Source organism: Puntigrus tetrazona, chromosome 1, assembly GCF_018831695.1.
Source record: "Puntigrus tetrazona isolate hp1 chromosome 1, ASM1883169v1, whole genome shotgun sequence".
Lineage (NCBI taxonomy): Eukaryota > Metazoa > Chordata > Actinopteri > Cypriniformes > Cyprinidae > Puntigrus > Puntigrus tetrazona.
The window spans coordinates 31,558,579-31,701,774 of NC_056699.1; the positions used below are offsets into that span (position 1 = coordinate 31,558,579).

At 37.8% G+C, this 143,196-nt stretch overlaps 10 protein-coding genes across 14 annotated transcripts; 4 read left to right on the plus strand and 6 right to left on the minus strand.

Annotated features, from left to right (window-relative positions):
* Positions 1-3,402: 3,402 nt before the first annotated feature.
* tacr3l (tachykinin receptor 3-like) lies at positions 3,403-14,043 on the minus strand. The gene is given in 7 exon segments (XM_043236111.1): positions 3,403-4,371; positions 5,446-5,642; positions 9,816-9,839; positions 9,841-9,967; positions 10,400-10,564; positions 10,566-10,586; positions 13,656-14,043. Coding segments are annotated over 7 exon segments (1,176 nt in total). The 5' UTR covers positions 14,024-14,043; the 3' UTR covers positions 3,403-4,097.
* A 5,303-nt stretch (positions 14,044-19,346) lies between these two features.
* On the plus strand, positions 19,347-23,982 carry LOC122342326 (N-acyl-aromatic-L-amino acid amidohydrolase (carboxylate-forming) B-like). Of its 5 annotated transcripts, none has more exons than XM_043236122.1 (7): positions 19,347-19,593; positions 21,349-21,584; positions 22,165-22,360; positions 22,638-22,731; positions 22,814-22,921; positions 22,990-23,102; positions 23,417-23,982. In XM_043236122.1, the coding sequence occupies exons 1-7, from the start codon at positions 19,516-19,518 to the stop codon at positions 23,612-23,614; spliced, it is 1,023 nt and encodes a 340-aa protein (XP_043092057.1). In that variant the 5' UTR covers positions 19,347-19,515; the 3' UTR covers positions 23,615-23,982. The 5 variants fall into 5 exon arrangements, with proteins under 5 accessions (XP_043092057.1, XP_043092053.1, XP_043092065.1 ...); XM_043236118.1 differs by having other exon boundaries at positions 19,584-19,720; positions 23,417-23,979; XM_043236130.1 differs by lacking the exon at positions 19,347-19,593 and adding an exon at positions 19,669-19,727 and having other exon boundaries at positions 23,417-23,978.
* Positions 23,983-26,084: 2,102 nt separating this feature from the next.
* LOC122342355 (N-acyl-aromatic-L-amino acid amidohydrolase (carboxylate-forming) B) lies at positions 26,085-32,793 on the plus strand. Its single transcript, XM_043236139.1, has 8 exons — positions 26,085-26,332; positions 26,421-26,625; positions 28,578-28,813; positions 29,488-29,683; positions 30,937-31,030; positions 31,110-31,217; positions 31,301-31,413; positions 32,201-32,793. Exons 3-8 carry the CDS (start codon positions 28,578-28,580, stop codon positions 32,396-32,398), a joined length of 945 nt encoding a protein of 314 aa, XP_043092074.1. The 5' UTR covers positions 26,085-26,332; positions 26,421-26,625; the 3' UTR covers positions 32,399-32,793.
* Positions 32,559-36,717, minus strand: cldnd1b (claudin domain containing 1b). Its single transcript, XM_043236147.1, has 5 exons — positions 36,618-36,717; positions 35,433-35,919; positions 35,220-35,327; positions 34,211-34,348; positions 32,559-34,137 (listed from the first exon to the last, which is right to left on the minus strand). The coding sequence occupies exons 2-5, from the start codon at positions 35,725-35,727 to the stop codon at positions 33,917-33,919; spliced, it is 762 nt and encodes a 253-aa protein (XP_043092082.1). The 5' UTR covers positions 35,728-35,919; positions 36,618-36,717; the 3' UTR covers positions 32,559-33,916.
* Positions 36,718-37,252: 535 nt separating this feature from the next.
* On the minus strand, positions 37,253-43,863 carry glb1 (galactosidase, beta 1). The gene is made up of 16 exons (XM_043237501.1): positions 43,722-43,863; positions 42,800-42,969; positions 42,324-42,474; positions 41,998-42,058; positions 41,795-41,889; positions 40,891-41,071; positions 40,707-40,765; positions 40,429-40,550; positions 40,309-40,349; positions 40,118-40,230; positions 39,962-40,036; positions 39,787-39,876; positions 39,546-39,659; positions 39,281-39,412; positions 38,127-38,372; positions 37,253-38,016 (listed from the first exon to the last, which is right to left on the minus strand). The coding sequence occupies exons 1-16, from the start codon at positions 43,776-43,778 to the stop codon at positions 37,747-37,749; spliced, it is 1,977 nt and encodes a 658-aa protein (XP_043093436.1). The 5' UTR covers positions 43,779-43,863; the 3' UTR covers positions 37,253-37,746.
* A 697-nt stretch (positions 43,864-44,560) lies between these two features.
* Positions 44,561-46,336, plus strand: ccdc86 (coiled-coil domain containing 86). Its single transcript, XM_043237509.1, has 5 exons — positions 44,561-44,660; positions 44,746-45,298; positions 45,500-45,629; positions 45,811-45,885; positions 45,979-46,336. Exons 2-5 carry the CDS (start codon positions 44,784-44,786, stop codon positions 46,114-46,116), a joined length of 858 nt encoding a protein of 285 aa, XP_043093444.1. The 5' UTR covers positions 44,561-44,660; positions 44,746-44,783; the 3' UTR covers positions 46,117-46,336.
* A 17,958-nt stretch (positions 46,337-64,294) lies between these two features.
* Positions 64,295-68,106, minus strand: LOC122349741 (putative GPI-anchored protein pfl2). Its single transcript, XM_043245889.1, has 5 exons — positions 68,010-68,106; positions 65,970-67,770; positions 65,748-65,809; positions 65,456-65,613; positions 64,295-65,357 (listed from the first exon to the last, which is right to left on the minus strand). The coding sequence occupies exons 1-5, from the start codon at positions 68,102-68,104 to the stop codon at positions 65,227-65,229; spliced, it is 2,247 nt and encodes a 748-aa protein (XP_043101824.1). The 5' UTR covers positions 68,105-68,106; the 3' UTR covers positions 64,295-65,226.
* Positions 68,107-68,324: 218 nt separating this feature from the next.
* LOC122349752 (mucin-5AC-like) lies at positions 68,325-71,442 on the minus strand. The gene is made up of 4 exons (XM_043245898.1): positions 71,300-71,442; positions 69,938-70,009; positions 69,540-69,819; positions 68,325-69,333 (listed from the first exon to the last, which is right to left on the minus strand). The coding sequence occupies exons 2-4, from the start codon at positions 69,975-69,977 to the stop codon at positions 68,325-68,327; spliced, it is 1,329 nt and encodes a 442-aa protein (XP_043101833.1). The 5' UTR covers positions 69,978-70,009; positions 71,300-71,442.
* Positions 71,443-75,822: 4,380 nt separating this feature from the next.
* Positions 75,823-103,025, minus strand: LOC122327810 (mucin-19-like). Its single transcript, XM_043223784.1, is given in 19 exon segments — positions 75,823-76,362; positions 76,540-76,697; positions 76,803-76,864; positions 77,420-77,694; positions 77,835-77,992; positions 78,080-78,141; positions 78,282-85,818; positions 85,883-87,779; positions 88,023-88,168; positions 88,347-88,405; positions 88,522-89,196; positions 89,199-92,272; positions 92,468-92,613; positions 92,701-92,759; positions 92,910-95,907; positions 101,056-101,117; positions 101,224-102,310; positions 102,483-102,544; positions 102,651-103,025. Coding segments are annotated over 19 exon segments (18,741 nt in total). The 5' UTR covers positions 102,744-103,025; the 3' UTR covers positions 75,823-76,231.
* A 19,652-nt stretch (positions 103,026-122,677) lies between these two features.
* On the plus strand, positions 122,678-137,724 carry si:dkey-121b10.7 (heparan sulfate glucosamine 3-O-sulfotransferase 6). The gene is made up of 2 exons (XM_043225256.1): positions 122,678-123,411; positions 135,583-137,724. Exons 1-2 carry the CDS (start codon positions 122,933-122,935, stop codon positions 136,199-136,201), a joined length of 1,098 nt encoding a protein of 365 aa, XP_043081191.1. The 5' UTR covers positions 122,678-122,932; the 3' UTR covers positions 136,202-137,724.
* Positions 137,725-143,196: the final 5,472 nt, after the last annotated feature.

The following is a 143,196-nucleotide window of genomic DNA, read 5'->3' on the forward strand; positions in this document are numbered from 1 at the left end:
GCGAGCAGGAACGTCCAAGCGTGCTTTTAAAATAGGGAACTTTCTCTTATCCAAACACAACGCAATAGCCCCAAAGCTCTGTTACTGATTTCACGGGTTCTTTATGTGTTTATTGGAGAAAACGCACACTAACAAAACCTCGGGTGACGGATAGTTCGGCGTATGGCCGGCCAAATTTTGTCACGTGGCGTTTGCGGTTCGTACAGCTCCACGCAATGCGTTTGAGGGGAAATCTACGCGTAAGTGTCGCTTCACGTGAACCTCCTCAACCGAGCATTGCTCAATCCGGACAAACATCGCTGAACATACATTACTGCTTGAAACCTTTGATTCCCTCGTGTGCATGTTTTTGTGATGCCGCAAAGTTCACCATCTGAAGCCAAACACGTTGAGATACTGACATTCATGATTTTAGCTGGATGTAGGTTTCATGTATATATACTGTATATATGATGAACTATTCCTTTAATAATGATCTAACTTTTAGCCATTTTGAAGAACTATGAGAAAACATAATACAATAAAAGTATTACGTATAATCGAATCAGCTTTAAAAGCCTCAGTAGGACCACGTTTGGCAGCAGCTGCGTGTTCCTCGCTCAAGTCTCTATCAGCGTTGCACATCTTGACACTGGAATTTTTCGCCCGCTTCATTCCAGCGTTGCTCAAGCTCAGTCGGACCAAACGGGAACTCGACGTGGACCGTAACTTTCACGTCCTTCCGCAGACGCTCAGTTGGATCGCAGCCTGGACTTCGAAGGGGTCGCTGCAGGACATCGCTCTTTTAAGCCCAAAGGCTTTTCTCCGGTCGAAGAGCCGAATAATACCCATCTTCACCCCCCGGTCCCGGAGCTCACGCTGACCGGAAGCGTATTTTGCTTTTCAGTACGTCTTGTACTCAAACACGTCCTTCTTTCCTCAGAGAACAATTCCAGAAGCGTGATGCTCTCCGCTCTTTTGCATGACGGTGTTTCTGCGGTCATGCTCTTTATTAGATTACGCTCACAGAACTGAGGCTCAAAAGTCGTTTTGGACTTATCTGTTCATAAAACTCCAGCTGAGATGTAATGTGAGTTCTCACAAAGGCTTTTTGCTGTACAAGCCATTGTTTTTGTCGACCGTATCATGATTGTGGGCCTCCTGGGGCTTAACTTCATCGCATTTTTCTTAGAAACAATAATGATATAATCATCTCTCAAATGCACTGTTGGTGATTAAAAGACAATATGACGAGCTCATCTTTGCACAGATATCGAGACGGTGACATTAAAAATTCAAGCTTTTTCCCCACATAAATCATTCCATTTTTTATTAAAAAATGTTTTATTATTTTTTATTATAGCTGAACACTCATGCCAGGGTTTTAATAATTGAATGAATAAATACTGACGAAAGAATGTATTATTAAATGAATAATAATAGCTATTATATTTGCTTACTCACTTAATCCTGTCTCATGTCATTGTTATACTATTAAACTAATTAATAATAATATTAACAAAGATTGCTGATATTATTATTAATATGATACTGGCATTAAAGAGCTGATAAACTAGAAAATAAATACAATCAATAAATATTGCTGTTGCTACTGATGATAACGATAGCGATGCTCATTAGACTAATTATTAAATATATTAAATGACACGGAGATAATTAGCATGTTAGAGTCTTGCAATGTGAAAGGTTTTTCGTACAAAGACAGAATGCGGTAAAAGGGCCTCGGATATTGTTATAAATCCTTTATAAAGTGACTTTTCACGAAAGGCCCCGGATCACATGATCGTACCTGCAAGTATTAATCCAGTTCAGATGAAGAGGGAGCTGTTGACTCATCAGAGCTATTTACTGACCTTGCAGAGACCTTGAAGGTTAGTGAGAGGAGACCAAAATAACACATAAATCGATGTGTGAGCAGACACCGGAGTTGCGGCGCGCTATATGCGAGCTGTGTTTGGATGGGTCACACGGTACATGTGCACACGTGACAGACTGAACCCAGCATCCCCCTCGGACACCCGAATTTGGTATCTTCCCATTTATCCAAACAACCCAGCAAATCTTCAATGAAGGCAGCAGGGTTCTCGCAAAACGAACATCCTTTGCACTTACTTGTTTATTCAAAGACTGTGTTAGTGTTTCCATAGCTTTGATGCATGTATATATATATATTTTTTTTATCATTTTTCCAGTTTTTTTCTTTCTTCCAGGTCAGAAGTCAATAGCAGGGCAGTGGTTCATTCAACAGGGAATAGGAGGGGAGATTTAGAGAAGATATTCTGAGCAAGGGACGTACCGGCCGTAAACAGGAAGTCATGTGAAACATGCCTTTTGTTTTTGCTAAAAAGAGATATGAGAATGCGTTTTGCAATCGCAGAGTCTGACATTAATCGCGAGCCTAAACAGGCTATGAACAATTGTCTTCTTCCTTTACATAAGAAAATGAACATATCCTTCAGAATACAACGCACACAATATCTTTGCTTGATTGAAGCGGTTGTTTTTAACCTTCAAAATAGCTTTCGCCGCCAGCACGGAACTAAAAACACGGACAATTGCGCCATCTAGTGTTTCCAGCGACAGAAAACACCATGCCGTGCCAAAAACGCACCAGCATCATTTGTTAAGCTCGTTCAGCGTGGACCATCAATTATAAAAAATAAAAATCATTAACTTCTAGTGTATTTTATTTAAACTTAATAAACTCATGTCGGGTGAAGTTGGCGTTAAAGCACCAAAATAACTAAAATGTTTCGTACAAAGCATGTTTTTGTCTTTCTCGACGTTCACTTTAATGTTCATGCTCAACATCAGAACAGTTTGGCAATGCCAGCCTGATTCGTTTTTAACAGATATCTTTAAATCAGAGCAGGCTTTGATGCATTTAGACGTAAAAGCGTTTTACCACAAAGACTGGAGTTAAGGTAGGTTAGATAGGTGATAATAAAAAGTTAACTTTGCTTATTATGCACGATACAAACCATAAGCGCATTATCAGCGATGTTATCAATTACAGTACATCATAAATACAGCACATACTGTAATATACCAAACATCAACAAGACACAAAAATAAAAACTGTGTAGTCTTTTATATACATTCATTTGATCCTATTTACGATGGTTGATGTTTGAATGGTTTTCCTCTTCTAAAAAAACAACAGAAGCCCAATAGTAACCATCACAGAAATTACAATTAAAATACCACCAACTTTTTCCAGTAAAACCATTACAAAAGTACTTATACTTTATATTCGATGACTCAAAATTTACATTAAATTAAAATTTCAGTCAGTTAATCTCCCTATAAAAGACCGAACTAAAATACGCTTTCATGCAGAAGGAGAAGTGCCGCAATGTTAAAGCCGCAGTAACTTTTTGTGTGTTTTACACAATTTACAAAATGTATATAAGTACACCGTGAATCCATTTTCCAAACCGTGATTTTGGCTTGTCCTGAATCACCGCACAACACCTTTAATACGTGTTTATATTGGGCCTATTTAGACGGGTTCGGGTAGGTAACGCTGCGTGATTCGCCATAGACTTACATAGAGAGAAGTAGTTCCGGCTACAGTGTTCTTCCGCGCAGTTCTGTTTATTAAGCGCTAAAGCGGTAAAAGTTATGCGGCGAAAAGTTACTGCGGCGCGTTAAATGAGTACAAAAAGCACATGTGCACAGACATAAAAATAAACAGATGTACAGGACATACTCTACAGTCCAGTTCTACTGAATTGAACGAATCACAAGCACGCCCTTAAGCATCATCTGAAAGACACATTTGTGTTTCATAGATCATGCAACGTGATGAGGTGATGAATCTGTAGCGTAGCACACTATCTGCTCATGTCCATTGCATAATACGTATGTTGTGTTGTGTTTTGAAAAAGAAGGTAGTATGCAGTGCTAGGCAGCATGCATCGAGTAGTACGCTAGTCATTCACAGTTCTCCACTTGGAGGCAGTGCTACTTCATCATGCAGCAGGATTGAGTGCGTTTAGTGTCAGTGCACGCTCTGAAATGTACAGTGTGTCATTTACAGGACGCCCGAGGACGCGTTCACGTTGTTTTCCGTCCGTAACGGAGCACACAGCCCTTCAGCTGAGCTGCTCGGACGCGAACGTGGGCTCCCGGTGAAGACAGAGCTTGGTGGCCGCCGCCGCGCTCTCGTCTCTGACCTCCGCCTGACACCGCAGGGACCTGCTGCGGCGGGGGTCGTCGCCGTGGACGCTGGTGTCGATGCGGGACAGGGTGCACATGCTGCTCTGGTTGCGAGGGTGGAGACGGGTGGGACGGAGCTCAAGTTCGTCGTAGCTGGACACCTGGATGAAGGGACACCACCTGAAGGCCCGTTTGAAACCGGCCCTGAATCTGGACGTTTTGGAGAAAACTAGTTCATATCCAAACGCAATGAACAGCATCAATACAATCGAGAGGTTCTCAATAGTAACTTCAATAATAAAGTAGGATAAAAGATCTGCATTTGAATTAATTAGAAGGTATAAAATTAATAACTGCCAGCCCTAAAGAGAGTAAATAGCTTTGGTAAGTAAAAGTTACTGCAAGAATATAGTTTAAAAAGAACTCTAAGATTATATATATATTAAATATATATATATATATATAGATTGGTATATATATATATATATATATATATATATATTATATATAATATATATATATATATATATATATATAAATTCATAAAATAGATTAAAATGATTAAATACATTATTAAATATATAATATGAATATTTAGTTTGACAATATACATATTACATATATATAGATATTTAATATTACTAAATTAAATAAGATATACAAATAAATATTAAATATATAAGATAAAAGATTACATATTTTGTTAAATGCAGCATTAATTATTTTACTGTAACGTATTTAATTATTTAATTGCATTATTACTATTGTTATAATTGTTGTTTTAATTATGAACAAACTGCATAAAAAATGCAAGACTACATAGTTTAAGATTCATTTTTTTATATAAAAAAGTATAGCATTCAAAACAGTATTTTAAATGTTCTCTTCAAAATAATATATTTCTATTATATAAGATCATATATTAACAATGACATGCTGTTATTTTATATTAAAATATTAAATAGACTATTACTAATAAACAATTTATTCAAAAAGTAGCTGATTATAATTTATTATAATTGACTTTAATTTAAAATGTTTCGTTTGGATGAGTTTTTTTCCTTGTTAAACTAGCTTTTGAGTTGACCGATAAGTTTATTACAAACTGCAAAACCACAGTATAAAAAATAATAAAAATTTTAAATTAAAAAAACAGTATAAACTATTTTTAAAAATTCATAATGTTTTTTTTTGCATTATTTATTTATTATTTTATTATTTTTATTAAAACACGTATTTTATTTGGCATACAAGATATGCATATTAGTATGAGTGTTTAATTACCTGCCATTTAGACAGCAGTAAATGATGGGGTTGTACATGGTGGAGCTCATGGCCAACCACAACACAGACAGATAGACCTGCTGGATGGACTTCCACTTGTTCAGATGCTTGTTTACGCCCGTCACGATGAAGTAGACGTGATAGGGCAACCAGCAGAGGGCAAAGGTCACCACCACCACGATCATCATCTTCACCACCTGAGGAGAGCGCCAGAGATCATTCATTCAGAGTCGCAACACGAAGCATATGCCAAAAAAACGGCTTCTTGTGTTCTGGAAGAAAACAGCATCAGGGAAAGACACGGCTCAGCTCGCAGTCTGTGTGAAGTCTCCATCTGCCGACTCAAAGCCATCTGCTGCCGGCGAAAACTTAAAGCTGAAACTGATAATGAACGACGAGGAGAAACGTGTCGGGTGGTGATTTGGCACCACGCTGAAAGCTTTTGCGCCGGTCGTCAGACGCGTGAGTCAACCTCACTTTTTATTATGAAAGAGCACCGGAGGAAATTGCGGTGTGCCGGAAAAAAACACATAATTGCATATTTCATATGTAAATGGCACCAAAGGACAATACTGTGTTTTGATTTGTTGTTAGTGGCATCAGGTGGAGAGGACGGAGCAGACCGTTCAGGGGTCATTTGTTCTCGTTACATTGAACAGCCTCACATCAAACACCGTCAGACTTCTGACTAGCAGCATCTGGCCCGCCTTTCAGTGCATTCTAGAAAGAAAAAGGCACAAAGCGCTCACTAATTAGACAGCAAGAGACTATTTCAGGATTTTTAGAACCAAATACGAGGTGTATAAAATTTTGCATAGTGAAAATCTGCTGTCTGCATATACTACTGCATTGGAAAATATTAATTACGTAAAATATCGTGAGTTTAAAATGCAGCTTATTCCTGTGATCAAAGCTGAATTTTCAGCACCACCACTCCAGTCCTCGGTCTCGCATGATCCTTCAGAAATCAGCCTAAGATGATGATTTAATGCTCCAGAAACGTTTGTTATCAATGTTGAAAACACTTGTGATGCCGAACGCGTTCATGGAAACCATAATACATTTATTCCAGGATCTCAAGAAATCTTTTTTTTCTTTTGATAGATAGTTTTCATGTATCCTTGCTAAATCAAAGTATTTAAAAATAAATACATAAATAAATAAAATGATCGTACTGATCCCAAACTGCTGTGGTAGTGGTGCGTATTGTATTATATATTAATATATCTGCAAATTTTCCATTTTAAAGGTTGAGTAATTTTGTTGTTTTTGTCATATTTCTGTATAGATAGAGAAAAATTATTTTATTTATTACATTTAATAGCTTTATATATATATATATATATATATATATATATATATATATATATATATATATGTGTGTGTGTGTGTGTGTGTGTTTAAAAATGTTTAAAAGTGATCTTGTGGTGGGTGAAATGAAAGAATTTTAATATATATATATATATATATATATATATATATATATATATATATATATATATATATATATAAGGCAGAAGAGAAAGTTTGACGCAAACGTGACACATTTACAATCACGATAAATGCGGTTTTTATGAAAATCTAATGTAATGCCTTTTGCTGAACATCATGAATGGTGTTGTAACAGTCAGTCACGCGCCGAGCGGAAAACTAGCTGTACCTTCTTGACAGCCAGGTCGTGTTCACCCTGCCCTCCTGAAGACAATGTACTTTCACTCTGATTGAAGACCCTTCGTACGCTTCAAATGCAAACCTTAACTAAACCCGCGTCAAACTGGCACAAAAGGGCAGGCTCTGTGACGCTTCGGCTCATCGTATCCACCGCCAGGGTTACGTCACGCCTAACCTTTCTGAGCTTTGTGTAACTGTCAATCAGCAATTATTCACAAGGCTCCAGCTTCATTATACTACGGCGGGTCTCTTCGGGGTACAAGACTTTTTACAGACCAGGTGCGAACGAAAGTGTTCAGTGATTGATGACGGACGGCATTTCTTTGTCTTTTCCAACAGGTCCGTGTCAAATTATGCGCAGAGTAATGAGACCGCTTGAGATGTTGTTAGTGGCTTTTCAAGGATGTACTAAAGGATGCTGAGAGAATGGAAGATGGTTGTACGGCAGCGTTTTCAGAAGCGATGGATTAATGGCCGGAAAATGTTTGGCATTAACAACAGAGGTGGCAGTTTATAAAGTGTTTGGTTTTCAAAAACAATGGAGATAGATATAAAGTTTAGGGAAACGCTCAACCAATAGTATGTAAAAAAAAAAAAAAAAGGAAAAGAAATGTAACTTTCAAGCAAGGATGCATTAAATCTGCAAAAATTACAGCACACGCTTCATAATGTCAATGTCAAAATAAATGCTATATAAACTGTTTTAGTATATAAAGTATATAAAATCATTCATCTGTGCACATTTTTATATTTTTATTACATTTTAATTACTTTTCAATGTTCTCAGAATATTTTAAAAATAGTTATTATATATATATATATATAATATTTGCAATTGTATACATTGAATACAATTATATTTTAGATATTAACTAAATATATGTAATATATAAACAACTGATTTTCCTTAAATATATACATGCATGTGTCTGTATTTATATACACTATACAAGATAAATATATACACAATATATACACAAATATTAAATAAACAAATCTTTTATTTTATATGCAATTAATCACGCTTAATCATTTAACAAAACTAAAAGAAAACATCTAAAGGTAAACAAAAAGCCCCTTTAGTGATCTACAAATAATGTTTGTCGTGCAAATGAGTTAACACCAATTTAAAAGCCCGGAAAACGTTTTAATTAGTATAATTTTTGGCAGTGTGCTATTTCCTTTCAGTTTTATGGAGCAGGTTTTTTGAAAAGAGTTCACACACCTCACAATTGAAAGGCTTTCTGTCACCTTTCTAGCCAATCGGCAGACTCTTAAAGCGGGCTTTGGGACGCGAGTTAGCAAGTGCTCTAATCCAGCGTAAGCCTACGGTTATATTCGAAACCATTCCATAATCTCTGCATCAAAAACAAAAGTGCTGGATTACACAGAGCGATCGCAGTCATTCATATGAACCACTTTGCCACAATATGAGATGAATTGTCCTAGATTCATCCCTGAGAGGAACCTATCACTGTCCCACATGAAACGGCGCAGCTCACAAAAAAAAGCTCAGGGCTGACCTGCCAGATAAACCAGACATGACCTTAATCTGTGGAAAAATATCAAATAGATATAGCAACGCAATGAGATTCCCTCAGGACAGGTAACAGTAAATACATAGATTATTTTATGATTTACAAATGCAAGGGCTCATTTATGAAGTCTCCTCGTTCTGATTCCTACTGAGGACAGAGATCACATGACCGAGACGTCAGTCAAATAAAAGGATAAATACTTTCCACGAACATTTTCGTAGTTTTAAAGTTATGAAACATTATTTGGGGATGCTCTCTGAACGTTTAAAACATCCGTTTTTTTCCATGTTTATGTGAACATCAGGAAAAGCATTGAGGGAGTGTTGCACTTTATCATTTTGGAAAATTGCATGTTTTGGTTCGTAGCGACACACAACCAGTCCAAAGAAAATGTTTTAGACAAAAAGGTCCCTTGAATGACGTATAAGTAAAGCTTTAAACGAATGTTTTAAGAACGGTATCAAAGACAGATAACTTTAAACAAATGTTCTATAAACTTTTTTACAAGAACATAACTTGCCAGAATGTTGTAAAACTGTCTTTAAAAGACTCTGTCCATGCTATGATAGTCTATGCAGTCAGCAGTATGCTGTATATTATTTGCATTTTGAATTAGCGTTTAATTTCCAGTTTTCATTTTATACCGTAAACCCACTTAAACCTAAGTTCAGTTACTGCTTAAAATAAATTTGGTCATTTCAACTTCAATTATTACTGACTTTAAAAATTACATTAAACTTGGCTCATTTTTAAAGTGCAGTTTCATTAAACTACGCTCTAAAATACAGTTTTGCAATGCGATATCTAAAATAACTCTATTTTTTGCTTATTTTACTTTCATTTCAGTTTAACTTTGAATAATTTGATTACTTCCGGAAGCTATTTTCAATAAGTTTTTTTCTCGTTTACTTTTTAATTTCAGCTCCATTTCAGTTAACTAGTACAGCTTTTATATTTCTTTAGTTGTTATAGCTTTAGTTATTACTTCATGGGGTCCGGTTAGTGTTGTTTTGGACGAGACGCATTCTTCGAAACATCTTGCGCTGTCAAAAATCACGTTGATGAACTTCCCAGCCACAGATTTGATCATCAACCGCGTCGACGCTGCTCCAACCCTTTTAACTAAAACTCGTGATGTAAATACGTTATTACGCCTCTCACCTTCCTCTTGGCTCGCAGCTGTCCGGACGTAATTGTCTGACGAATCTCCAGGAATCTCTCCTCCCCAAAGTGTGACTCCGACGATAGTGTAGGTGATGCCCATGACCACTAGGGGCAGCATGTACACCAGCACGGTTACTATGATATGATACCTGCACAGGTGAGAGGACAGGAAGCCACTGTAAATAAACAAGTGGTTTTTATGCACCACACCAAATGATAAACCCAAGCAGGCCTATCCAATAAATTTGGATTGTGCCGTTTACACTTCTTACACACCACGTGGCCACTGTTAAATAGGTAATGTGTTTGTTTTTAATGTGTGTGCCTCACTGGCAGACGGCACTGAGCGTGAAGATAGCAGGCAATGTAAAGCCTGAAAGAGCATCACCGATGTTTGAGCAGTGGAAGCAAAGCCTGAGAAGCGCAATTACGATCAAGCATTAGAAAAAAAACGATCAGGCGGTGTGAAATCATCAGAGGAAATCTTGCCGTCTTGCTTACTGCACACGCATCTGGCTCCTAACACAGAGTCCTGAGTAAAATCCACCTCATTAGTGACCGATTTTCGTCGGGTCTCTTACATGAACGAATCCTCAGAAGGTCTCGGCCAGGCGACGTAGCAGACGGTTCGGCGAGGCATAGTTCTCGTGGTGGAATAGAAACACAGCGGGAAAGCCAGAATCACCGCCAGAGCCCAAATACAGACAATCACCACTTTGGTAGCGGTAGCTGACAGACGGGCTTCAGGGGTGAATTATAGCCATGTACCTGCATTCAAAACACAGGCTTAATTACATCTTTTAGCATTTACAAAGCTCTTAGAAATGGAACTCACCGAGGCGGGGTGGACTTCTACAGCTGTGAAGGGAAACTGAAATAGATGTCATTTTTCTTTCGTTTGAAATAAATAGCCACAATGACATTTCTATGTCTTTACAAAAGAGGAAAAGTACCACTCAATCTGGCGATTGCACTCAGTCAGTATGATCGAAGGAGTAATCTAAACTAACCTAGTTGATTTAAAAACACCCCAGAAATTAAAGACGTGAGATTGCAGAGAGCTTTAATTAAATCAGGTAGTTCTTTTAGAAACGGGTCCCAGTGTTTGTGTTAGAAAAATATCCAAATTTAATTGAGTCTAATGAGAACCAGTCCTTCGGCCCGATCTTTGTACATTTTACATATTTTACAAGCTGGCTGATTCATACAAAGGGTGTACGACCTCGCTCATGCAACTTTTTGCTAAATCACACGTGCTTTATGAGTTGGAAATTCTGGGTTCAGACAAATCAGACAAAATCAAACGAGTGAGGTTGTATGAATCTGTATGAACGAAGCCACCTTTAAATACATTGGTCGTGAGATACAGCAGCTTTGGAAAGGAAAACTAGTTTTGGCTTATGCCTCCTATTATTTTCTTTAGAAATACTTATTTGGTACAACTAATTTCTTACTGGCGTTACATTTTGCTCTATGTCCTCTGCTGGAAATATTTTGGGTGAACTATCCCTTTAAGAAAAACACACACATAAACATATTTTCTGTACTTCACTGACAGTCTAATAAAAGAAATTGTAATGTTGTGTACATGATATATATATATATATATATATATATATATATATATATATATATATATATATATAATATAATTGCAATGTTAATTACTGTTAAAGTGCTTTTTACAGTCTGTAATGTAATTAAACCAGAACTGAACAACTCAACTGATACGCTTTCAGCGAGTGTGAGATGTTAAATGAAGAGGAGTTTAATTAATGCAAAGAAAAAAAGACAAAGTCACAAAAGAAACTGTAGCCTATTAGTTCAAAACAAGGTTTGTTACCAAACATAACTAATGGCATTTTTCACACTTATTAGACATTTATTCAAACTTCAACTAGAAATTAAAAAGATAACACATAATAAGCCTCCTTTGTGTTCATTGACTTCATTTTAATAACATTTAGAGTTAATTAGAACATTCTCAGTAATTAAGCGCACTTCCACTAAGTGAATCTATTGAACATATAATGAAATATGCATAAATTAAACACAAAGGTCTGAAGGTGGCGTTTCAAATAATTATAGTTAATTATGTGTCATGTTTATGCACGATGACATCTTCATGGGTAATTCGTGTTAGAAAAAAAGGATTTACTTTGAAACAATTATGGCCGTTTTTACAAACAATCACAAATTGAATTAAACGCGCCATTTTAAGCAGAAAGACACATTTCAGGGCCAAGTTTTATTTAAATTTGAAAGCTGCATCATGTTTGCTCTCTCAGTTCAAACTCACAAAATATGCACAATTAATTTCTGAACACAAGCCTGTCTGAAGTCGATCCTATCGAAACGGGAACAAATATATGGACATACAAGTATATTGAGGCAGCATATGGATAAACACTCGTGCATGGCGAAAGATTACGCAGAGTTAAGATGAAGCGTTGTTCTCTGGCTCCACACGGCCACAGACTGAGCTCGTAAGCTTTTAATAAGAGAAAAGCCCCCCTATGCTCTGGATCATGCAGATTGGTATCACGGATCTCATCTCATTAGATGCATTCATGACTAACTGGATCGTATGAATAGCGCCTGCGTAATTCTGAAAACGATCAGGTTATAGCTCAATGAGAGTGGATAAATCCTGCTGCCGTACATCTATGAGATGTTTTGATCCTAGAAAATGCGGCAGTCTGCGCCTGCGTGTCCCAAGTTCATGGGCAGGAAATGAAGTTTCCTCAGTTAAATGACAGAGGGGTCAAACGGAAGACGTTCAATTTATGAGCTCCCCGAGGAGATTATAGACGGATACGCAAGGGCAAGAAAGAAGCCTGCGCCGGTGGCCCTTGAAGCCCGTTCCTCTCCATGCGCTCCACTTTTTCATCATTGAATCAACAGGATTCTCGCACCTTCTGAGCGATGAATTCCCATGACTTTTCTTTAACGATGACTTGATTCAGATTCCCGTAAAAACGCTCAAAAATAGCAGGGTGAAACGGGGCCGGCAAGGTTGGGCTGTCAGGGTTTTTCAGATTCAAGATCCAATTGCCTTTGACTTGTAAATGATACCATTGGACTTGTGGGCAGAGCAAATCATTTTACAGAGATGATAATTGGTTTACAAGGCTTTTACACTCACACGCAGCTACCAAACATCTAAAAGGAAAAGTAATATGAATTAAATGTTTATTTCTATTACAGAAGATGCACAAAAACCTAAGGACAGCAGATCTGATCAACTATGTAGGCCGCTTTATAACTTCCGAAGACATTTTCAAGCCTTGAAATGTGTATCGACTCTTTAACAAAACGTTTTTAACTCATTTATTGTAAAAAATGTAATTTCTAGTTTTCAGGCAGTTCTTTTTGCTCATACTTTAACATTAAATGATCGTGAAGTGACTTGAATAAACACAGAAAGAGCGGTGCGCTTAAAGCTCATTTTAGTGCTTCTATATTATGCATTTTTATAGATTTTTTTGAAGACGAATTAGAGCCTGATGATGATATTTCGAGGTAATTAAGGGATTCCAGAGAACGCTTATGCAAACACATGGAATTCACACGATTCCACATGGAATTCATTTAAACGATTTATAGTGTTCTATTTGTTCTAGATGAATTTGGGCATCGCAATAAGTATTTATTGCTGCCTGATCATTTCTAAATACATTTTTTGTGCTTTTTTTAAAAAAACAGATCAGCCTATTTTTATTATGTAGCCACTTTCGCAGGTGGGAACTCTGACTCAATAGCTCTCCTATCGTAGTTTTGTGTTAGTGTAGGCTACTGCACGATCAAAATGTTACGATCAATCAGAAACAGCCTCACCTGTCGACTGCAATCGCAGTCATGGAGTAAATGCTGGCAAACACGGCGGTCACCGGAAAGAAGTTGTGGAACTTGCAGTAAACCTCTCCAAAGTACCACTCTCCGTGCGTGGCGTAAATGAAGTTGACGAGCGTGTTGAACGCGGCCATCGAGGCGTCGGAGAACGCCAGGTTGAGCAAGAAATAGTTGGTTACCGTGCGCATCCGTTTATGGGCCAAAATGATCCAAATAACGATGAGGTTTCCGAACACGGCGACCGCCAGCACGGAGCTGTACGCCACCGACCAAATCGCGACGCGCCACGGCGGCTGCACGAACTGGTTTGTGAAATTACGCGTTACGTTTGAGCCGCTCTGAGGACCAGCCATGATAAGCTCACTGCGATATCCTCGTTTAACAGCTAGGATGTGAACTGAGACGTATATTTATGCTTCTGTGGCGTCAAGTACAGATCTGGCACGTCCTCGTGCGCGTCCTCCTGCGCTCCATCCAAAGTGTCCAAAATAGCGGTGACGCGCAGTCGTGCCTCATATGACAGACGTCTGGAGATGCTGCTGATCCTGCCACACGTTGATGCTCGAACGAATAGAGAAACGTGCGAATGTGAGATAGTTTTAGTAAATTTGCAGTGGAGGAACGCTTTATAGTTTCAGCTTACCAAAACAACTTAAGTGTGATGCGACTTCTCAGCCAGGCATTTCATTTCACTTCAGCATCGAATTGATACAAAATGCGAATAATGTGCATTCAGTGCAATTTAGTTAAAACTAGTTTATTATTTTTTTTTTTTTAAATGAAATCAGTGAATGTATTTGTTCGATTTAGGGGTAGGCTACATTAAGCAGTTAAAGGCACAGTTGTCGCAAAAAGAAACATTCTGTTGCTAACCAAACAGTTGACGGTAATCACTGAATTCAATATTTTTCTCCATTTTATGGAAGTCATCGGCTGTTGGCTGTCTTTTTTTGTGCTCAGAAGTAGAAAGAAATCTCATAAAAGTTTGTAATCGCTTGAGATTTAGTTAACGAAGACAGCTAATTTATTTTTGTGTGAACTGTTCCTTTAAGGTCCACGAGCAATCAGCTTCATCTAGAACCCATGGAAAATTATTTTAAAAGTAACATCTACAATATAATGATATCGTGCAAGTACAGTCACCACATTTTTGTTGCTGTAAAACAGTTAGTAGCTGTATTTTTGTGCAAAATGAGTCACAGTTTGGATTATTGAATTCATAATTCCACATGAAACTGTGGCTATTTGAACCTCTTTCTGTCATGTAGACGTGAACCTTTTTTGTATATTAGTACGAAACAAGAATTGCAAGTTACCGTAAATATTGCCAGCGTTGTTGATCGCCACACAAAAAGTTTATTTCACTTGTTTTAAAGCAGCTTTTAAAGCAAATAATTATTTTAATGTGAACGGGCCAAACGTTATTACACAATGTGATTAGAAATAAGATGTTTAAGGGGGGCTGGGCCTCAGGGAGCACGTCCTTCTCATTACAGTATATTTGCATATGCTAAATAGGCCTATTATGTAATTACAAAATATGTCTTACACCGCTAAAGCATTCATTGAACAAATTATGACATTTAAAATGTTATTAAGCAAACGTTACATTTGTACAGATAATGATTTAACGGCATGGGTAATGGCTGATTTATAGTCCTTTGAGGTTTATTTTAATCTGACTGAAAGGATGCAGGCAATGGTGACTCGCTGGTATAAACTGTAATTGGCAATAGAGTTGCTTTGTAACGCCTCACTACATTAATTCACAGTCTTTGAAGTCAATCTTAAAACGGCAAGGCAGTGAAGTGGCAGTAGTCTGGAACTATTTTAAAAGCCTTGACTTGCGGTCTCTGTTACTTCTTCTCAAATGAGCAATATTCACCGTCCGAGAACGAGTTGTCACAACATACCATACCGTTTTCCACATCTTTCTCTCTGAGCTGACAGCTTAGTGCGATGCGAATTCATATTCCAACAGCAGTGCAACAATTTAATATAATGGTCAAACTATTTGGATGTCAGAAAGACATCGAAAGCGAACATCCTGTTATTATTTACTAACATGCACGGACGAATCTTCATATGGCCCTTTTCTACACGAGGACAGGTCTGTCAAGGTGTGTGTGAAAGCACGACAAAAGAAACTTGAAATAGCAATTCAAAGGGGAACGTCACAATATACAGCTACAGAAGTTGAGATATGAGGATGACTCAGTACGTTTATGTTGTTTTTTTCCTTTAGTTTATTGTCATTGTACATGTGCAATGAAATTCCGGTGGAGCAACCTCAAGGTGCCTACTACAAACAAAGAGCGATAAATACAGTAAGTAATGTAATTTGTACATGCACTACAATATACAATGCTATATATATGGTATAACATTATATATATATATATATATATATATATATATATATATATATATATATATATATATATATAAAACATTTGCTCTAAATGTACTAACCCTCAGGCCATCCAGGATGTGTTTGTTTCTTCATTAGGAGAGTTTTGGAGAAATGTAGTGTTGTGTCACTTAATGGATCCTCTGCAGTGAATGGATGCCGTCAGAATGAGAGTCCAAACAGCTGGTGAAAACATCACAATAATCCACAAGTTATCCACATCACTCCAGTCCATTAAGTAAAGCCTAGAGAAGTTAAAAGCTGCATGTTTGTAAGAAAAAAAACATAATTTCTGACTAGGCAAGACAACATTTTCCTGGGAAAGCAATAGATAATTGCTATTTTAGGTGAAAACAACAGTCTGAAGTTTTTTTCTTCACAAGACTTTCATTTATGGACTGGAGAGATGTGGACTCTCATTCTGATGGCACCCATTGACCGTAATGCTATATTTCTCCAAATCTGTTTCCACGAAGAAACAAACTAACCTACATCTGGGATGGTCTGAGGATGAGTACATTTTCAGTTGTGGGTAAACAATTCCTTTAAGCTATTAGCCAAGATAAACAATTAAGCCTTAGCAGTGGGAGTGTGTGTGTGTGTGTGTGTGTGTGTGTGTGTTTGTGCCTGGGAGTTTACGCCCATACTTGTGTTTGTCTGTGTGCGTTCTAACCACAGAAAGGCCATGTTACACATCTCACCACGCACCCAGGGTTCAGGTGGTTTTTGTACCTTTCATCTTCGACCATTTCATTAATCCTTTGATGTCTCCGCAGGTGTCTGAGCTCTCCGGGAAGACGCTGCCCTTTTATGCAGATCTGGCAACCTCCACTAACGCCTGTCGGAGGAGTCCAGCTTTCACACTCACTGTCAACGCCTGGGGAGAAGCTCTTCCAATTAAAAGGGATTAAACTCTGATTGAAGCACTCTTAATGAATCAGATCAACAGTTGCTTCCTCTGCTTCACAAGGGGGAATAATGACGAAAGGCACAATGCGCGTTTGTGGATATGTATTGGGGTTTTTTTTGGATGTGGGAGTCACCAATCGACAGGTGAATGTCGTAAAATGTGAATTCTTAATTTGGTGGGATGCACAGTTAACGAAAATAGCCGCTCTGAGTTTATAATATGATGTGCACACCATCTTCCCAAACAAAAAAAAAATAAAAAAATCATTATACTTACCCTCAAGATTTTAAATTGGTCCATGTGCTTCTTCATTTGCCTTAAGGTTGTCATATCGTAGCCTGTATTTATATTTTGTATTTATTCATTTTATATATTTTCAAATGCAACTGTGTATGACCCTCCTTATGCAAAAGCAATATAAAAAAATTATCCCCCCAAAAAAGATGGCAAATTAATAGTGAAAGGCACAGCATTCATTAAAGTTCACTGTATTTTAGTAGAAATATATGCAATATTTTGTAAATGTCTTACTCTAAATATAACAAAATGGCAATTTTCTTAATATTTAGATTTTTTCGCACCCTTAGATTCCATATTCGAATTATTGTCCTATCCTAACAAACTGGACATCAGTGGAAAATTCAATGTTTTAAAATATGACCCTTATGACCGGTTTTGTGGCCCTGGGTCACATATACAGATGCTATCATCGACATGTTGATGTGCTTTTATTCTCAAAAACTATGAAATAAATTCAAAGCTACAAAAGCAAAACTTAAAAAAAAGCACATTCTCAGTTTTCCTCTTCATTCTCACTTCCGCCAGCAGCTATCATCCTGCAGCGAGACCTCCTGAGGAAAACAAAGGTTGCTGAGGAAATAGGTGTTAGTGAGGCCAGCAGCAGGCGGCACTCTTTTTATCTGCTGCATCGTTTTAATTGATCGTTGGGGTGAGACATCGGGAAGACATTACTCTACTGCAATGTCCATCGCTGAACCGACTCTGTGCAGTCATTAAAACCATTGAGTGTTTCAATTTTGGCTCGTTTCAGTCAAGGTGTCCTAATCAGCCCCCATCCTCACTACACCGACAGCTGGAGTGCATCCTAGCGAAATCTAGACGATATCTAGACGCATGGGTGGATTAAGAAAATCGCTATTGATTTCATTCATATACACTTGATCTTCTAATTCGATTTTAGAAAACGTCCTTTGTTCATTCTGGTTTTCAAAGCAGATCCAGTGGAGATCCAGAGGGCGAAAACACACAATGGCAGAGAATGAAGAGAGAAAATTGCCTCGCGGTTCTCAGTGAAAAGCTGCGTTTAATGAGAGGACCCAGGCATGTCTCAACTCAAACTCCATAACCACTAGCGTCTCTGTCTTCACAACAGCCGTGTTGCTGAAGCTCTCAGCAGGGTCCTACTTCATGTTTCTAGCACTTCAGAACAGAGATTGCCTTCTATCACTGATTACATCCATTGTGCGCACAGCTAGTTTAAAGATTGCTTTCTCCTGCTACACCGAGAGAAGACCCAGTCTTCAAAAGAACTACCTGATTTCATTCGAGCTCTCTGCAATCTCACGTCTTTAATTTCTGGTGTGTTTTTAAATCAACTCTAGGTTAGTTTAAATTACTCCCTTCAATCATACTGACTGAGTGCAATCGCCAGATTGAGTGGTACCGCTGCTGAGATTAAAGAGAAAATGGATGGGAAAAACTAGCCGCTCGTGTTGCACGGTGACATCAATCAACAAGAGACCGAATGGCTCCATAATAAACTGTATATAACTGTGTCTTTATGTAGTTTGAGCCAACACCTGTTTATAGCCATTATGGGAGGCGGCGAAAACATTCATTACATAAACTAGTGTTGCATCTGAATCTACTTACAATATGAATTTAAAGTACTAGTGTTGTGTGAATTTGGAGAAATACTTAAAGGCTGAATTGTGTATGAGAATTCAGATTAATGTCACATAATATAGTTTGCTTTCCAGAAGAGGGCAGCAGAGCATGTAAGCTGGAGAAGAAGAAAAAAACATTTGCAGTATGTCTTGAAATGGTTCAACCAATGTAAATCAGAAAAACATCTTTTTTACCATCATGTCATTTCAAAACCATATGCTTTTATTTGTTTGTTTGTTCCCTGCATTACTTGTCCGCATTCCAAACATTCCAGTCAAAGAAAACATTAATAAACTAAATAAACATACATATTTGGAAGGCTTTAAACATATGTTAAATGATCATTGTTGTACTAAGTTTAAGAATAAACAAGTTATTCAAGGTAAGAAAAAAAAAATCATAATTTACCAACAAAAACTGTATAATAATCTTAAAACAAAATGTCACGTCTTGAATATGTTTATATCTGCAATCTACTACATAGACTCACGCGCAGGATAGGCGCGTATGAGTATCAGCTCATATCATTTATAATAATAATAATAGTTATTCTCGTTGCGATGAGACATAAGAGCTGACTATCAGGCTGCATTTTGTCAAAATTGTCTCTTTAACGCATGTGTGAGTCAGTGGAAGTGAGAGTTGCTGAGACAGTGATCCAGGGCTGGTGTCTGAAGCAGTCGGAGAAGGACGAGGTAAATGATTGTTTCTCGTGCCATGCATGGCCCCTCACACTTCACCGTGCGTCCAAAGGTTACTTCACTCGCTAAGAGGATTAGAGGAAGAGCAGTTGGAGGAGACAACATCACTGTAGAAACAACAGTAGGAGGTTTTCTTAGCACTTTTGCAGCACTTTGCTCTGATTATCTATGCATGTTGTTGAAGAATGTGAGACGGCTTGTGATAACAGTCTTCGGTAAATGCACATCATTTAACAGGGCAGCGGGATACTTAGCTCCGAAGTAAATCATCAAAAGTTCCTCTAGCAACAGAGCTAAACTACTACCATGGTCACGTGTTCTTAAAGGCGCACACACATGGATAAACACTCGCTAAACGAGTAAACCGTGGTGGAATTGTTTCCCACTAGTCGGACAAAACTTTATAAAAAGAAAAAACTGGGTCTGCATACCAGTGTGCATGCTGAATTCTATGTGATTTTTCAATATTATGGCAGATAGGGTGGATATATGCACACTGGGACACAGGGTGCGTCACACAGTTTGGAGTTCTATGAAAACCATACTAACAGTCTACTAAAGAAAGTAGTTTATGTGTATTTAAGTTATCATTAGATATGTTTTTCAAGGACGTGTTGCTATTTCCCCTCCAGAACTCCATATATTTAGATGTATCGATCTGTTGTAGCAGAAAACATTCATTATGCACAAAAACTGCTCTCCTTTTTTTATTTATCCTATTTTGCTACTGGTACAAATCATTAGTAAACTCCATGATAATTGCTTAATATAAGAAGATTATTAAATTGTGAGATCTTTGAACATAAGATAACTAACTAACTGACCGAGCTTCGGGTTTCTGCTTCTTGGCTGACAAGTATATGCGATTTACGGAGCTTCAATATAATGGCCGCTATCCACAAGCATTACCAAGCTTAGAAGAGCCAGGATAAATTTTCTCAGAACTCTGACTGCGTTCGTCTGAAAGAAGAAAGCCATATACACTGTGGTGTGGGCTCTGCTCTTCTTTATTATTGAGATTTTTTTTTAAAACTATATCTTTATAGTCATCGCGCTTGGTGTGAACGGGCCTCAAGACTTTGCATGCTCGTTTAAAATCACCTGTTGCATGTGCTGAGCGGGTTTTGGGAAGTTTTCCTTCAGGTTTTAGAGAATTCTGGCTAAATTTAGTCAGGCACTTTTTCTAAACCATAGCTTCCAAAAGGGTACATTTTAAACATTTTTTTATAGTCCACCAAGTGGCCAAACTTCACAATTTATTTTCCTGTGACCTCAGCTCGAGCTCTTAAACAAGTTTATTGAAAATATCCAATTCTATTTAGGAGTTGGAGACATTTTACTAAAAGTGCCGTTGCTCCTTTCAAAAGTATTGGCACCTCATTGTGACGGGAAGTCCAGAGATCAACTTTTTTTTTGGATAATTATTGATATTCAATCTCCAGAGAATCATTCTGCACTAGGTTAATCCTGATTTAGTGAAAAAACCTAGGGCTAGTTTGCAAAAAAAGTTTTTTTTTTTTAATTGCACCATGTTCAAGACCGAATCTGAGCCTGCGACTGACAGTAGGAGTAATGAGCAATTCACTGTAAGTGTAGCACCTCTGTCAGGACAATTGGCGCAAGCCTTGTTTACGTGGTATTGCTGATCTGTGACCTTTCTAAAAAATTATAATAAGGTTAAAACACTGAATCGGATACGCATTAAAATATCGCTGTGACATCTGAAAACAAAATATTTTTCTGTACTAGATGGCTTCAGTGTTCCTGCCAGCGCTGGCTCGTATGGCCGTATGTGGCGGCACCCATGGGAACGAGCTGTCCGGTGTGTATGTGGTGCAGGAGATGGAGCGACAGCGGAAAGAGAAGGGAGAGGGTGCCTGGCCGATTCCTGTCACAACCGTGCTTTCAAACCCAAGAGCTGTGAAAGAGTGCAGAAGATACATCGACACCGATATGAACCGCTGCTTCAACAGAGACACGCCGAGGTGAGATGCAATGTGAAATAGAGTTTTGCGAGTTAATCTCGGTAATAATGGATAAATAAATAAAACATGTCCTGTTTAGGACCCAGAAATGAAAATTCAGAAATGACCTCACTCTAAAGCCTGGAATGCGCTGAAGGATTTTGCCCCTATTTCCTCAGATCTGACAGTCTGAACAAGTTGATGGTCACAGACCCATTTTTTTTAGCTTCAGACTTTGATCCATCCAGTCCGAGGATATCAGACATGTTATATTTTCTCATTTTAAGACAGGCTTCTTGGCTGACTTCTGACTAGGTTAGTTAACTAGTGGATATATACTATTCACAGAGCTTCAAAATAATGGCTACTATCATTCCGTGTTACCAAGATTGAAAGGATAAATTAAAAAAAAACAAACTCTGACTGTGTTCGCCTGAAAGGAGAAAGTCATATACATCTAAGATGGCTTCGGGTGAATAAAATATGGGGTAATTTTCATTTTTGGGTGAACTATTTAAGAAAATTTAGAAAAGGAAATAAATATATTTATATATGTGAAAATGTGAATTGATGTTAATCTTGTATCACCTCTCTCTTGCAGTTCTCCTGTTACAGACAGCAGCCCATATGAAGTCCGGCGCGCTCAAGAACTGAACAATCTGCTGGGGCCGAAGGGATCCGCTGATGCAACAGACATGATCTGTGACCTTCATAACACCACATCCAACATGGGCCTCACACTCATCCATTACACAACCAGCGACTGGGTGACCCTGCACATCTGCAAATACTTACAGGCAAGAACATCACTAGTGTGCTTCAATACACACCATACTAGAAGCTAAGGTCAGGCCTTCTCTGGTGGGAGGTTTGACCTAAAATTGATTAGACAGCAGGTGAGAAACAGTTGTACAATGTAAAATCTGGTTGCTAAAGCAAATCCAGTGAAAAACCATATACCTGTGCTGTTGTATATGTTCCGCGGTAAATGTGTTGATCATTTCAAGAGTGGAATACATTTTTTGCGCCCGTGCATGTTCTTTGATGTTGTGTGTTATCGTGTGCACATTTAAGACTAAGATCACCACAGTGCCTGTGAGAGTGCTGGTACTGGATGTCCATGTTAGTGACGCATATAACTTGGAGTCGGTATCCAAGCATGGCTTTAGTAAGTGATGGTGATCATCTCAACGCATTTGTGTCGTGTACTCAACCGCAAATGCACATTCAGTCGACCTGTGTTTCTGTAGCTCTAGAGGTCGGGCCGCAGCCGCACGGCGTTGTCAGAGCTGACATCTATATCATTATGAAAGAGGCGTGTGATTTGACCATAGAGTGGATCCACAAATTCAACTCAGGTACCGTAAGACAAGTGCGGTTTATTTTTTCTGTTGTGAGTGTGTTTTATTTCAAATCTTGTTGTCAGGAATGGTGTTCGAAGGCGGGGATGTGGAAGCGTCCAAGTTTGTCAAAAGTGTTGATTATCCCAGAGATCCAGAGACTCGGACTCTCACCGCTGCCATTCATCCTCAGCTGCAGGTGACGATCGCGATGCTATTTGTGGTATTTACAAAGAGAACCTGTAAAGATGATGGTGGTAACGACATGTCCACATCATGTTTCATGCACTTTATCACTACAGTAATAGAAAAAAAATCTCATTGAATTACTTTAATGGAGAAAAAACATAAATGATTAAAATGGTAATTCATCATGGTAGTATTTGATTTACTGCTTTTATGCTGATTTCAATTTTAAAAATTTTGTGTTTTTTTGGGTGGTATTATACAAAATGGGTGAATGTATGATAATAGTATGCTTTTGATCCACGTAAAGTATGATTTTTTTTCTAGGACAGAGACTTCTGTCTGCTTAAGCAGGGAGACCCTTTGTTTTTCACATTTTCTGGGGAAACCATGAAGTATGAAGAAAAAGAGACACTTCATCCTTTCTTTATCAATGAGGCCGCCTATTATGAAAAAGGAATCGCTTTTCACTTGGCAAAGAAGCTGACGCTTACAATTCCAACAGTGCAAGTGCAGAAAGACTGAAGGATGGGAGAGGAAAGGATAGTGAACTAAGCATGATTGGCAGAAAATCTAACATTAATCATACGACTTTAGAGAGAATGCTACTTAAATGAATTTTTCAATGACTTATTACTCAGGTAAACATGTACATAGTTATATGAAAATGAAAAGATAATGCATTCAGTCACATTTTTAAAAATGCAGTATAATATTTGGTACAAAGTTTCTCATGCATGTAAAGCTGTAACTTTTGCAGATTAAGCATTTAAAAAAACGTATTTCCTATTTTCCTTATTAATTTCTTGTATTGTTACGCCTTTGCAGTTTATGGTAATAAAAAATATTATGACTTCTTTTAAAGGCATTTTGTTTCTTGGGGCTTGAAGCGCAATCAGCTGACAACCACTAATCAAAGTTGTTGTGAAAACGCGCGTGTCTGGCCGTCAGAGCCTAACATCACAAATACAAGAAACTTGGTTCATTTTAACACCTTCTACTCAACTTGTGGACACTAGGCGGTGCTATAAAAAGGTTCAAAACACAGCAGCTAGGGGCTTTGCTGCTGAAAAGTTACCAAAAGAATTTTGATTTTCACAAATGAACAAGCTTTTCCTAAATGTAATGTCTAAACGTAATAAAACTTAATGCACAACCTACAGAACATACTGAGGATGCACCTGTAGGGGGCACTACAACTGAAAATACTTAAAGGGTTAGCTCACACTAATATGTCCTACCAACACCATAAGACCTTTATTCATCTTCATATTAAGACATTTTTATGAAATAGAGAGCCATCTGAACCTCCATAGACAAATGTTCCCAGGGCTAAAACTTAGTAAAAACATTGGTAAAACAGTCCATTCAACATCATTTGCTCAACTTCAGTTTTGCTACACTACGAGAGTACTTTTTTTTGCGTAAAGAATACGAAAATAACATAATGCGTCTCATCTGAATTGCGTCTTCCGCCATTTTAAAAAGTTCTTAAGTACTCTCCAAAATGGTGAAAGGTTTCCCCTTCATTCCCGCAAGTCTCATTTACTGACGAGAAAACATTACAGTACAAAGGACATAATATTACAATAATAATGCCTTCGGTTCTCTCTCAATCTGAACGAACAGGGTGCATGATTGCATGCAAATACATATGGCAGAATAGGTTTGTTACGCTGCTGAAGCAGCAGAGAAGGAAAGACCAATACGTCTACAACATGCTGCTCTGAGCATGTAAGAAATACAGCTGCTGCACATTTAACATATAAAAATAACCCCCTTCCCCGACAAAGAAACAGATATGGAATGGACAATACAAGGCAATATATGCATGCGGCTGAGTGTAAGAGTATAAACTGCTGCACATATCCACACACCTGAAAGAATGAAATAGTCAAGATAGAAACATGCAGATTTTATGCCAAGACATATGTACTGCTGTTCCTCTGAAGAGCCATGAGAGCTGCATGTATTGTGCCTGGGCTACCACCCTAGTTCTATGACTATGTGTGCCTGGGCTACCACACCGACTGGCTTAACTGTAATTAGACGTGCAGTGTGTAATGTTAATTAACAAATGCATATATGTTTAATAGATAAGACCTCATCATCCACATGAGCAAAATATCATCATGTAAGTCATTTGATAACTGTCAATGATATCACAAGTTAGTGGGAAATATCAGTTTCAGGCCTCATTCAGATGCAGTAAAATCAGATGAAAATCATACATGTGCCAATGCGACTCATGTAAACAAGCAGATCCGATTTTCTGAGGCATTGTGTTCTAGGTCATAAAAACTGTGGTACTGCTCCATGGTTTGATAATGTCATGTAATTAAGAATGCGTGGAAGCGGTTAACGACAACAAAACAGAAGAAAAGCATCTTCACTAGCATCAAGCGTCCTTGGCTAGTGTGTAGTGCGGGAACCCAAGGGGTTAGCGTGCACGATGTGTCAGATAGTACAGCAATTGTAAACACATGAATCAGATATGGGTCACAGTTGAAAAATAACGGACAGCCGTATATAACAAATCAGAGTTGCAGCGTAAACAAGGCCATTGTATCAGATTGAGTTTCACCTACCAGACTGCGCCATCTAGAGCCTCATGGCAGAATTTTGGATATAAAGGCTGTCAACCGTAACAATTTTTTTGTTGTTTTTGTTTTGTATGACACTTTGTGTGTGGATGTTTTTTTGCGTTTTGTATGAAATTCTGTGGCCGTCATACGGAGACGCTCACGACCAAAGGAATCACTTAATCATGTGGCAAATATAGGCTAATGTATTTTTTGGGCGTGGCCCACGATTGACTTATATCCTTAGATAGCAGCATTCAAACTTGGCAAAACTTGAGACAAATGAAAGGAAACCAATAAAACTGTTTTCAATGCTCGGCGGCACAACCAAAAGAAGTTGTATTTTGCCAAAATTGCACCAGCAGGTGTTCACGCCCTGAGGAAGTAGAAGGGGACTGTGACAGGAAATACCAGTTTGTTGTGAAAGACGGGCAGGAGCCGCTCGTAATGTTTAGGCGTAATTGTAGGTTCTGCAGTCCTCTCAGTTGTCATGTTTCTCCTCCCCCCTCTTGTTTTTCTTCCACACACACTCTCTCTTTAGCGCATGTATGAGTCAGCAAAACGCTCGCTTCATGCTGGAGCTCCAGAGTTTCTGTGACATCAGCATCATGCGTGAAAGATGATCCGGGGCTGGCGACTGAAGCAGGCGGAGGAGGACGAGGTAAATCCTTGTTTCAAATGGTACTTTACTGTGTTTGACCAATAGATGAATGTCTTAAACTATTAATGTGTGGGGTGGGTGTGTGCAGATGCAGCTCCTGCAGCGTTGTGGCCCCTGCGGCTAGATTAGGCCTGTACGGACTGAATGTGTGTCAGCACGCATGCCCTGACACACCTCACCGTATGTGTCCAAAGGTCTGCTGTGCCTTGTGCAACTTCACTCAGTAAGACGATTAGAAGGAAAGCAGCTGGAAGGAGGGGTGAAACTGCATTGCTTCTGTGGTAAAAATAACGGTAGGTTTAGCTTTCCTTTCTAGACCCTTTGCTCTCATATGTTGCATGTTTTTTGTAAAACGGGAGGCAGCTTGTAGTAACGGTCTTCAATAAATGCATATTATTTAAGAGAGCTACCGGACACTTCATTTTGAAGGAAAACAGCCAAACTCACCCTAGCAGCAGAGATTAAACTAAAACCACGCATGGTCACATGTCCTTAAAGGTATAGACGCATGGATAAAGTACTCGCCAAATGTTACCCGCTAGTCGGCCATAACTTTGTTAGAAACTGCGACAATTGCACAGTTCGCATAGAACTTTAGAAATGTGATCTACGAAAGCCAAGGACATTCAAACCGTCTACTGAAGAAAAGTGTTTGCGTATTTTAAATGAATCGAAGATGCGTAAAGTTTTTTTTCCCCTGCAGAACTCCATGTGGCGACACGCATATGAAACACGTTCTTCAGATTCATTAAATATGAGGAACACTTACCACATCCTCTCAATGACATTTCAGTATCATTTACATACTAATATAGTTTTTAGTATTTTAAATTCATTTCTATTTTTATATTCTTCTGCTTCTGTTTTCATTTTAGTTAAAAGTTAAAAGTCATTTTGATGTGTTTTCTGGTTGTATATATATATATATATATATATATATATATATATATATATATATATATATATATATATATATATATATATATAATATGTATTTTAAAGTAAAACATTTTAGTCAGTAAGTTGTTGGTAACAATAACTGTTCATCTATTGCTTTATTGTGATTTACCCTTTTTTTTTTTTTTTTTTTTTTTTTTTAAACAGTAAATAACAGTTTTTCTCAAGCCCAACAATTGTCTTTTGTTCTTGTTAACAGTGCAGTTTTCAGTCTGTTGTGCCAACCGTGCAAAATAGTCAGTGTGTGTAACGCTTGTTCTGTTGACCTCCGCCATGGGATTATTAATAATGGTTTTGTTGTTTATTAACTCTATCATCACTTCTGCAAATAATCTACAACCGCACATCATAAATCAATTACATAATGTTATTATATTGTCAGTTAGAATATCTATCTATCTATCTATCTATCTATCTATCTATATACATATATATATATATATATATATATATATATATATATATATATATATATATATATATATATATATATATATATATATATATATATATATATATATATATATATATATATATATATATATATATATATATATATATATATATATATATATATATATATATATATATATATATATATATATATATATATATTAGTATGGGTTATTCTGAATTAATACAAAAATGCACTTATAACTGAAGTCAAATGACTTTAACTGTTAACCGTCAACATGCCGAATTATACTGGCCACACCTCTTTCTCACCCCCTTTCTGGGGATTATTTGCAAATAGGTGGGATCAGGGTGGTGGAGATTTAAAGGAATAGTTCACTAAAAGTTAAAATTTTGTCATTGTTTACTTACCTTTGAGTATTTCCAAACAAGAAAAATTCGTAACCAGGCTCATTTGGCTTATCATTGACATCCATAGTATTTCTTTCCTACTATGGAAATCATTGGTTGCCTGGAAGCCTGGTTACAAACTTTCTTCAAAATATATTTCTTTTGTGTTCGGCAGAACAAAGAAATTCATAACAGGTTTGGATCTACTCGAGGTGTGAGTAAATGATGACAGAGTTTTCATTTTTGGGTCAGCTATTCCTTTAAGATGTATGTAAGGTGGGAGGAGTGGGATCTAGACACAACGATGACCTCTGGAACTTGTGTTCTGCAATGAGCACCATCTCAGTGTTTCTACTAATAACAATGTGCAACAGAATATAAATCAATATTCCGGTCACTGAATGGGCTCATGATGTAAGAAGTATGGAAGACAGACATTGGCATACCATTCGAAAACTTAGACTTTCATATTTTTCTGTACTAGATGGCTTCAGTGTTCCTGCCAGCGCTGGCTCGTATGGCCGTATGTGGCGGCACCCATGGGAACGAGCTGTCCGGTGTGTATGTGGTGCAGGAGATGGAGCGACAGCGGAAAGAGAAGGGAGAGGGTGCCTGGCCGATTCCTGTCACAACCGTGCTTTCAAACCCAAGAGCTGTGAAAGAGTGCAGAAGATACATCGACACCGATATGAACCGCTGCTTCAACAGAGACACGCTGAGGTGAGATGTGGAACTGCAATACTAAAAATAAAAAGCTTGCATATTGTACATACATGGCAATTACATGAACATTGAGGGAAAAGGTTGAGTAGTTTGAATTGCTGGATAATACTGTCCGCTATTGAACATTTCTGGAGTACTCAGCCGTGGAAGTTGTCAAAGCTTTCACTTGCATTCCCAAATCCACAAAAATATTTTCATGACTTAGTATGACTGATTTCAAGACTGATATAAGAGATTCTCATGTCCATAGACATGTCCATGCATTTGAATGAGAATAAACTTTTTACCATGCTAAAATGTATCATCACAATCTTGTGAAAAGGGTACATTGGAAAAGAGTTGTGAAATAATAAATGTTTTGCTACTTTCATCTTACCTCACTCTTTCAGTGAAATTTGCATTTAATAAAACCCTGCCTACCTTGACTTAATTGGCCATCTCAAGCATTTTGACACTGACGAGTGAGGTTACACAGCTGAGGCAGGCCAGCCTAGTAATGCTTTTTAAAGTTACAAAAATACCTCATTCTTGTCCCCCTCACTGTCTGTAGTACAGCTCTGTGTCGGGCGAATGATGACTTGTTGGGCAACTCTGGTTAACAAAAAGTAGTAAACACTTTTCTACATGCAGATATGTTACTGTGTAGCTCTAAAACGCTCTCTCTCTTGCAGTTCTCCTGTTACAGACAGCAGCCCATATGAAGTCCGGCGCGCTCAAGAACTGAACAATCTGCTGGGGCCGAAAGGATCCGCTGATGCAACAGACTTGATCTGTGACCTTCATAACACCACATCCAACATGGGCCTCACACTCATCCATTACACAACCAGCGACTGGGTGACCCTGCACATCTGCAAATACTTACAGGCAAGAACATCACTAGTGTGCTTCAATACACACCATACTAGAAGCTAAGGTCAGGCCTTCTCAACTGGTAGATTGTTGTGACCAAAAAAGAAAGGGAAATTTTTTTTTTGTTGTTCAGATTAATGTAAAAATAAACTGCAACTTAATAGCAAAAAAGTACAAATTAGGATAAAGACAATAAATAAAAAAAATACAAAAAAACACCAGTATTCTCACTACTTTTAGATTACTTTTAGATAACTTTGCATCTAAGTTGTTTATAGAGTTAAATGGGATTATTGTTATAGTAAAGAAATATATTTGACCATTAATTCTGCAATCTGAGAGCATGCAAATATGTTGTTAAAGCTGCAGTCTGTAACTTATTATGGTTAACAAATTATCTGAAATAAATTTCAGTATAACCAGCCAGTGTTCAAAACGGTCTCCTTACTTAATTGGAGTGGTGCTGGTAGGAATTTGTGAGAAATTCTAGCATGCCACTGCGTCATGATATCACGTCAGTAAACATAAAGAGGTTGTCCAAGCTAGTATGCTATTTAGCACGTGCGGATGCTGCAGGTGGCAGATTCTGTGAGAATTCTCACAAATTTTTGTACTTTAAAGAGGACCGGTTCAAAGAAAGAATAATTAACTTTTTGGATTAAAAGAATTTCTTCATGTGAAATTCGACTGGCATGACGAGCAGAGATTAGATCGTACATAAATAGAAATCTGCACGCTATAATAATAATTTGCACAATTTGATGTGATCTGATGCGAGTGATCGTTAAATTTATAATCAGTGCAATTTATTGTAATGCTTTTTTCTCAATTGGTCAGAACAAAAGTGACAGACTTGTTCCAGTGAAATTTGGGTCATATTTGGGTCATATATTCCAAAACGTAGACTATAATCTGTGATTGCTAAGTACAGGATACACACCGGTGCGGTGACTGACTGACACACATATTCCTCCTAATATTAGATTATTTCGAGCTGGTGCTGGTGTACGACCCATCTGTGAGATGATAATTTCGCAAGTGCAGGTTTTATTGGTAACTGTAATCTGATTATGAACGTTTGAGAATGAAATAAAATTGAATTACAAATATTAAATTTGTGGAATCTGATTACGCAATCAGTTAATACCCAACACTGAAAATACAGAGTATACAGATCTTGCAGAAAACCAGTTAAGAACCACAGACCTGCGTTTTTGTTTCTGTGCACGTGTGTTTTGATGTTGTGTGTTGTCGTGTGCACATTTAAGACTAAGATAACCAAAGTGCCTGTGAGAGTGCTGGTACTGGATGTCCCGATTATTGATGCTTATTCCTTGGAGTCTGTATCCAAGCATGGCTTTTGTAAGTGATGGTGATCATCTCATTGCATTTGCTGTTTTTCAACCACAAAAGCACATTCAGTTGACCTGTGTTTCTGTAGCAATAGAGGTCGGGCCGCAGCCGCACGGCGTTGTCAGAGCTGACATCTATATCATTATGAAAGAGGCGGTCGATTTGACCATAGAGTGGATCCACAAATTCAACTCAGGTAAGACTTAAATGTGTCTTGCTTGTGTACTTTCTGTGATATTTCATGGTAAGCGTGTTATATTTTGAACCATGTTTTTTCAGGAACAGTGTTCGAAGGCGGGGATGTGGAAACCTTTAGATTAATCAAAAGTGTTGATTATCCCAGAGATCCAGAGACTCGGACTCTCAGCGCTGCCATTCATCCTCAGCTGCAGGTGACGATCGTGATGCATGCACAACCATTGCTATTTTCATTCTCTATTTTCTATTACAGCAACGGTGAAAGACATATATAATTCTAATTATTGTTACGTGGGAAAAATATGAATTATTATGATAAAACGTGCTGCTGGATAGTACCTGATTACATGTAATCTGGATCATGTTAACAAGTGTTGAGTCCAAATATTTGTTATTGGATTATGCTAAATTTTAGTATGCTCAGAATCATATTAGTTACGTTTTTATGAATTACAAGTCCCCCTAAGATTTAAAGATCATATTTAATAATGATCATATTTCAATAATGTAATAACACATTCATGTGAATTTGCTCTGTTTTATAACATATTTCAAAACTATTTATTGTTTAGATTTTTATGATGTAATTATTAACTTTTCATCAACTTCCGTTCTTTCATTTACCAGTTCGGGAAACACTACAGCAATGCAATTTTTAATGCTGTTGCCACCAAAGAACTACATTAATTAAATTTTTAACAGTAATCACATTTCAAGTTAGATCAACAGTAATCTAAAAATAACCCGAAAGTAGTCAGAATACTTTATCTGAAACTAATAATATAGATTACATTAATCATATATTACTTTTAATCTGAGTTATACAAAATAAGATTTTACGCAAACTTTCAACATGCTCTGTATATCACAAAATCTTAATTGTCTTAAATATAAATTTCTTGATTTTGGTTATAATGTCCTCTAGACATATGCGAAAAACACTCAAAATCTCAATCGTTTATTATCTCTTTTGTTTTCTAGGACAAAGACTTCCGTCTTCTCAAGCAGGGAGACCCTTTATTTTTGTCCTTTTCTGGAGAAACCCTAAGCTACGAGGAAGAAGAGACACTTCATCCTTTTTTTATCAACGAAGCTGCGTACTACGAAAAGGGAATCGCCTTTCACTTGGGAAGAAAGATGATGCTGACGATTCCAACGGTGCAGGCGCAGAAAGACTGAACAGACGGAGAGGAAAAAGATAGCACTCACAGTTGCCACCATCAATCAGAATGTCACTTCAACGATTTTAACGATCACTTGTAACTCAGGTATACACAAAGTACTTATTTGTAGCTATATAACAACGGATGGCTCGTTTATCTGCTGCTAAAACACGGTGTTTTGGATGAATAGGTATTTATTGTGACCAGCAAAATGTTCACTTGACAGGAACGTGTACAAAACTGTATAAAAAAGGCAAAACCGTCTGAAGTACTGACATCACGGTGATGTCACAGTGGAGTGTGAGGTATCCTCTTGACTGTATTGCTCATATGCTGTCGCTCTTGCCTGATTGCTTTGACAAAATTGAGCCTCTAACGGGCTCGGAATAAAAAGACGAAACGAAAAGCAAACACACTCGCACAGAATGTGATCTCAAATATTACAATACACCACATGGCACAATAAAATCAAGTGAAGCTGGAAGTGCACGGTGTGATTTTTGCCACTGGTACGTTTTCATGCCATTTAAATCTTCAAGCCGCCTACAGATTTTTACGTCAAAGTGTGCATGATATACGTGATGAATGATAGCAGTGACCGGATGTTTTTAAGTCACTCAAGATGCACTCATTTCAACAACGTTTAGAGTGGCTTTACATCCAGCATTTTAGCTGTCATAACATTACGCTGAGAAAAGAATATATATCGAAAACAGCATCATGGTAACAATCACATAACGTGCACCAGCTAACTCTTTTAAATGAAGTATAAATAAGCATATAAACCACAGCTGAGATGGTTTTAAATGACTGAACCATCACGAAACATTATTACTCGATTCTAATCGGTCACTAAACGGGTGAAAAGCATGTAGTACATTCTCAAAGAGAAACTAAATGGTAAAACGGAGCATAACCGAGGCGAAGCACAAGGGGAAAAAAAATAAATAAATAAGCAAATGTTCGGGAAAACACAAAAGGCTCAAGTGGTTAGTGCTTAAGACGGACACAAACTTTCAGTCTTTACGGCCAAGGCGAAAGCCTACTGCATCTTGGGATTGCAGAGCGCTACAATGCAATCGCTTCAAGACGTCACTGAGTAGCTACAACACAGGCTGAATAAAAAAAACACGGAGGCTTTGTTTAAAACGCGCTGAGGAGATGAAACTAAACCTAACAGGTCAAAATAAGTTTAGTCAACAGGCAAAGTGTGACTGAACACACGGCGAAGCCCTGAATAGCTACTCTTTAGTGTTTACAGATGCTTTTCTGTTCAAAAGTTTGGTTTCTCATCTTCAACAGCACAGATGCTAACAGAGTGGTTAAAAGGCAGTTATATAGTAGGAAGATCCTTCAAGAAATGAATATATTCACAGGATAGTGCTACAGGTGGACGGCGTTAGTTAACCTACTAACTTTGAGCGGTGTGTTCTGACAGTTTCCTTCATTATTTTAGCTGGGTTAGTGGTAAAAGCGGCCGCTAAAGCGAACATGGCTGGCAAGACAATCCAGCCAATAGCCGGTGCTTTATTGCCTAAGCAACCCTGTAGGCGGTCATTCGAGTGTAGTGTTGGCGGTGGCTCCTCGCGGCCCATATGAAGAGCGCGGCGGCCATGATCTGCAGCGGAGACGAGACCAAAGCCAAAAACAAGGACCAGCCCGGCGCAGTGTTCATCCCCTCGGGCAGCTCGGATATGTCGTGTAGCAAACGCACGCCCGCGAGGAAACAGCACACGGTGGCCACGGAACACAGGCCTGAGAAAACAACACGCGTCAGATTTCTGGGAGCCGCGGAAATATAGACGTTAGCCTGGTATTAATGTCTTACCGGCCAGCAGATGCAGCAGCCCTACGAACAGCGTGGGAGTGATACTGCGGCAAAGACAGGCACACACTCCGATCAGCGCCGCAAGAAACACCAGCCCCACAGAGACCAGCGGCAGCAGGAACTGACACTTCCACAGGTCTGTGGACACAAACATTCAAAACATAATGACCAAGCAATAACAAAACATCCCGTTGTTTGCGGGAGCTAAATAAAATTTATATATTATTTATATATATCGTTTTTTAGGATTGTGTCTAGACAAACAATTATAAGTGAATGGAATGAATTAAAAATTATGTTGAGAACTCTTTATTTAATTGTCAAAGCATGTTTTTATTATGAGTGCTAGTCAAAGAGCTTTGCATTATATTTTTTTATGTTTTTAATGTCTTGCTGATTTTATAAATTTAGGCAATATAGTTTTGGCAAGTTCTTATCCGTTCATTACCGTTTAAAAGTCTGCAGATTGTGAAGGTTTCTAACTCTTTTGCTCACCAAGATTTATTTGATCAAAGATAAAAAGTTAAATCAGTAATAATGTGAAATATTATTAAAATTTAAACAATCCCGTTCAAATTTTCGGGGTCAATAAGATTTTGTAATGTTTTTGTCTTGTGCTCACAATGTATTTATTCAAATACAGTAAAAAGATTAAAATTCTGAAATAATATTACAATTTAAAACAACTGTTTTTAATTTTAATATGTGATTAAATGTCATTTATTCCTGTGATGTAAAGCAAAATTTTCATCATCATTACTAACATGCTTATTCACTGCTCAAGAAACATTATTATTATTATTATTATTACTACATTCATTTTTTTCAGGATTCTTCATTGAATATAGTTCAAAAGAGGATCAGTATTTGGAACAGAAATTATTTTATTATTAAATTATAAATGTGCATTCATGCAGAAAGACCCCAGTGTTTTAAAAGGTAGTGTGTAAATACAACGGAACCTACAGAAAACATAGGTGTGTGTGCGAATAATTGATTCAGGACGTACATGTACGCAGCAGATCTTCTCCGCTGTTAATATTCCCAGGAGATTTGTACTTGGATTCCCACTGCTGTGGCAAAGTAAAGGCCTGACATTTAGTCACCATTATCGGATCTGGAAATGAGGAAAGCGGAGAGCGAGAATAGAGGCGAAGAAAAATGTAGTAAGCATCAGTTCATAACCGAATGAACAACTAGAACCACAAGCTCCTCTCCTTACCAGGCTCTTTAAACCAGTGCGAGTCTTTGGGCACCAAAACGCAGCGCCACCAGAGACCCAGCGTGCCGTTCAGCCGGAACAGAGCCACACTGTAGCTCCTCTCATCCACGTCTTCTCCCTCGAAATCCTGCCGCATGGTTTGCAGGTCCGAGCCGTTGTTGGCGTCGTTGCTTGCCGGCTGACTGTGGTACTGGTACCAGTGCTGCGTTCCCATGGCGACCGAAAGATAGACGGTGGCAAGCAGGCTGAGCACGGAGCCGATGACCAGCGCCGTGGCGTATCGGTTGTCCACCATGGTGATGCAGTGCAAAAAGACTTCCTGTAGACGGCTAACAATTAACTCTTAGGTAGATGAGTGCAGCGACCGGTCATATCATTTGTACGGTTTCTGGTGACAGAGACTTCTTTTCATCCTCTTATGACATCTGACGATCTGGATACTATCTTCGCGAACGTGATCCTGCTTGAGATCCAAACAATGTGTCATCTAACACAGAGAGAGAGAGGAGTGCGATTAAATCTCTAAGCAGTCAAACAAAGTCATGTTTACATAAGTAACAAGTTAATACATTTTAAGGAGGAATAAGTCCCTGGATTTGCGAAAGACACTCCCAGTTTCGAGGCATTTAGCCAGGCAGCTAGGCATTCATGAGCAAACCTGTCTATTGAATGACTGTGAAACGATTCGTACTTATTGCATAAGTTATTGCACATAAGAAAACAAAAAAACGACTCTTAATTTCAAATGGTATAACAAGCTTTATTTTAAAATAAGAAAAATCAAGAAACTAACAAACAAAATTCTGATAAAAAACAAAAACAAAACAAGTTAAACACATGTAAGTGGTCTTTATCACGTCGATGTGTATAATATTTTAGTTGACTATATAATAATATAATTTTCGCAGTGTTTAAACGCACAAAAGAGCATTTGTTTCCAAATATAACTGAGATATATTTAACTGACACAAGAGCCTGGAGTTAATATTTCTTACACTAAAGTTGTTTGCCGTTGTGTAGCATGAGAGCTAACATGCTAGGATGTTTTAAGCGACCTACTCGAGACTTTTAACGAATAAAAAAATACGCAATTCAATTTTAAGTACTCTGAAACGTATATAGCAATGAAACATCTAATATACATTTTGTTTAAAGCAATGAAAGCTGTTTGGGATTGCCACTTACCGTATTGCTCACACCCTTCGCGCTGACGACGACTCCACTTCCGGTTACGATTACGAACGCGCGTGCACAACTAAATCCGCACGGACTCGGGCACGAGCAGTGCTCTTGAAGAGCTTTTTTTTGAAGATTTTTTTTAAAACCTCTTTACCAAAACGGAAGGACAAAAGATAAACCAAAGTGTTTTCTTCTGTTCGCGTCTGTTAAAAGGGGATTTTATGTCTTTTACACTCAATTTTAGTTATGCCTCCGTCCTCTTTCCACTTAATAATTTAGTTTTTTGAGGCCCATGGAAAACAAAATAGCATTTCTTCTCAATAACCTCATTGTTATTATTAAATATTAGAAACTGAAAGCATCGGTCGGTATTTCACACTGATTATCTGTCATGACAAGCAGCTCAAGTTTGCTTTGCATGCCATCAGCAGCTTCGAGCAAAATATTGTTTTATTATACAAAATAAATTTTATATATATATATATATATATATATATAAAAAGGTTAACCATGCTTTTGAAAACTCGTACCGTAAGTAAATTGCTGCTCATTTATCGATTTCACTTATAAAGCAAATGTAAACCACCCAACTTGAGACCCCTGAAATACAAGAAATGAGAAAACACCATGTATATCACTGGTGAAGAATGTAAAAAACAGTGCAGTTTATTTTGCAAACGATTCCTGGATTTCATATGGCTTTAACTGCACAATTAAAAGATATGCAAGTGGACAGATACAAAAACATTAACCATTATTTCATATTAACAAAAGGACATGCGGTGCAAAAACCAAAAAGTCACTCATTTGCAAAAAAAAAAAAAAAAAAAAAGAGCACTTGACGAAACATGATTTCTAGTACTATTTAAGAGAGTTAAAAGTGCAACGGCTTAAAATCAGCAGTAGAAAATCAATGGTAACATCATCGTGAAGGCATCTAGTGCAAGACCAAAGCTCATTCTGAGCAGCTTTGACACCTGAGAATCACTATACAGTACATTACTGTACATGTGCCACACATTACTGTAGATTCACAGTGATTATCATATTTTCAATACAGTACTCTCGCGTGGCATATCTTACTACTTCATCCTTTAGACTCCTTCAAATCAGTAAAATGTGTGATGTGAACGGTTTATTCTAAGATGGTTCTGCTCCAGAAGGTCTCGTCCGATGAAATTTCCTTGTAGTGTCCGGTTGACTTCACGGAGCCGTTTATGACAGGAGTGTCGGTGAACTCCACGATGCAGGACCCCGAGGAGCAAGGGGCCGCCTCCAACTCCAGAACGGTTACGTTGTTTTGGGCCGAGGTGCTGAGCAGGTGTGCTGGGACAAAGAGGGTTATCTGTGGCCCCCGGGACGGCCAGTAGCGACCCACGTTAAAACCGTTAATCCACACCTGACCCTGAAATTAAAACGTACGTCGCGGCCTCTATTAAACCTGATGGGAATCTGATCTCTTCGCATTTATAAATGCATTTCAGTCAAACCGGCAGAATCAGTTGGGAGTCCTACCTTCCTCCAGTTGGGAAACTGGATGTATGTGTCCTGAGGGAGGTCAGGGATGCTGTCGGGGATGATGAAGCTGCCGGCGTAGAAGGTCGGAGGTGAAAGGGCAGGAGGAGTGGGGCTGGCGGAGGTGGAGACGAATCTGGTCGAAGCCGACAACAGGCCCTTGCGCACTGCTTCATCTATACTCAGAGAGTACACCGTCCAGTTACCCAGAACATCAGCACCCAGAGTCAGATTAAACACCAGGCCCTGAGGAACATGGAGAATAATTAGTAATAAGTAGTAATAATAAAATAAATTTAAAAGCATTTATTATTTATTATTAGTTTTAAGATTTTAAATGTTTAATTTTTATGATTTTTCTTTTAATTGTTATTCATTTATAATTTAGTTTTATAATTTTTACATTTTACTACAAACTTGAAAAACATTGTTGTTAAAGCTGACAAAATAAAATGAAATCTAAATATACAAGATACAAAACATTTAACTACATGATTATCCAAAAATGAAGCCCTAATATTAAACGGTTTATATCAACACTTAAACTGATATAAAATAAATTAAACCTTAATATTAATAATATTAGTAAAAATAAATTTTAGGCAGACAGTATTTTTACAAGTATTTTTACTCTCCATTAAAAGTACTTTAAGCATCTATACTTTATCAGTGTTTTTTTAAACTACTTCAATACATTCTAAAGCATAATATTACTTTTTATTGCTTTATGTTTCATATTAAATATAATTTAACCCCTAATTACATTAGACATCTATTATTTTTTTACATTTACTCAATTAAAAGTAACTCAAAGATTTACTTGAGTCCAAGAAAGTACTACATTTTTTTATGTTCTTAGGTATTATCTTAAGGTAAAACAAATAACAACTTTTATTTATGAAATGTAGCACAATAAATGTAGTGAAGTAAAGTTTTCAAAAGACTCTGATAAACTACAGATACTTTTAAATTCAGTAAAAATCCACCTCTGGACTTTGTTTGAGTTAACAGTAATACTAACTCGGATTTGGATATAGCTCGAAAGCTGCGAGAGGAATTACAGTTTTTCAGTGGGATTTGTAATTTGCTTTAGAATAGGCCGGGGGGAACTGAGAATTAGTAAAACAGGAAGCGGACGAGAAAGTTTTGGTTGCCTTGAAGTCATTAATTTCTTTGCCATAGTTGATTGTCCCCATGTTCTCCACCAGGACGTCCACGTGGCTGCCGGCTTTCCCTGTTATATTAATGGTGAGTGCCTTGTTCCTCTCCAAAATACCAGCAGCAATCTAAACAATAAAAAGATCAAATAAGCAAAAATGAAAACTAAACTTCATCTTATCTTAAAATCCCACAGAGCACCATGGCAGCTACCGCGACGGCTCAGCGAGACGATCAAAAGTGTAAAACAGTGGATCTCACCCCATCGATCGATATGTAGGCCCGATCGTGGACTCCGTTTAGCGGGGACGACAGCGGCGTGGGTTTCAAGCAGTTGACAGGTAAAACAGTCTGATACAGCATGAAGCCAAACGCCTGACCAGATAATAAAACACCCAAAGTCAATGCACGGATAAGATAAAGCAGCGAGCACTGAGGCAAGATGTAAATAAGTAACATTACTGAACTTTACTTCGTATTTACTAACAAGATGTGGGCATACCTGGTTCATATCAGTAAACGTTATTGGGTAAAGAGTTTTGACGGGGCCGGAGAGAGATAATATATCTAAAAGCTCTGACACGGTCTTGAGCTGCAATGACAGAGAGGTCATTCGCGCACAAGTTATACAGGAAACAGAAAATATAAATCATGTAACGACAAAAAAACGGACTAACCTTCTTCATCTGCACTTGCCCATAAGCAAATTTAGGTGTTGATGGAGGCAGCAGTCCCCCTGGTATCTCTTTGTACTGTAAAAAAAACCACGATCAAATCAGTGTGCATCATTAGCGCTTAAAAAAATCTTTTTTTTTAGCTTCTTTAGTCTTTACCATTTTGATGACTTCTCTTATAGCGAAATACTTTTCTGTGAGGTCTCCAGCTTCTGTAAGCGGGGCGTCAAAGTCATAGCTGGTCGGCTGAGGACTATAAGGAGTGTTGGCGCCTATAATTCAATAAAACCATGAATCATGCATTCTAACATATTCCCGGCTTGTTGGGTGAAAAACCTCCAAGAACGTACCATTCCAATAACCAAAGGTAGTTCCACCGATGAACATATATCTGGAATGCAATGACAAAAATCAATTCGTTTCTGAAATCAGTTTTCAAGATCGGCTGTTATTATGGGCGACCAACTAACAAGTTGACGCTGGCTCCCACTGCCAGAATTTCATTGAGGGTCTTGACCACAGCAGCTGTGGAAACCACCGAGTGTTTCTCGCCCCAGTGATCCAACCAGCCTGTGTAGAACTCAGAGTTGACCTGCAGATAAAAAAACGAAGCCTTCATTTCCATTTTCCAGAGCGCATTTCTATCATTGCATTCGATTGCTTCAGATAAAACCATTTGCTTAATAAATGTAGTTCAAGCGGTTTTGCTTTCCATTCTCTCACTGATAGGAAGGTTCTTGCTTCTTACCAAAGGCCCACGTGGCTCTGCGTGTCTCTGTGCTTCAAACGCAGCGGTTACATTTGACCCTGCGCACAAATACAACAATACATATGGTTTAGTTAAAAGCCTGTTACATCGGAGGTTTAGTGGTAAGCATTTCTAAAAACAACGAAAATAATATATAAATCATATATATATAGGATGTGCAGACCTGGACCAAAGTCAACGGTGGCATAGATGCCCTGGAGAGATCCACACTTGAGATAACCCACAGTCGGTCCATCTGTGGTGAACAGGACCACATCATCTCCCAGATGAGCCCGAAACAGCAGGCTGAGATGCCGGATGTAATTAAAGTCACAGGCAAAGTAACTACCGTATTCATTCTCTACCTGCGTAAAGGGAAACATTTATTAATTTGCCCTGAAAAGGGGTGAAAATTCATAAATAAATGTATACTTATGAACACACCGAGTATGTATATTGTATGTATATTGGGCTGTCAAACGATTAATCACATTCAAAATAAAACATTTTGTGTGCATAATACATGTATGTGTACTGTGTATATATTGGGCTGTCAAACGATTAATCACATTCAAAATAAAACATTTTGTGTGCATAATACATGTATGTGTACTGTGTTTATTCATTATGTATATATAAATACACACACAGAATATATTTTGAATATTTTTTTACTATATTTATATATATATATATATATATATATATATATATATATATATATATATATATATATATATATATATATTTTTTTAAATACAGAAACATATTTTTACTAAATATATACATGCGTGTGTTTGTATTTATATATACATAATAAATATATATCCTGAAAAATCTGAATGGAGTAAAAAAATGATCACGCCCTTGAAAATTCTAAGCAGACAAGTTGAATATTAAATAAAAAGGCGGAAAAGAAATAGGCAATTGTGAAATACTAGTTCAACAGGAAATGTCACTGAACAGTACCACAAGTTAAGCATTATACAAGGTGTGAAACCGTATCTAATGTGTAAATACATATGTGATACACGCACATACAAATAGATGTTACTTTCATTAGAGTGCTTGTTGTGTAACCGTCTTACTTGCACTGTAATGATGGGTCCTCCGTTCTGGTAAAGGTTACGCTTCAAGATGGGCAACAGCTGCCCCATCCACTTATCCACTGCTGCGAGATAGTCTAAAATAATACAGAGAGCTCTGAATGAATAACTGTAGTTTATAAGCCATAATTGCACTCATTCAACTGCATTTATCCCCATGTGAGGTTAACCGATAACTGCATTACCTGGATCAGATGATCGCAGCAGAATATCTTTCTTTTTCAACAGCCAGGAAGGCAAACCCCCCTAAAACAAGAAATATTGAGAAATAGTCTGTTTCCTGTACAATACACTTTTCTTTTCGCCCCCTACACAACTGCTCATCTGTTGAAATATGGGAGTAGTGCACACAAGTTTAAACTATCAGCATTCTAATGATTCCAAAAGAATCTCTTCAGGTTTTAAAGCGCTTCCATGGAACCATGCTTTAAATTTGAAACTAAATTCGAATTTATAGTCAAACATGCGCTTCTCTGCCTACAGTTCAGTTGTCTCTCGAGTCTTTTCTCACCATATCCCACTCCGCACAGATGTAGGGGCCCGGTCTCATGATGACCAGCAGACCGATTTCACGGCACAGCTGTAGGAAGTGCCCCAGATCCCGGTCTCCGCTGAAGTCGTACCGACCAGGCACCGTCTCGTGGAAGCTCCATGGCACATATCTGTGGGTTCATTTGGACAAGATTAGTTGAAATAATTGTATGCGTTTTTAACAGTTAAAATAATAAATAAATATATATATATATATATATATACTCTGTGTTCGGCCCATTGATTACTACATATCACAAAATTATTTCATAATTAATCGTATCTCCAACAAGCAACTTGACATATCCTACAGCTCAGAAATGCCCACGATTGTGATTTTATTAACATCCGTGACTTTTATACAGGTAATTTATACAGGTTTTCCAGGGGCGAACTCAAAATATTTCACACGACTGACGCACTGACGCACTGAATCACTGACTCAGTTCCTCTTACGTCTGGATGGCGTTCAAACCGGCCATGTACATCTTGAGCAGCCTGTCCTTCCAATAGACACTGGGGATCCTGCTGTAGTGGATGCTGCCGGAGATGTAGCGGAACGGCTCTCCATCTTTAATGAAGGAGTTTCGATGGTAATCGATAGAGAAACTGGGTGCCGTGGCATACTGAAAAAGGAAGACACAGCTCGTGCTTTAAAAAAATGAAACATGTTTTTCGAGAGCTAAAGGGAACAGGTCACCAAGCATTTCAAAAAAAAAAAAATCACAATATCAAGTATATTATTCTAGAAAGACTAATTATGTATTTTCTCGTGTTATCCTTATGTTCCAGACTGGTTTGCTTTCTTCCGCAGAACACATACAAATATGTTTTTCCAGAAAATCTATAAAAAAGGGAAACAGTCGTAGTCCCCGTTCATTTGCACTATATAGAAAAGAGCAGCCTTTAAAAATATCAATGTTTATTTACAAAGGAAATCGTACTGATTTGGGATAACATGAGGATAAATAACTGATGACAACCAATTGACAATTTCCGGCGACTGGTCCTTTAAATATAAACACAGATCTACATCATTTTGCCATTATCATCATGTTGACTTCCTCACATGACATGTCACAAGACACCTGTGACTTTTAAAGATCCGCGTTTTTTACATAACATCTGAGCAACAGCACGACCGACTCTGCCAAAGCACGAATATTCATCCAAAAATTGCTAACACTGTTTTTAGTGTTTTATGGATCATAAAACACTGAAAGGTACGACACCTCTCCTAAATGTATGAACTGTTTGATCATTACAAGCAGCCTAAAGCAGAAAACATCTGCACACTAGCCAGTGCATTTTTTAGTAGCCTCAGAACTCAACGTTTGGTTAAAATGATACGATTTAAAGAAACAAAGTAAATACTTGCCGTGACCAATGGCAGGGTCAGGAGGAGGACCGGTATCAGTCCGACACCGGGTGCCATGGTGTTCGAGCGGTCCGGAAGTGAAATGCCATTGTTTTGTTTTTTACTAGAGATGTACGACTACTGAACGAATCATTCTCTGGAGTCGAATCTTTTTAATGAACTAGCTGAACCGGCTCGCAGGACTGCTCTGAACAATTCGCTCACGAAGCGAACTGAATCGTTAAAAGTCCTGTTGAAAACAGGATACAGGAATATATAGCGTAATTTGTTATGTTTGCTGTTAGCAAAAGTTCACATTCATGAGCAAATATTTACCGGCTCTAAACCTCCCTTTTCTTTGGTCTAAGTTAACTATTAGGAAACTATCCAAAGTTCGGTTAATTTGAAAACTATCTCTAAATTCATCCTTTGTGTATTCCTATATTACTTTGTTTTTGTTACCATGGTAACAAGTCTCTTTGTATATCTTGTATTTTCCCCTTAATTTTTTTTTTTACTGCCTTAATGTTTTAATGTGTGCACTGCTCTTTCAGACCGAGAGTTTATTATTTATTTTCACTTTCGAATAATTAATTAACTTAAATAATAAAAATGAAAAACAAAATACAAACGCTTATGCGTGCACAGCGAAAATGTACACCGTAGATATAACAAGGAAATAAACAAACAAAAGAAATTATCAATAGAAAAACGCAATAAACAAAAATATTATAGCGCCCATCTTTAGTCGAGCGTTGTCATGCGATAGCGCAAAAGGATCCGGACCTTGAACCGATTCGAGAACCGACTCGTGGAAATGACTCGTAGTTCATCAACGCTACGCTCCTCCAAAACACTAGGTGGCGATATCGAGTGATTTTTTTTCTCCGGCTCTCGGCGAAACACGGGAGGAATACACGTGTGTTTCCGCACATGTGTAGTTTTTATTACCGTTTTAACATATATTTTTCTCCGGCTCTCGGCGAAACACGGGAGGAATACACGTGTGTTTCCGCACATGTGTAGTTTTTATTACCGTTTTAACATATATTTTCTACAGTATCGATCGACAGAACTCTGATCATGTCTGCGTCTGTGAAAAAGAAAACACCCGACGGAGATGCCGCCGCAGAAGCCCTCGATAAAGAAGAGAGTTCTCCCATTGTGAGCCGCACACGGAGCGGGCGCATACTACGGACACCCGCGGCCAAAACCCCCGTCCGTAAGACCAGAAAGTCTGTTATCAGAGAAGATCCGGCAGAAAGCGCCGAGTCTCGGCAGGAATCGCCACCTGATGACCGTACAGCAGATACTAAAAGCGACCAATGCAGTCCGGAGCCAGTTCCAGCGTGTCCGGATGCATCTACATCAGCAGATGTCAGTCGAGAGTCAGACACTGCGGGCTTGATGGGGTCAGATCAGGCCAGCGAGAAGGAGAATGTGGTAAATAATACAGAGACTGAATCCACTGATCCCCCTGACCCCAAGAAAAGGGCCAAAAAAAGGACTCACTCAGAATCCAGTGAGAAGAAAAGTAAGATGATTCCTCTTGGGAAACCTAAGTCTGGAAGAGTATGGAAAGACAGAAATAAGCAAAGGTGACTAACGCTGTACTGTCCTGACAGCACTTGACTTTGTTCATGTCTGTCTTTTTGTCATAATGCTAAGATGCATAAATGTTTACAAGCGCTTTTTTTTCTCCCGTGACTGTTATTGTGGCATTATTTGTCTTTTTACTGCTACAGCGGTGTTTCTTCTGTCCGGTGCCGTCTCCGTCTGACTTTTTGTATCTTTTGCAGGTTCTCTGCTCTGTTGAGAGACAAACCTCTGCGTACATCGTGGGAAAAGAAGATGGAGGCCAAGAGAGAGAAGCAGCTGGTGAAGCAGTACCAACAACGTCTGAAAGACGAGCAGTCCAGAGAGAAAGAGGTAATGTTTTTTTTTTTTTCTGCAGCACGTCGATCGCGAAAGTCTCTTATGCTAACAAAGGCTGCTTATTTCACCTTTGACCTTTAATGCTTCCTCAGTAAAAGTGTCCGTTCTGTTAATCCCGGTGACATTGTGAACGGTTTAAAAACTTAAAGTCTTTTTTCCGCATTGAAATTTTCAGGAGAAAAAGAAGAGGAGAGCAGAAAACCTGAGAAGACGAGCAGAAAACGAGCGGAAAGCAGAGATCGTGCAAGTGGTAAATGCAGGATGCGATTTTTATTTTTTTATCCGTCGAATTCTCCTTCGTTTGTCTTTTTCCGAATGGCTCATTGCTGCTTCGCCCTTTCAGATTAAGAATACGTCAAAGATCAAGAGAATGAAGAAGAAGCAGCTGAGGAAGATTGAGAAAAGAGACACGCTCGCGATGGTGCAGAAAACACCACCCGTTGTCAAGAAGGGCGCTGGGAAAATAATCAGCAGCTTGTAGAGAGTGTCTCGAGCTTTGACCTTTACGTGCTGCGTTTTGATGCACGTGACCCTCGCTGTGGAAGATACTAGAGACGTGTAATAATGATGAATTGATGACTCTGCTTTAGGTCTCTGGGCTTGATGTAATATATCTACAGCAAATGAATTTGATAAAACAATACGCGTCGACCTCACGGATAATGTCGTTTTTTGTCACATTAAAAAAAACTGTCAATTTCTTCATGGCTCATGCAGGCGTTTTTTTTTATCTCGTTATTGATTTATAGGGAGCGGTTTCATTTTGTAACATCACCTTGGGGCTTTCCACTGGTTGTATATGGCTGGTGATCTGGTGCTGTTTGTCTAGTTAAGATGCTTTCACTTTCATTATTTTTGTTCAGTATCCGGTGCTTTTTACACGGCGAGTTGGAGCGATCGGTACTTTTCGGTCCAAAACAATATCACAAAGAAACGACAGTTCTGTAGCAGGATATATAAAAATATAGTGTTCGGAAGAGGTGATTTAAAGATGCGCCCTTATAATGAAAAAAATAAATCGTACAGAAACAAACAAGGGGGAAATAAAACATGACTTGTCAGGGTTTTTTTGTTTTGTGTGTTTGTTTGTTTTTTTTGGTAACCATTTCCTTCAAAAGTCCACCCGCATTGAATGTTTATCATAGTTTGAAAACTCCGGTGGCCTGAGGTGAATTCGGCAGAAGGATGAAGTAATTATGGGGGGTGGAGTCTGGGGAGGAAAAAAAAAGGTACTTTCCATTTTCATTGCAAATAAAAGCCGGATGAAGACCAGAGAGGCTCAGAGAGACAGCATGGCTACCACTATTCATGCAGCATTGGTAAGGTTATTTCAAATGCATTTAAAAGCAGACGATCATTTAACGTTTAAGTGTGAATGTCTAGCTTTCTGTGCTTGTTTTATTGTGATCAAGTGCCCCTCTGACAAATGTCTTTGTTCTCTTTTAGGCTCGATGGGGTCTGTTTCAGCCTGAAGCGTGTGGACCCAGGCAGTGTGTTAAAGGAGACCCCAAAGACACCGTGCCCGTTCCCTTCCACGAGCCGCTGGAGAACACCACCCACACCGTTCTCCGGGTTCAAGAGCCGCTTGCACCGGGTCCTAAACGCTTTCCTGTGAATGTCTTGAATGGCTCTAACGGCATGAAGATACCCGTGTTTGTGAAGAGCACTGATACCATCGGGGAACTGCAGCAGGAGCTTTTGAAGCTCAACCCTATCCTCGGAGGGAGCCTGAATCTGATCTTCAATGGCAAACCGGTTGAGCCGTGCCAGATGCTGTCCTCGCTGCAGGTGAAGCCGGGAGCCACGTTCATCACCTATCAGAAGTGCCACGGAGGTTAACCAGGCCTTAGATGTATTTCTCTATTACGTTCAATGTTAAATCATCCTTAATTACAATGCATTTAATACAAACATGTGCGATATCTTTTATTACCGTTAAAAAGCTAGATCATTTCTCAGGATGCACCTTAACTTGATTTAATGCAACAAACCCAGAAAGTTCTTTTATCTGTAAGGGAATAGATAATTAGAAATTGGATTTTCGCTTAAATCTAAATTGTATTTAACCTAATGTAACAAATATGTATTTTTTGTATTCAAAGTGTGTTTTGTTTTTGTTCTTTGAAATCCTCAACAATCGACGAGGAAGAGTTTCGGTTTTGCACTCTGTCTGTAATATCTGCAAATAAAAAAACGGGTGTAGTGGAAATGACGGGATCTAACCACATAGAAGATAAAACTAGTAAAGCAGACATTTTATATGCAACCTTGTAACGTGTGAACCGATTAAATAAAAAGATTTATCATTACCTGTTGATTGTGTTAAATGAAAATATCTGAAACATATTTTGCATTGTTTTTTTTATTTTGGTTTCATTTTAGTATGTTATATAACAGTATAACTATGATACGCGATATTCAATACTTGCATTGAAATTTCTGCAGCACTGGAGCTTCACAGACAAGTCCTGATAATGTTCTCCTGCTTGAAATTGTATATTATAAGTTGTAACACACACACACACACACATATATATATATATATATATATATATATATATATATATATATATATATATATATATATAAACATTATGAGCTATAGTGGAAACAAGAAAATTTGACCATCTGTACAAAGAATATGAAAACATGTTTATTGTCCCACAGAAATATTTCATTTTTACATTGTATTTCCTGATTTAACTGTCCAAAATGAAGGCAGTTTAAACATTAAACAGGCCTTTTATGATCTAGGTTGTGTCATTATGAGTTTATTAACAGTACACTTATTTTTGACACATAAAACACATATAACTTCTTATTCTGAAGGGACTTTACAGTTACCCCTTATCTTCCCTTTGGTCAGCAGGGTCATGAACCGTAACATCTCAAGAAAACCTCCTCTGTCAGGTATATCGGTTTGATTCTTTGACTTAAAACGTGACGTAGATCCTTAATCATGTTACCATAGCCACACTGACACTTAAAAACAACAACCACACTGCTTAAAATGAAAATGAAATAAAACGCCATGCAATGATTGTTTTGGATTGCAACTAAAGCACGGTGATTCCCGGCTTTTTTAAATCTGATTCTTGTGGTAGCTAGCAGCAGCTGTTCCTGTAAATGCTTGGTTTATGAAAATCAGCCTAGCGGGGTTGGGCTGGGCATGTTTACTAGTACCACAACACATTGGGAAGTCAGGTACATTCCCCAAGATATGTTTCTGTCTCTATAAAGTCTTCACAATCAGCAGAAACGGGTGAATTGTGGATGGTTGGTAGCTCAAAGCAGCATGGCTTCAGACATTCAAACAGCACCGGTAAGATGATTTCATATACATGTTTTAAGAACATTTTTAACATTATATTATTGTGTATGGTCTTATGAATTGCTGTCATAAGGTGCCATGCTTATGTTCTCTGAATATATCCTGTTTCCCTTTCAGGCTCTAACCCTTCTTGAGCCTAAAGCATGCAGACCCAAGCAGTGCGTCAAAGGAGATCCCAAACCTCCCAAAGGAGACCCCGTTCCCTTCCCCGAACCGTTAGAATACACCACCCACGCCGTTCTCCAGGTGCAAAAGCCAGTTTCACCAGGTCCTAAACGCTTTTCTGTGAACGTCTTTAACGGCTCTGACGGCACCAAGATTTCCGTGAGCGTGAGGAGCATCGACACCATCGCCAAACTGCAGCAGAGGGTCTTGAAGCAAAAGCCAGAACTGGGGTCTGGGAATCTGGCTTACAACGGAAAACCGGTTCAGCCGCACAAGAAGCTGTCGGAGCTCGAGGTGAAGCCCGGGGCCATGTTCGTCACCTACCGGAAATGCGTTGGAGGTTAAGAGAGTTTTCTTATGGTTTACATTTAACTCTAAGAATCCGGGACTGTAAATGTGCTTTTATTATATCATCTGTATGTTATGATAGGCTATCTTATTTTACCTTTAGCTTACGATTCATCATATATCATCAAAGTTAACTTAATTTTTGATGCCCACCGTATTGTTTTGTATGTAATGCATGCATTTCTATGCAAAAACAAGCATTTTAATAAAAGATTGTACCAGATATTGAAGGATAATCAACTAAAAGTATATAAAAGTTATCAAATATTATGTAACATATCCTATTTGTTTATTTCTAATTTCGTTGTTTTACTATGCACATGTGAAAAACTGAAAAATAAAGAGAAATCTGTGTTTCAATCTGTACAAGACTTTACAGTTTATGCATTGAAAGCTGTATAAAATGCTTTTTTTTTATATCGTTCCCACAACAAGTAACAAAAGTGAAAGCAATCAAAACCGAAAGCAATTTTGTGAGTTGCGATAATGCATGAGCACTTGACTGCTTTAAAAATAACAAAATAAATAATAGTAATTTAAAAGATTAAAATAGTAAGCCTATACTTTGCCTGTCCTGTACTCTGTGTAAAAATCTGACCTAAATTAAGTAGTTTTTTTAAGTCTATACTTTCAGCCTGTAACCTAATAAAAATCACTCTGCATAAAGTGATATAATTACCAGCTATAACAACAAAAGGCACCACAAAATTGCTGCACTATTAACTGTTGACGAGGGATTTCCTGGAATCTGTGTTTTACATAACGTGATGGTCGGGTGGCGTGAACACATTTGGTTATTTCATTCTTCTTGTAAACGCTGTGTCTGGCGAGAAGCCGGAGTGCTGGATGTGTTTATCAATGCCACAATAAAAGAAGGGTAGATAGGTGAATTCCCAAAACCAAAGCTTTCTCTTTCACTTTTAAGGCACGTTTTTTAGGCAGGCCTATATTTTCCGGGTTGCAGATAGCATGGAAGGATATGCAGGAAGCATATCGCCGAAATTGCAGTGGTGTGAATGTTTATGTGCCAGACAATCTATTATCTGACTATATCACCGTTTTGAACGAACCAGACACACAGGATGTAAAATAACCTGTCAGCGGTTTCAGTAACAGTAGGGTTTTGAAAACAGATGTAAAGAATGTCTACTAACCGCTGCGTGGCTTCAAACACCACAAAGAATAATAAAATACTTTTTTTTAAATTATTCAAATAGTTTTAAAAAATATTGTTGGTCACTAATAGCTATAGTCAATGCACTAATACATTACTAATAATGTATTATTAATTATATTTCATTTTTAGAAAACACAGAGTGCATTTTCAGTTTTATGCTGACGGCATGCGGATTTATTTATCTTTCAGGAAGAATGATCCTTCAGCCGTGTCTACTTTCTCATTTTGCTTAATTGCTTAAATGCACAAATGTATCGTCTTTAAACTAAGCTGATCATTTTTGGACCATCAGAAAATACTTTAGCTTCTCGATTATTGTGTGGTAACTCAAAGCTGAAACTGGCAATTGTTTTAAAGGCTCATAGGCATTTATATTGTGCCTATTGTTTTTCCTATTTGTGTTCTATTGTCTGGATGCAGTTTTTTGTATTGTTTATTTTATGATGCTGTCTTTTATTGTGAAGCCCTTTGGTCACTCTAGTGGCTTTTTTAAATGTGCTTAAGTTCTTGCAGACTAAATATAATATATATTCCTTCTGCTTTCCCTGCGAATGAAGCTAAATGTGTTGTTAGGGCGACCTCTACCGGTAATGTTTTAAAATTGCACCTTTGAACTATAAAGACGCTTCCGATTATAGCCCTGCATTAATAAAATAAAAAATGTTACTTTTGCTGTTGTCACATCCCTCGCATTTTTAAATGTACTTTAAAGCATAGACTAAATTTAGATGTGATGAGGCCTTTCACTGTGTTTTTATTGCTCTGTCAATAATAGCGTAACTTTGATTGAATAAAAATAGATGCAATCATTCTATGAATGTCAAGTATTTTAGCTTATTTAATACAATATTAATAATGTAGGTTAAACGAATTTATTTTATTGACTAAAAACCGATCTCACAGCAACTCGTAGAGCTGGGTAAAACGCCCCCTACTGTTTTTTTCATCCACAATTACCACAATTAAATTGTTTTATTTGAATTTGGAGAATTTGAGGTTTTCACGATGAAGCTTAAACTGGTGATGGACCGGAGAGTAAGAAAAAGAAACAAAAAACGCTTGTGGTTTTGTAAATCGCTTCACGTTTATCAGGTAGCTAGCTAGCCAGTTAGCATCAGCTAACAATAATTTCAAACAGGCGTACGCTAGTAGGCTATAATTTTGTAATGATTATATTAATTTTTATTTTAGGATAAAACTGCATGGCACGTCCTGATTTTGCTGAGTTTTGTCCCTGAAACAACCTTTTAATTTTTTTTTTTTTAAATCTCGACCACATCCCTTGACCATGTCATCTAAAATGATAGATAAATGGCACTGATGTACAAGCACCAAACACTGATTGCAAACTATAAACTGATTTTTCAGATCTGATTGGTTAGTCACAATGTTGACCCAGGAGCATGTCACACTCAGCAAAATCAGGTTCTGTGATAAAGCGGCGTGTAGGCCCACTTGGATTTTGCTCTAAATGTTTACAGCTAATTGCTCCGACTGGGATGTGTGAATTATGAATTATGTGGCTAATTCATGTCATAACCTCGTCCCGAAAAACATACCCCTCACAAAAATCGTGCAAAATCCCATGAATTGGCCACCTCATAAAATACGAATGCTTTTCATTCCTGTTAAAACATTGTGCACAATTACTGTGCTTACAGATTAATCAGCGATAGCCCTTTATTGGGCTCCTTGCAAGAAGTTATTTAGGGGTTCTCTTGCCATCAAAAATCTAACCACAAGGTGCCACTCTTATAATGTCACACCTACAAATAGCCAGTTTAATGTCTCTCAGTCTCTCCACAGTCAGGCATACAGCAGCCTGCTGAATGAACAATGTGATAAACAGGCTATGTAGGTGTTTCTTCTCATGGCACTTTTTAATATTTATATTTGAACAAACAGTTTTATTTATACACACATTCATGAGATCGGGTAGTCTTTGTTAAGAAATGTAAAAATATTTTCAATATATACTGTATGCAAACATTTTTTATTATTTAAAAATGAGCTTATCTAAAATCAATAAACTAGGGGTCATATGTACGAGTGGTTCTAGCATGAGCAAGATTTTATCTTAAGCATAAAAGTAAAGGAAGTTCCTCTTAATAAAAAGGGTTTTGCCCAGTGCAGATGCTTCAGGCTCTCTCAGTCTTCACGCTGCCCATACATCTGCAAACGTACAGTGAATTCTTTCAGGTAATTAAATGAGAGTCACTCCCTGCTTGAATGCAAATATGCGTTTCTGGTAAATATCACATGATAGAGTAAACAATAGTAGCTTCATTTCTAAAAGGATCACAGTAGAAAATAGCATTGCCAATCACATGCGATGTTACGAGATGAAGTTATCACGTCACGAATGTTTCAGATTGCCGGAGTGCATTAAATTTCTCCAAAACAGATGCATGCAACCCTGCTTCCCAGAAAATCCAATTTTATACATTCACTGTAATAAAAAGTATATGTAAAGAAGCAACCTGCAACGGAATTAACAAATGAAGCATTTATACAGCGCTTTATTTTGTATTACTGTACAACCAAAGCGTTTTACAATCGTGTGTGTGTGTGTTTGGGGGGTCTCTCCTCAACCACTGCAAGTAGGAGTATGTGTGTGCAAGAATAGGCTACTCTGAACATATTGTTAGCAGAGATTTTGTTCACAAATGTGCTAAATCGTACTTCCAGCATGCAGTGCAGTTTTTACTGTAATTCTTGTTAAAATATTATAATTGTTTCATATTTTTTAGCTTAATTTGCTGTTGCTGCCGCTGTTGTCATCCGTTAGTTGTGGATCAGAGTTCATATTTTTACTGAATCAACAGTTTGAATCTGAATCAGAATTTTTACTGAATCAATTGTGTGTCGAGGTGAGCCTATATATGCATCTCATTGCAACTTTTGCGTTGAATATATTTGTGTAATAATTTAAATAATTTGAGTTTTCCAGATTTGATTTTTGCAGGTGTTTCAATATTTATTTTATTCCGTTCACCTTGCACCGTGGGAACAAGAAGCTCAGTTGATTTTCGACACGGAAACAGTGCAAGAGCAAGTGCCATTATTTCTGTTTTATTTTGTGTACAAACTGTGTTTGTACTGATTTTTTTACAGGTTGGTTTTATATATATATATATATATATATATATATATAGTCGACTGTAGAATAATAGTACATTTAATAATGAGAAAACAGTTCTCCCCTGATAAAATTATTGTCATTCATGACAATACAAACAAACAAATAAATAAATAAATGTTGATTTAAATGAATTTCAAGCAATTTAAATGTTCAAAACAATACAGAGAAGCATATATTATTTAATAAATTCTGGGATATCATAAGGTCACATAAAATAACTAAATTTATCGCAGCTTACAGTAAACTTTGTTTCCTGCACTGATACCTGTTGACTGCAGTCCATCAATCTATGAGAAACCACATGTCAAGAAAAACAAGACAGTGCTTTGTTATGCAAAAAAAAAAATCCAGTCTCAGGGAATGCGGCTGTCGCGCTAGTTAGGATAGTTTTTGCTCCGGCATCTGACTTTGGGTGTGTCATTCATCGCAGTATTGGTACATTTCTCTTTAAGAGTATGTGGCTTTTCAGGAAATCTCTCACCAGGACATTAAGGCCAGGATTTTTTATTTTATTTTTAACTTTCCCTGTGTCACTGTGTTACTCACCCTGGATCGATGACTACACGGACCCTATTGTTTATAATTGTTTTGAAATCTGTTACTATTCCAAATGGAAGGAAATACATTTTTGTTTGACAATAAGTGCTCCTTGAATATCAAAACAGAACGGTGATATTAACTTTCTCAAAAAGAAACATTTCAGAACGCAGCGAGGCACTGTAAAATATCATTCTTTAATGTCCTCATTAAAAAGCTTTACGCAGAGAAATGAAGAATGTGTTTTAAACGTTGCATTTTAAAAGCTTTCGAAAGCTTCAATGACTCAAATAAAAGCTTAAAACAAAAGGACATTGTAGTTTCTTTGGTCACATGCCCACATACTTTTTCTATGACCAGAAAGTCATGTGTCGTGCCATAATGTTTTTTTAAATAATTCTCTTCTGTTTACCAAGCCTGCATTTGATTCAAAGTACAGCTTTATTGTGAAATAGTTTCACTCTTTAAAAAAACTGCTTTCTATTTGACTATATGTTAAACTGTAACTTATTCCCGTGATGCAAAAGATGAATTTTCAGCATCATTACTCCAGTCTTCAGTGTAACATGATCCTTCAGAAATCATTTGGATATGCTGATTCGCTGCATTTTTGGAGTTTAATTTTAGGTGTTGATGTCCTTTAAAATATATATTAGTGGTATAAGTAACAAAAACCATCTCAGCATGTTTTACAGTTCCTTTCTCTGGTGCTCTGTTAAAAACTGGTCGATTTTGGCCTGTTTAATTGCTATTCATCAGCATCTCTTCTGATTGGCCTGTTGTTTCTGAGTGACGCACAACCAGGCCAATCAAACGTATCGACGCCGCAACGTCAGCACAAGAGATGGATGCAAAGCAAAGGGAAAACTGAGGCGAAACAACCCAGATTCAGCTATAAGGAGCCCAGGATACCAACTTCTTGTGATGTTGGGTGTCAGAATACAGCCTCAAATTAGGAATATGATCACATATCTATAACAACCGACCACAGCTGTGATAAATCACTGTAAAATGAGCGGACTGGATAGAAACGGTCGTCAAACATGCTTGAGTCTCTAATCAGAAAAGGTTCAGTGGTTATATCGATATTGGGTGCATTTAAATTTTATTGCATCTCACGACTATGTCGTTTATCAAACTGAAATAAACTAGTTGAGATTAGAGAGAGAGAGTAGTGACTAGTTGTAACATTAGCTGGAATAATAACGTAGTTGTAAAATTTGTTGCCTGCTGAAACTGAAACGTATACATCATCGTGACTAGACAGACACAATGAGTTTGTTTTTATTATACAGGTGAGATGTGATTCACCTCAGCAATGCTGTCAGATTCATCCTCGGAATGAGCGCATAGGTCGGCCGATCTGGTTCCGTCTGGTAGAGTTAACCTTTTCGACATGTTTCTGTGTTGCTGATGCAGTAATGTCACGGACGGTGGGCGGTGCTCAGGTGATGAATGATAACGGACACTGAGTAGATCTGACGTCACATTTTTACGGAATTGGATTACTGGATTAATTTACTTATACAGCACCTACACAGCCCCTAGACCTCACTTATCATCACAGAAAGCCAGGAGATTTCTGATCTGACGATGTGGGGACCTTTGACATTTTTTTCTGTCTAATCACCTTGTTTACTGCACAAGACAGTAATTATGTCAAGATTGCAGAAATCATACTTAAAATAGCAGGACTGTGGCCAACAACAAGAGAGCAGCAATGAAAAGTCCGAAATTCCTGCTTGTCTTCCTCTACAATGAATGACGCAGAACGATGCAGGAAGCATCTCGGTTTATGTCTGCCATTTCAAAGTTCCCGCGACAATAATCAAGCGCTTTCTAGCAACATTCCATCTCCACCCATCTCAACAAACAAAACAACGAAACAAAAATACACGGAAAACACTTTAAACAGAACATGTCGGCTCATCAGTGCTTGTGTTTTACAATATATAGCTATATACTGATAGCCTACATATAAAAGAAATATAGTGATGAATCTGAAACATTCATATTTTATATTAAATATTGAAATCTTATAACATGTGTGAACGATGATAATGTTATTATTTGTTCAAGTCATGGCAACACACAAACACACATTTTTTTTATATAATAGCTTGCATGAGTTGACACATCCATAAAGCTGAAACATTCATATTTTATATTAAATATTGAAATCTTATAACATGTGTGAACGATGATAATGTTATTATTTGTTCAAGTCATGGCAACACACAACACACACACACACACACACACACACACACACACACACACAATATATATAAATCTATAAATGCATGTTTCTGTATTTATTGTGTAAATATATATATATATATACAGTCCTACGATACCTTTTCAAACACGAATACCTAATAAATGATCAATTTTAGTGCACGGTCATGGTTTTTGTGCAGTAGACTTTGAGTACAATATTGAAGGTTATGGTTTGGTATGATTTGTCATGTGACGTGAATATCAAGCTTTACGTAGTTCATTACTAGTTCTGCAACTTCCATGGAACTGTGGAGCAATTTACTGCTGTTGTCATGGGGACGAATGTGAAAACACCGTTCCATTGTTGTCGTGCTGCCCGTACCCTATGGTTGAAATCAGCTAAATCAAGGAACCGAATATAGGCCTATTTACCATCATTTATTAGCTTCAGTCAGAAATCACTTTGTTTAAATCGGCTTCATCTATATAATAACAAGCTGATGATACATGGGGCAACTTTTTGAGCAATGTTGCCGGGCAACTTTGGTTGATGTTGCCGTCAACTGGCAACCAGGTGAGGCACAGAAGCCACAACCAGTATTAGTGCAGTATTTTGTTACCTATGTTGATATCCCCAAACATTGTAAACACATTCGAGTTTTTCACCCTGTTCTTTAACCCCGGATTAATGTCGTTCTGTAGGCCGTTAGCTGGATTTGATTGTTGCCAATATTTTGCGTGATACTGGATTGCTTGGTTCTTTAAAGGCCACCCCAGAGTAGCTGTGGGAGCCGGCTTGTTTCGTGTAAACAGGACTATATTGCATCTTTTCAAGCAGAATTGATACTTAAAATCTTTCCCAGTCACCTCTAGTTTTACAAGAGTATCCTACTGATCCAGTAACAATAATTTAAAATAATAATAATTTAAAATGAATTTAGACGGTTTGGCTCGCTGAAAAATGTATTTGTCATAATATAATTGCTTCATAGTTGTATGAAGAGTCTTACACGCATGCTGTACAGACAGAATCGTACATTAAATCTGAATGATGATAGCTATGACGGGAGCGGCTCGATGGAGCTGCAGATAACAACGATCTTGAACCTTAAAAAACGTAATGCTGTCACATGACTGTTTCAAAGATAAAATTAAATTGGTAATTACCACACCGAAATAAAAATGTAACGTCTGTATTAACAAATATTAGAAACTGCTAACATAAATAATTGCAAATCACAAAGTAAAATCAAATGTAATTTTGTTCACTTTGTTCACAATTTCCTTATAATAGTCAAACAATTAGTCGAGGTTCCCGTCAGGTGTCTTTTTAATTGTATGTCATGTTGCCGTCTTTCTGCCAAGCAGAAGCTGCATCGCTGAGCACTGTTTTGAGTTCATAGTTTACTTTAAACCAAACCGTGAAGGCGCAATAATCTCAGATAACTCACTTCAGCCATAGTGCTTTCAGAGAACTTAATTAGCCAGATCATGATTAGAGCAACAATCACTTCAATTAGATTTATTTCAATTGAAGTATATTTATTTATTTATGTTGTTATTAAGTTGTTTATGTAAACCTTTTGTTTATTCATTATGTTTATTTTCTGTTATAACTATTTAGAAGTGGAGTAGCACACTTCCAAGCCGGTTATGAAAGCCCTCTTCTGTTTACATAAAAAGTTATAGCCTTATTCATTTATATATAAACAAATCTCCTTCCTTCCAGCGACATGTTACCCAACGTCACGTGTAACATGTCAAAGAATGCATGTTGTATTTTTCCCCCATTTTTCCAGGACGTGTCCTGGCCAGGGTTTCTTTCTATGTTGCCTAAAATATTTCGGTTTTGGCTTTGCAATGCAGAAATCTTGACAAAGACGGGTCATGATTTCAACTCCAAAATCCCCAAACGTTTTTTATTCAGGCCTTTGCACAGAACCCTCTCAGTGCCCAGAAATTTGAATCAATCCAAATATGAATCATATCCACCTGACAATACACCAGCTTTTCCTTATAGTACCTGTAATAGTTTAAACATGCTGAGGCTCATGGGCAAATCAATGATGCATGACCTTACTCGCTGGATTAAGATCAATGGTTTGAGACGACAGTGAGGTTATATATACCGTGCAAAGCATCAAGAATCAGAATCAGCTTTATTGTCGGGTATGTTTACACTTTCAAGGAATTTGTTTTGGTAACCGAAGTTTCCACAGCATGAAAAAAGATGACAGTGACAAGACACAAGTGAAGAAAAAAATAATAAAAAAAGGCTAAACAAATAAATATACATAGAGACAATGGTGTTTGTACAGGTGTGTCACAGCCTCTGCTGGGTCTTCTTGACAATCAAGTAGATCTCCCACTTCAGGTCCTGAGAGATTACAGTGACCATTCAATGACCCCCATGTAGTTACAGTGTTGTCCATAATAATGAGTGGGGAGATCTTAATCATCTCCGCTGTTTTAAGTGTGTTCAGCTCCAGGTTGTTGTTACTGAACCAGACTTATTGCCGTACTGAATGAAGCCAACCTGTTTGCTTGGAAAGCAAGGGTCCAGTGATGTCCTTCAGATTGGCCAGCCAATCTGTTTAATTGTTTAGTCCTGTAATTTTAGGTTTCTTTGGGATGGGGATTTATTATTGTTTTTTTTTTTTTAGAAATATGTTACATAATCACTGTATAATTACATCTCCTGATAATTTAAAAATTATTAATCTAAATCATTTCAACGGGGATGGCATAAACTGTGAAAAATGATATGTACAGGACCTATTTTTTTAATTCATCAGTTTTATTTAAATTCAAGCAATATTTCTGGTTGTCCCCCGTACAATACCTCCTATGCACAATAAACAATAGTATTAAAAAACCCTCGCTCAAAATCATATACTAAATATATGTGATACCTATAAAACATATATTAAAAGTTTTTTGTAATATCAACACAAACTAAAATCATTCCCATGGTTTTGCTAATTTGGTTAACGCCTGTCATATTCTTGTATGGTGAGTTATTGTCTTTAATTGTCTAATATTTTTTATTATTACGTTGTTAATTGTCATACTTATATTAACACATTTCAGAGTTTCCTTTAAAGGTAGGCTCTTCTTTAATTTTGTCCATTGAACAATTGTGGTAATCTTGATTACATCTTGTCTAAACTAAAATCTGGCTCCCACAGCAAATCCGAATCACTGCTAAAGGGTGATTTCTGCTGGGTTCAGGGTCAGGGTGTGTTTTTGGGGTGTTGCCCTCATTGTATCAGGCTTCAATAGCCTCCTTAATACTCACCGCACAGATATGTTGTATTGGTATTAAAATAAAATGGGTGTAATATTGTGTGCATCGTTCACATACCAAATACAATAGCTAATTCTGCTCTGTCTGCACTAAATGACACGATAGGAGCTTTAGGCCAGAAGGTAAGAATCGAGTTCCTATTTAATGTAAAATTGTAAAATTAATTTTTACATGAGATACATATGTTAATTCAGGGTGCTTTGAGGGGGTTATTTGCCGAATGTAAACCTTGGGACAAACACCTAGTTAGCTGGTTGTTAGCTGTCCAAGGGTGCATTTCCCAAAATCATCGTTAGCCAATGGTTGTTAGTTCTGCTCTGTAAATACAGAGCTTTTGGAAAACTCACCCAGATCAGTTAGCGTCAGAAAATTCTCTGTTATCTTAAAAATCTTTTCTTTCAAGCTTTAGATTTATAAATTCATATAACATTATTTTTTATCAAATGAACAAGATGGTTTAATAGACACATAAAATTGTGAGAATTCACATGCTGACACACACACACATACATTTTGGTAATGTTAATATTGCTTCAGATAAAAATTTAATTTCGAAATTTCAAAAGATTTCAAAAGCAGAAGAGGTGAGCCAGAGTTGTTATGGGGTGTTGTTTTGCTTTGCTGAGTAACACCTAAAAGTAGGCACAAAGGATGAGCAAAATAGGAGGCTGGCTTTTGAATATTTCTCTTTTGTGATATTGGGTTGGTTTTGATGTAATATGGGTGTGAAACTGGTTTGTTAAATGTACTGTATTCTGTCATTTAGGATCATGGAAATGATGGTGAATAGATGTCTTAAAACGGTTGGATTTGTTGGAGTCATTGTCGGTAAGACCATATTTAGTTTTTTCTTTGTAAAATATTTGGGCTGCATTTGCCTTAAATGTAGTGAGACTCGAAGCTGATAAAAAATTACATCATAACAGTACAGTAACGGTTAAAGTTGAAGAGTAACTGGATTAGTGTGGTTACTGTAAAAATAGGAGGAGCTGTTTTTCGTGCTCTAGTGAAAACACTGTAAAACATGTCAGGTAACCCAAAATATGCTACGTGTGGTGTAAATAAAATTTTTGTAAAGATTAAATTAACAAAACATTATTGTTTTGTTAGTTATACAATTTTTTATCGTTTTGTAAAATTGATATTCATGTTGTACACGTCACAGAATGAGCGCTTTTGTGTCACTTCTATTTAGAGCTACTTATGGCATGTTTTAGAATGTTTCATTGCATTTTCTCACAATTTTGTAGGGGCCCCTGATTCTCGTTTTATGTAGCGTACAGACAGTGACGTTTAGATATACCTGTACCTCCACATTCCCTTAAAAAGTAAAAAAGTATTGTTCTCAAGAGCTAATTGCTGAAACTCACATCAAAGGTATTCCTTTTACTTTTCCAGTTTACTGTTGCATATCAGAAAAGTTTGTCGTTGTTCATATGCATATCCTGCCAGAATTGTTTGTGACATCGCTTAAAATGTGTAAAATATACTAAGAAATTTGCCTAAAACATTCTCAAAAATCATGTGACTTTACAATATGAAAACAGATAAAAATGGACAAAGATAAACATGACAAAGAACATAAGGAAGTAAACAGGATCAGCGAAATCAGTGGCATGAATCAGGTCGTGCAGTCCGAGATCAGAAAAGCAATCATGAAAGAAATGTGTGTTAAGGTGGGTTTTGAACTCCAGAGAGTGGTGATAAGACGCTCATCCACCAAACGATGCTAACCTGTGGCGTGAAACTAACGAAGGGAATCTTGTATCGAATATCAAAACAAACGGGTAGCCAGTAAAGTCTGTTTTAAAAATTCTATTTGTTAATATGGATTAGCTTTGAAGTTAATCTCCCAAATGGCTTGCTTCTTGGCCTAAAATAAATGTTCTCTTTCTATGCCTTTCATCCAATAATCAACAAGAGCTGTTTTATCCTACTGGTTGAGCTGTAAAAAAATGTGTGACATCCAGTCTTGGATACAGTTTTCAAATGAGTGAGCCTATAGTTTACCAAAGTGGGTTTAGAGTCATATCATACAGAATATTCACTGGTGATTTTAACATTTGGGTGTAGCAGAGAGTCCAACCCTTACACAGATACAACTTGTTTGGCAATTGCTTCTGTGGCTTGATCGGCTGCCAAAAATTCTTGAAGAATGTTTTGAACATGTGTTCATGGGACCATGACGTCTGTCACCCCCATGTTATTGTCAGTTTTTAATGACAACCTCTAGCACTAATACATAAAAATACCAGTTTGTAGTTTCTGGTCTAGTTGCATTTATTTACTAACCATTTGAGTCCATTTTGCAAATTCAGTCATCAACCAGCGAAAGCCACATTTCCTCTTTTTTTATTTTCGGGTGAACAATTTGGTAGATTAATAGAGCAGTTCGCTCCGCATCTGATTTACAATAACCAAACTGGTTCCAAATTGTGAAGGTAGCTCGCTTAACAACAAGCTCCTCCTCCTTCTCAAGTCCGCTTTCAGCCATGCTCATCAACGAGACTTATAGTTATTATCGCATGGAGATGAATTTTTTATCGTGAGGAGAAATTTCAATGAAGCCGAAGTGAAACAGACTGGAGATGACTGGACAGTAATAGTGGCTGAGGGCTCAAGAGACTGTAGTCGTCAGCGATGTCCACCGTGAGCTTTGCAGCACAAGATCTTCTCCTTCGGAGAAGGACATAATCGATGTAACTTCCTGGAGCTCATTTCTGGGCAGGTGCGGCCTGGTCTGTTTATTTAAGTCTGCTCCGAAGAACACATACAGGCTGTCGCCGTCATAAAGAACAAGATGTTTTAAGCCCAAAAATGTCTATGTGTATGATGCCAGGGATTGGAGGAATCTGACTCCTGCTAAAAACATTGTTTGTGTTTGTATCGTTTGTATAAGTTTCAGCTGTGATATTGACCCCAGCCAATGTAACACAAAAAACTACCCAGCACTGGGAAAACAACCCAACATAAGACCCAAGAGGCTCAACTCAGCGGGGGGGGTATAAAATATAACCCATGTTATAGAGCGTACAGAAAAAAATTATGTAGACAGATATTCCGGTCACATTTTATTTTAAGGTTACGTTTTTCTATTAATAAAGCATTAACAATAAATTTTTAATGAACTCTTAATTTGCTGCTAATTAATAGTTAGGAAGTATAGGGCTGCACAATATTTTGTATGCGATAGTCATGCGCATCTCTTCAGTGATGGGGATTTATTACTAATCTAAGAACCGGCTTTACTTACCATCTCAGGCAAAATATCATGCAGCCCTACAAGGTAGTTAAGTTCAGTTATTGGGTAGCATTAGGGTGGGTGAATACGGTCATGCAGAATGTGTGCTTTAAAAGTACTAATAAACAGCCAGTACGTTAATAATTAACATGCTAACAAGCAGCTAGTTAATGATAAGAATTGGCCCTCGGTGTTACTTAATATATATTTTTAGGTAAACTGTCCCTTCAGCATACATATCGACTCTGTGATGTTAACTGTCAGAAATATAAAATCTGGTTGGCCATAGATTTAGAGGATTGTCAGAGTTTAGTGTTGTGTGATCCAGAATATTCACTGGAAATCTTAATATTTAGGTGTATCAGAATGTCTAGTTATCTGTGTTTGGTACTTCCTTTTGTTACTCGATTAGCCGCCAAAAGTATTCCCAAACAATAAGAATGATATAGCAAAAGAATTGCATTAATAAGAAAAAATTTACTTTTATGAAGAAGGACTGGGTTGACCAAAAGGAACTGAATAAATTATTAATGGAAGCTAGGAAACTTTCTAACATGGACTCTAATGATTTTAAGAAAGCAAAGCTGAATGAGTTCTTTGTCAGTGAATATAAGGTGATTTTACAAACTGCTGAATGTGGTACGGATGGCAGACTAATTGTGAACCATCAAGAAGTTACTGCAATTTTTCGTGAAGTTTGTACTAAGAAATCAACTGGGCATGATGTTATTTTTGGATGTTAAATTAGGAACTGTGGTGTAATGTAAATCACCTTATTGTCAATGTTGGGAAAACTAAGGAAATGATAGTGGACTCAAAATGACTGGGTGATTACAGTCCAGCACTTATTAAAGGTAACACTGTTGAATCAGTGGATACATTCAAGTATTTTTTGACTGTTCATTTACTTGGAAAAGCTCATATGAATTCTCTCTGCTCAAGATTCCAGCAAAGACTATATTTTTTTAAGAAGACTCAGGTTGGTTGAAGTTAGTCAGGAAATCATGCTGTTGTTTTATTAAGCCATAAACTATCGAACGCAGGCTCGGTATTTCAATCTTTCAGTTCAATCAAAGTCACAGTTGGTACGCTTGTTAAAATTGCTATTAAAATCATAGGTGTAAGAGAGTATACATCACTTCAATTCATTTATGAGTCATTGGTTTTTTAGAATGTGCAAACAATAGTAAGTGATTCAAGCCATGTTTTATTTACTTCAATTATTACCATAAGGGAAGCGCTATAAGTTCCATTGAAGTAATCACTATAAGAATTCATTTATACCCGTATCTATTGGGATTTTAAATAGTAAATTGTAGTAACAAAGTGTTGTTTTGGATTGATGTTGTGTATTGCTGCAGCTTTGAGTCCAAGACAAGTTCCTGCAAAGGACAATAAATTATAACTCTAATTATAACTCTAAACTACTAATAGCTGACCATGAGACTTGTGTAATGCCAAACATTGCTAGATTTTAATGCAAAATATTACCAGTTTTCAACATACAGCTCATCAAACTAATGTTTCATGCAAGCCTACTTACAATAAAAAAAGGTGACTAAAGTTGAATCATTTGAGCAGTGAACACTGCATTGCAAAAAGTCATGTTTAGCATGTATAGTATTGCAGTGTCCCTTCATGAAAGGAAGATATTTTAGAATATATATATATATATATATATATATATATATATATATATATATATATATATATATTGAAAATAAATATTATAATAAAAAATAAACAGAACTTTGCCATTTTAAAAGTTATTAGATTAAAAAAGAAAAATAAGTATGACCAGTATTTATCCTCAAAACAGTTAAACAGCATTACAGTGTTTACATTTAAAAGCATACATCAGGAAATGTATGAGGAAAAAGATCCACTTCTCCCTCCCAGAACAGCCTGCTGTTAAACAAATATCCACAATTATATTTTTGAGGAAAAATGCATAATCAAACTTATCTTTATATTGCTCTATACCATTATTTCAGAGTGTGCTGCAATAAATAATCATGTACCTATATACCATGAAATGATAATAAATTCATTTGGTTTTTTAATTATATGTTATAGTGTTTATCATTGAACTCTTATATTTGTTTGGTATATGTTTAAGGGATCTATAGGAAAAGCCACAACAGCTTAGACATAATAATGAGGGATGTTGCTTGGAGCAGACTGGATTCAGTCTTTAATCCACCTGAAGTTGTAGCTGCTATGGTTGCTGCAGTAGTGACAATGGTAGCTGGAGCTGTAATAAAAACAAGAAAATTTGCTAAATATCTCTATAGACTTATAGTTAGGTTACAGGTATAAAATGTTATAAAACTACTGAGTAGTAGAGCTTACCTGAACCATTGACATAAATTGATTGAGGATTTATGTTCAACAAACTGACATTTCCGTTTTGCACTGCTGTCACGAGAGTTGTCGCAATCTCTTGGACAGATGGAATATTTTGATTAAGAATGAAAGCTAGTTGTGTTGATGTGATGACTGACCCCTTTCTAGAATAAATAAATATTGAAATTAATGTTACATATAAAAATTCAGCTTATTGCAAGTTTTTCATCTATCTTTCAAGCACACATGCACACACAACATGCATAAAATAAACAACATTGCAATATGTTATATTTACCTGAATCCTAGGACATACAGTCTGTTGAAGTTTGAATATTTATTTTTGTAGACAGGCTCAAGCTGGAACAAATAACAAATCATTACAGTCATCAGTAAAATAGGACAATCTAGGTTGGGTGTTTGTTATATAATTGTCTCTTCCATTAATTAAATGTTTAAAAGTCAAGTAAAAATATCATCATTGTGTTGCAGTAAATATAATAAATAGATTTTAACTCACCTGTTCCCTGACAAGGTTAGACCTATTTTTGTACTCCTCAGTGGTGTTATCGCTGAATGCATCTATAAATGTGTCACTGGATTTAAACTCCAGATATGTTAGCACATCAGGTGCTGTTTGTTCAGAAGCTGCTGTAGATTTTGTAGAGGCTGTAGTTACTGTAGAAGCTGTAGACTGTGTAGATGTCGATGACACTGTCGAGGCAGTAGATACCGTAGAAGTTGTAGACTGAGCAGATGTAGACTGAGCAGATGTGGATGACACTGTAGAAGCTGGACCCACTGTGGAAGCTGCAGACTGAGCAGATGTAGACTGAGCAGAAGTGGATGACACTGTAGAAGCTGCAGGCACTGTAGACTCTGCAGACTGAGCAGATGTAGACTGAGCAGATGTGGATGACACAGTAGAAGCCGTAGACACTGTAGACGCTGCAGACTGAGCAGATGTAGACTGAGCAGATGTGGATGACACTGTAGAAGCTGGACCCACTGTGGAAGCTGCAGACTGAGCAGATGTAGACTGAGCAGATGTGGATGACACTGTAGAAGCTGGACCCAATGTGGAAGCTGCAGACTGAGCAGATGTGGATGACACTGTAGAAGCTGTAGACACTGTAGACTCTGCAGACTGAGCAGATGTAGACTGAGCAGATGTGGATGACACAGTAGAAGCCGTAGACACTGTAGACGCTGCAGACTGAGCAGATGTAGACTGAGCAGATGTGGATGACACTGTAGAAGCTGGACCCACTGTGGAAGCTGCAGACTGAGCAGATGTAGACTGAGCAGATGTGGATGACACTGTAGAAGCTGGACCCAATGTGGAAGCTGCAGACTGAGCAGATGTGGATGACACTGTAGAAGCTGTAGACACTGTAGACTCTGCAGACTGAGCAGATGTAGACTGAGCAGATGTGGATGACACAGTAGAAGCCGTAGACACTGTAGACGCTGCAGACTGAGCAGATGTAGACTGAGCAGATGTGGATGACACTGTAGAAGCTGGACCCACTGTGGAAGCTGCAGACTGAGCAGATGTAGACTGAGCAGATGTGGATGACACTGTAGAAGCTGGACCCAATGTGGAAGCTGCAGACTGAGCAGATGTGGATGACACTGTAGAAGCTGTAGACACTGTAGACGCTGCAGACTGAGCAGATGTAGACTGAGCAGATGTGGATGACACTGTAGAAGCTGGACCCACTGTGGAAGCTGCAGACTGAGCAGATGTAGACTGAGCAGATGTGGATGACACTGTAGAAGCTGGACCCAATGTGCTGCAGAGCTGCAGACTGAGCAGATGTGGATGACACTGTGGAGCTGTAGACACTGTAGACTCTGCAGAGACTGAGACGCAGATGTAGACTGAGCAGATGTGCAGATGACATGACACTGTAGAAGCTGTAGACACTGTAGACGCTGCAGACTGAGCAGATGTAGACTGAGCAGATGTGGATGACACTGTAGAAGCTGGACCCACTATGGAAGCTGCAGACTGAGCAGATGTAGACTGAGCAGATGTGGATGACACTGTAGAAGCTGGACCCAATGTGGAAGCTGCAGACTGAGCAGATGTGGATGACACTGTAGAAGCTGTAGACACTGTAGACGCTGCAGACTGAGCAGATGTAGACTGAGCAGATGTGGATGACACTGTAGAAGCTGGACCCACTGTGGAAGCTGCAGACTGGGCAGAAGTGGATGACACTGTAGAAGCTGCAGACTGAGCAGATGTAGACTGAGCAGATGTGGATAACACTGTAGAAGCTGTAGACACTGTAGACGCTGCAGACTGAGCAGATGTAGATGACACTGGTGAAGCTGTAGGCAATGTGGATGACACTACTGTTGTTGTAGCTGTTGTGGAGGCAATGTAGAAACTGCAGACTGAGCAGATGTAGACTGAGCAGATGGTGGATGAATCACTGTTGAAGTGGTTGACCCTGCTGTGTTGTAAGCTGCAGACTGAGCAGATGTGGTATGACACTGTTAGAACTCCTGCTGTGGATGATTCACTGTAGACTCTGCAGACTGAGCAGATGTAGACTGAGCAGATGTGGATGACACTGTAGAAGCTGGACCCACTGTGGAAGCTGCAGACTGGGCAGAAGTGGATGACACTGTTGTAAGCTGCATGGCACTGTTGTGGTATCGCCTGCAGACTGGTGCATGATGTAGACTGAGCAGATGTGGATGACACTGTAAAAGCTGAAGGCACTATAACTGCTGCAGACTGTTGTGGTAGCAGATGCTGGATGATGTACAGCTGTAGTGGTTGTTGTAGGCACTGTGGATGACATGCCGTTGTTGTAACAGTAGTTGATGGTTTGTTGTAGCTCCTGCAGTTGTGGATGATTCAGTATGAGCTGTAGTGGTTGTTGAAACACTGTTGTTGTAGATGATGGTGATGTTGATGGTGTGTTGTAACTCCTGCAGTAGTGGTGGATGAATCAATAACAGTTGCAGTGGTTGTTGATGGTGCTGCTGTTGTTGTAGATGTTGTGGAGGATGCAATTGTTGTAAAAGTAGTTGATGGTGCTGTTGTGGTAACTCCTGCAGAAGTGGTGGATGATTCAGTATGAGCTGTAGTGGTTGTTGAGGGCGCTGCTGTTGTTGTAGATGTTGTGGGGGATGCAGTCGTTGTAACAGTAGTTGATGGTGCTGTTGTGGTATCTCCTGCAGTAGTGCTGGATGATTCAGTATGAGCTGTAGTGGTTGTTGAGGGAGCTGCTGTTGTTGTAGATGATGTGGGGGATGCAGTAGTTGATGGTGCTGTTGTGGTATCTCCTGCAGTAGTGGTGGATGATTCAGTATGAGCTGTAGTGGTTGTTGTGGGCGCTGCTGTTGTTGTAGATGTTGTGGGGGATGCCGTTGTTGTAACAGTAGTTGATGGTGCTGTTGTGGTAACTCCTGCAGTAGTGCTGGATGATTCAGTATGAGCTGTAGTGGTTGTTGAGGGTGCTGCTGTTGTTGTAGATGTTGTGAGGGATGCCGTTGTTGTAACAGTAGTTGATGGTGCTGTTGTGGTATCTCCTGCAGTAGTGCTGGATGATTCAGTATGAGCTGTAGTGGTTGTTGAGGGTGCTGCTGTTGTTGTAGATGGTGTGGGGGATGCAGTAGTTGATGGTGCTGTTGTGGTAACTCCTGCAGTAGTGGTGGATGATTCAGTATGAGCTGTAGTGGTTGTTGTGGGCGCTGCTGTTGTTGTAGATGTTGTGGGGGATGCCGTGGTTGTAACAGTAGTTGATGGTGCTGTTGTGGTATCTCCTGCAGTAGTGGTGGATGATTCAGTATGAGCTGTAGTGGTTGTTGAGGGTGCTGCTGTTGTTGTAGATGGTGTGGGGGATGCCGTTGTTGTAACAGTAGTTGGTGGTGTTGTTGTGGTAACTCCTGCAGTAGTGGTGGACGATTCAGTATGAGCTGTAGTGGTTGTTGAGGGAGCTGCTGTTGTGGATGGTGTGGGGATGAGGTAGTTGCTGGTGCTGTTGTGGTAACTGTAGTGGTGGATGATTCAGTATGAGCTGTAGTGGTGGTGTGGGGTGCTGCTGTTGTTGTAGATGTGTGGTTGGTGGTTGATGGTGCTGTTGTGGTAACTCCTGCAGTAGTGGTGGATGATTCAGTATGAGCTGTAGTGGTTGTTGAGGGTGCTGCTGTTGTTATAGATGTTGTGGGGGGTGCAGTTGTTGTAACAGTAGTTGATGGTGCTGTTGTGGTAACTCCTGCAGTAGTGGTGGATGATTCAGCGACAGTTGTAGGGGTTGATGAGGGCACTTCTGTTATTGTAGTTGTTGATGGGGTGTCAGTTGTACTAACAGGTGATAGTGATATGATTATCAAGGATATACTTTGGACTGGAAAACACAAAAAGTTAGTGTGCTTTTGAAAGTTACATATGTTAAACATATATGTATTACATCAATTGGAGAATTGTTGTCATTTTTTTGTATGTTTTACATTTGATTCACCTACCACTGAAAATGCACATTATAATAAAAACTTTTCCCTCCATTCTGGAAGATGTCTAGAGGTAATAAGAAGAGTCTGTAAAGCAAGCAATATACACAAAGTTTACACACACATTTTTTCATTGAGAAAAAAATACTTTCTCTAGGGCACATTGTCCATAAATATTGGCACCCCGTTATTGCAAAAATGTATTTCTTAAAATGACAGATTTTTCTACTATAACAGATTTTTCTCCTTTTATGCCTGCAGAGTTTGGAGAACACCTGATAAGAGTTCAGAGACCATTCAAAATGTCTCCAGATCTTCCATCTTGGTGCTTCTTCTCTTCAGTTCAGTCCACTTATTTTTATAGGGTTCAGGTCAGATGGCTGGGACAGCCATGGCAAAAGTTTCATTTAACCAATAAGATTTCTGACAGAGGCAATTAAATTTTATTTTTTTATCTGTTGGTAAAAAATATTTTTAATCCTGTGCACTGTAAATCATAGTTGAATAATTTTATGCTCCTAGTCACCCGTGCCTTGAAAAGGTAAATATGAATTGCATTATACTTCAGAGATGTTTACTTTAAGAATTTGTAGGGGTGCCAATAATTGTATCCAACATAAAGAAAAACCTTTCTCCGTACTTTTAACTTTTACTTCAATGAAAGGTTCAAATGAAAGGTCAAAATGATCAATGATGCATTTATTTGAACAGACACTTTTACTTATATTTACCAAGGGTTAAAAGAACCAAATTTATTGGAAGCCTCCTATCCATTTTGTTAAAAAATAAAAAAAAAAAACCTTTAAAAACTAAACTGACTTCTATTTCTATATATATTTTTTAATATGTGTATGTCAGATGCTACCAGACATACCAACGGCAGATGTGGAAGAATAAACTTTAATTTCACAACAAACATTATTTTCATGGTTGAGTAGCGCTATACACAAACTTGAATTCCTGATTTAACAATGATCTAATGTGTCTAAAAACATACACTTCACATCTTGATTAGTCCCCTTCTAATTATCACAAACTTTTCACAACATTTAAATCAAATTTTGTTTAACATTATCCAAAAGAAGCTCTTATTTTATTATCTCCCTGATATTAATGATAATGATAATGTCCTTTAGATAACCAGATAAACGATTAGCCAACTTTTTTTATAAATGTCCTGACTGCATAAATTTCATATAAAATGCATTTAACAGTAACAGAATACAGACTACTACAAAAAATGACAACGAAATTAAATTAGTAATGCTTTGATTGTTGTTATGCCGAGTATGCAATAATATGTCCAGCAAGTAAACTATACTTTATAATAAATATATATTTAAGACAAATGTATTTGGTTAAATAAAGTGCTCTTACCAGTCCTTGAGCAGCTATATTAGGCTATACACGTTGAATAGTAATCCGCTGTTGTATCAGTGGTCCGATAGTTATTCTATGCTTCAGTTCCTCCACTTCTCTTTGATCACCTGTGACGCTGCCTCTTAAATACCACTTAGTGACGTCCGGGCTTGTGGTTTGTTACTTCACTGATATGCACAGATAAGTCATATGGAATGCTTTTACACCGGTCCTATTTAACTTTTTCATTTAATTACATCTTCAACATTTTTCGCACCTTTGCTATTTTATTTTTGTAAACCTCTGCCCGTCTAAACAACACATTTATTACAGGCAGGCTTATTTACAGAAACTGTCAGGTAATTTAATAAAGCCGTACAGTTGCACATTTTAATGCATAAGTGCATGCCATTCGCGCGCCAGGTTATGTTTTCGTTTAAACGTATCCAATATACGCGTAATGGAGCGATTGTTTTAGGTCGCGAAATTCGTTTTAATTTCTTAATTCGCTTATTATTAGTGCATGGATGTCAGTGGACTGAATTAAAAAAGTGGAATTGCATTAGCAGTTTATACAAAAACAAATAAAAGCAAAGGCAAATAGATTCCCACGGGTCTAATAATTGATCATCGTGGCGCACGTGATATTTTTACGCATCCTATCCTACGTCAAGTCACCACAAGATGTCAAAATGGGTCCAAAACAAACGACAGTCGGTTTACCCGTGCGTTCTTCGCATACTTCACTTAGTTTCGCTGGCTTCCTTGACGTTTTTTTTTTTTTTTTGAGAAAGTTTCTCCTCATTAACGAAGCGTCACCAACTAAATACTCAACAATTGAGTAGTGCCTAGAAACGCAGGCAATACATTGGAGACAAAACACGTTCTGAATCGCTTTTTTGTAACAGCTATTAATAATAGTAATAATTTTGTAACTATACTAATAATAGATACATTTTTGACCTATGCCAATTATTTCATAATAATCAAAAACAATTGTTGACGTTGAAGTTAACGTTTGTTGAAACGGGAAGACGCCATTAAGTAGCCAGTGGGCAACAATAATAGCGTAAGTAAAGCCATTGTATTTTAAGTGCCATCCTTAATAATAAAGTCAAGTGAGGTACTTGCCATTCCCTGAATTACAGTCAAGTCTAAGAAATGAATCTTTGGGTGTGGTGGGTGCTACGGGTGACACCCATCACTGTTTCCAGAAAGTGTGACGCTTTTTTATTTAATTATTATTTTTTATTATGCAAATTTCTTCACAGAAAAAGTGTTATTTAGTCTAAATATAGGCTAGCGAAACTAGCATAGAACGCGGGGTCAAGTTTGCCTCGGAGAGAGAATTAAAAATGAACAGAAGACGACTTAGTAGAGTATTTTGTAATAAAATTTCCCCATCTGATTTTCTTTATCCTTCCTGGATTCAAAAATTTCAATTCTATTAAAAGTTAATGCTTATACCATTATGGGTAGGCTATTGTCACGAGGCTATATTAAAAACAATAATGAGAATATCAAACTTGATTATCGGTATGCTTGTACCCTATATTTAATCTGTAATTATTTTTTGAATTAAATGTCAAGTTTTGTTCCCCCCCCTCCACACATGGATCGATTGATAGGGAACGCTACCTACTGGCCAGGTTTTCAAGGTGCAGTCGGTCTTGGAAGACGGAAAGAACAAATTAAGAAAGTATGTCATTATAATATATTCTGAGCAAACATGCTACACTCTCATAAAATAAAATAAATTAAAAAATACAAAAAGCTGTCACTTGGACGGTACCTTTTCTGCCTTAAATAATAGTACTTAATATTATTAATCAGTTGGTATAGTGACACTCCAGTTAAGTTTTTGTACCTTTTTTGTCTCTTTTGCAGCTTTTTGTCTCTTTTGTACGTTTGTTTTGTCTGTTTGTTCATATCGTAACACTTATATAAAGTATTTTGAGAAGTTGCCATAGCTGCAGCCTGCTGTGTTATTATTTATGCCACGCCCTTGCACTTTTGATGCTTCAATAGATTTGCTATCAGTTACTGATGCTAAGTGTTATTTCTCATAAACAAATTCAACATTAAAATAAAACTAGAGCATGTTTGGGTATTTTATGCCGTACTCTGGGACACTCTATTCAGCAGGGAGAAAGACAGGGAATGAGAGATGATAAAAGTCTTCCAACATCAACAGTTTGAGAGCAAAATCCCCAGTTCCTCTCTGTTCTCACGTGACCTACTCTTGGGCTTTTGTTTTAAAAGATAAGTTTGTATTTGGCCAGCAGAGGGCAGGCATGAATTTGCTTTAAAATACAGCTAGTGGATGAAACCTTCCTAAAAAACACATAGGAAGGCTTAAAGATATTGTTCACCCCAAAATCTGTCATTTGCTCACCTCATGGCTTTTTTTTTGTTTTTGTTTTTTTGGGAAAGTTGGCTTTCATTGGTTTCATGGTCAGGTTTTTAAGAGCATGAGGGTGAATAAATAATGACCAAATTTTAATCTCTTTAAATTGTGTTCTGCAGGCAGCAGGTACAAAGAAAATAAACGTCTCATTCAAAACTTTTCAATCTCGGCGGTGCAGTTTAGCTACTTTTTAACTACTGATCACAATTAAGCATGTTGTAATTTTAGAAGAAAAAAAAACTATTAACACTACTATTAATAACCACAAAGGCTCTGACTTTGAAGTCCCATTCATCAGAAAACTTCTCAGTCTTCACGGAGAGATAAAGGAAACCTAGAATTATGGGGGATGAACATGGTAGGTTGTGCAATGTTATTCAACAGCAAAGAATGTGACCGTGTGACATTCTACTCATTGTGACATTCTGAAAATGTGGGCGTTTTATTTACCCTTAATTTTAACTTCTTTAATCTCTGCAGATCATTTTATAAAGGACTCTTTCAGCATCTAGAATAATACAAAGGGTGTGAAGGCGGAAGAATGTCAGAGAAGTAGAAGCCCTGAAGCACTGACCCGAGACTGTTTCAATTGCACTAAGACCCATTACATCAGAAATGCTTTGTAATTCATCAGACATAAAACCTCTTTAAAGATATGTAACCTTACATAATGTTATGCATAGACTTTATTTTCTTTTTTTACACATTCTCTGAAACGCACAATATCATGATGTACAAAGTTATGCAAGACCAGTCTCTTGTCAAATGAATGAATGAAAACGAGAGAAAAACAGACAGTGAATGCATACACACACATGGGTTTTTGTGATATTAGCTAACATCATCTTCTCTATAATGGCAAAGATGAGTAAAAAATAAAGTTAAATAGGACTGATGTAAAGCGTATGATTAAAAAAATGCATGCTCACAACTTATCTTAATTTAAAAGGTGAGCTGTATATCAGAGATTACAGGCATGTCACAAAATAAGTCTCGAGTTAAGTCTATAATGCAAACAAGCAAGCAAGACTGGTAAAGTCAGTGGTTCACCACAAACGGATCAGTCCTGCCAAAGATAAAGTCAAGTCACAGTACTTGAAATGAATGAAAGAAATGAACCGATTGATGCTGTAAGTCACAAAAAAACACAGCGTTTGACGGTTACACTCGATAGGACTGTACATAAACATCACCCAGACATCTGTTCGGTGCAAAAGTGCAATTCAGTGCATGCAAACATGAAATCTAGAAATGAAAATGCTTCTAGGATTAAAAATGTAACAAATAGTGCTATGGGGCAAACACGTTTTACTCTGCTGTATCTCTGTTTCAGATTCCACAAACGAAAGACACGAAAGACTGCAGTTAAAATTCTTTTGGTGAGTAAGACTTTCTGAAACATGCCTTGCACCCCAGAACAGGAAAAAGGCAATTATATAGAGAAAAGAGGTCATGTGCTCTAATTACATCACCTGGCAAAGTCCTGCACTTTCAGCTATGATGAGTTTAAAATGCCATATGCAGTATTTATAAGACATTGTACAGTTTTAAAGGACATCTGATAATTGATTATGACTTGAGCAAATTAAATGAATGTACAACACATTTGCTTTGTGATTAGTTCAATGAAATGTATGTACAACCATTATGTCTTAAGTGGAAGATGAAAACCTCTGCAATGATAGTTTGCAGAGTAGTTTGTTATTTGTGTGTGTGTGTGTGATTAAATACTCTTTCATTTTTTTGTCCCAACCATAATAAGCTCTGCATGTGTTTTTTAAAATATTCCTCTACAGTAATTGCTAGTAAGGTGGATTAGATTAACATTTCAGTAAAAAAAAAAGAAAAAAAGAAGCTTTGTTTAGTGAAATCATGGATGTCATGTTGATATAGAAAGAACAAAACAGGTCTCATTAATGCATACTATCTAATAGGCCTCATTAATCACGCCATCCGGAATTTATGAATGTTTTTTAAATGGATAGTTTTGATAATTAGGCTATAAAGAGTTTGCAATGGAAGAATTATTCAAGTTAAAGTTGCATTAAGACTTTATTTAATTTATTAAAATAAAACCCTTGTACATTTTAAATAAATGTAAATATTACAAACAGTCTTACAATTTTGGACCATATGAACTTAATAAATATGTTTATTTGATTATACTAAGATAAAATAAGATCTTGCACATACTAAACAAAAGAGAATTACAGTATAAATAGTCTTTACCTGCAGACAGGTGAACAAAACCATTATATTTAAAATACTGAGAAAATAGGAATTTTCCTGATTTAACTGATAACTACAACCTGCTGATAAATAAATAAACATATATTATTTTTTAATAATTACAAATTGTGCTTTGAGAATCAATGCCATTTTAGGCTTATATATTAATATTGCCATATTTTGAGAGTGTGCTACAACACTAAATAACAAATAAAACACATACACATACAAAAATAATGTAATTACCTAATATAATAATTTGTGCCTTGCACGTGCCTTTCATTTCTCACAACTCGCATACATTGCTAAGGGGTCTATAGGAAAAGCTGCAATATCTTTGCTACAATAATGAGCCATATTGCTTGGAGCAGGCTGAATTCAGTCTTTAATCCACTCGAAGCTGTAGTTGTAACTGCAGTTGTTGCAGCTACAGTCGTAGCTATAACTGTAAAAAAAAAGATGAATGGATTAAAACAATAATGTATCTCTTTTTTTAAATGTACCATATATTTTGTGTTATTCTTATATCCCTTTAATTAACTAGTGACTAGCGCTATAGATGGTCAGAAACTGCAGAAACTGCTGTACATGCTACAAGATTTTGAAATGCAATGAAACATACCTGAACCATTGACTGAAACTGTTGAAGGGATTATGTTCAGTGGATCGACACCTCCTGTTACCACTGCGGACAGGAGGGAGTCTGAAATCTCTTGAACGGTTGGAACATTTTGTGAGGAGTTAAAAACTAGTTGGGTGTCTGTGATAACTGACCCAGCACTGGAAAAAAAAGATAGAAGGATGTCAAATACAATTCCTTAATAACTCTCTCACACACACACACACACACATATGTAAATAAAAGCACATAAATTTCATATTTACCGGAAACTTAAGACAATCAGTCTGATGAAAGAAGGATATTTTAGTTTGTAGATTGGTTCAAGCTGTAACATACAATAAATTGGCAGTCACAATCACAATCAGAATGATCTTCTGTATTTGATAAATGACACTGAGGACTTTTTTACTTAACAAGGGGAAAAACTAAATGTGTCATTAAAGCCTGTCTTACACTACAGGATTTTTAGCCCAATTTAGAAACAGAGCAAAACTTTTTTTTAGCAGCCCGATCGGTCCCGATGTTCGGCACGAATTATCCGTTAATGTGAGAGAAATCACCTGTTTTGAACTTATCGTTCAGAAAGCTGCTAGCACGCTAGCTAATGCAAACATCACTTAAATATCATTGACGACGTCAGATCAGTCTGCCACAATAATCTTTATAATATCTTGTAGTGTGTGGTGCGCTAAGATGTTTAAATCTTGCAGTGTTTAAGATTTGAAGGAAGATAATCGGGAAAGATTCTCCATATGTGTGTGCTGAAACCAGATTTAAAAATCGGTTAGGATTTTAAAAATCCTGTAGTGTGAGCCTGGCTTAAAGTACAAGGTATTTTCTGCGTGTCATCTGTGAATCTTGTAAGTTTTCTTTAACTCACCTGAGATCTGACAAGCTCAGATCTTGTCTTGAAGGCCTGAGAGCTTTGATCACTAAGTTCAATTATAAATATGTCAAAAGAGCGGAAGACGAGAGTTGTTAGATACACGGGTACAGATTGTGTAGTTGTAGTTGTAGGTGCTTTAGTTGTAGATGTCAAGGGTTTTGTTGTTGTTGTTGTTGTTGTTGTTGTTGTTGTTGTTGTTGTTTTTGTTGTTACTGCAGTTATTGTCGTCGTTGTCGTCGATGCTGTTGTTGAAGTAGTCACGTTTATAACTAAGAAAAAAGATGCGTACAAGTTAGACAAAATGCATAATATGAAGGCTGTAAATTCTGCAAGATTGGCTGAGCAAAAGTGGTAGTGATAAATTAGACATTCATTTGAGAGATGTTTATTAAAATGCAAGCAAACTTACTCGAACCATTGACTGAAATTGAATAAGGAGTTATGTTCAGTGGATTGACATTTCCTTTTAACACTGCTGTAAAAAGGGTGTCTGAAATCTCTTGAACAGTTGGAACAGTTTGTGTGTAGTTGAAAACTAGCGATGTTTCTGTGATTACTGACCCTGGCCTGGAAAACATGAACAAATAACCTTTATTGTAAGTTTACTTCATGGTGCTTTTTTTAAAACACAATGGACACAAATTTGTTATTTACCTGAAAAGCAAGACAAGAACTTCAATGAAGGAAGGATATTTTTCTCTGTAGACTGGTTCAAGCTGCAAGGGTAAAAGTACAATAACAGGAACTCACATCAGGATCTTTTTTTTTCAGATTTATAAATTTTTTTCTACTTCATTAGTAAAGGCAAGATATGTTCTATGTGTCACCTGCGAATCTTAAATTAATTTTAACTCACCTGAGATTTGACAAGCTGAGCCCTTTGTTTGAAGGCCTGAGAGTTTTGATCGCTAAGTTCAACTATAAAGTTGTCTAAAGAGCGGAACACCAGAGTTGTTAGATACATGGGTGCAGATTTTATAGTTGTAGTCGCCGGGACTTGAGTTGTAGATGCCAAGAGCCTTGTTGTTGTTGTTGTTGTTGCATTAGTGGTTGGGATAGTGGTTTTATTAGGGGTTGATGTTTGTGGTGCTGTTGTGGAACGTCCTGTTGTATTAGTACCAGCAGAAGCTGATGTCACTGTTGAAGGACGTGTTGTTGTAGCTGTTGGTTTTGTGGATGTAGCTGTACTGACAGGGGTGCTTTCAGATTTGGTTGAAGCGGGACTCGCAAAAGGTACTGCTGTAGATGTTTGTGATGCTGCTGTCGAACGTCCTGCAGTAGTAGTACCAGCAGGAGCTGATGTCACTGTTGAAGGACGTGTTGTTGTAGCTGTTGGTTTTGTGGATGTAGCTGTACTGACAGGGGTGCTTTCAGATTTGGTTGAAGCGGGACTCGCAAAAGGTACTGCTGTAGATGTTTGTGATGCTGCTGTCGAACGTCCTGCAGTAGTAGTACCAGCAGGAGCTGATGTCACTGTTGAAGGACGTGTTGTTGTAGCTGTTGGTTTTGTGGATGTAGCTGTACTGACAGGGGTGCTTTCAGATTTGGTTGAAGCGGGACTCGCAAAAGGTACTGCTGTAGATGTTTGTGATGCTGCTGTCGAACGTCCTGCAGTAGTAGTACCAGCAGGAGCTGATGTCACTGTTGAAGGACGTGTTGTTGTAGCTGTTGGTTTTGTGGATGTAGCTGTACTGACAGGGGTGCTTTCAAATTTGGTTGAAGTGGGACGTGCAATAGGTACCGCTGTAGATGTTTGTGGTGATGTTGTGGAACGTCCTGTTGTATTAGTACCAGCAGAAGCTGATGTCACTGTTGAAGGACGTGTTGTTGTAGCTGTTGGTTTTGTGGATGTAGCTGTACTGACAGGGGTGCTTTCAGATTTGGTTGAAGCGGGACTCGCAAAAGGTACTGCTGTAGATGTTTGTGATGCTGCTGTCGAACGTCCTGCAGTAGTAGTACCAGCAGGAGCTGATGTCACTGTTGAAGGACGTGTTGTTGTAGCTGTTGGTTTTGTGGATGTAGCTGTACTGACAGGGGTGCTTTCAAATTTGGTTGAAGTGGGACGTGCAATAGGTACCGCTGTAGATGTTTGTGGTGATGTTGTGGAACGTCCTGTTGTAGTAGTACCGGCAGGAGCTGATGTCACTGTTGAAGGTCGTGTTGTTGTAGCTGTTTGTTTTGTGGATGTGGCTGTACTGACAGTGGTGCTTTCAGTTTTGGTTGAAGTGGGACTTGCAATAGGTACCACTGTAGATGTCTGTGGTGCTGTTGTGGAACGTCCTGCAGTAGTAGTAACAGCAGGAGCTGATGTCACTGTTGAAGGACGTGTTGTTGTAGCTGTTGGTTTTGTGGATGTAGCTGTACTGACAGTGGTGCTTTCAGTGTTGGTTGAAGTGGGACGTGCAATAGGTACCGCTGTAGATGTTTGTGATGCTGCTGTCGAACGTCCTGCAGTAGTAGTACTGGCAAGAGCTGATGTCACTGTTGAAGGACGTGTTGTTGTAGCTGTTGGTTTTGTGGATGTGGCTGTACTGACAGTGGTGCTTTCAGTTTTGGTTGAAGTGGGACTCGCAATAGGTATAGCTGTAGATGTTTGTGGTGCTGTTGTGGAACGTCCTGCAGTTGTAGTACCAACAGGAGCTGATATCACTGTTGAAGAATATGTTGCTGTAGCTGTTGGTTTTGTGGATGTAGCTGTACTGACAGTGGTGCTTTCAGTTTTGGTTGAAGTGGGACTCGCAATAGGTACTGCTGTAGATGTTTGTGATGCTGTTGTGGAATGTCCTGCAGTAGTAGTACCAGCAGGAGCTGATGTCACTGTTGAAGGACGTGTTGTTGTAGCTGTTGGTTTTGTGGATGTGGCTGTACTGACAGTGGTGCTTTCAGTTTTGCTTGAAGTGGGACTCGCAATAGGTACCGCTTTAGATGTTTGTGGTGCTGTTGTGGAACGTCCTGCAGTAGTAGTACTGGCAGGAGCTGATGTCACTGTTGAAGGACGTGTTGTTGTAGCTGTTGGTTTTGTGGATGTGGCTGTACTGACAGTGGTGCTTTCAGTTTTGGTTGAAGTGGGACTCGCAATAGGTACTGCTGTAGATGTTTGTGGTGCTGCTGTGGAACGTCCTGCAGCTGTAGTACCAACAGGAGCTGATATCACTGTTGAAGAATATGTTGTTGTAGCTGTTGGTTTTGTGGATGTGGCTGTACTGACAGTGGTGCTTTCAGTTTTGGTTGAAGTGGGACTCGCAATAGGTACCGTTGTAGATGTTTGTGGTGCTGTTGTGGAATGTCCTGCAGTAGTAGTTCCAGGATGAGCTGATGTATATGTTGTTGTAGCAGTTGGTGTTGTGGATGTTGCTGTACTGAAAGTGGTGCTTTTAGTAGCGGTTGAAGTGGAAATCACAATAGGTACTGCTGTAGATGTTTCAGGAGCAGTCATTGTGATTCTGGAGGTCTCTGTCATTGTAGATGTTTTAGATGCACTAGTGGTCGATGTTTGAGGAGCAGTTGTTATAACTGTAGAAGTCTCTTTTCTTGTAGATGTTTGTGCTGCACTAGAGGTCGGTGTTTCAGCAGGAGTTGTGACTGTGGAAATCTCAGTTGTTGTAACTGTAGAAGTCTCTGTTGTTGTAGGTGTTTCTGCAACATGAGTGGTGACTGATTTAGCAGAAGTTGTGACTGTGTAAGTCTCTCTTAATGTAGATGTTTCTGCTGCATGAGTGGTGGATGTTTCAGGAATAACTGTTGTGATTGTGGAGGTGTCTTTTGCTGTAGACTTTTGAGTTACACTAGGTATTGGTGTTTCAGCAGGAGTTGTGACTGTGGTGGTTTCGGCTGTTGTAGATGTTTTAGCTGCAGTAATGGTGGATGTTTGAGGAGCAGTTGTTGTAACTGTAGAAGTATCTGCTGTTGTAGATGTTTGTGCTGCGCTAGTGGCTAATGTTTCAGTAGCAGTTGTTGTAACTGTAGAAGTTTCTGTAGTTGTAGATGTTTGTGCTGCACCAGTGGTGGGTGTTTTAGGAGGAGTTGTTGTGATTGTGGAGGTCTCTATTGTTGTAGATGTTTGAGTTGCACTAATGGTTTGTGGACTAGTGGTTTCTGCAGGGGTTGTAATTGTGGAGGTCTGTGTTGTTGTAGATGTTTCTGCTGCATGAGTGGTGGATGTTTCAGGAATAACTGTTGTGATTGTGGAGGTCTCTTTTGCTGTAGACCTTTGAGTTACACTAGGTATTAGTGTTTCAGCAGGAGTTGTGACTGTGGTGGTTACTGTTGTTGTAGATGTTTTAGCTGCACTAATGGTGGATGTTTGAGGAGCAGTTGTTGTAACTGTAGAAGTATCTTCTGTTGTAGATGTTTGTGTTGCACGAATGGTGGATGCTTCAGGAGCAGTTGTTGTAACTGTAGAAGTTTCTGTAGTTGTAGATGTTTGTGCTGCACCAGTGGTGGGTGTTTTAGCAGGAGTTGTGACTGTGGAGGTCTCTGTTTTTGTAGATGTTTGAGTTGCACTAATGGTTTGTGGACTAGTGGTTTCTGCAGGGGTTGTAATTGTGGAGGTCTGTGTTGTTGTAAATGTTTCTGCTGCATGAGTGGTGGATGTTTCAGGAATAACTGTTGTGATTGTGGAGGTCTCTTTTGCTGTAGACTTTTGAGTTACACTAGGTATTGGTGTTTCAGCAGGAGTTGTGACTGTGGTGGTCTCTGTTGTTGTAGATGGTTTAGCTGCACTAATGGTGGATGTTTGAGCAGCAGTTGTTGTAACTGTAGAAGTATCTGCTGTTGTAGATGTTTGTGTTGCACGAATGGTGGATGTTTCAGGAGCAGCTGTTGTGATCGTGGAGGTCTCTGTTGTTGTAGTTGTTTGTGCTGCACTAGTGGAGACTGTTTCAGGAGCAATCGTTGTGATTCTGGAGGTCTCTGTTGTCGTAGATGTTTGTGCTGCACCAGTGGTGGAGGTTTTAGGAGCAGTTGTTATTGTGGAGGTCTCTGTTGTTGTGGATGTTTGTGCTGCGCTAGTGGTGGATGTTTCAGTAGGAGTTGTTGTAATTGTGGAGGTCTCTGTTGTCGTTGATGTTTGTGCTGCACCAGTGGTGTAGGTTTTAGGAGCAGTTGTTATTGTAGAGGTCTCTGTTGTTGTGGATGTTTGTGCTGCGCTAGTGGTGGATGTTTCAGTAGGAGTTGTTGTGATTGTGGAGGTCTCTGTTGTCGTTGATGTTTGTGCTGCACCAGTGGTGTAGGTTTTAGGAGCAGTTGTTATTGTAGAGGTCTCACTTGTTGTGGATATTTGTGCTGCACCAGTGGTGGATATTTCAGTAGGTGTTGTGATTGTGGAGGTCTCTGTTGTCGTAGATGTTTGTGCTGCACCAGTAGTGGAGATTTTCGGAGTAGTTGTAATTGTGGAGGTCTCTGTTGTTATGGATGTTTGTGCTGCGCTAGTGGTGGATTTTTCAGTAGGAGTTGTTGTAAATGTGGAGGTCTCTGTTGTTGTAGATGTTTGTGCTGCGCTAGTGGTGGATGTTTTAGTAGGATTTGTTGTGATTGTGGAGGTCTCTGTTGTTGTAGATGTTTGTGCTGTACCAGTGGTGGAGGTTATAGGAGCAGATGTTATTGTGGAGGTCTCCGTTGTTGTGGATGTTTGTGCTGCGTTAGTGTTGGATGTTTCAGTAGGAGTTGTTTTGATTGTGGAGGTCTCTGTTGTTGTGGATGTTTGTGCTGTACCAGTGGTGGATGTTTCAGTAGGAGTTATTGTAATTGTGGAGATCTCTGTTGTTGTAGATGTTTGTGCTACACCAGTGGTGGATGTTTCAGGAGCAGAAGTTTTGACTGTGGAGGTCTCTGTTGTTGTGGATGTTTGTGCTGCACCAGTGGTGGATATTTCAGTAGGTGTTGTGATTGTGGAGGTCTCTGTTGTCGTAGATGTTTGTGCTGCACCAGTAGTGGAGATTTTTGGAGTAGTTGTAATTGTGGAGGTCTCTGTTGTTATGGATGTTTGTGCTGCGCTAGTGGTGGATTTTTCAGTAGGAGTTGTTGTAAATGTGGAGGTCTCTGTTGTTGTAGATGTTTGTGCTGCGCTAGTGGTGGATGTTTTAGTAGGATTTGTTGTGATTGTGGAGGTCTCTGTTGTTGTAGATGTTTGTGCTGTACCAGTGGTGGAGGTTATAGGAGCAGATGTTATTGTGGAGGTCTCCGTTGTTGTGGATGTTTGTGCTGCGTTAGTTTTGGATGTTTCAGTAGGAGTTGTTTTGATTGTGGAGGTCTCTGTTGTTGTGGATGTTTGTGCTGCACCAGTGGTGGATGTTTCAGTAGGAGTTATTGTAATTGTGGAGATCTCTGTTGTTGTAGATGTTTGTGCTACACCAGTGGTGGATGTTTCAGGAGCAGACGTTTTGACTGTGGAGGTCTCTGTTGTTGTGGATGTTTGTGCTGCACCAGTGGTGGATATTTCAGTAGGTGTTGTGATTGTGGAGGTCTCTGTTGTCGTAGATGTTTGTGCTGCACCAGTAGTGGAGATTTTTGGAGTAGTTGTAATTGTGGAGGTCTCTGTTGTTATGGATGTTTGTGCTGCGCTAGTGGTGGATTTTTCAGTAGGAGTTGTTGTAAATGTGGAGGTCTCTGTTGTTGTAGATGTTTGTGCTGCGCTAGTGGTGGATGTTTTAGTAGGATTTGTTGTGATTGTGGAGGTCTCTGTTGTTGTAGATGTTTGTGCTGTACCAGTGGTGGAGGTTATAGGAGCAGATGTTATTGTGGAGGTTTCCGTTGCTGTGGATGTTTGTGCTGCGTTAGTGTTGGATGTTTCAGTAGGAGTTGTTTTGATTGTGGAGGTCTCTGTTGTTGTGGATGTTTGTGCTGCACCAGTGGTGGATGTTTCAGTAGGAGTTATTGTAATTGTGGAGATCTCTGTTGTTGTAGATGTCTGTGCTGCACCAGTGGTGGATGTTTCAGGAGCAGAAGTTTTGACTGTGGAGGTCTCTGTTGTTGTGGATGTTTGTGCTGCACCAGTGGTGGATATTTCAGTAGGTGTTGTGATTGTGGAGGTCTCTGTTGTCGTAGATGTTTGTGCTGCACCAGTAGTGGAGATTTTCGGAGTAGTTGTAATTGTGGAGGTCTCTGTTGTTATGGATGTTTGTGCTGCGCTAGTGGTGGATTTTTCAGTAGGAGTTGTTGTAAATGTGGAGGTCTCTGTTGTTGTAGATGTTTGTGCTGCGCTAGTGGTGGATGTTTTAGTAGGATTTGTTGTGATTGTGGAGGTCTCTGTTGTTGTAGATGTTTGTGCTGCGCTAGTGGTGGATGTTTTAGTAGGATTTGTTGTGATTGTGGAGGTCTCTGTTGTTGTAGATGTTTGTGCTGTACCAGTGGTGGAGGTTATAGGAGCAGATGTTATTGTGGAGGTCTCCGTTGTTGTGGATGTTTGTGCTGCGTTAGTGTTGGATGTTTCAGTAGGAGTTGTTTTGATTGTGGAGGTCTCTGTTGTTGTGGATGTTTGTGCTGCACCAGTGGTGGATGTTTCAGTAGGAGTTATTGTAATTGTGGAGATCTCTGTTGTTGTAGATGTTTGTGCTACACCAGTGGTGGATGTTTCAGGAGCAGAAGTTTTGACTGTGGAGGTCTCTGTTGTTGTGGATGTTTGTGCTGCACCAGTGGTGGATATTTCAGTAGGTGTGGTGATTGTGGAGGTCTCTGTTGTCGTAGATGTTTGTGCTGCACCAGTAGTGGAGATTTTTGGAGTAGTTGTAATTGTGGAGGTCTCTGTTGTTATGGATGTTTGTGCTGCGCTAGTGGTGGATTTTTCAGTAGGAGTTGTTGTAAATGTGGAGGTCTCTGTTGTTGTAGATGTTTGTGCTGCGCTAGTGGTGGATGTTTTAGTAGGATTTGTTGTGATTGTGGAGGTCTCTGTTGTTGTAGATGTTTGTGCTGTACCAGTGGTGGAGGTTATAGGAGCAGATGTTATTGTGGAGGTTTCCGTTGCTGTGGATGTTTGTGCTGCGTTAGTGTTGGATGTTTCAGTAGGAGTTGTTTTGATTGTGGAGGTCTCTGTTGTTGTGGATGTTTGTGCTGCACCAGTGGTGGATGTTTCAGTAGGAGTTATTGTAATTGTGGAGATCTCTGTTGTTGTAGATGTCTGTGCTGCACCAGTGGTGGATGTTTCAGGAGCAGAAGTTTTGACTGTGGAGGTCTCTGTTGTTGTGGATGTTTGTGCTGCACCAGTGGTGGATATTTCAGTAGGTGTTGTGATTGTGGAGGTCTCTGTTGTCGTGGATGTTTGTGCTGCACCAGTAGTGGAGATTTTCGGAGTAGTTGTAATTGTGGAGGTCTCTGTTGTTATGGATGTTTGTGCTGCGCTAGTGGTGGATTTTTCAGTAGGAGTTGTTGTAAATGTGGAGGTCTCTGTTGTTGTAGATGTTTGTGCTGCGCTAGTGGTGGATGTTTTAGTAGGATTTGGTGATGTTCTCTGTTGTTGTAGATGTTTGTGCTGCGCTAGTGGTGGATGTTTTAGTAGGATTTGTTGTGATTGTGGAGGTCTCTGTTGTTGTAGATGTTTGTGCTGTACCAGTGGTGGAGGTTATAGGAGCAGATGTTATTGTGGAGGTCTCCGTTGTTGTGGATGTTTGTGCTGCGTTAGTGTTGGATGTTTCAGTAGGAGTTGTTTTGATTGTGGAGGTCTCTGTTGTTGTGGATGTTTGTGCTGCACCAGTGGTGGATGTTTCAGTAGGAGTTATTGTAATTGTGGAGATCTCTGTTGTTGTAGATGTTTGTGCTACACCAGTGGTGGATGTTTCAGGAGCAGACGTTTTGACTGTGGAGGTCTCTGTTGTTGTGGATGTTTGTGCTGCACCAGTGGTGGATATTTCAGTAGGTGTTGTGATTGTGGAGGTCTCTGTTGTCGTAGATGTTTGTGCTGCACCAGTAGTGGAGATTTTCGGAGTAGTTGTAATTGTGGAGGTCTCTGTTGTTATGGATGTTTGTGCTGCGCTAGTGGTGGATTTTTCAGTAGGAGTTGTTGTAAATGTGGAGGTCTCTGTTGTTGTAGATGTTTGTGCTGCGCTAGTGGTGGATGTTTTAGTAGGATTTGTTGTGATTGTGGAGGTCTCTGTTGTTGTAGATGTTTGTGCTGTACCAGTGGTGGAGGTTATAGGAGCAGATGTTATTGTGGAGGTCTCCGTTGTTGTGGATGTTTGTGCTGCGTTAGTGTTGGATGTTTCAGTAGGAGTTGTTTTGATTGTGGAGGTCTCTGTTGTTGTGGATGTTTGTGCTGCACCAGTGGTGGATGTTTCAGTAGGAGTTATTGTAATTGTTGAGATCTCTGTTGTTGTAGATGTTTGTGCTTCACCAGTGGTGGATGTTTCAGGAGCAGAAGTTTTGACTGTGGAGGTCTCTGTTGTTGTGGTTGTTTGTGCTGCACCAGTGGTGGATATTTCAGTAGGTGTTGTGATTGTGGAGGTCTCTGTTGTTGTAAATGCTTGTGCTGCACCAGTGGTGGAGGTTTTAGGAGCAGTTGTCATTGTGGAGGTCTCTGTTGTTGTGGATGTTTGTGCTGCGTTAGTGGTGGATGTTTCAGGAGCAGAAGTTTTGACTGTGGAGGTCTCTGTTGTTGTAGATGTTTGTGCTGCACCAGTGGTGGAGGGTTTAGAAGTAGTTGTTATTGTGGAGGTCTCTGTTGTTGTAGATGTTTGTGCTGCGTTAGTGGTGGATGTTTCAGTAGGAGTTGTAATGATTGTGGAGGTCTCTGTTGTTTTGGATGTTTGTGCTGCACCAGTGGTGGATGTTTCAGGAGCAGAAGTTTTGACTGTGGAGGTCTCTGTTGATGTAGATGTTTGTGCTGCACCAGTGGTGGAGGGTTTAGAAGTAGTTGTTATTGTGGAGGTCTCTGTTGTTGTAGATGTTTGTGCTGCACCAGTGGTGGATGTTTCAGTAGGAGTTGTAGTGATTGTGGAGGTCTCTGTTGTTGTGGATGTTTGTGCTGCACCAGTGGTGGATGTTTCAGGAGCAGAAGTTTTGAGTGTGGAGGTCTCTGTTGTTGTAGATGTTTGTGCTTCGCTAGTGGTGGATGTTTCAGCAGGAGTTGTTGTGATTTTGGAGGTCTCTGTTGTTGTAGATGTTTGTGCTGCACTAGTGGTGGACGTTTCAGCAGGAGTTGTTGTGATTTTGGAGGTCTCTGTTGTTGTAGATGTTTGAGCTGCACCAGTGGTGGAGGTTTTAGGAGCAGTTGTTATTGTGTAGGTCTCTGTTGTTGTAGATGTTTGTGCTGCAGTAGTGGTCAATGATCCAGTAAGAGTTTTTGTGACTGTGGAAATCTCAGTTGTAAGTATTTCTTCAGTAGTGGTGGATGTTTGAGGAGCAGTTGTTGTGGCTGGTGAGTAATCTGTTGTTTTGTCATAAGAAAATTTGTGTCAGTCACTGGTTCTCAAAAAAAAAAACAAGGAGAAAATAAAACAATTCTGTGTAGGGTTTGTATGTTAGGTTCTAAATAATACATGTAATCAACCACCATTGCTGTCCAAAATTGATGTAAATCCATTTAATCAGTCAATACGGTGTCTCACACATGTACAACTCAAGATTTGTTCAAACATTTTGCTTTTAGGTTTTGTCAGACATACAGTACCTGTATTATTAATTGTGAAAGAAGTTATGTTCAGGTCTTGTAGAGTTTTTGTGTCATTCAATAGTGTGTTTGCAACTTCATCATATGATGGGACTGCCTGAGTAGAGTTGAAAACGAGTCCAGATGTAGTAATGACCGAACCTTTGCTGGAAGAAAGGTTTTACAAATACTGTCACATTGGAATAATTTTTTCATATTTCCATCTGACTATTCAGGTCAATTATTGACATGTATGTGTTTTTTTTTTTTTTATCTGACATATTCAAAAATACACAGAGGCGATGTTAATACAAATATTAATAAGCACTTAATTTGAGCATTTACCTGAATTTTAGTACAATGACCCTTAGGAAGGATTGAAACCTCTTGAAAAGGACTTCAAGCTGAAATAAAATACAGACAGTTACAGTAAAATTAAAAGTATTTATGAATAAAATGTTATAGCTTTTCATATACTGAATGATTATATGTTAAATACAGTATAAGGGTTTAAACTCACAGTTAACTTAACAAGATCAGCCCTATTTCTGTAAGCAGTAGATTGTGAATTATCGAGCTCATTGTTAAAGGTGTCTGTAGACCGGAACACCAGCTGTACTGTCACTTCATACACAGCCTTCATTGTTGTAGATGTTTGTTCTGCACTAGTGGTGGGTGTTTCAGGAGCAGTTGTTGTGATTGTAGAAATCTCTGTTGTCGTAGATGTTTGTGCTGTGCTAGTGGTGGATGTTTTAGTAGGAGTTGTTGTGATTGTTGAGGTATCTGTTGTTGTAGATGTTTGAGCTGCACCAGTGGTGGAGGTTTTTGGAGCAGTTGTTATTGTGGAGGTCTCACTTGTTGTGGATGTTTGTGCTGCTCTAGTGGTGGATGTTTCAGTAGGAGTTGTTGTGAATGTGGAGGTATCTGTTGTTGTAGATGTTTGAGCTGCACCAGTGGTGGAGGTTTTTGGAGCAGTTGTTATTGTGAAGGTCTCACTTGTTGTGGATGTTTGTGCTGCTCTAGTGGTGGATGTTTCAGTAGGAGTTGTTGTGAATGTGGAGGTCTCTGTTGTTGTAGATGTTTGTGCTGCTCTAGTGGTGGATGTTTCAGTAGGAGTTGTTGTGAATGTGGAGGTCTCTGTTGTTGTAGATGTTTGTGCTGCACCAGTGGTGGAGGTTTTAGGAGCAGATGTTATTGTGGAGGTCTCTGTTGTTGTGGATGTTTGTGCTGCGCTAGTGGTGGATGTTTCAGTAGGAGTTGTTGTGATTGTGGAGGTCTCTGTTGTTGTAGATGTTTGTGCTGCACCAGTGGTGGATGTTTCAGTAGGAGTTGTGTTATTGTGGAGGTCTCTGTTGTTGTAGATGTTTGTGCTGCACCAGTGTTGGATGTTTCAGTAGGAGTTGTTTTGATTGCGGAGGTCTCTGTTGTTGTAGATGTTTGTGCTGCACCAGTGGTGGATGTTTCAGTATGAGTTGTTGTGATTGTGGAAGTCTCTGTTGTTGTAGATGTTTGTGCTGTACCAGTGGTGGAGGTTATAGGAGCAGATGTTATTGTGGAGGTCTCCGTTGTTGTGGATGTTTGTGCTGCGTTAGTGTTGGATGTTTCAGTAGGAGTTGTTTTGATTGTGGAGGTCTCTGTTGTTGTAGATGTTTGTGCTGTACCAGTGGTGGAGATTATAGGAGCAGTATTTATTGTGGAGGTCTCTGTTGTTGTGGATGTTTGTGCTGCACCAGTGGTGGATGTTTCAGTAGGAGTTATTGTAATTGTGGCGATCTCTGTTGTTGTAGATGTTTGTGCTGCACCAGTAGTGGATGTTTCAGGAGCAGAGGTTTTGACTGTGGAGGTCTCTGTTGTTGTGGATGTTTGTACTGCACCAGTGGTGGATATTTCAGTAGGTGTTGTAATTGTGGAGGTCTCTGTTGTTGTAAATGCTTGTGCTGCACCAGTGGTGGAGGTTTTAGGAGCAGTTGTTATTGTGGAGGTCTCTGTTGTTGTGGATGTTTGTGCTGCGTTAGTGGTGGATGTTTCAGGAGCAGAAGTTTTGACTGTGGAGGTCTCTGTTGTTGTAGATGTTTGTGCTGCACCAGTGGTGGAGGGTTTAGAAGTAGTTGTTATTGTGGAGGTCTCTGTTGTTGTAGATGTTTGTGCTGCGTTAGTGGTGGATGTTTCAGTAGGAGTTGTAATGATTGTGGAGGTCTCTGTTGTTGTGGATGTTTGTGCTGCACCAGTGGTGGATGTTTCAGGAGCAGAAGTTTTGACTGTGGAGGTCTCTGTTGATGTAGATGTTTGTGCTGCACCAGTGGTGGAGGGTTTAGAAGTAGTTGTTATTGTGGAGGTCTCTGTTGTTGTAGATGTTTGTGCTGCACCAGTGGTGGATGTTTCAGTAGGAGTTGTAGTGATTGTGGAGGTCTCTGTTGTTGTGGATGTTTGTGCTGCACCAGTGGTGGATGTTTCAGGAGCAGAAGTTTTGAGTGTGGAGGTCTCTGTTGTTCTAGATGTTTGTGCTGCAGTAGTGGTGGATTTTTCAGTAGGAGTTGTTGTAATTGTGGAGAGCTCTGTTGTTGTAGATGTTTGTTCTGTGCTAGTGGTGGATGTTTTAGTAGGAGTTGTTGTGATTGTAGAAGTCTCTGTTGTTGTAGATGTTTGAGCTGCACCAGTGGTGGATGTTTTAGGAGCAGATGTTATTGTGGAGGTCTCCATTGTTGTGAATGTTTGTGCTGCACTAGTGGTGGACTTTTCAGTAGGAGTTGTTGTTATTGTGGAGGTCTCTGTTGTTGTAGATGTTTGTGCTGCGTTAGTGGTGGATGTTTCAGTATGAGTTGTTTTGATTGTGGAGGTCTCTGTTGTTGTAGATGTTTGTTCTGCACCAGTGGTGGAGGTTTTAGGAGCAGTTGTTATTATGGAGGTCTCTGTTGTTGTGGATGATTGTGCTGCACTAGTGGTGGATGTTTCAGGAGCAGACGTTTTGATTGTGGAGATCTCTGTTGTTGTAGATGTTTGTGCTGTGCTAGTGGTGGATGTTTCAGCAGGAGTTGTTGTGATTTTGGAGGTCTCTGTTGTTGAAGATGTTTGTGCTGCACCAGTGGTGGAGGTTTTAGGAGCAGTAGTTATTGTGGCGGTCTCAGTTGTTGTGGATGTTTGTGCTGCGCTAGTGGAGGATGTTTCAATGGGAGTTGTTGTGATTGTGTAGGTCTCTGTTGTTGTAAATGTTTGTGCTGGACCAGTGGTGGAGGTTTTAGGAGCAGTTGTTATTATGGAGGTCTCTGTTGTTGTGGATGATTGTGCTGCACTAGTGGTGGATGTTTCAGGAGCAGACGTTTTGATTGTGGAGATCTCTGTTGTTGTAGATGTTTGTGCTGTGCTAGTGGTGGATGTTTCAGCAGGAGTTGTTGTGATTTTGGAGGTCTCTGTTGTTGAAGATGTTTGTGCTGCACCAGTGGTGGAGGTTTTAGGAGCAGTAGTTATTGTGGCGGTCTCAGTTGTTGTGGATGTTTGTGCTGCGCTAGTGGAGGATGTTTCAATGGGAGTTGTTGTGATTGTGTAGGTCTCTGTTGTTGTAAATGTTTGTGCTGGACCAGTGGTGGAGGTTTTAGGAGCAGTTGTTATTGTGGAGGTCTCTGTGTTTGTGGATGTTTGTGCTGCGTTAGTGGTGAATGTTTCAGTAGGAGTTGTAGTGATTGTGGAGGTCTCTGTTGTTGTGGATGTTTGTGCTGCACCAGTGGTGGATGTTTCAGTAGGAGTTGTTGTAATTGTGGAGGTCTCTGTTGTTGTAGATGTTTGTTCTGCACCAGTGGTGGAGGTTTTAGGAACAGTTGTTATCATGGAGGTCTCTGTTGTTGTGGATGATTGTGCTGCACTAGTGGTGGATGTTTCAGGAGGAGACGTTTTGATTGTGGAGATCTCTGTTGTTGTAGATGTTTGTGCTGCACTAATGGTGGATGTTTCAAGAGCAGTTGTTGTGACTGTGGAAGTCTTACTTGTTGTAGATGTTTCAGCTGCACTAGTGGTGGATGTTTCAACAGGAGATATTGTAGAGGTTTGAGCTGCACCAGTGGTGGAAGATTTAGGAGCAGTTGTTATTGTGGTCATCTCTGTTGTTTTAGATGATTCTGCTGCACTGGTGGTTGATGTTTCAGGAGCAGTTGTTGTGATTGTGGAGGTCTCTGTTATTGTAGATGTTTGTGCTGCACTAGTGGTGGATGTTTCAGGAGTAGTTGTTATTGTGTAAGGCTCTGTTGTTGCAGCAAAAGGTGTTGTGGCTGATAGGTAATCTGTTAATAAGAAAATGGTTTTCTTTTAAGATACCACTTATAAAAGCAAAAACAAACAAAATTATTTGTTTCCATTATCACTGTCCAAAGTTGATCTACAACCATGTTTATTTTAAGAGTCGTTATACCTGTACAATGAAACATTTGTTTAGACACTTTGCTTTTATTTATTTACTTATTTTTTGTCAGACATACCTGTACCATTAATTGTTAAAGAAGTTATGTTGAGGCCATTGAGAGTTTTTGTGTCATTCAGTAATACTTCTGCGATTTTGCTTTCTGAAGGGACTTCCTGTGTAGCGTTGAAAACAACATCTGCTGTGGTAATGACCGACCCCGCGCTGAAATACAATACATAATGTCATATTGCATTATTATTTTTTTTTTCATATCATCACGCCTGATCAATAGTACTTTAGAGCTTTTACCTGAAGTATAGTACAGTGACTCTTAGGAATGAAGAAAACCTCTGGAAAAGAGCTGCAAGCTTAAAAGTAAATAGAGATATTAAGATAGATTTATTAATTAAATTGATTACTATAACTTATAAGAAACTTAACGTATTATGATTAATTGTAATTTCTGTGTATTCATTAAATTATTATATGGTGAACACAGAATGTGCGCTTAAACTCACAAAATATTGAAAAAGCTGAGCCTTGCTTTTGAAAGCAGGAGATTGTGAATTTTTGAGTTCATCTGTAAATGAATCTTTAGAGTAGAGCACCAGCTGTATTTTCACTTCATTTAAAGCCTGAGTTGTTGTAGATGTTTGAACAGGAGTTGTGATTGTGGAAGGCTCTGTTGTTGTAGATGTTTGTAATACACTTGTGGTGGATGTTTTATCAGGAGTCGTTGTGATTGAGGAGTTCTCAGCTGTTGAAGATGTTTCTGCGGCAGTTGCTGTGATTGTGGAGATTCCCGTTGTTGTAGATTTTTGTTCAGGAGTTGTGATTGTAGAGGTCCCTGTTGTTGTAGATGGTTGTGCAGGAATTGTTGTGATTGTGGAAGTCTCTGTTGTTGTAGATGTTTCTGCTGCACTTGTGGTGGATGTTTTAGCAGGAGTCATTGTGATTGTGGAGGTTTCTGTTGTTGTAGATGGAGCAGTTGTTGTGATTGTAGAGGTCCCTGTTATTGTAGATGGTTGTGCAGGAGTTGTGATTGTAGAAGTCTCTGTTGTTGCAGATGTTTCTGCTGCACTTGTGGTGGATGTTTTAGCAGGAGTCGTTGTGATTGTGGAGATCTCGGTTGTTGTAGATGGAGCAAGAGCAGTTGGTGTAATTGTGGAAGTCTCTGTTGCTGTAAATGTTTCTGCTGCACTTGTGGATGATGTTTTTGCAGGAGTTGTTGTGATTATGATTGTTGTGGATATCTCAGTTGTTGTAGATGGAGCAGTTGTTGTGATTGTAGAGGTCCCTGTTGTTGTAGATGGTTGTGCAGGAGTTGTGATTGTAGAAGTCTCTGTTGTTGGAGATGGAGTAGTTGTGATTGTAGAGGTCTCTGTTGTTATAGATGTGTGTGCTGTACTTGTGGTGGATGTTTTAGGAGTCGTGATTGTGGAGGTATCTGTTGTTGTAGATGTTTGTGCTACACTAGTGGTTGGTGTTTCAGTATTAGTTGTTGTGATTGTGGAAATTTCTGTTGTTGTAGATGGAGCAGTTGTTGTGATTGTGGAGGGTTCTGTTGTTGTAGATGTTTGTGCTGCACTTGTGGTGGATGTTTCAGTAGGAGTTGTTGTGATTGTAGAGGTCTCAGTTGTTGTAGATGTTTGTGCTGCACTAGTGGTTAGTGTTTTAGCAGGAGTTGTGATTGTGGAGGTCTCTGTTGTTGTAGATGTTTGTGCTGCACTTCTGGTGGATATTTCAGTAGGAGTTGTTGTAATTGTGGAGGTCTCAGTTGTTGTAGATGTTTGTGCTGCAGTAGTGGTTGGTGTTTTAGCAGGAGTTGTGATTGTGGAGGTCTCTGTTGTTGTAGATGTTTGTGCTGCACTTGTAGTGGATGTTTCAGTAGGAGTTGTTGTGATTGTGGAGGTCTCAGTTGTGGTAGATGGAGCAGTTGTTGTGATTGTGGAGGTCTCTGTTGTTGTAGATGTTTGTGCTGCACTTGTGGTGGATGTTTCAGTAGGAGTTGTTGTGATTGTGGAGGTCTCAGTTGTTGTAGATGTTTGTGCTGCACTAGTGGTTGGTGTTTTAGCAGCAGTTGTGATTGTGGAGGTCTCTGTTGTTGTAGATGTTTGTGCTGCACTTGTGGTGGATGTTTCAGTAGGAGTTGTTGTGATTGTGGAGGTCTCAGTTGTGGTAGATGGAGCAGTTGTTGTGATTTTGGAGGTCTCTGTTGTTGTAGATGTTTGTGCTGCACTAGTGGTTGGTGTTTTAGTAGGAGTTGTCATTGTGGAGGTCTCTGTTGTTGTAGATGTTTGTGCTGCACTTGTAGTGGATGTTTCAGTAGGAGTTGTTATGATTGTGGAGGTCTCAGTTGTTGTAGATGTTTGTGCTGCACTAGTGGTTGGTGTTTTAGCAGGAGTTGTGTTTGTGGAGGTCTCTGTTGTTGTAGATGTTTGTGCTACACTTGTGGTGGATGTTTCAGTAGGAGTTGTTGTGATTGTGGAGGTCTCAGTTGTGGTAGATGGAGCAGTTGTTGTGATTTTGGAGGTCTCAGTTGTTGTAGATGTTTGTGCTGCACTAGTGGTTGGTGTTTTAGCAGGAGTTGTGATTGTGGAGGTCTCTGTTGTTGTAGATGTTTGTGCTGCACTTGTAGTGGATGTTTCAGTAGGAGTTGTTGTGATTGTGGAGGTCTCAGTTGTGGTAGATGGAGCAGTTATTGTGATTGTGGAGGTCTCTGTTGTTGTAGATGTTTGTGCTGCACTTGTGGTGGATGTTTCAGTAGGAGTTGTTGTGATTGTGGAGGTCTCAGTTGTTGTAGATGTTTGTGCTGCACTAGTGGTTGGTGTTTTAGCAGGAGTTGTGTTTGTGGAGGTCTCTGTTGTTGTAGATGTTTGTGCTGCACTTGTGGTGGATGTTTCCTTAGGAGTTGTTGTGATTGTGGAGGTTTCAGCTGTGGTAGATGGAGCAGTTGTTGTGATTGTGGAGGTCTCTGTTGTTGTAGATGTTTGTGCTGCACTTGTGGTGGATGTTTCAGTAGGAGTTGTTGTGATTGTGGAGGTCTCAGTTGTTGTAGATGTTTGTGCTGCACTAGTGGTTGGTGTTTTAGCAGGAGTTGTGTTTGTGGAGGTCTCTGTTGTTGTAGATGTTTGTGCTGCACTTGTGGTGGATGTTTCCGTAGGAATTGTTGTGATTGTGGAGGTCTCAGTTGTGGTAGATGGAGCAGTTGTTGTGATTGTGGAGGTCTCTGTTGTTGTAGATGTTTGTGCTGCACTTGTGGTGGATGTTTCAGTAGGAGTTGTTGTGATTGTAGAGGTCTCAGTTGTTGTAGATGTTTGTGCTGTACTAGTGGTGGATGTTTCAGGAGAAGTTGTTGTGATTGTAGAGCTGTCATTGACTATGATGGAGTCAGCAATAATGTTGAGTGCGTTGACAGTTGAGTTATCTTGTAATGCGGTTTGAATCATATTAGATGATGGTGCAGATTGTGTTTCATTGAAGAGTAATTCTGTCTCTGTGATGACTGATCCCGATCTGAAATACATGTTTAAAAATACAGAATTTTTAATTGTGGAGGTCTCTGTGGCCATACAACCACTACAGTATGTGGGGTAGGAGTTTTTCTCTATTTATCTCTCTCATCTGCAGACACACAAATGTGATTGTGGAGGTCTCTGTTGTTGTAGACAAATTGTGCTGCACAGTGCAAATAATATGACAGTATTTGTGATTTACCTGAATCTTGTTTGGACAATAGCTCTTAAAAAGGAACGAAAGATGCTTTTGAAGATGATTTCAAGCTGCAACAAATTACAGACAGTTACAACATTTTACTGATATAATGGCTACTTTTTATTGGAACTATGGAATGTGTCATTGTGTTGAAGATTAGATGATAAGGTTTTTAACTTGTTTGTGATTGTGGAGGTCTCAGCTGTTGTAGATGTTTGTGCTGCACCTGGGAAGTAGGATCATTGAGAGGATTGTGTTTGTGAGTCTGAAGATGTTTGTGCTGCATCTTGGTGGATTGTCACTGCAGGTATTATGTTGTGCATTAGTGGAGTTGCAGGTAATGAGATGGAGCAGTTGTTGTGATTGTGGAGGTCTCTGTTGTTGTAGATGTTTGTGCTGCACTAGTGATGGATGTCTCAGGAGTAGTTGTTGTGATTGTGGAGGTCTCTGTTGTTGTAGATGTTTGTGCTGTACTAGTGGTGGATGTTTCAGCAGAAGTTGTTGTGATTATAGAGCTGTCTGTTGTTGTAGATGGAGTCAGGAGTTGTGATGAATGGATCTTTGACAGTTGAGTTATCTTGTAATGTGGTTTGAATCATATTAGATGATGGTGCAGATTGTGTTTCATTGAAGAGTAATTCTGTCTCTGTGATGACTGATCCTGTCTGAAATAGATGTTTGTGCTACAGAAGTTTTAATGGCCATGTTTCAACCACTACATATTGGGGTTTCTTTTTCTTATTTATCTCTCTTGTCTGTAGATGTTTGTGCAGGACACACACAGTGATAATATGACAGTATTTGCTATTTACCTGAATCTTAGGACAATAGCTCTTAAAAAGGAACGAAAGATGCTTTTGAAGAGGATTTCAAGCTGCAACAAATTACAGACAGTTACAACATTTTACTGATATAATGGCTACTTTTTATTAACTATGGAATGTGTCATTATAGAAATTAGATGATAAGGTTTTTAACTTACTATTTCCTTAACTCGCTTCACCCTGTCTTTGTAAACCTGGGAAGTAGGATCATTGAGATCATTTACAAATGAGTCTGAAGACGTGATCTGCATCTTTATTGTCACTGCAGGTATTATATTTGCAGTAGTTGTTGCAGGTAATGAGTAAGGTTTTGTTGTGATTGTGGAGGTTTCTGTTGTTGTAGATTTTTGTGCTGCACTAGTGATGGATGTCTCAGGAGTAGTTGCTGTGATTGTGGAGGTCTCTGTTGTTGTAGATGTTTGTGCTGCACTAGTGGTGGATGTTTTAGCAGGAGTTGTTGTGATTATGGAGGTCTCTGTTGTTGTAGATGTTTTAGCAGGAGTTGTTGTGATTATGGAGGTTTCTGTTGTTGTAGATGTTTTAGCAGGAGTTGTTGTGATTGCAGAGGTTTCTGTTGTTGTAGATGTTTGTGCTGCACTTGTGGTGGATGTTTCAGCAGGAGTTGTTGTGATTGTGGAGGTCTCTGTTGTTGTAGATGTTTGTGCAGGAGTTGTGATTATGGAGGTCTCTTTTGTTGTAGATGTTTTAGCAGGAGTTGTGATTGTGGAGGACTCTGTTATTGTAGATGTTTTAGGAGTTGTTGTGATTGTGGAGGTCTCTGTTGTTGTAGATGTTTGTGCTGCACTTGTGGTAGATGCTTCCGTAGGAGTTGTTGTGATTGTGGAGGTCTCAGTTGTTGTAGATGGAGGTCTCTGTTGTGATTGTGGAGGTCTCTGTTGTTGTAGATGTTTGTGCTGCACTTGTGGTGGATGTTTCAGTAGGAGTTGTTGTGATTGTGGAGGTCTCAGTTGTTGTAGATGTTTGTGCTGCACTAGTGGTGGATGTTTCAGTAGAGGTTGTTGTGATTGTGGAGGTCTCCGTTGTAGAAGTTTGTGCAGGAGTTGTGATAGTGGAGGTATCTGTTGTTGTAGATGCTTTATCAGGAGATGTTGTGATTGTGGAGGTCTCAGTTGTGGTAGATGGAGCAGTTGTTGTGATTGTGAGGTCTCTGTTGTTGTAGATGTTTGTGCTGCACTTGTGGTGGATGTTTCAGTAGGAGTTGTTGTGATTGTAGAGGTCTCAGTTGTTGTAGATGTTTGTGCTGTACTAGTGGTGGATGTTTCAGGAGTTAGTTGTTGTGATGTGTAGAGCTTTTCTGTTGACTGTGATGGAGCAGTTAATTGTGAGTGCACTGACAGTTGAGTTATCTTGTAGATGGTTTGAATCATATTAGATGATGGTAGATTGTGTTTCATTGAAGAGTTTGTTCTGTGTCTGTGATGACTGATGTGATAGATGGAGCAGTTGTTTAAAAATGGAGAATTGTTGTTGTAGATGGCCATTCAACCACTACATATTTTAGTAGGAGTTCTTGTGATTGTGGATTTCTCTGTTGTTGTAGATGTTTGACTGCACTAATGGTTGGTGTTTCAGCACACACGCACAGTGCAAATAATATGAGGTCTCAGTTGTTGTAGATGTTTCTTAGGACATGTGCTTGGAAGGAAGTAAAGATGCTGTGATTGTGGAGGTCTCAGTTGTGGTAGATGGAGCAGTTGTTGTGATTGTGGAGGTCTCTCTGTGTTGTAGATGTTGTTTTATGCTGGACTTGTTGTTGTGATTGTGATTAGGTTTTGTTGTGTTATTGTTGTGATTGTGGAGGTCTCTGTTGTTGTTGATAGATGTTGTTTGTGATAACCTTGTGAGGTAGGATCATTGAGATCATTTACAAATTGTGATTGTGGAGTCTGTTGTTGTAGATGTTTCTGTTTTGTTGTGGAGCTGGTGTATTATATTTGCAGTAGAGCTGTTGTGTTGTGAAGGTCTCAGTTGTTGTAGATGGAGCAGTTGTTGTGATTGTGGAGGTTTCTGTTGTTGTAGATAGTTGTTGTGATTGTGGGTCTCTAATGTTGTAGATGGTGCAGTTGTTGTGATTGTGGAGGTCTCTGTTGTTGTAGATGTTTGTTGCTGACACTTGTGGTGGATGTTTCAGCAGGAGTTGTTGTGATTGTAGATGTCTCTGTTGTTTTAGATGTTTGTGCTTCACTAGTGGTGGATGTTTCAGGAGAAGTTGTTGTGATTGTAGAGCTGTCATTGACTATGATGGAGTCAGCAATAATGTTGAGTGCACTGACAGTTGAGTTATCTTGTAATGTGGTTTGAATCATTTTAGATGATGGTGCAGATTGTGTTTCATTGAAGAGTAATTCTCTCTCTGTGATGACTGATCCCGATCTGAAATACATGTTTAGAAATACTGACATAAATTGAATTTGTTGTATGGCCATATTGTTGTAGATATTGGGGTTTCTTTTGTTTTAGATCTCTCTGCTGTTGACACACAAATATGTGCCCACACACACTCTGTTGTTGTGCAAATATTATGACAGTATTTGCTATTTACCTGAATCTTAGGACATTCGCTTGTTGTAGATGGAGCAAAGATGCTTTGAAGAGGATTTCTCTGCTGCAACAAATTACAGACAGTTACAACATTTTACTGATATAATGGCTACTTTTTTTAACTATGGAATGTGTCATTATAGAAAATAGATGATAAGGTTTAACTTACTATTTCCTTGACTTGTGACCCTGTCTCTTTGTTGTTGGGAGATAGGATCATTGAGATTGTGGATTTACAAATGAGTCTGAAGATGGAACTGCATCTTGTGATTGTCACCGCAGGTATTATATTTGTTGTAGATTGGAATGAGTAAGGTTGTTGTGATTGTGGAGGTCTCTGTTGTTGTAGATGGAGCAGGAGATGTTTCTCCTGAGGTCTAGTGGTGGATATTTTAGCAGGTGTCATTGTGATTGTGGATGTCTCTGTTGTTGTGGTAGATGTTTGTGCTACACTTGTGGTTGGTGTTTCAGCAGGAGATGTTGTGATTGAGGAGGTCTCTGTTGTTTTAGATGTTTTAGCAGGAGTTGTGATTGTGGAGGTCTCTGTTGTTGTAGATGGAGCAGTTGTGATTGTGGAGGTTTCTGTTGTTGTAGATGGAGCTGTTGTTATGATTGTGAAGGTCTCTGTTGTTGTAGACAGAGCTGTTGTTATGATTGTGGAGGTCTCTGTTGTTGTAGATGGAGCAGTTGTTGTGATTGTGGAGGTCTCTGTTGTTGTAGATGGAGCTGTTGTTGTGATTGTGGAGGTCTCTGTTGTTGTAGATGGAACAGTTGTTGTGATTGTATAGGTCTCTGTTGTTGTAGATGGAGCAGTTTCTGTGATTGTAGAGGTCTTCTGTTGTTGTAGATGGAGCAGTTGTTGTGATTGTGAGAGTCTCTGTTGTTGTAGATGGAGCAGTTTCTGTGATTGTAGAGGTCTCTGTTGTTGTAGACGGAGCAGTTGTTGTGATTGTAGAGGTCTCTGCATTTGTAGATGGAGCAGTTGTTGTGATTGTGGAGGTCTCTGTTGTTGTAGATGGAGCAGTTGTTGTGATTGTGGAGGTCTCTGATGTTGTAGATGGAGCAGTTGTTGTGATTGTGGAGGTCTCTGTTGTTGTAGATGGAGCAGGAGTTGTGATTGTGGAGGTCTCTGTTGTTGTAGATGTTTTAGCAGGAGTTATTGTGATTGTAGATGTTTCTGTTGTTGTAGATGTTTGTGCTTCACTAGTGGTGGATGTTTCAGGAGAAGTTGTTGTGATTGTAGAGCTGTCATTGACTATGATGGAGTCAGCAATAACGTTGAGTGCACTGACAGTTGAGTTATCTTGTAATGTGGTTTGAATCATTTTAGATGATGGTGCAGATTGTGTTTCATTGAAGAGTAATTCTATCTCTGTGATGACTGATCCCGGTCTGAAATACATGTTCAGAAATACTGACATAAATTGAATTTTTAATATGGCCATATGACCACTAGATATTGGGGTTTCTTTTTCTCTATTTATCTCTCGCACGCAGACACACAAATATGCACGCCCACACACACACGCACAGTGCAAATATTATGACAGTATTTGCTATTTACCTGAATCTTAGGACATTCGCTCTTAAAAAGGAAGGAAAGATGCTTTTGAAGAGGATTTCAAGCTGCAACAAATTACAGACAGTTACAACATTTTACTGATATAATGGCTACTTTTCATTAACTATGGAAGGTGTCATTATAGAAAATAGATGATAAGGTTTAACTTACTATTTCCTTGACTCGCTTCACCCTGTCTTTGTAAACTTGGGACATAGGATCATTGAGTTCATTTACAAATGAGTCTGAAGACGTGAACTGCATCTTTATTGTCACCGCAGGTATTATATTTGCAGTAGTTGTTGCAGGTAATGAGTAAGGTTTTGTTGTGATTGTGGAGGTTTCTGTTGTTGTAGATATTTCTCCTGAACTAGTGGTGGATATTTTAGCAGGTGTCATTGTGATTGTGGATGTCTCTGTTGTTGTAGATGTTTGTGCTACACTTGTGGTTGGTGTTTCAGCAGGAGATGTTGTGAATGAGGAGGTCTCTATTGTTTTAGATGTTTGTGCAGGAGTTGTGATTGTGGAGGTTTCTGTTGTTGTTGTAGATGGAGCAGTTGTGATTGTGGAGGTTTCTGTTGTTGTAGATGGAGCTGTTGTTATGATTGTGGAGGTCTCTGTTGTTGTAGACGGAGCAGTTGTTGTGATTGTAGAGGTCTCTGCATTTGTAGATGGAGCTGTTGTTGTGATTGTGGAGGTCTCTGTTGTTGTAGATGGAGCTGTTGTTGTGATTGTGGAGGTCTCTGTTGTTGTAGATGGAGCAGTTGTTGTGATTGTAGAGGTCTCTGTTGTTGTAGATGGAGCAGTTGTTGTGATTGTATAGGTCTCTGTTGTTGTAGATGGAGCAGTTTCTGTGATTGTAGAGGTCTCTGTTGTTGTAGATGGAGCAGTTGTTGTGATTGTATAGGTCTCTGTTGTTGTAGATGGAGCAGTTTCTGTGATTGTAGAGGTCTCTGTTGTTGTAGATGGAGCAGGAGTTGTGATTGTGGAGGTCTCTGTTGTTGTAGATGTTTTAGCAGGAGTTGTTGTGATTGTAGATGTTTCTGTTGTTGTAGATGTTTGTGCTTCACTAGTGGTGGATGTTTCAGGAGAAGTTGTTGTGATTGTAGAGCTGTCATTGACTATGATGGAGTCAGCAATAACGTTGAGTGCACTGACAGTTGAGTTATCTTGTAATGTGGTTTGAATCATTTTAGATGATGGTGCAGATTGTGTTTCATTGAAGAGTAATTCTATCTCTGTGATGACTGATCCCGGTCTGAAATACATGTTCAGAAATACTGACATAAAATGAATTTTTAATATGGCCATATGACCACTAGATATTGGGGTTTCTTTTTCTCTATTTATCTCTCGCACGCAGACACACAAATATGTACGCCCACACACACACGCACAGTGCAAATAATATGACAGTATTTGCTATTTACCTGAATCTTAGGACATTCGCTCTTAAAAAGGAAGGAAAGATGCTTTTGAAGAGGATTTCAAGCTGCAACAAATTACAGACAGTTACAACATTTTACTGATATAATGGCTACTTTTCATTAACTATGGAATGTGTCATTATAGAAAATAGATGATAAGGTTTAACTTACTATTTCCTTGACTCGCTTCACCCTGTCTTTGTAAACTTGGGACATAGGATCATTGAGTTCATTTACAAATGAGTCTGAAGACGTGAACTGCATCTTTATTGTCACCGCAGGTATTATATTTGCAGTAGTTGTTGCAGGTAATGAGTAAGGTTTTGTTGTGATTGTGGAGGTTTCTGTTGTTGTAGATATTTCTCCTGAACTAGTGGTGGATATTTTAGCAGGTGTCATTGTGATTGTGGATGTCTCTGTTGTTGTAGATGTTTGTGCTACACTTGTGGTTGGTGTTTCAGCAGGAGATGTTGTGATTGAGGAGGTCTCTGTTGTTTTAGATGTTTGTGCAGGAGTTGTGATTGTGGAGGTCTCTGTTGTTGTAGATGGAGCAGTTGTGATTGTGGAGGTTTCTGTTGTTGTAGATGGAGCTGTTGTTATGATTGTGGAGGTCTCTGTTGTTGTAGACGGAGCAGTTGTTGTGATTGTAGAGATCTCTGTTGTTATAGATGGAGCAGTTGTTGTGATTGTGGAGGTCTCTGTTGTTGTAGATGGAGCAGTTGTTGTGATTGTGGAGGTCTCTGTTGTTGTAGATGTTTGTGCTACACTTGTGTTTGGTGTTTCAGCTCCTGAAGTTGTTGTGATTGTGGAGGTCTCTGTTGTTGCAGATGTTTGGGCTGCACTTGAGATGGATTTTTCTCCTGGAGTTGTTGTGATTGTGGAGGTCTCTGTTGTCGTAGATGTTTCTGCTCCACTAGCAGTTGGTGTTTCAGCAGAAGTTGTTGTGATTGTGGAGGTCTCTGTTGTTATAGATGGAGCAGTTGTTGTGATTGTGGAGGTCTCTGTTGTTGTAGATGGAGCAGTTGTTGTGATTGTGGAGGTCTCTGTTGTTGTAGATGGAGCAGTTGTTGTGATTGTGGAGATCTCTGTTGTTGCAGATGTTTGTGCTACACTTGTGTTTGGTGTTTCAGCAGAAGTTGTTGTGATTGTGGAGGTCTCTGTTGTTGTAGATGGAGCAGTTGTTGTGATTGTGGAGGTCTCTGTTGTTGCAGATGTTTGTGCTACACTTGTGTTTGGTGTTTCAGCAGAAGTTGTTGTGATTGTGGAGGTCTCTGTTGTTATAGATGGAGCAGTTGTTGTGATTGTGGAGGTCTCTGTTGTTGCAGATGTTTGGGCTGCACTTGAGATGGATGTTTCTCCCGGAGTTGTTGTGATTGTGGAGGTCTCTGTTGTCGTAGATGTTTCTGCTCCACTAGCGGTTGGTGTTTCAGCAGAAGTTGTTGTGATTGTGTTGGTCTCTGTTGTCGTAGATGTTTCTGCTGCACTAGTGGTAAATGTTTCACTATCGGTTGTCAAAGCAGGTGGAGAAATTGTCGTTTGTGACTCAGCTAATACTAGAGATAAGAAAATGAAGTGTACTGTTGTTTACTTATATCAGCATATACAAAAAACATTTGGTTTTGGTTTTTTCCAAACAGCATGCAAATTCATGCCCGTAAAATGTTTTACAAACAAAAAAATATATAAAAATGATAAGTTTTAACTATGAATATCTGTGAAGCACTTCTAATTAAGTCAATGTTTTAGCACCTACAGAAGCTGTTGTGCTCATGTGTTGTGAATTAACCACAAGGTGGCAGTACAGTACTTTATAGAACTAACTACAAACTCAGTTACCATGGCTACCAGAATACAAAGGATGTACATTTCCATTAATAGAGGGTGCTCCAAGTTAACAATAACATTAGAAATGTTCAGCCTAAATACTCTATGCTCAGTATCTGTCACTTTAGATAAACATGTTCTCCACAAATGTCTTATGCCTTACCCTTAGAACCTATTGTTGTGAAGTTAAATGACTTACCGATAAAAATCCATATTATTATAAAAGCTCGCCACTCCATCGTGGAAAGTGGTGAAGAAATTAATCTGTAAAGTAAGCATTATATCACTTAAGATGTTCTTTTTATGCACACAAATAACTTTCTTAATTGAAAGGGGAAAAAAAAAGACACAAAATGCAGTAAAACATAAAACGAGCCATATCTTATATATTTTAGGTGGCCTTAACTACTATGCCTTTGGTGTAAAGTGTAAGTGATGGGTCAACAGCTGATGTTGTCCACACACTGAAAAAAATACAATCAGAATCAGACCAAAAAAGGTCTATCAAAAATATCCTTTATTTTGCATATGCAAATTTGAAAAAGTCACAAAAGCGAAAAGTTTTGTAAAAAAAAAAAAAAAAAAAAAAAAGACCAAGGAGAAGATGTTTTAGCCCATGCTTTTTTCAGTGCTCCTGTACTTAACAGTGTAATTATAAATGTAATTACAGAAATTAATTACAGATGTAATTACGTACAGGTGTTTTTTTTTTATTATTGTGGTGTAAAAACATTCATGTGCAGAAAAAGTGGATTGTATAAAATTAATTTAAATGAAGGTACATAGTAGTTAAGTCCATCTAAAATAAAGTGGGACAAATAATTAAATAAATTATAACTGCAGACTATAGAGGTGTCAATTCAGGCAATTCTTTGTTATGTGCTAGAATATGCCAACAACTGAAAAAAAAAAATTCTTAAGATAATTTTTTAAAATAAGTGGTTGCAATCTATTTATTAAAGCTACATTTAAATAAACAAATTTAGTTGACTAACCTTAAGCTAAAGTTATTTAAACATAGCTATAACAAATTGATTGAAAAATCAAAAAATTCTATTATCCATTGCCATAAAGTTAGAGCATCAGTTAAAACAGTTTTATCAACAATCAAATAAATGAATAAAATAAATTAATTAATCTGCTACCGTCAATTATTACTTAAAATTAAAATGTTTAATAAAATTACCTTATCTTTGAGCAAATGTCCTGAACACTGAACTGTGAAATAAAAATGGTTAATCCTGTTGGTTCAATGGCTTGAGGAACTAGTTATCCTTTGCTCAAGTTTCAGCACTTTTCCTGACTGACCTGTAGCAATACTGCCTTAAATAGAATGCATGACGTTGTTGCTTTTTCTACTTTATTGAAATGCATAAATAAGCAATGGAATGCTACTTGGCAGGGGCTGTGATTTGTTGTATTATTGTGTCCGTCAACAGCATGTTCTCTCTCTCTCTCTCTCTCTCTCTCTCTCTCTCTCTTTCTCTCTTTCTCGAGACCCATTTATTACAGCTGCAGTGATGATACTAAAGGAAGTTTGCCAGGTTTATAAATAGTGCCTGTTAAGCAACTTGACAACCCTGTCTTCAAAATGTCGATGATAAAAATGTAAACGTGATACAGAATTTTATACAGCATATTTTGTTATTATTTTAATTCCAAATTTGCCATTGTTGCTTTTTTTTTTTTGTTGAAATAATTATATTCTTTATTATGTTATCAAGCTTATCTTTCAGTTTAACTGTTGTCATTATTGTATGTATATGCATGCATCATATGTATTTATAAAACAAAACAGGCATATTGCCTTTTTTTGGTTAACTAATAACGCTTTAAATAATAAAAGCCTAAATCTATTGTTGTTTTTAGTTAGTATTGTACAATTACAAGCATTTTTATTTGAATAAAATAATATTTTTTTCAATATAACACCGGAAGACTTAGATTCATGACAACGTAGATGCATGTTTTCATTTCGATTATCACGCAGTACATTTACATACATGCGTGTTTATCTTTACTACGTCAGATGTTCATGATTGTTACACATGCAAGATGTCAAGAGACACCTGGTTAGCCAAAAAGCATTCTTCACATTCACTGCTCCTGGGAACGTCTCCCACATGCATCTTTTGAAACTGTGCCACTAGTCAAACTCCTAGTGCTGACTGGATTAAAGAAAATGTTTAGTATAATATGAAATCGATATATATTACTTTATATATTAGAGCTTGCAGCTAGAAAAATTGTGAATATACTGCACAGGTAGTGTAATGTTATATATACATACATTTATTAAATTAAATCCAATTTGTAGTTTTTTAAATCAGATTTTTAGAGATGCATATATATATATATATATATATATATATATATATATATATATATATATATATATATATATATATATATATATATATATATACTTCAATCACTCACACACATATATATACAGTATATATATATATTTATGTGTGTGTCTGATGGGAAGTAATAAGTTATAGAATAGGTAATAAGCTTTAGAATACGTCATAAAAAGCGCAAGTATAAAGTTGTTTAGTCTTCAAGTCGTTTTATTTTAAGTGTCACTTTGCTTATAAAGTACAGTCAAGCAGCTTTCATTCTTACCATTACAATCAAGTCTTAGAAGTGAATAGATGGGTGTGGTGGGTGTTACTGTCAACCACCCACCACTTTATGCTTTCTGAAACTGCCAAGTGATGCTGTGGACATGATATGAAACCTTGCTGAGATGTTTTATATTAAACAGAGTAATCTAATAGTACTGTATTTTGCTTACTATATATACCGTTCAATCTGTCTGTGCCTGTTTGCCTATAGGAAGTCCCCATAAACCATAAAAACTGATTGTGTGTGTGTGTGTGTGTTCGCGTGTCTGCATGGCTAACTATTGGCTAATTATCAGGGTGTGTTAGTAAAAATAGCAACCTCTTCTTGTGAGCTTGTCTTGCTCCAGCAGGCCCCAGGGTGAGGATCTGAAGCAAATGTCACAAAACATAAGAATACACGTCTGCGTTCTGACAAGGATCTAGTAGGCTCTGACAGGCGAATATTCAGTATTATATTATAATACAATAACCTTTATTGTAGCTCCTTGTCAGCGCTACATTTCCATCCTGTGCAATGAAATGCCATGACAATATTGTCACAATCTCTACGTTATCAATTTTACCAATGGATTTCACGTTATTTTCCAGTTGATACAGACAACAGGAAATCAATAAATAATGTTGACGTGCAGGAAATAGTTTGCCTGACAGTTCAAAGTAAAGATGTGCAGCTCATTAATAATCCATTCTAATTTAACATTTGATGCAAACATTATCACAAATGTGGGAGCAAAGGCTAATTTTAACTATCAGGTCATTCATTACAAATGGTTTGCATGGGAAATTATTAATGAACCTTTTTTATTGTAATTTATTTTCAAAAGGTTCCTTGGGCACTTTAATTTTAAAGGGTTATTTCTGAGATTGATTTACCATGCTGCCCTAAACCTCTGCTTGCGCTTGATAATACCGCATTCGATTTTTCATTGTTAGTCTTTGGATTGACTGCAGCCAGTTATTTCATTGACATGACTGTACTGGTTTTTGTATTTTTGTTTTATTTATATGTATCAGTGACGCTATGTTAATATGTTTTGGCAGTAGCGGCACCTAAATGTGATATGGGTACGGTAAAAGGGGAGTTTACGTGGTAACTATTGTTGGGTGCAAATTTATTCCATAATTTGTTGTTGTTTTTGTTTAACATTGTGCAGAAATGAATGAATGAATGAATGAATGTGGGTACAAAGTGACCAGTGTATATCCTCCATTTATCACGCTCAAGCCACATTCTCATGTTGCAGGACAGTTTTAAATCCTACATGGGTGTGATACAATCACACAAATTAGTCCGCCTAGTCTTTGGGCTAAATCGTTTACATAAATAATTGCATAAACACCTCACATTTTGTTTACAAGGATGTTTCCTGAAAATATAAACACACTATATTAGTAATGTTGTCAGTTACGATTATACTGAATAACATTAATAGCAGCTGAATATTCACCGCAACAGTTAAATCATTTTTGCTTCCTTTCTGTGTGAGCCTGTTTGTATGAACCTTACATTTTTATCTGCCTTTCTATTGCCGTTGTTTACTTAATCACGGATTGAGTTCACAATGAACATAATCAGACACAAGTTTAAGAAATTCATGCATTTCCTTTACAAGGCCGATATGCTCCACATCTTTTACAATAACAATTAGCATGCTTTGCTTTGAATGTCATGTGCCTCGTTCTCAAACTCCAAATCTTCATCCTTTAGAAAGGTGTAGCTATTAAGCGTTATGTTGAATCTGCATGATGCTCACTTTGAAGGGCTCAACAGTCGAACGGGGGTCCATGGATTCAACAACACCATCAGTAATTGTTGGATACTGAAAGTGATTATATGTTACAACAAAAAAGAATTCAGAAACTCGACTAAATATAGGCAGAGGGGGGAAATGCAAGGGTTCCAAAGTTACTTTTTTAGTCAAATAAACAGTTTTAAAAAGTGAAGTTGATCAATTTAAGCACCATGCAAGGGCCACACAGAAGAGGTTCATTAAGATTGTTAACTTAATGAGAATACAGCTGTATTGACTCTCTGTAACGCAACTGAAAAAGAGGGAAAACCCACAAAAAAAATCTCAAATCTGAAGAATTCAGGTACCTTGAGGACGTAGCAACACCACCAACACACCCCACACACCAAACCATCGGTGCACACTCGTCATATCCTGTCATGCTTGTGACGTACTTTCACAGAATGGTTATTTTGTGAGCAATGGCATTCCTTTCAGGACATTTAGTTCTATTGTATTGCTGCTGCTATTATTTAAAACGAGAAAAAACTATATCAAACTTGACAAGCAGGATACCTCCGTTTTTAATCAGCATATCAAAAACAGCAGTGCTTTCAACTCGGCTTTAGAAAGATGACACATGACTCAGGCGTCCAACTAGACGGGCTACATGCCAGTAAAGTCCAAATCCTATTTTAGTACCTGTCAGAGTAGATAACAATAAAATTGACCAAATAGTCGTGCTGCTCTTTTAAAACAAAAAAGGCAAATTTGCCAATCGCACTATGTTGTGCTTGTAACTTCATTTTGTGGAATGGATGGAGGTGTGGGGATTGCAGACCAAAACTTTACAACAATATGATTCTAAATGATCGCGATTATTGAGGTTTTTACGTTTTAAAGGTGACTTTGGAAGCAAAGGACATGCGCAACGTAAAAACAAAGCTTTCGCCACCCGTCGCAAGGAGAAAAATACACAAAAAAGCAAAGAGAGACTTTCTCAGTGCTTAGGTGTCTCTCTATTAGGATGTTTGACAATTAGTCACAATGGTGTTACCTGGCGAAGGAAGTAGACAGACTAGATTAACCAAACTGCCTGCATAGGTCACATAAAATGCATGTCACTGAAACTGTTTACAGTGGCGTACTTAGCTTCATTCAGAGTTCAAAACAAAATCAATTCATGTGAAGTGCTTGTGCTTAAAGGAGCAGTTCACCTCAAGATTCTGTCATCATTTACTCATCCTCATGTAGTTCCAAACCTATATGAATTTATTTGATCTGACGAACACAACAGAAGATTTTTTTTTAAGTTTGTAACCAGGCTGTTTTGGGTCACCATTGACTTCCATAGTATTTTTTTCCTACTATGGAAATCAATAGTGACCAAAACCGCCTGGTTACAAACCTTTGGGATTTGAAGTACTAATGAGTCTAATGACTAATTACTGTACTAATGACTGTATAGTCAATTCTTTATTTTGGGAGACAATAACTTTATTTATCATGAACTTTACAGATCATTTGCATACGCGTTCCTGCCACGGAAATGATTTATGAACCACATTTAAACGATTTAAAAATCAACGCACGTTTGTACCCGTGATATATCACGCTGAATTAAGACACGGACGAGTGTTTTGTAAAATGAATGGAGGGATGATTTAACTGCGGGCGCCATCTTTCGGCAAAATGCGGGAATTCATTCGGCTCGCGACACTCGCGCTGCATTATGGGGATTCTCTAGCCTTTGCGGTGCATTGTGGGATTGAATGAGCGCACTCGAGAACGTCCACTAAAGTTTCAAACACATAAAATAGTGGTCTACATGAGGTATACAGCCCCAGTGTGCCGCAACAGTCCTCAAAGTAAAGCGATTTCGATCGTCCCAGTATAGGCCATAAACCCCGCCCTCTCAATTTAATCTAACGAGACGCGGGACACACTTAATAATTAAATTTTATTTCAGATATGCTTTAGCTTGATTTTTTAACATGGTTTTTGACATTTGATGTTTTTGACATTTTTTTTTTTTATAAGTTTGCTATGTGACGCTTTAAAAACGCGAGTGTGACGTCATGATTGACAGCTGAGACCGACAGCCAAGGGACTTTTGTGTTTACCTTATTTTAACACAAGCCTCTTATACAGCAATCAGCAGACAAAGTCGTACCGGTCAGGCCAGTTTAAAAAGGGTGAGGGGCTTGTGTTTGAGATCTTTTTAGCTGGAATATATCTTTACCTCGCAGACTCCGGTCCCCAAATCAGAGCACTATATCAGGCCCTGCTGGGACAATGGCGGCTTCACTCAATGAAGACGTGTCGTCCATATTTTTCATGATATGCACACATAGAGCATATACTGTATATGGCACAAGTATTACTTTTGGCTTTGTGAATCGCTGTAGAAAACGCTCCCTTTGAAATGCTGAGATTATTGAAATTGCTGATGTTGATGTTTATTCCTACAGAGACCAGTTATGATCCACACAGAGATCTGATATCACCAAACCTGTCAGGGATTACATGGAGAGAAGCAGTTGAGACTAATTCATTGACGAAACTTCTGGCAGACAGCTTCTGAAAACGGCAAACCAGCCAAGGTAGAAACCTGTGAAATATTTTGTGGATTTGACATTGTTCTCAAAAAAACCCATGACTGCAATTTTTATTCATCAGTTATTTCTAATAACAAATTGCATTAATGCTTGATGTGAGTAACCTTTGCCTTTTTGTGCACCATTTTTAAAGTAGCTTGCAGGGAGTTCCTATAGTCTTTTCTTTTCTGTTCCAATCAATAGGAATGCGTTTTTAGGTTACCTGACAAAATATTTTACATTATAGTGGGTGTAACTTGAATCGCGTCAACCAAGATCAAATAATTGTTCAAGCAGGCAATTAAACAACTTTCTCTTTCACTCAGATAGGCTCATAAAATCTTTGACTGTCACTTCTAAAGGTCATAGGCTTGATGAGCAGCATACATTTTGCAAATTCATCACACAACAGGAATCACACAAACAGGAGTCGCACAAACTTCCCACACATATACCAGGTCAGCTGGGTTAAAGATGGAACGTATGCGGGCTATTTCCAAAGCAAGGTGATTCCTGCCGTGAAATAATTTTTAGACAGCGTCTATGATGCTCTCAAATGTTGCTTAGGTTGGAAGCAACTGCAGATTTTCATAGGTTTCCCCCAAAACCTCAACTCTGAAAGTTGCATTAATTAACAACTGGCTAGCACAGAAGTGCAATGGTAATAGTGGGTGTAGATATGAATATATATGTAGAATATAACTACATAACTACCTCTGACTCAGCACCCTTTACCTAAATTCATTAATTGAGACTAGCACGTCGTCTAGAAACGTGTGTTATGCAAGTGAATGGTGCATTATCGTGCCGACCCCGAAGATGCACTTTCACAGACTAAACCTCTTTTTTGCCCAACTATCTATACGTTTTATTTATTATATGATTAATAAAAAGCCAAAAAAGGGGCATCTTACACTAGCTTGCTCTATTCTGTATTATTCTTCCTTTTTACCTTTTTGCTCATTATATAATATAAATAACTTTGCTGCGTGTGTTGCGTTAAGCTAATAGAGACTTGTCATTGCAGTTTCTTATTGCTCTTTTGTTGATTTTCAATGCTTCCATTGTTCTCATTTGTATGTCACTTTAGCATCTGCTGAAGGACTCGAGGTAATAAGACAGCATGGAAAATACAATACGCAATTTTTACGGTTAGTTGCAGTTTATTATTTGTCCTTAGCATAGCTGGCATTACAATATACAGGCTTCTCAACTTTAAAAGGGAGGAGATAATGCTACCTATAACCTATTTGCTGCTGACGTCAAAGACTGTGCATTCGATCAAACATGGCATTTTCACACAAACGCACCAGTCACTTCTGGTAAAAAAAATAAACAATATGAACACAGTTGCTTAACCTCATCCTTTGTTCCAAAGTTAAAACAATGGATTTTGATTAATCATGATTAATTGCGAATTTAAATGACTAAGGTTTTCCTGTAAACGTGTTGCAATAAAGAAATGCATAACAAGCTAGTTTAAGGAAATAAAATCTTTCACACCTCTGCCAAGTATGCGACATAATCCTTGTAATTATTTTATCGTTATTCATCTGGTTAAAACATTTACCAAGCCAGGTCGCTTCGATCCCAGTGAACATTTACCCGACTATTATCACAAATATGTCTAAATAAATGCAACAAAACATTTCCTCGCGACCAGAACTGCACCTGTTCTGCAGCTGCATTAAAGCTAACGTTAGCATCATGCTACATGAGACAGTTTATGGGATTAATAGTACGCTTTTACTTAAAGCTCAATTTAAACCACCGGTGTTTGTAATAAGACCCCTTTGCGGTCACATGTGGAATTTGGTAGTTCGCTGTTATAATATGCGGTTTATAGATTCATATATGTTTACAAACTAGCATTTCAAATGTAAGTTACGCATTCGTATTGTTATGAAAATCAAGAAAATCGCATACAAACCACAACCTATGGCGATCGTGTGTTTATTATAATCTATAGTGGCTGTTGTCATGTCTATTTCTGCTTTGTAATAACCTTAACATGTATTCTCTGGCTTAAACTCGTCCATTGCCAGGTATACATTTCAAGTATAATACATAGTATATCAAGTACAATTTGTTTATATACACTTTGGGCGGTTGCGGTACATTATAAAAGCAGCACGCAACCCATGCACAGCTCTGTAATTTTCAACCTAGGCACACTGGAAATACCTGCCTCTACTTTCCAACATTGTCCTCACGTTTACAGCTTCATATGTATGATATTACTAATTTAGTAGGTTTACTAAGCAGCTCACAGGACACTGCGTTCCATGCGATAAAACGTTCAAGTTCGAACCACGTGAAACTACGGTTCAACAAAACGGCTCAAAGCGAAAGTTAAAATGGCATGGATGCAACAACAATTCGTGTTTTTACATTACTTTTGCACTTGTTAACAATATCGAGTAGACGTAGGTTTGGGTTTGAGTCAGGGGATATTTCCAACATAATAGAGCATTAGTCTTTATAATAGTTGCAACACTCACTGGATATTCGAATTCTGAATGGCCACAAAACGTACCTCAAGCAGCGCAATAAAAGACTGTATTAAGCTGTATTACTTCTACGCAAAGAAGTACAAATAATGCTCATACATGTTAACCAACATAACCAATGCCAAACTATTTTAAACGGATTGGACTTCAGTTTACAAACATGTACACAACATCATGTCAGAGTGTACAAATCATTGGTTCATAAATCAAAAGCTGCACATTCGTGAAAAATATTTGCAAGTCTTCTTTGCTTTTTTATTAACAATGCTATCCGAACGTTATTAACTTTACAGTGGTCTTTAGTCTTTTGAAGAAAATGAATGAAATTTGGCTTGGATCCTGACCGTTTGGTAGTGATAAGTGATAAGTAATAAGACAAGAAAAATTATGATCACATTTTTTTTTACACTGTGAAGCTACACGTAATGTAAAGTCATGAGAAATGACTGTGAGTTTAACAGTAAAAGACTGTAAAATGATACAGGAAAACCTTTAAATCTGTAACTTTTAAGTTTACTGTAAAACTATATACTGTAAAAAACTGTATAGTATACCCTTTTTGGAGGTAAAAAAGAATGAATGATTCCCTGTGTTACATTTCAAATTAGTTGAAATAAGTGTTTCTTCTTATTTTTTTTTCTCATCAGTTTAGTACATTAGAATTTTGCATCTAATGATTAACGTTCATTGCATTATTTCAGTTTCATGTGTTGCTCTGATGGTGTTTCATGTTTGCATCAATGAGCGCCTGTTGTATATTTTCATATTTAAAAGCTCTTTTTTTAACCACCTGGTTTCTGCGGTTGATCAGTATATTACAAAGGTAAACAAACTGATTTCAGTACTTCAGCAGGTAGGTATATTGACTTTATGTCAGTTAATAATGGTTAATTATGGTATTTAATTGTAAATATAAGTTAAAACCATGTACAATAGAAGATAGATAGGAATCACAAGGCCCGGAAGCGAAAGAAGTATTTTTATGGTTAAAGGTAGTTTCATTTGAACCCTGTGCGAAAAAAATTCCCAAATTTCATTGGTTCACATCATGAATCAGATAGCTGAGATTGACGCACATGACGAACCAATTTTTATGTTGATACATTCCAGTAAATGTTTGAAGCCATTTCCTCTTTCGCACAGGTATTAAAGTAATGGTGGGTGTAGTGTAAAATGCATTGTTTTGTACTATGATACCTAAGAAATTTTAGACTTAAATACATTAAGGTTTACTCAAGTTGCTAAGAGCTCCCTACTCTGTTCAGATTTTAGTTTTTCAGGGGAGCATAATAGCATTGCACCTATCTCCTGTTTTATTCTATAAGACCACTCCCGTTTGCATTACTTTGATCAATCGCAATGGCAACACCATTTGAGATATCCAAAAATCTTTCACAATTTAGGGTCCTCTGTGTGTCTGCATCATCAAGTTTGGTGTAAATCGTACGACGGCAGTTGATGTGACAAGGATGTGCATCCTGTTTGGCAAAATCAATGTTGCTGTGCATTTGTGCTGTGTTATTTATGCTGTACAACAGCATTTTAGGGATGCCACCTGTTTATTCTTAAGAAAGCTTTATGCATGCCCCACTTACTGTCTCTGCCCAGTGGCTGGTCTTGGGGTTTTCCAACGAAGCTGAAATTGGTCAGAAGAGGGCAGGCTTGGCTTCTCCGTAATATGTAATAATACTTGTATCAGATTAACTGAAACCTGAACCTTACGGCTTGTGACTTGAGACTAAACGTTGACATGAATAATCACAATACAATACAAATTACCACAAGCTCAATTTTAAGTGACATTCATCCGGAATGTATCACGTTTCGGTGAGATGTAAAATGATATTAGAATAATCTGATGTGCACGTGATTGGTTGTGCAATGTTATTCCAAGGCTAAAAATGTGCCAAGGTAACCTTGTGACATTCTTTTCATTGTGACATTTCTTCTGTGTAGTTGCTTTAATTCCCACGAATTGTTACTTCTTGAATCCCCGTGCATCAGGCGTAAAAAGTACTCTGTCAACACCTAGTGATGCTTTCATGCAACCTCTGTTCATTCAGGAGTTTGTTTGAAAAAGCATCTTAATAAACAGTACAATGTTCCCGGGGTCGAACATATTTCAGTTTGGCAAAGATATATTGCCGCCATCGAACATGTATGCAGTGAATAGTTTTTTTCTTTGGAGACTGACTGACAAACTGTGCCGTGACTAACAGACAATGTTTGCCATAAGCACAGGAAAAAAACAAATAGTTGCCTATTAATAGGCGAATATACTTTTGTTTAAGGCCACCTCCACACAAATCGTCACCCACATGACTAAAACAACGACTAAAGATAAGATATATATCATGCCTCGACACAATAGAGGTACATCCGTCTTGTAGCAACAGTCACGCGTAGATTTGTGTGTAGGTTGCACTTCAAAGCAGGTGTGCTTGGGAGAAGAGTTTTATCTGTCTGAGCACCCGCCGCAGATGTGAATCACAGATAGATAAGCATAGTTTGGCAAAAATGAACACAACAAAAGGTCTGAGAATGATAACAGGGAATGTGTGCCAAATTGAATACCGTAGATTTTATCAGTCTGTTGAGATACCAGGAAGTCTAGGCGTTTTTAAAACATCTCGTCTCCCTAAACACAAGTTTAGTTATTAATGGTCAATGCTTAAAATGTATAATTATTTAAATGTCATTGTTTAATAAATTGGCTTTAACGTTTCACTACATTTTTAAACTTGAGTCTGGAAAATAGCCAGTATCAGTTTGTTTTTTTGTATTTTTTTACAGTGTTTACGAATTTTGATAGATTAGAGGAAACAGGTCTACTCAGAATAATGGAGAAAATAGCCATAAAAGAACAAATATGCCAGTTTAATCGAATGAATCAAAAACAGACCAGTTATGATAAATAGGCATAATTAGTCTAAATTAAACTAATTATTTATGTGTAGTGGCAAAAGTTATATTGGACTGTTGAAATTTAGTCTAGTTTTGTTTGTTTTTTTTTAACTGAGCTGAGTTTCTCTTCCTGTCATTATAATTCAAATTCCAAATCAGCACTCTGGACAACTTCCTGGATGACAAATAACACACTAACAAGGAACTTGATTCGCTTTTCTCTGCTTTTATGAACAGCGTAAACTGATCTGTGAACTGTAACTGTATTTAAAACAAAAACAAATAATAATAATTTTGAAACACTGATGTTATGGCAGTATAATGTCCTTTGATGATTATTAAAGCTGTTAAAACAACTGGCATTTATTGGATAATAAAAGCATTTTTTTTACAGTTAACTCCAACAAAAACTGTCCGTTCTTGTTTCCCTATTTACTATATTAAAACAGGCTTATTGTGAACAGTTCGTCAGTGCGGATTATTCTACAGTTAATCATTTTAATCTTCTTCCTGCCTCCGAAATGTCTTTTTTGTATCATTTCTGTATCAATCCGTTTCAGATGGGTACAATAACCTTTCACTCACAAATACAGCTGTATGAATAAGTTAAACCCTTGTGTACAGTGTTCACTCTGACTTTAGAGATGGAGTGCGTCATTTCTGGCCTACTAACTTAAAACCTGTTCGAAAACAGTTGTTACCTTTGAAACTCTGTTTCCGCCAGAGAAATTACACCCTTCACCTTTAAGGGTTCAAGGTGCTTTGGGAGACGTCCTGCCCCGACATGCCCATTGAAAGCCCCTTTGAATCCGTCTCTTTCTGCCTTCTTTACTTTTCTCTCCTTCTCCTCTCTTTCTCGACTGCTACACCCATCCACTGTAATGTAATTCATGTCTTCCCTATACTTAAGGCTAACCACAGGCCTTCCATACCATGCAGTGCAGAGAGACTGGCTTTGCCACCATAGACTTCGGCTTTCATGTGCAAACAGTGCGCTGAGGTCCAAGAAAGGCACGCTCAAGAGGCGCAGTGTTTTTCAGGCAATATTTTCCACTTGTGTGTGAACGCCAGACACTTTAAACATTTCTCGACCTTCAAAGCTTCGGACTACCGCAACTAGATGTTGTGGGTGAGCCACAGCTGGCATCCTTAAGATGCCACGATATCCAGGTGTTGTGCAGAATAGGTATTTATCTTTTCGAGCTCCTCTTCGTTGTGAAGCAGGTGACTTTGGAAAGTTCTGCACATGTGCTGTTGTTTTTCAACCATTAGCGTGATGCGATCTGCCCTCATTCACCCTTTACCGATTGAGCACGCAGATTAAATTGTGTTCGAGTGTCGGTATAAATGTGTATGTGAGAGCAAGCATGTGCGTGTGTGTCTGTGTGGCGCGCGTGCGATATTGAAGAAACACCTCCCCAGCTGTGAAAACAAATGGCACATCTGGCTGAAGGTGATTGAGGACATAAAAAAAAAAAAAAAAAAAAAAAGCTGTAGCACATGATATAATGGTGATAATACAAAATAAAATATATATAGTTTTACATTCTTTAAATGGAGAATGTTAATGTTAACACATATTAACAGTCTATTAACACACATTTTACTGTAACAGTTTTACTTAAAATGCAATATTTTATGAATAAACGCAAATTAAATGTCAGACCCATTAAACAACCAGTTAAATTCTCTTTTTGATGCATCATGACACCTAATGCATTAATGCAGGATTGCATTGTTTTTGCTATATGTATTTCTCTTTTCTTTTGTATCATTCTTTTTAGTTTTATTTCTTAAGACAACTGCAGCAACTATTAATGTTTTTGACCAGCCTACAGTATGTTTTATATGTATGTGTGTATATATATATATATATATATATATATATATATATATATATATATATATATATATATATATAGTTTTCTTTATGTTCTAGCTTGTGTACTCAGACTAGGAAATAAATGAAAAAAGAAAAATCACAACACTTGCTGATTTCTACCTACTGGGATGCTGATTCTGTAAATGTACGTATCCACTTTTTCCGGACTACGTGTTCAGGTTTTAGTAAGTATTAGGCTATATAGTGTATGTGGATGCATACAGACTAGCGTGGTCGAAATCGATTGAACACTATGTTACTGAATCTGATGTGTGTGTGAATTTGAAAGCAACCGATCTCATGAAAGCGTGTATGCAAAATAAAATAGTGTAGGCAAAAAGATGCCATGCAATATCGCAGCGGTATACGTGTATAATGTGTATCTATATCACAGTTTCTTTGTGTACTATTTATTTGCATTTTCATGAGTTCAGTTCCTGAATTTTGTACAGCATTTTTCCACTTTGTTCATACATATATATATATATATATATATATATATATATATATATATATATATATATATATGTGTATATCAACTAAAGATTATCAACAATTCTGTTGGTTTTATATGCTTATTTAACTCGTACAGTAGACTAAATAGGCTACATTTTTGCTAGTTAGTTACGTCAAAGCAGTATATATCACGGCAGCAGACACACCCAAGCACTAATCCTGTTCCAAAGAGCTTTAGCCTGTCTTTGTTATGGTACACTGTAAATCATTTGTGAAATAAACTATACTGCGCTTGTCACTAAGTGACATTTACGTGAGCACATACTTTACTTTACACCCTTACCTTGGCATCCCATACCCTAAATGTATCTTGTTTTTTATTATTTTACAACACAAAGATGCCCAACAAATTGAATTTTAAAAAGCGTGCATATGAGCTACAGACACCTAATCCTTCCTACCTTTAGCAAGCTTTAAAACTTGCAGTAATGATATCGACTTCTTATATTTTCGCTGATAAGGGTTGCATAACAGCTAAAGTGGTTTGACGACAGCAATTTGTTCTTTAAGTTATTTGCTTTTTTGTCTTTAAGTTACCGATTTAATGTTTACTGGGATGTTACTCGGGAACTGGAGGTTTTCTGAAATGAATGTATTCCTCCGTCACCGGTCCGCGCGATGGGAAAGCTCTTAACCTCAGGTTGCTTCGGCAAACAGTTCCTGAAATTAGTGAGCAGTAGGTCGGCGTAAATGGAAAGCATCTGCTAAATGACAGGTAACCAGGTGAGGCAACCTATCCGTAATAATATGTTCCTTTCGAGCAAATGCTCGCAAATGCAGCCAATTAGTAGCAAAATACCTCGTCTTCAATAAATTCAACAAACGAAAAGCTGAATTTTAACCGAGTGCAACCAGTTCGACCTGCAGTAGTACATAGCTCTGAAGATTATACTCAGACGCACCGCAAGTTCACTCAAGTTCAGAGTGAAACAACTGGTTTGGTAACCCTTGATCATATTCTGAAAGACATGACGATATCGTGATACCCAGATCAGTATCGCTTATTTCAGATATCAAATATAATACGGTTTTATACGTGTCTGGCCTAAAGTGACATGCATTTGTGTAATAAAAGCGCTTTGAAATAATGATATGGTTTGTTTTGCAGTCTCGTTTTTCTGCATTCTTAGCATGTAGGAATTTTCTGTATTTATTTTTTCACAGGTATTTAAACGTATATTGAATTACGTCTGAGATTTGTGTGTTTTAGAGTTAAAGCTTAATGAATAAGGTCTTGGCGGAATTTTTTTCTTTCCGTAGTGACAGGTCCGATATTTTTTCTGTCAGCAAGGGTACGCTTGAGTTCGTTTTATGTGACATTTGTACCACAAGATAATGATATAATGTTGGCTCGAACCATGGTTGCGTATAATGTTGAACAGGTTGCCAGGTCATCAATCACACGTATGATACGTGTTTGTGGGTGGCAGCTCGCTGGTGGTCTTCCTCAGATATGTGGCCAGGAACGCTTCCCAAATATCCTTCAGAACTGGCCGTTTTTATTTCTTTTGCACACAATGATTATTTTGTACAGGTGATGAACAATATATTTGGTGTCTTATTGATTTCATCATCATGCTTAATGTCTGGTTGCTCGAAAAAGCGATAGAACCGCCCCCTCTTCTTAAAAAATGCTAATCCCTAAATGTTTTTTTAGTGATGGTATTAGCGTTGAGAAGGCTACTTTGTAATAAGTTAGTGTAACTATTTCAGTCACTTTATTAAATTAGTTTTTGATTCTTTTTTCTAAATTTTTGAAGTTCTGAAACATTTTAAGTACAGTAGTACTGAACACTGAGTGCTTCATCATTTGAATTAAGATCATACAAATGATGAAAAGCATATCCACGACTAAATCAGACTTTAGCACCTCTGCTTTTAATTAGAGATAGTTACGAGGTTAAATGTACATGCAAATATTTTAATAGCTATGGCACTATTTTTAGAATTATTTTATTACTTGTCTTAAAAAAAAACACACAAACCTGTATGTTTCATAAATAACTGCAATTTAATTATGTATTTTGTAACTAAATTACTTTTTTTTTTTTTTTTTGTGCTGTTAAATGAGTTTGATGCAAAACTAAAGTTTTTGTTCGTATAATATATGTGTATGTACTGTGTATATTTATTATGGATGAAAAAATACACACACATACAGTATATATTTTGAAAATATGTCGTTTTATATTTATTATATTAAATTATAGTTATAAATAAATATATTTCCTATATAAGCATACAAATATTCTGAAATATATATGCGCTCATATTTAAATAAAGAAACTTACGATGTTTTAAAACATTGAAAATGCGTTGTAAGCATAATACTCCCAAGTATTACGTGTCTAGTAAAAAGTCCGGTCTTAATGATCTCATTAGATGACCTGACGGTGAGTGTGACACAGGGGTCCTGTGGAGAGAGGGTTTGGCCACAGTAAGGCAGTGTTGTTTTTAGCCTTGCTGCAGGCTCCATAGAGTCTGGACAATAATGACACCTGTCCTGCAGCGTTAACGAGAGCGCGGATTGTCAACAAAGATGCGAAAAACATCTTTTTCTGACCATTTCAAAATTGGCAGAATAAGATCCATAATTGGAATCACGCGTCTTTCGCACCAAACCGATATCTGAGCTGCATGTCAAAAAAAAAAAAAAAAAAAAAAAACAAGTCGAAAGTGTAATTAAGAGCTATGTGTACAACAGTGTTTCAGTATGTATGTCTTGTTTAATGCAACTGTTTTAAAATGTGTAAATATCCACGAAAACCATGAATAAAAGCCATTCTGTAAAGCAGTTTGCCCAATGAAAGATCTTGACTATATGCGTTTTTTAAGAGCTCGTGTGCAGTGTACATAGAAATGTCTGTTGAGCTTATTTTTCTTATATTCGGTGTCTTAAATATAAATATTCAAAATTGAGTACATTCACGTTTACTGTTTGTCCTTCTCTGTTTTCTCAGTATGGAAAAATATAGCCGTGTATTTTAGGAACAGGGCTCTGCGCAAAGTTAAAATAGCATTTTTTCAAGTTTTCGACAATTATTTAATAACACCTAAACAGCTTGAAGTAATAAATAAGTAATTCTCTGTTGTGCTGTGTATTTTTCCTTTTACAGCACTGCATGATTAGACACTCGTGGCAATAGAAATTGAAATTGAAGTGTACAGTGTGTTCGTGAGAACTGAGGAGATTGTGATTTGCTTAGACTTAAGTCTGCAGAGACCAGATCAAGAAACAGACCGTCTCCGCTGAGTGTGTGGCCTCCAGGACAGGTGTTGCTCAACGACTGACCTCTTCATCTGTGTATAAAAGAGCACTGACAGAGGCCGTGAAGGAAAGTGCATGCCATAAAAATACCTGAGATAACATTTCACTATCTCTATAATGCAGTGAGGGCACTGAACTTTGACCTGTTCTTTTCTTATCCAGAAAAAATAAGCTCTCCAGCTCTCATCGATTTAACAGTAGTTAATGGATTTGTAACCGCTTAGGTAGGAAAGTCATAAAAGTAATTTGAGCAAAAGGGGCGGGACTCGGAAAACAGGGCGTGGATACGCACCCAAAACGGGTGGGAGATGAACGGGTAACCCTGGTCACCCGAAGCTGCACGACTGCGGGACCTCAAGCCGAAGAAGTCCAATCAGTCAAACAAAAAGGACATGACATGTTATAACTCGTAATGTTAGCTACTTCTCTGGACAAGTCGTCATCGCGCAGATATGGCGCGCATGTGATTTAGTGATGCGCAAAAATGTAACTCACTAAATGTTTAGTCTTGCAAGAAAGCCCCGTTATTTTACATTCAATACGGCATGATTCCTCCGTTTAACGTTTGGTTTCTGGCGACGCAAAGACACTCATGGGATGTTGGACAACGAGTTGCGACTTGGGACACCTGAAAGCGCACTCCAAGGTGTCCGTGTTGTTTACCATGATCCTCATTTTCACCTATCTGTTCTACTGTCTCACCGGATACTGCGATTCCATGCCGAGTCCGCTGTACGTCCATCAGAATTTCATAAGCAAACTTTTCCCGAAGGAAGGGAAGAAACCCGCGCACTGGAACGTCTCCATCGTGCGCGAACTCCCCGAGCAGGATGCGACGGACGTGGAAGATGAGAAGCGGCAGCGGGCTTCGGCTTATGACACGTACAGCAATCTCTCCGTGTCAAACAACTTTGGGAGCAAAGAGTTTCCTCAGGCGATTATTATCGGCGTGAAAAAGGGGGGAACGCGCGCACTTCTGGAGTTCCTGCGCGTTCATCCCGACGTGAGAGCCGTGGGCGCGGAGCCGCACTTCTTTGACCGGTTCTATGAGAAGGGGCTCCAGTGGTACAGGTGGGTCGTCTGGTAATAATAGTAGTAGCGTTATCATTTTACCTTAGGCTTAAGGATTATCAAAAACATGTAAGCGCATCAAATTCGGTACAAATTACAGTACAGCCATGAATGGTATGGCTACCCCAAAATATGCTTTTTGTCTGTGCAATTTGTACATGAACAGTGAACAGTTATTTGTCTTTATTTATTTATATCTGCATATATGTATATATATATATATATATATATATATATATATATATATATATATATATATATATATATATATATATATATATATATATATGGTCAATGACCTGATGCCTTTTTGTCCAATCGCATTTTTTCTATTAAAAATAGGTTTAAATGCATAAAAAGATGACATATTTAAGAAGTACCTCTCCCACATGTGTATCAACTTCAATTTTTCTAAAAAGATTAGTTATTTGTAATTTTTCTGTTATTCGAAAACAACATCTGATGGATATTCCAACTTTTGTTTTGAAATTACCATTAATTTATTCAGATTCAGATTCTGCACTATTTGGCATGATTTCCAAAGGGTTTTGTAATCCTGTATGAAATTGCAAAGCATTTTCATTTACTTTCCTTCAAACTTTCCAAACAACATTTTTTTATGAAATATCATGAGGTGCAACCATAAAGTAACTACTACTTTGAGACTTTTATATTGACATCTATTCAAAAGTAGGCCTTTGCGTCAAATAGCAATTTGCCAAGGAGCCATATAAGCATCAAGGGGGTTTATAACTCTCTTTCAAATTTGAAAAAACATAAATAATTGGCGGTATTTGGATATCATTTGGGATGACCTCAGAAAAGCAATGAATATGAAGTTATTTCTACAAGTGTTTCTTATAAATTTCATAGTGACCTTTCATGGAAATCCAGCTTGTTTTGTTCAGGTGACTAATTCTGTGCTTGAAAATTCTGACTGAATTTAAAAATATCATGTGGTGCGACCAAATATCATGTAATACTCCAGTGTGGTTAAAATGTTAAGTTTCTAAAGATGCATTTGCACAGCAGAAGACGTAATTAGGGGAAAAATTTTAAATGTGTCATTTGGAGCGACCACTCGTCATGTGGTGTGACCAATAATAGCAATAACTGCATTAAATTAAATAAAAAATAATCCCATTTGTGTGGCTCAAGTATGAATCACTGCTACAGTAGGCCTAAGTGAATGGTTGTTTCAAAACACTTTAATTACTGTGAACATCTACATTATAATGTTGAGAAAATTAATTAAAAAAATTAATAAAAATCATGACCACACCACATAACATTCAAAGTAAATGATTTTCCCACCCCCACGTCATTCAAGATGTTTGTGTTTTTCTTTGTTCAGTAGGAAAGACATTTTTTTAAAGAAAACATTGCAGGATTTTTCTCCATATAGTGGACTTCAATTGTGGCCAATGGGTAGAAGGTAAAAATTATATTTATAATTATATTTTTTTTTTGTTTCCCATTATGGAGAAAAATCCTGAAATGTTTCCCTTAAAAACCTTCTTTTTTTGACTCCAGAAAGAAAGACTTGAACATCTGAGATGCATCATTTTGTTCATCCACTTCACCAGCTAATTACTCTTCAACAGCATTTCTATGGAGCTACCACAAAAAAACATATGTTTAAAGTCAAAATTCTAAAGATGGCCGTGCACTTGTTTCTCTAACGCATCTGTAATTGGTGTTTTGTTCATAAAAAAGACAAGTTCAATTCATCTTTACAAATGAACATCTTTACAAATAATAACGTTATCTTTCTATATAGCCAATCACCATTATTTTGATTTGTAGAGACTGCAATTTTCTTCATCCAAGTTACCCACTTAAAATCTTAACAGTGGTAATTAAGTCAGCCAGCAGATGTTTTATCTTACAGTAGACCAATTTTATAACAGACATTGTAATTTTTGTAGACAGCAGCCCAAGAGCTCCTGAAATGCATGCATCAGAGGCAAATAAAATTTATGCAGCTCTCATCATAACGTCTTCCAAAAGAGAATATTGGTTTAATTAACTCCTCAGAGAAGTTACACACTGAGAAAATTGCATGTTTAGATTGTCCTTCAAGCAGTTATGCATATGTCTGCATGATCGGCAATTGATTCCTCCCCTCTCTTTTAATGCCACTTGGTTCATTAATATCACTTGTCAATAACCCAACCAGTTCAGAGCCGTGTCTCATTGGCAGGACGTTCAGCCCTCTGCCAATAAAATGACTGTGGATTGACTGTCAGTGCTTCTGCCTCTAGCCTCTGTCCGTCTCCCATCTCCATGCCATCCAATTAGAAATCAGACAAATGGGAATGACTATGCATTGCTGGGACATTTATTAAAGAATGAAATGTTCCATATGACTTTCTTATGCTGTAGAAGATTTGAAACCAAACCGTTTTGGGTCCCATTGACTTCCATTGACAAGTAAAGACTACAGATGTCAATAGGACCTGAAACCATTTCAACATAAATATCTATTTTTATGTTGTAGGCAAGAAAGAAAGACAAACCGGTTTTGAATGACATGAGGGGAAGTAAATGATGAAAAGTTTTTTATTTTATATATATTTTTAGGTGGACAGGCCCTTTGAAAAGGTCTTAAAGGAACACTTCACGCCAAAATTAAAATTCTGTCATTAATTACTCACTTTGCAATCTCGTATTCAGTTAATTTGTCACAATACAAAAGGAGAATTTAAGAATTTTGGGTTGGAAATTACACGGCGTGAGTAAATGATGACAAAGTTTTCACTACGGGATAAAATATTCCTTTAATAATCAGGTTTCCTCTCTTGTCAAGAAACTGTATCTCGTGAAGCGACTTTGAGGTTTAGTTTGATGATTTGTCTCTCTTTCTCATGCACACACACACACACACACACACACACACACACACACACACATTTGTTCCAGCATGTGCTGACAGCCTTATGTAAACAAACTGTCCATGTATGGGGTTTTTGTAAAGTATAATTCAATATCAGCCTTGTCAACACCACAGGTCTTCTGTGTGTGTGCAGATGTGTAATGACAGCTGAGCTTTTGTGAATGCCAGCTGGAAGCTGTACATGGAAGAGCTGTCACATGGCCACTTTGTGTTTGTGTGAGAGAGCAAGAGTGAGTGAATGAGTTGAGAGAGAGACATACAAGCTTTGTAAGCGACCAGGTGCTCGTATACTTTACACATTAAAGGTTTATGGGACTCATGACTGTTGCATTTGTCAGATATTGCAGATTGTAAAAAAATTATTGATGTTTTCTGGCCTACAAATATTGTTTGAATTATATGCTTGTGTTGAGCCAAATTAGTTATTTGTATTATTTATTTTATTTTACATATTTTTTATTTTATACTACAGTGAACATTTTCTAAATATATTTGATCTGATGTTCTTAAAAAGATCTTAAAAATCTGATCTCCTCATGAATTTCTAGTATGCTCTGATTAACATCGCATGTTCTTTAATCTATAATAATTGTTCCTCCCCCATGCAATGCGGTTACCTGCCTCTGGTTGCACCTTTTCATGACTCCATAAATCACTGTCCAGAATAAAAGTCACCTCCCAATCAATGATGTGTGCAGACGTGCTGCTTATCGATTCCTCCTTAACCAACTTTATTGCACTTAGGCATAGAGACGGTTAATTAACCTGTGCATATTCAATCTTGTTGACAAACTGCTGCTGCTCTTTTCAGCTCTTGACGTTCTTTATGACACTCCAAGGTGTTTAGCTATAAAGGTTTATGTTTTAAGAGCTGTGTTTTAAGATAATGCTTATTTGTGATAGGTTTGTTTCCTTGTTGTCTTGTGAGTGTTGAGTAACATGGAATGCTTATTTTGTTATGTATGTATATATATATATATATATAATCACAATTAATCACATCCAAAATAAGACTTAGTTTACAGAATATATGTATTTTTGCTGTGCATATTTATTTTGTATATTTAAATACACACATGCATGTATATATTTTTGAAAATTTAATGTTTATATATTAAGTACATCTATTTATAATATAAAGTTTTTAAATATACGTCATATACGTACATGTAAATGTTTTAAAAATATATTTTGCATTTTGCATTTATATATAGATAATAAATATACACAGTATACACATACATTATGTAAATAAAACCATTCATTTTGTATACAATTAATCACGATATATATATATATATATATATATATATATATATATATATATATATATATATATATATATATATATATATGTGTGTGTGTGTTTTTAGCACTCAGTCCTTTCCATGCAAAAGTTTTCTTTTTTAATCTATCCATAATGTTAATGAGTACATTTACATTTTGCACGACACATTCAATTTAGATTTTAAAGCCATATATTTCATGATGCCAGAGTGCTGATTTGACAGGCTAGATTTCCCATATGACCCGGGTCTCTAACATTAAACTAGCCATTGATTGATCGGGACTGAGGGTAGTGGTGTGGAAGAAACCAGCCCAGCACACACACAGATAGATGCGTTATCTATATCCTCAGAGTATGGCACAACCTCGTAATGAAGAATAAGAGTCAGGAAGTAACCAAGAAGGAGGTTTCCACAGAGATTCCATTAAAGAACATTTTTTAGTTCCTTAAAGAACCATCTCAAGAACCTTTTTCCAATGCAAAGAACCTTTTGTAGAATGTAAAGGTTCCACTGGTGTTAAAGGTTCTCCATGGAACCATCGATGCCTATTTATTTTTAAGAGTGTAGCTTTGCTTTGCTTGTGATTTTTTTATGATGTGGTTTGCTGGATAATCATTTCCTTGGAGGTATTCAGTGGGATAGGTTACAGTCAAGGCCAAGAGAAAGAAAGCTTTGGCTTGTCCCGAGTTGTTCACCAACCCACAATGGCATAGATAGTTTCTTAACAACTTGTTTTTGATGCATGACTTCTCAGCAGAAATGCTGAAATATAGGCCTGCTTTAGAGCAAACCCCACTTTATTTCTTTTGAATATACTGCCCTTTCAACAAGAAAAGTATGATTAATCAGGCAAAAAGCAGAGCGTTTGAAGACACTAATTATACTAGAACCTCCCAGTTCTGCAGCTGCAGTCGTTCTTCTGCTAGGAGTCCTGCGACTGACTGTTAAAGCTGCACATACGGTGGGCTGTTAACCAAGCCAGGGATGTGGTTTCCTCTAGGCCGGTCTTAAAGCTTCATTATGCTGCTACACACTCCATACTGAGTCACTTAAAATTCTGTGTGGTGCATATTTGAACAGATTTCCATTGTACGATCTGTTTTTACTTTTGTATTCCTTCATGTGCGCATTGTAACTTCTATAGGAGCTATATAGACGCTATCTGCTCACATATAAATTTACATCTGTTTTATAAATGTAATTCTGCTCTTTGGCATCGCTTCAGACGGCATTTGTCACAGAAATAGTACTCTACACACACCACCGTAACATATAGTTCATTGAATATAAACTGCGCCAGCTCTTTTTTCTCAGGGTCCTCCTGCCAAATGCGTACCATAAATTTATGCCAGGCGTGTGTGGACGTTTAGCAATATCCCCTCTAATGGACTGTTTCCAGAACCGGTGACACATCCTGAATCTCAAATGCATTAAGGGTAACTGTTATGTACCTTTAAATGCAAAACTTGATGCAACCAAGGGCAGCAATGCAATGCTTAGTGGTAATTTGCATTGATTTTATTGACTGATTTCTTGTCAAATTAAAATAATTATCACTATCACCAAAACAGCCAGCAGAGATCTGCAACAGGGAGTCTTCTTCCTCCTTGTAGTTTCCTGTGACTGATTCTTAACGCATTATCAAACACACTATCTGGAAATTTCAGCCAGTCTGATTAGATAATTAGGAGCTTCGGAAACAGATTAAAAAGCAGGAAGAAAAGAGAGCACATCCTGTCTGAGCATCAAGACACTCATCAGGAAGCTGTAGGATATACAATGAGTGCAGTGTTTAGATGTTATTTTAAATACATAAAATGTTTTGTGCACATAAATCAGATGAAAAATAATGCTGATTCATACATAAATAATAATAAAATACATGGGGTATATGTATAAAGCCAAGAATAATGAACAAATTAACAAATTTTATGAGGTATTTGGATGTTTAAAAATGTATTTAATTCATGAATTATAATAAAAAATATATATATTGCTTTTAAGTGTGTGTACTGTTTATATAGACACGTTTGAAAAAAAACCTTTAAAATAGAAAATATTAAAATAATTGTAAACATTAAGCAAAGTGTATACATATACTGTATGTGCGTGTGTACAAAATATCAAAATAAAAATGTATTTTTATGAGGTTTTTACGTTTATATTGTGCAATTACAGTAAAAATACCGTGTGAGGTACGGTATATGGTAGTTTAGGTATTTAGATGTTAAACTGATTGCTCTTTCAGGTGAAATTCAGAGGGAGGGAGTGTGTTGAAATCTGAAATCTGACGGAAGTTGTTTGTGTCCTCCTCTGTGGGTGTGGTCGGCCTGCTGCTGCTTCAGATAAACCCACGCTAACACACACTCACAGCCGCTCCGCTGATTTTCCCACATGATAGTGAGGGCACACACACACACACACACACACACACACACCTGTCTGTAATCCCTGATTTGCCACTGGTCTGTTTCCTGTTAATGCGGGACCTCCCTCTTTCTTTCAAGGATGTGAGCATTTAGATCTCGTTTTTTTCTCCTTTGACCTGTGGCTTTCCTGTTATACCACACATGTAGAGCTGATGTTTCGCTGTCCACTGGATGTTCCTAAGATACTTCATTCCTCTGATGCCGCTCTTGCAGAGTTTAAAGGAAGCGCTCGGTCCGCTTCATTTGCTTGAGACGTTTCAGAAACTTCAAAAACTTCATTTAGCCTTATCGAGAGGTTCGTGTTAAAATCATTCGTGAGAAAGAAACTGCCGATGAGGATCTGTTCTCAGGAGAAAATCTGAAGAAACCTCCATTTAATGTAATTGTTGTGTAGGAGAAACAATTGAGATGTTCAGGAGTTCTCCTCTGTGATTTCTCTTTGGTTAGGGTGTGTTTTGTCCCTTGCTTTGTGTCCGTTTGCATGTTCAAGGAGTTTTATGGTGCTTTACTTGTTATTTCCAGCTGACATTTAATTGCTTCCCACAGTTTCTAGAAGCTCCCATTTGCTCCATAATGACAAGCCTGTTCTCGCTGTGCTTTCAGTTAGAAGGCCCAGCCGTTCGTGTAACTGAGTGCTGTGTCTGAGTACAACCTGTTTGAAGGTGGAACAAGAGTGAGGCACCTGAGATTATTTTATGTCGTGCATAGTAGATTCTTTGTATATATTTCAGGGTTTTAGTTTAAAGTGCCCCTGATATGGGTTATGATAGGTTCATATTTTGGTTTTGGGAGTCAACAAACAACAGATTAACTTGCATATAAGCTCAAAAAACTCTTATTTTCTTAAAACATACATTTATTTTTACTGTATATATATATGTTTTGGAACTCCTAAAACTATTCATTCAATGATTCATTTTTTCAAACCCCTCCAGTGATTGGTTGATTTCATTTAAAGCAGTGTTTGTGAGCTTTTAAAGCGACATCTAGTGGCAAAGGGTGTACATTTACATTTTCATTCAGACCAACAAAAAGACCAACAAGTGGGCGGGGAATATGCTAATGTTTCAACATGAAACTGCGAAACTGTGTTTTAAAAACGACTCGTTCCAATTATTCAAGTCGACTCTTTCTTTTGTAAGCTAATAACTATTTATACATGGTGCACTTTTAGACTGAAAACTCTGCAGGATGTGTTACTGTGTTACACAATACATGAAGCGCATTTCAAAATTTTAAAAGTTGAAATAGTCACACTGCAGTACTGAATAGCAAACATTTCTGTCTAGTTTTAAATATTTTTAGTGACTAGAAATTCATGAAAACCAAAACCATAAAGGATATTTGAAATAAAACGAACATTATCTGATATTTACTAAAAGTCTATTTTTATTTTTTAAATTGCTTAAAAAAATACAATTAAATAAAAAAAGTGAAAAAATATGTAGACATTTGAAAACAACAAAATTAATAAATCTAACAAATTAAAATGAAACTTTAATATATAAAATTTTATAAAAATAAATATGCAAAAAAGCTATAATAGTATATCAATGACACTAAATAAAACTTAAGATCCTCAATTTGAATTCATTTCATTTTGCAAATCCTGTCAAAAATATATACTAAACAAAACATTTTTAAGCAATCACTTTTCTTTTCCAAATTTTGCACCTCAATTTTTTGGAGTTTTTCTATTTTTCTATTTTATATATGAGCAGCAAGACATTTTTGTAACATTTCAGAGACCTAAAATATCCATACCCGTTCAGGCCCAGGGTGAGCTCTTAATGGGAAGAAACTTCCTCCCGGAGACTCATTGCTGCCAGATGTGGCAGAGATCAGGACGGGAACATCCCGGGTCACTGCTGCCAGACACAGGGGCAATTCTGTCTGGAAGTTTTCCTCTGATAATGGGAGAAAGGTTATATCCTGTGGTTCATTTAAATGATGGAGAGAAGATCCCATTCTGTTCTGATGTGTATTATGTGAACAGCTACGAGGAAGAGCTTGTGTGTGTGCGTGTCTAATAAGGCATGACTTACCGCACCGTGTTTGCTGTCTTTTTCATAGAGTTAAACATGTACAAAAATGTATTTGAATATTTTGAAAAGTAACTCGCAGCGCACCGCAGAAACCTAAACCAAACAGTGGTGGTCAGTCCGTGTAGTCGTGTCATGTCCAGAAAGAAACCATGCTATTTTGTTAATAATTTTTCAGCAATATTTGGAGTCTTCACGACCAAACAAATTCTCATCATATGTGAACAGATGTGAATTTGTCATAAGAACGACAATAAATGAATAATTTCTTGCTGATGATATATCTATCTGTAAATAGATTCATACAAATGTAAATAATTACAGGTAAAATGTACATAAAAATCTATATAAATAATATCTGAATATTTTGAAATGTATCCAGATTGCTTATAGCAACATGCATACATACATACATTAAAAAATATATTTAAAATAATAAATATAAAAACTTATTGTATATTATGAATATCCTTTTATAAGTATTAATATAAATTAGATAAAAAGTTAAATAAAAATACAAATAAATATATATTTCTATATATATATATATATATATATATATATATATATATATATATATATATATATATATATATATATCAGTTGTATATCTATCTATTGAATATTTTGAAAAGTATGTGGATTGCAACACATGCAAACATATACATATATACATAAAATGTAAATATATGAAATATCTAAATTAATATAATACACATTTTTTTAGAAATCATGTATATTATAAAATATTTTCATAATTAACATAAAAGTCAATATATAACTATATAAGTAATCTGTCTAAAAGTAATATCTGTCTTAAATATCCTTGTGTTTTACATGTGTTTTAGTAGCAAAATATAAAATGCTTTGATGAAAGGCTTTTATCCACTTCAAATGTTGACTAGAGGACACAACTAAAACAACATCTTCTAAACATTTTAAATGCATTTTCAAACAGAAATGATATTTAACACCAACTGAACGCTAAAGGAATGGAGTTGTCGATATTTTTCGAGGCCATTGTTTTGCAGCAGGCCACCCGCAGCTGTGCCTTCTGTACCAGTAAACAGAAATAAATTGTTGCCAGGTTCTGCTCTGATAAACTCATACGTACTCCAGGCTCACATTCCCGCTCCAGATGCTAACCACTAACGCTACGCTAGGTGTGATCAAAACAAACAGCGTGGATGCTAGCCTAGCAACCTCACAGGTAACAGCAGCCGCCTCGAGCCTCCCGATGAAGAAGAAAACGCGCGTGCCCTCAGCTGGAGCAAGATCAAAGGTTGCCAGAGATCGGCAGCCAGCTGCGTTTGCGAACCTGGGTTTTATCTTGCGATGCTTCTTTCGATTCAGAGATCAAACGGGTGGACCGGAGTGTGTGGGCCACTGGCGTGAATCGAGAAAAGCCCAAACGTTTCGCTGATTACCAGCCTGCTCTCCACAACGTAAACATGATGTCAGCAGACGCGGTCGCAGCCATTATGGCTTCCATTAGCTTGATTACTCTGAATTAAACATGCACTTAGCGGTGTGTACATAGCCAAACAGCGCTTGCACTTTAGATGCAGGGTGAGAATGACAACATTGACATTAGCCATGACATGCTTTCCAAATTAAAAGCTCTGCGTGTAATGCTTCAAGATCACATCCCTAAAAGCAGGCGCTGGGAACATGCATCATGTAAACACAATCAAAACACTGGCTTCAGAAGTTGTACGGCCAGCTTTTGTGCTGCTTTTCGGAGCTAAACAGACTACAAAGGCTAACCGTTTGAACAAGCGCAGCGTGAAGTGTCATCAAAAATGATTTCAGATACAAAATGAAACGATATCAGGGTGGATAAATAGTAGCGTGGTTTACGGATGGTTGGCTCTTTCTTTGAGAGCACTGCGGGTCAAATGGCAAATCCAATAATTTCTCAATGCTGCTCTTTATTCTCCTTCACAAACGAGTCAGCATGATTCCTCAGATTCTTGTCTCAGCGTCAAAGCTCAAATTAAGGAATATGATTTGCATTAGAGTTGAATATTAGCTTCATGGCAATGAGATGAGGGCCAGCTTCAGAGAAAGAGAGAGCTAGCAACCGCTTTCTAAACTCCATCCCAAACCAGTTAAGAGTTAATTTACTGCATATGTTCTCTATGGAAATAATGAGAGTCAGTGTAGAGACTTTTCCACTTGATTCTGGAGCTGTTGGGCATTCAATATAGACATTAACTGACCATATATATTATATTATATTGTGTTTGTGTGTACATACACACACACACACACACACACACACACACACACAATATAATATAATATATATGGTCAGTTAATGTCTATATTGAATGAACTGAGCTCAAATCAGCACAAAAGAGCCTTGGAGAGATGGATAAACTCATGACAGACGTTCTGGGGACAAAACCCATCAGGAAATGACTGCTAAGAGTTGTTATGCTTTCGTGTTTTTCTTTCTTTTATAGAAGCTCACCAACTCCCTTCTCGCTGACGTTTATTTCACGAGGCTGGTTTTTAATAAAGTCAGCTTTTATGTTTATTTAACAACACTTTACACTTTGCATTGCTGGATGGAGTGAGTAACTTAACACTGACCTCATCAGAGAACAGCTTGTTTTATAACTGATAATAAAACGAACGTCTTTCATCATAATGAACTCGATCGCAAAACACGTGTGACAGCTTCGTCCGCTGTCGAGAGCTGAAATGGGGCGCAATTATCATGTCTCCAGAGTCGGCTTTAATACAGTTTTTCATTTTGCATTATTGCTTAAAATTACAGTTTAATATTTAGCTTGGACGACGTCGGTGCAGCCACAGAAAACCTGCCCCAAATCCTGCCTACATACAATAGTTGACATTTTAGATGCAATCCAAACTGTTTATGATTTCAGCAGCATTGTATCCTTAAAGGCACAGCTCACCAAAAATGTCTGTCTTTACATATATTCATGTTCATGTTGCTCCGAGCATTTTTCAAAAGTTGGTCTGTTACACAGAAAGAAGATTTTGTGTAATACTGGTCGGAAACAGCACAAATTAACATTCTTTTTTATTTTTCTGTGAATCTTACAATAAAACATTCCCATTATGCATTGCATTGGACCCAGTGATTAAACTACAAAGACAGGATTTAAAGAGACAGGAAATTAAAAAGGAGAGGTGCGGAGGTGCTGCTGCATGTATAGTATGTGAAAAAAATTTGGTTTTGAACATTAAATCATGTAAATGTCCCCAAAAATAAAAATCTGAACTTGTAAGTTAGCAAAAAATGGAAATATTTAATGCATACTGAACATGTATCAGGATTTCACATAAATGTAATATAAAATATAAATATAAAAATGGATATGACTTTATATATATATATATATATATATATATATATATATATATATATATATATATATATTTATATATGTTGCATTAATAACATGCTACATATACATTGATACATACAAGTTGCTGCAGTCGCCTCTATTATGACTAACGTTGAGTTTCTTGTGCTGTAGGGATCTAATGCCGCGTACTTTAGACGGCCAGATCACCATGGAGAAAACACCCAGCTACTTCATCACCCGTGAAGCTCCGTCCCGCGTCTTCTCCATGAGCCGCAGCACCAAGCTCATCGTGGTGGTCCGTGACCCTGTGACCCGGGCCGTGTCGGACTACACTCAGACTCTGACCAAAAGCCCCGGGCTGCCGTCTTTCCAGAATCTGGTCTTCAAGAACTCCAGCACGGGCCTGATCGACACGTCCTGGAGCGCCGTGAGGATCGGCATCTACGCCAAACACCTGGAGAACTGGCTCAGGTATTTCCCGCTCGCCCAGTTTCTCTTCGTGAGCGGCGAGAAGCTGGTGACGGACCCCGCGGGAGAAATGGGCCGGGTGCAGGACTTTCTGGGACTCAAACGGGTGGTGACCAATAAGCACTTCTACTTTAACCAGACTAAAGGCTTCCCCTGCCTCAAAAAGCCGGAAGGAAGCAGCAGGCCGCGATGCCTGGGGAAATCTAAAGGCCGGCCGCATCCACACATCCCGGCGGAGGTGCTGCACAGACTCAGGGATTTCTACAGGCCTTTCAACATGAAGTTCTACCAGATGACTGGTCAGGACTTTGGCTGGGACTAAACACTTGCAGGACGCTTTCTGATAGCGCAGAAAGCAGCGCAACTCTCTATTTATGACTGACTGAGCAGTATGCTCTCCCTGAGTACCCTCAGAAATTGCTAGTATATTTCATAAATGAATTACAACTGCTGGGTACACACTGAATGTAATCCAGACTGGAAAAGATTTAGCAAATTTGATCAGAATCAAAGAAAAAAACACAACTAAAAACTTTTTAGTGCTCATATTACTATTCAGTCACCCTTTTTCTGGATTACTAATCAGATAATTAGCAGGTGCACCTCAAAGAAAGTGCGGCGATTAAACAAAACCAACGTATAAACAACAACAAATAGCATGCATTTTATTCATATGCAAATCATGCAAACAGTGAAACGAAAGATCGGAATCAAAAAAGATAAAAAATATATGAATAATGCAAATAATACTAAAATCAACACATTTCTCAAAAAAAAGAAAAACTTTTTTTCACCATGCATTTTTTTGCATGTGTTTTTATGAGGTTTATATCATAAAATATATTTTTATTCTTCAGTCTGAATTTAATTCAGTGAGCAGCCAGCACTGACCCTTGTTTTGTTTTTTGGCTCTACTCACCTGAAGCAACTTGATTTTTCCTTAGTTGGAGCAAAACGATGAGTTCTAGTGCAAAAGTAACACATTAAATGTAAAATTCTAAAGCAGATGGTCGGGTAAGCGATCCTGTTTTTTATCTCCGAAATGATTTAAACTTTTTTATTTCATGCTCCTCATCGCATGCATTTTAAAATGCATTTTACAGTATACATTTGTATCTGAAACCTGCGTTTAACAGAATATATTGGGTTTGCGAAGTATTCAACTGAGAATTATCTTAAACAGCCTGAGCAGAATAACGACTCTGTGATGTCTGCTGTTTAAACAGTCCCTTATTTCAGATGCCCGTAATCATACGGACTAAAACACATTTGTTCTTTGTGATTTATTGCTGCCAAAAGGAGCAAAAACTTGGATGTTCTCATTCAACCACTGTTACGTAATAGACATGAGACACGGAGGAAAGCAAAGAGAGAGACGGCGATAGACATATAACCTTTATTTATTTCATGTGTTTTTGCTCATTAAAAGGAATTTCCTGCGTCTGCAAGGGAAACATTTGTTTTGTAATGTTTTACAAAGAAGCTATTTAATGTGGACTCCGTGGCTTAGATTTTGGACCGTGCATTTCTTATGCCACATATTTTTTAATAACAGATCAGTTTCATTTAATTCTATAAAGGTGTGTTTCCATAGTAAAATAGAGCTATGTAACCCTTTAAAGCTGTTTTTTTTTTATTTTCTAAAAATAATGATTAGAGATGTTATACAGGGATGAATACTGGACTATGCATTATATCTGCTGACTGAAAACAAAGTTTTGCTTCTGCTGTAAATTGCTATTATTTATATTTATGAATGTGAAGATTTTTTTGATCTGTCCGTGTCCAAATATATATTGAAATCAGCGAGCAGCTTTTTTTTGCTACAGACATTATAATAAATAAACATGATAGAAACAGTGTATATATATATTAGGACTGCTATTGTCAAAATGAAGTTATATATAAATATAAATATATATATATATATATATATATATATATATATATATATATATATATATATATATATATATATATATATATATATATATATTTTTTTTTTTTTTTTTTTTTTTTTACAGTGTGTGTGTGTATATATATATATATATATATATATATATATATATATATATATATATATATATATATATATATATATATATATATATACAGTTTTATCATTTGTTTTATAACTTTAAAACTCTATTTTTTATAGCTTCAGAGTGGGGAACTGGAAACGAGTGTAGCTGTCAGTGTCAACCAGGCCAAATGTGAAGTGAACATTCTGAGCTGAAGCTGATGTGTAAGCAATCAATTTGCAAGGGTCATAGAGACCTTTAGGACGGTAATCTTTGACCCTTGACTTCCGGATGACCTCCCACGCCATGCCACATTAAAGCGCTGACCACCAAAGCTGGCCACACAGAGCTTTTTCTCCTGCGTTAATGTTACCAATCTAGAGACAGCCTTTTCATTTCTAAAAAATATCAAAATCAATAATTGTCTGTTTAAGTTTATAGTTCCACTGCGGTGTGCCATCATCCATTTAGTCCCCCGTCACCGTGATTTAATCCAGATCGAGTGCTGCTCGCTTCCAAACATCCATAAAATATTATTTAATGGAGGATTTACAGTATTTTCCAAATCCTGATAGATTAACGTGGCCTGTGTGGGTTTATATGAAGATGTGGATAGCCTAAACCATGATTTTAATCTATTAAAAAGACACATGGTTCGCCTTTTACTGTTTCTTACATTTTCCCAGTTTATCCGCTTGGAACTCAGCAAAAACTGTTTGAGGTTAGTAAATTTTATTTTTTATTTTTTCGCTATTTGTTGGGGTTTTTTTATTTGTATCTTTGCCCCATAGGAAAATACTTATTCAGTAAGGACGTTGGATTAGAAATGACATCCTCATTGCAAATAAATTGTGTTGAAAAATATGAAGCAGCACAACTGTTTTAAACACTAATAATAATAAATGTAAAAAAAAAAAAAAAATTAAAATGATTTCTGAAGGATTGTGTGACACTGAAGACTGGAGTAATGATGCTGAAAACAGGAATAAATTGCATTTAACGAAAAAATTATAATAATTGTAAAAAATATTTCAGAACTTTACCTTTGAGTGAAAACACGCAAAACTCTGCCTTGAAATGTTAATTTGAAGTTCACACAATCTGAAAACATGAAAAACAAACAATCATCTCATCATTTCATGAAAGTTGAAGTTGGGGTTAGAGTTAAGATCTCAAGGTGATCTCTGTAATACCACTCAAATGTGACTTAAAGCTGTGTTGTCCCAGAACATTTGGCAAAAAAAATTTTGACAAAACATGGAGGATCTGAAGTTACTTTCTGATGTTCTTGAGAGAGCCGGAAGATTCGTCTTTGTAAAGCTTCGCATGCAAATAGAGTTAATTAAAGAGCGCTTGGTTGGCTTGAGGAGAATAAAAAGAGCATCATTCACATCGGCCGCCCAGGAATCAACACCCAAGAAAAATAAAACAGCTATTTCTGTCCTGAAACATAAGCCCAGTCCTCTGTCTTTCTACTGAAATGGACTTGAGGAATGTCTTTGAGTGCTTCCCTCTTGTAAAGTCTTCTTTGTTTCCCAGTGGCCAGTAGCAAATCAGAGAAAGCTGAGATGTTATCCTGTTCTGCAGCTGACTGCCTGCTTTCAAATGCAAACAGGCTTGGCTTTGGCCTCTTCATCTCATCAGACCCTGTGTGTGTGTGTGAGTGTGTGTGTGTGTGTGTGTGTGTGTGTGTGTGTGTGTGTGTGTGTGTGTGTGTGTGCGCGCAGCTCTCTCTTTGTGTTTCATGATGGCTGGTGTTTAGGCCTTCCTTGCTGTCAAAGCTCTGGATTAGAGTGAGATTAGACTAGTGCTAAAATCTCTGTCAGATTAAAACTTTTCACTCCTCGGCTAAAGAACGACCGGTGACCCTGAAACTAAAGGTCAAGTATCAGCATTCAAGTGTTGGAGAGTCTCTTAAGTACCCAGTGCTCTGATATTCATGATATTCCTGCTGACAACTGCACAAAAGTTCAGACTATTCCTCAGTTTAAGGATGCTGAAGTCTGTATTAGGTCAGTATAAACAGCACAGTCGGCAAATAATTTAAAATAAGGTTTATTAAAAAATTTAAACCATAAAAATATATGTTTATATACTGAAATAACTAACACTTAAATAAAAAAATATATATATTCCTTAAAAATAAATTTTCTTTAATGATATAATAAAATACTATATTTAAAATGACAATTAATGAAAACAATATAGACAAAATAAACAAATAAAAATGACAAATACACACACAAACACAACAAAGGTATTAAACCTTAAGGTTTAAATAAAAAAGAAACCGGAAAACCTGAAAATAACAATTAACTTAAATTATATTATATTGAATTATATCATTATTATTAAATACAAATTGCAATAGAAACTCAGTGATTTACCCATCATCATATCTTCATGTCTAACTTTAGATATGCACTATAAAAACGATACTTGCATCTTGAATTTTAGGTTCATCTGAATCTATTTCTCCTTTTTCGGCTGATATAAAAGAAATGGTGACCAGTTACATGACCTATAATGCTTCCACCATTCATAGCTCTTATACATCACTCTTATGTATAATATAAAATTTTGAGCTTGGACTATAAATACACATGTAAGACCACTTTCTTAAAAATTCCCACAGAGGAAATACGAACGTGTGGGTTTGGAGTGACATGGGGGTGAGTAAATCATTCTTTTAGGCATATGCCGTGCTAAAGCAATGTATATGAGAGTTAAGACACCACCCACACGTCGAAACCACGGTGTAACTCTTCACGGGGGTCCGAGAGAGCCAGGGTGACCTCGGGGTCGGAGGTGAAAGCGTGTGTCCTGCTTACGTACTATTCTCAGAGTGAAAGTCAGCTGCTCGGCTTATGGAGGCTTGCTAAATATGATGGCATGTTCGGAGAGGCCGTGCGACAGCATGTTTAAGATGACCAGACCTCTCGTATAGATGACAGATTCAATCGCCGTCACCAGACGTTTGTATTTTCTGACAAAAAAACAAACGGACAGCTGTTTTGTCTTTGCAGTGGTTTTAATGGTTGCTAGTGTCTTGTTAGGTGGTCGCTAGGCAACCTTAGATTTCTGCTGCAATGTTACAGACTCGAGTTTGGTCAGGGATGCAGGCCATCGAGAGCCTGTTGCTTTGACAGAGGAGCTACTGCTGACCTTTGACCTCTCTGTCAGGCTTTATGAAAACTGCCTATCAACATGATAGCTCAGCATTACATCGACTTCATTGCTGGCGCTGCATTAACTAGCAATATCTAGAAAAAGTTTAAGTACTAACTTTAAATGCGATTTCTGTAATCGTGTCATTTCAGAATTGTATATGCTATAGTTTTCTTATTATTAATTAAATTTTAGCATGTTCTGTTTTCGCTTTAATATATTTTATTACATTATTTCAGTACTTCAAATTAAACTGAACAAAAATGAGAAATGATAACACAGCAACTAACAAAAATAAACTTGCAATATTTAATTAATTAAATATTGGTATTTTATTGAATCAATATTTTATGTTAGTTTAGTTTTTATTTAGTTTTAAGACAAAATCTTTCATATTTTTACTTTGTTAATATTAATAACCCTTATATTAATATGTAATTGTCTGTAGTTGTTGAGATTCACTCATTAAAGTCAATGTAGTCTTAAATGTCAAGTACAAGAAAATATAGATCGAGGGATTTATTATATCTTGTATATTTTAAAATGACTGAAAACCTTTTGCTAAAATATCATCAACAAACAATTTTTAGATTTGAAATAATGTGGCCAGATAAAGATCAGGTCATGCATTAAAATCAAATGATTTCAAGTTTGCTTCGTGTTGGCTTCAAGCTGTATTTCAAAAACAATACCTACGATACCTCTCATAACTAAATGACCCATTTACTGCTGGTGAATCTGGCACCGTAACAGATCTGAAGTAACTGTTTCTGACAAAAGCACAGTGTGTTTCCAAGATCTGTCCTGTAAGTGGGAAGGTTGGCCTTTCCTTTCCCACACCCAATAAAGCTGTCTGCTACATTGAGATCAAATCGCCAGAACCCCCTCGAGTTCTGGAATAGAATTTGGAACTTTTGATGGGCCGGAAAGGTTTTTTTTTCGCGTGTCATCCCTTCATATTAGAGCCATTTGTCGGATCCCACATTTAAACAAACATCAAACAAATAAAAAAAACCACCGACCACTTCCTTCCTATAGTAAAAAAGCTCTATAATTAAACGAAAACATAATCACAAAAAGAACGCAGCATCATTTTCCAGGATAGAAAAGGGCTTTTTTTTATTACGCATTATATTACTTCTCTTTTAGCATGACACTTGTTTGTGAATGTTTGCTAGGTTTGGTAATGAAAGGGTGCACCAGTCAAACGTACGGGTGGTGCTTCTTTGGCTCCTTGATGCCTGTTGCTTGTGTGAGATCCTACATGACTAACAGAATATACACAACCATTTAAAGTTTAGCCTCTGTAAGATTCTCTTAAGTCTCTTACAAAATGCTCAATGGGGTGCATTTATTTCATTCAAAATAATAATAGTAATATATAATGTTACATATAATTATTATTAAAATTGCTTTTTCATCTTGAACATATTTTAAAATGCAATATATTCCTCTGATGCAAAGCTATTTTAGCATCACGACTCAGCGATCCCTCAGAAATCATTTTGATATGAAGATTTGCTGCTTATTATATAAATGCCGAAAACAGTTGTGCTGCGTGATATTTTTACGGAAACTGATTTTTCTGGTCACTTTAACGAATACAAAGTTCAAAAGAGATGTATATAATGTATCTACTGTCACTTCTGGATAAAAGTCTTGCTTTTAAAAAAAAACCCAAAACCCTACTGACGTCCAATATTTTGCTTTATGTCTTTTAGAATGCATTATCTAAAAGACTTATTATTACCCAGATGCCTATGTTGCATATTCAGGCTGGAATCGGCCGCAAAGTCGACAAGACCTTTTACAAATAGTTAAAAAATCTGGCCACATGAGACAACTAATGACTTTCCATTACCGACTGAACTATGACGGAAAAGTGATTAAACTGAACCCGTGCAAGTGGGCGCCAATAGAGACTCCAAGCAGACGCGCTGTCCTCTGATTCTGTTGCAAATGCGCTGTTGATGTGAAGTGACCCAAAACCGAGGGTGGAGAAGCTTCTGTGTGCTCTCCGTGACCTCTGACCTCATATCAAAAGCTTTTTTTTGGCCTGAAAGCCGTGGCACGGCTGATAACGGGAGACAGGCAGGCAGACTACTTGGATTCATTAAAAAGAGAGCAG

Excerpts from the sequence above, each read along its gene's own strand:
- LOC122342355 (XM_043236139.1), top strand. The coding sequence starts at position 28,578 with ATGGCTTCAGTGTTCCTGCCAGCGCTGGCTCGTATGGCCGTATGTGGC. Across the intron at positions 28,814-29,487 it reads TTCAACAGAGACACGCTGAG|TTCTCCTGTTACAGACAGCA; the intron begins GTGAGATGTGGA and ends TCTCTCTTGCAG. Across the intron at positions 31,218-31,300 it reads GATCCACAAATTCAACTCAG|GAACAGTGTTCGAAGGCGGG; the intron begins GTAAGACTTAAA and ends ATGTTTTTTCAG.
- LOC122349752 (XM_043245898.1), bottom strand. The coding sequence starts at position 69,977 with ATGGAGGGAAAAGTTTTTATTATAATGTGCATTTTCAGTG. Across the intron at positions 69,820-69,937 it reads TATAATGTGCATTTTCAGTG|TCCAAAGTATATCCTTGATA; the intron begins GTAGGTGAATCA and ends TGTGTTTTCCAG. Across the intron at positions 69,334-69,539 it reads ACCACAACAGCACCATCAAC|TACTGTTACAACAACGGCAT; the intron begins CACCAACCACAC and ends AACACCACCAAC.
- cldnd1b (XM_043236147.1), bottom strand. The coding sequence starts at position 35,727 with ATGGTGGACAACCGATACGCCACGGCGCTGGTCATCGGCTCCGTGCTC. Across the intron at positions 35,328-35,432 it reads GCACTGGTTTAAAGAGCCTG|ATCCGATAATGGTGACTAAA; the intron begins GTAAGGAGAGGA and ends CCTCATTTCCAG. Across the intron at positions 34,349-35,219 it reads AGAAGATCTGCTGCGTACAT|ACCTGTGGAAGTGTCAGTTC; the intron begins GTACGTCCTGAA and ends TTGTGTCCACAG.
- LOC122349741 (XM_043245889.1), bottom strand. The coding sequence starts at position 68,104 with ATGCAGCTTACAACAGTGTCATCCACTTCTGCCCAGTCTGCAGCTTCC. Across the intron at positions 65,614-65,747 it reads CTGTATGTCCTAGGATTCAG|AAAGGGGTCAGTCATCACAT; the intron begins GTAAATATAACA and ends TATTTATTCTAG. Across the intron at positions 65,358-65,455 it reads AATTTATGTCAATGGTTCAG|CTCCAGCTACCATTGTCACT; the intron begins GTAAGCTCTACT and ends TTTTTATTACAG.
- LOC122342326 (XM_043236118.1), top strand. The coding sequence starts at position 19,598 with ATGATTGTTTCTCGTGCCATGCATGGCCCCTCACACTTCACCGTGCGT. Across the intron at positions 19,721-21,348 it reads ACATCACTGTAGAAACAACA|ATGGCTTCAGTGTTCCTGCC; the intron begins GTAGGAGGTTTT and ends TTTCTGTACTAG. Across the intron at positions 22,732-22,813 it reads GGTATCCAAGCATGGCTTTA|CTCTAGAGGTCGGGCCGCAG; the intron begins GTAAGTGATGGT and ends GTGTTTCTGTAG.
- ccdc86 (XM_043237509.1), top strand. The coding sequence starts at position 44,784 with ATGTCTGCGTCTGTGAAAAAGAAAACACCCGACGGAGATGCCGCCGCA. Across the intron at positions 45,299-45,499 it reads AAAGACAGAAATAAGCAAAG|GTTCTCTGCTCTGTTGAGAG; the intron begins GTGACTAACGCT and ends TATCTTTTGCAG. Across the intron at positions 45,886-45,978 it reads AAGCAGAGATCGTGCAAGTG|ATTAAGAATACGTCAAAGAT; the intron begins GTAAATGCAGGA and ends TCGCCCTTTCAG.
- si:dkey-121b10.7 (XM_043225256.1), top strand. The coding sequence starts at position 122,933 with ATGGGATGTTGGACAACGAGTTGCGACTTGGGACACCTGAAAGCGCAC. Across the intron at positions 123,412-135,582 it reads AAGGGGCTCCAGTGGTACAG|GGATCTAATGCCGCGTACTT; the intron begins GTGGGTCGTCTG and ends CTTGTGCTGTAG.
- glb1 (XM_043237501.1), bottom strand. The coding sequence starts at position 43,778 with ATGGCACCCGGTGTCGGACTGATACCGGTCCTCCTCCTGACCCTGCCA. Across the intron at positions 40,037-40,117 it reads TAAGAGAAGTCATCAAAATG|TACAAAGAGATACCAGGGGG; the intron begins GTAAAGACTAAA and ends TTTTTTTTACAG. Across the intron at positions 38,373-39,280 it reads AAGAAATTAATGACTTCAAG|GGCCTGGTGTTTAATCTGAC; the intron begins GCAACCAAAACT and ends CATGTTCCTCAG.